Genomic DNA, 144,179 nt, shown 5'->3' with positions numbered 1-144,179 from the left:
CTAAGACGGGATTCAGATGCTGTGGTCACCTCTACTTCAACACCACCCTGTGGTCATGCTGTGCTGAGCGGCTGAGATCAATCCATGAACCAGGACAGGATCGGGGAAAGATGAATAATGGTCTGTCATCTCTACTTAAAAGTCCTCTCACAAAGTAGAACTAAATTTTGTGTCATTTGAACTTAATAGCACAGCTTAGATCATGTATTTCACCTGTTCTGTGTCTATAATGTTCTTTTACAGAATCCAGACTTCAATCAGTGAATAATATGAACAAAACTGATCTTTGCAAAAAAAGTAGGACATCAGTCTATATGTAAATTTAAAAAACAAAACATTGTAGCAAATGCTGTTTAGGAATTTATGGGGGTTTGTAATGCAATGTATTTGTGTGCGTCTCTGTTTAGTGCGCATCGGGACAGTGGAAAGTGTCTCTCTGCATAGCATTGTGTTCAAGAGCGTGCTGAAGATCTGTGGAAAGAAGGCCAAAGTGAAAGCGTTGCCTTTCCCTTATATCTTGAAAACAGATGATCACTGCAGCTCACCCAAACTGATTCCTGGGAAGACCTACTTCTTTAACAAAGTTAATGTTTTCACCGATTCCAACCATGACACTGTTCTTCAGTCACTCCACTTCATTTTTTCTAAGTGTTCAGCTTAGATCACCAGTCACTGATGGATACATATTACTTCTTACTCACACACTGATTTACATTTTTTCACAACAGCTATTACAGAGATGCGTTGTCACATAACGGTCTGTTACCTCTAAAACAATCAACCGTAAAGGTACTCATCATCATAAAAAAATTAAACCTGACGTTTTACCAGCAATACCAGCAGCAAAGTTGGTGAAAACCAACCCAAAGAGATCTTTTCAGTTCATCATTGCTTTTCTTACTCATTCAGGCTCAAAATATGACCTGTTTGCTTGGATTAGCATGCACTCACCTTGAACATTGCTCTGGATCCCACGGATCTTCATGAGCTTTACTGATCTTTATTTTACCTTTTCAGATTTTTGAATAGGTTTGAGTTTGCATTTGCAGCAGTGTTGCACTGCCAAAAATTTTAGGCCAGTCACTTTTTTTTCTACAAGGTGAGATAAGTTATTGTTGCACAAATAACAGTTGGAGGTTTTTTGTTTGTTTCTTTTAAAATTTTCTATTATACAGATTATGTAACTTGAGTAAAAAGAAAAACAAAGCTAATTTGCCAGTAGCAGGCAACCATTTACCTTATTTAGAGACTATGATGCACAATATTACTGCAATACAGACAAATGTGATGTAAGTATACAATGCATTACTTTTTATATCACACCCACACTGCATACTTATTTCATTAAGAAAATCACATTGTGTTTCCAAAACAGCAGTATCAGTTATTAGTGATATTAGTTATACATTGTTATCAATATATTATACATTGTTTTTCAAATATTGCTTCACTTTTTACTTTACTCTGCCTGTATTCAGCCAAACCATGTTCCTCTTTGGTGTAAGATGACCCAAAAATATGGGGTTATTTTTGTGCCACTATTCTGAGCGCACGTTAAAAAAAATGCAGGTGCAAGTGTTGCATTTTGAGGAGAAATTTATTTTGAGTGGAGAAAAGCTAAACTTGAGTGAAAAAATTTAATTGCTGCATGCAAAAAATGCATTTCAGTGTTTGCTATTATAGCAGCCCCTCTCGCTCAGTTTTTGCATTTGCGCTTGCTCTCAATGTGTTGCTTGTGCTCTCAACATTTCTGCCCGTGCACATTCAACTCTTTCTGTACACCGTTATATTTGTGCCACAAAACCAGCCAATCACAGACTTGGATGCAACGAAATCTGATTGGCTGTTTTGGTCTCCAATCAGCTTGAAATGTCGAAATGCAATATCCCAGAATCCATTTCGTCCAAAACTCAAACGAGGCTGTGGCGGAGGAACACAGAGTGGCGGAGTTTGAAATATTACTCTTTCTGGGTCACAAAATAAACTTTTAAGATATTTTCATGCGAGAATGGTGCTGTGTAAACTTCAAATATCTGCTCGATTCATCAAGACATCACATATTTACAAAAGTGCTCTAATGTTTTTGGAGATTCCTGATAGCCACCAGCTGACCGCATAGCTGGACTGGCCATTGGGCATACCGGGCATTTGCCTGGTGGGCCGATGGTGATTTTTCATTTTTATGTTTGTTTGTTTTTTTAAAACGGTATAAACAATAAAAGGTGGTGGATTAGCCAATTGGTAACAGGCATCTCCGAAAACATTACAGTATTAGAGTACATTAAGTAAGAACAATGTACTTCAAAGTGTAATATTTACTGAACTTCATATTGTAGTCAGTCACACAACTTAAAGTAATTACTGAGTGTAACACAGCCAATTGGTACACAGTGTTGTTGAAATCTAAATCTGTAATATATGCAATAATGAAATATGATCACCAACTGCCAAAGTCTGAAACAAAAAGAAAAAGCTAAATGGCCTGTAAATGGTAAATGGCCTGTATTTGTATAGCGCTTTTCTAGTCCCTAAGGACCCCAAGGACACTACATTCAGTCATCCACCCATTCACACACAGGCGATGGCAAGCTACATTGTAGCCACAGCTGCCCTGGGGCGCACTGACAGAGGCGAGGCTGCCAGAGGGCCCGGTGGCGCCAGTGTCCGGCGCCACCGGGCCCTCTGACCACCACCAGTAGGCAAACATGGGGTTAGTATCTTGCCCAAGGATATTTGGCATGCAGCCAGGAGGCAGTCTGGGATCGAACCACCGACCTTCTGATTAGTGGCTGACCTGCTCTGCCACCTGAGCTACAGCCACCCCATGAAGCTAAAGAAGCAAACAGTATATCAAAGCTTGTGCGAGTCTGTGATCAGCAGTAGCTGACACCTTAGCAGTCATTATAGCAGGTAGCACACAAGAATAGCATGCAGCTCTGTGCTCAAAGCAGCTATTAGCTAATATAGTTTATCTTTTTAAAAATTGGGGATTATTATTTTTATGCTTTTATTTTCTGATTCTTGCACTAAACTAAATTATAAATGGTGACTGTTTGCACATCATTAACCCATATAACTGAATGTATACATGTTCTATTAATGGCATTGTTTTATTTTTATTGATTAAGCTACTAGATGTACTCAACTTGCCATTTATCATGAAATATGCTTTAAGGACCCAAAAGACCACCCAGAGGTCACATTTAAATGTCTTGTGTTTGTTTACTTGTAACTACAAATTTTTGTTCTCCTTGGTTTAAGTTACATTTCTTTTATTTGGAATATGTTTGGCATGTATTTCACTGTATGTTTCTTCACAATATATAAGACACACCTTTAACCCAGAGAAACCCTGGAAACGTTGAAGGCACACAATTTTACATTTTGCATGTTTGAGTGAAATTGTAGGAGGTACTGTTCTTTTAAGGATAAAGCTTTGAATAAATAAATATAACAGCATGTTGTGTTTTATCTTATTGAATTGATGGTCTTAAGGTTGGTCTTGCGATTATTCATGGATCAAAAGATAGTTCCAGCTGGAGATGAAATGAATACAGAAATATGCTACTTTTTCAAAGTTGTGACTCTTGTGCCAAAAATCCCCTGAAATATAGATTTCAAAGTATGTGAGCTTAAAAATCTAACACTGGATTTGTCGCCTCTCTGAATGACAGAGATGTGCTCACCCGCTATAACTGTATTAATGCTCTTGTAAATCTTTGGCCTCTTGTCCCCAGGTAACAGCTGTCTGACAGAACATGCTGTATTCCCCTTGTTTCAGGTACTTGAGTGGACTCAGTGGATTGTTTAAGTTAGAGTCATTATAATACTGACAAGTCAAAGTTTATTGTATTTTTTAGTTCATGGGGAGGACGTGTTTCATCAAAACTTTGTTCCTAAATCTCTCATTTAAGGTGTTGCATGTTGTCCATGTTGTTTACGTTGACTTCTTAACAACAAATGACATTAATGGAGGATTAATCCTTCATTAGTGTTTCAGAGAGCAAAGAAGGGGATTTTTTTAGGTTTTACAATACTTGTTTGTGAACAAATACATCTATTATCAAATAAGACCATCTCCCATTTCACCTAAGACATGAAAACTGTCACAGGCAATGTTTGGAATGTGTAGTTGAAGGGAATTGAGAAAAAAAACTAACAAAAACTTAAATTGGGGACAGCTAAACATAAGCATATGAGATAAACAGAAAGCACATTATAGAAACCTGAAACCCAGAGAAACACAAGAAGTACAGCAGTGGATGATGAACAAGAGAGGATACGCACGTGATGAAGAGCAGAGGTACGCAGATGAAGCATCGGGGATGACAAATGGACAATCTGACAAGGCGCAGAGGAAAGCACACACTATATATACACACACACACAAGGTAAGGAAATGCACAACAGGAGGGAGACACAGATGAACATAATAGACTTGACGAGACAGGGAGGAAGCAAAACAAAATGGATTAACGTAGGACACAGGTTGGCAAAGAGAATTCAGGAAGGCTCCAAGCCAATGGTATGACTCTACCCTGGCGCCTTTTATGTTTAATTTTGGCACTCATGCTCATTTTGTTACATTCCAGTTAGTCCCAGATTTTCCAATGGAAAATGTTACAGTATTTACATGAGATGGATTTTATACAAGAGGGAAAATACCAAACATATTACAGAAAAAATTGGCAGCTTTTAGGGACACAACTAAATACTTAACATTCCACTGAAGACTAGGCAAAGAGACCTGCTTCCTTCTTATTTCCTCCACATTACTCATGAGAAAGAGTAAAAGCCCTCAGGATGGATTTGAACCCAGATCTCTGCATTAGCCTTAGGCCCAGTGAGTTAAACCAGCACCAATATGTTCAAAATCCATTTCACATCTTACATTAAAAAAAAAAAATTGTACCAACTGTATAATTGATTGATGCTGTAGAGCTGTTAGTCAGTGGGACAAAAGGTTAAAAGGACTCCAACATCAACATGTATTCTTTCCCTATGGGAGTACAGAAATTCCAATGCAGTCTCATCATTAAGTCATTAAAGGCAAACAAAAGGAAGGACAGAGGAAGGCCTGCCTATGCTGTGGCATTTCTTAATCAAGGTCGAGTTATAATTCAAGGAAGCATGAGTACAATGAGTGATAATACGCAACTAAAACATTGACTGGGTGCCTAATAATATTTACCACAAATGCACAGATTTTGTACAAATCTATATATAATTTGTTGGGGAAACGAGTAATGTTTGGCTAGCACACCACCAATTAATGTATAGCGGACGAGGTCTTGGTCTTATGAAGTTAAACTCCTGATAAATAATAACTAAAAAATAACTGGAGATTTTAAAACCACAGAAAAGTAAATCAAACAGTCTTCCACTACCATAATGTATTTTAAATTGAGCTATCAAGGTATGATTAAATTGTGGACTTGTAGCCTTGATTTTTAAAGTGTTGCATTGACTATTCAGGAGTCATAGATGCATTGATGTATTTTTAATGGCGCTAACCCACTTACATAAAAGCCTTTTATTACTTGTTCAAACCTTATATCATAAGATAGACCCTTAAAACTCCATTTTAACAGGAAGAAACCTCCAGCAGAAACAGGCTCAGGGAGGGGCAGTCATCTGCCATGACCACATGCTGTGGAAGAGAGACAGAGATTAATAACAAGTAAGAATCAATGCATAGAGGTCTATTAACACATAGTGAGTGAGAAATGTGAATGAAAAAGAAAGACACCCTGATAATAATGAATTACAGTAGTCCAGCCTAGAAGAACATATCCTGGTAAGAAAAAATGACTCCAGTACCTGTAATACCTACAGCATGTGCTCATCGCGCTAATATTACGGTCAACAGTAGGCTATTGAATGCTGTACTGAGATCTGGCAGGACAAGCACAGAGATGAGTCCACTGTCAGAGGCCATAAGAAGATAATGTGTAACCTTCACTAAAGCTGTTTCTGTGCTGTGATGAGCTCTAAAACCTGAGAGAAACTCCTTATATGTCACGGCGGGTGAGGAGAGCCGTGTGAAAATAATAAATGAGGATCCAATCGCAGGCAGTAGTGGAGAAGTGAAGGTGGTTTATTGAACACGAAATAAATATGGACAAACAGCAAATGGAGCACGAACTAAACTAGACTGGAAACAACTAAACTACAGAGCACAAACCTGGACAAGAATGAGAACGAGCAGAGGAGATGGACAGTAGGGAGACCACACGGGTGAGACATGGTGGATACACAGACGGACCAGCAACTACAAACACAGAAGACACGACTTAAATACACTCAGAGAATCACAGGGAGATTACACACAGGTGGGAGACACAGCTTGGAGTCATTAACGAGACGAGAGGTAAAACTGAACACACTCACATGAGACGCAGACCTTCACAATAAAACAGGAACAAGAAGCCATCACACTAAGATGCAGACTCTACATTGACAGACAGAAAATGACACATGGAGCTAGACATATACTAAGCAGACACAACCGAAGAACAAATCCTAAACACAAACAGAAACATGAAACTCTAATAATAACCATCATAATCATCATCATTAACACAACAAGAGAACAAGAAAACAATCCCTGATGCAAAATTAAACCAAAACATAATAGACTCAAAATACTGGGTGGAAACTGACCCAGAACCGTGACATTATATAAGCCATTCCTCTGTAGATGATCTGTTAGCTGTTTTACAACTACTCTTTCAAAAACTTTTGAGATGAAAGGAAGGTTGGCCTATAATTAGCTAAGACCGCTAGGTCAAGAGTTTACCTACTGCCAGCTTGAAGGTCTGTGGTACATAGCCAATTATTAGAGACAGGTTGATCATATTTAAGACTGAAGCAGTAATTAATGGTAGGACTTCCTCGAGGAGTCTTGTGGGAATGGGGTCTAAAATAATATATAATTACTTATAATTATATATTATATACAATTATATAATAAATAATTACTGAAGTCAGCTGGAGAAAAAGACTCAAAATAAATATCAATGATACTGAAAGTAGCTGTAGATAATGTTACTATGTTGTTATCTGTAAGATGATTATGTGAAAAAACAGAAAGTACACTCTTTGTTAATAGCAGTGTTACTAGCAGGCAAGTTACTTTGAAAAAGTAATTAATTAAAGTTACTAGTTACTTCTTCAAAAAAAGTAACTGAGTTACAAGATTCTAAAAGTAACTAATTATTTGAAAAGTAACTATTGAGTTACCTTGAAAAAAATGTTTAGCCCTCTAGGGTAGAAAAAGTTATATTTGTATAAGTTTACATATTTATAAACTTATATAAATGACCGCATTGCATTTTCTTGTTAGTAACGGTAACGGCGTTGAAACAATAGAAATAGTAATTAGTTAGATTACTCGTTACTGAAAAAAGTAACGCCGTTAACAACACCGTTACTTGTAACACCATTATTCCCATCACTGGTTAATAGTGTTGAAGATTTTTATCTACGTGCAAGCAGAAATGTTTGGAAAAATATTCTAAAATCACAGGTATAACTACTCAGAGAAAAATGAACAATACCACTGTTTCACTATTGCATATTACATATTTTAATATCAACTCATATTACTTACACATAGTAATGAGAAGAAACTGACAGGCTCTTAACTGATCAAGGCAGCTAAATGATCTGATGCAAATGTGATTCAACATTTTAAGAGTGGGTAATATGTCCCACGCTGTAAATGTTGTTAATCTTTACTTTATTTAAGGGAGCTCATTGTCACATTGGCAAGGCACAGAGGCCCATAGCTAATACTATTTTGAAGTGACTTGAGCAAGGTCAAGTGGCTCATAAGTAACACATAACTTCATGCATTGGGTGTATATAGTACCCCCATAAAGCGAATTGTGGGCTCAGGGGTCTAGTTCAGATGCTAACCCTAGCATGAGTTTACAACTATTCACAGATGAAAGACAAAAATGTGGTCCTACATGGCATTTGCATTAGACAATGCTTAAGTGTCCAATCAGTAAAAATCAATATTTAACTTTCCACCATAAAATCCTAACCTGACTATGGCCCAAGACATATTTCATTTACTAAGTCATGTGTCATAAGTAAACTGTATGACAAATGATATATAACAGTCGGGTCTAAATTGACTTTATACTATGCAAAACCACAATTTACATTTTCAAGTGTGAATCTTTTTACCCTTTACATGCTTTAAATTCAGAGGATGAACACTGATTGCTAAAATTGCAATTGCCAAAACAAAGTGTACCCTAAAAGAAATTGTATTTTGTTTGTTTGTTTTTTAACAGTCATCATTCAACAGAATAACATTAGACTTAATATTATTCTACCGTAATTTGGAAAAACAGCATGCTACTGCTAGAATTCTGCCATCAATTTACAGGGATTTCTAGGAGTGTATATGATTGGAGCACAATTAGTTGACAACATAGGCATCTAAAGACTATAAAAAACTTGAGATTTTAAGATATATTCTTGCAGTTTGTGACTTTGCAACAATTTATGGCACCGCTTTGACGTTGTAGGGTGTCAAAATGAAAAGTGTTTTATATAATACTTCATATGGTTTCTTGACATTTTTTTTCGAGGTCAACTTTGACCTTGGGTCAATGAAGGTCAATGTCATATGTTTAGGCAACATACTTACTCATGTCCACGAAAAGCCTGTAATATTATTTTGTATTTTAAGGACGATACATAAAAATTGTTGTGTTTTTACAGATCATCGTGGGTTATATAAAATGTTAACGATTTTAAGATTTGGTGTTACCTTGACCTTCATCCAATTTTTTTACCTAAATTAAATCAGCTTGAGTTGCTATATACTGATAACAATCACCAAGGGCGTAGATTTGGTTTTGGCATTGGTGGGGACGGATGATTCAACCACTGAACCCTGCCCTGTTTCTTTTTTTTTTCTTTTTGTCTTTGCTTCTTAATAAAATGAGGAGAAATACACTTGCCTACATCTCCTATTCAGCATGCTTTTAAACCATTTAAAATTACAATTCATAATTTTATATGTGAATTACATAATGTTAAATTACTTTTAAACAAATGACTAAGTATTTTAGACTTTAGTTTACTTCAGCCATATTCCATATAAATTAGGTATCATACAAAAATAAAACTAGCTTCAAATACAGTCATGACAATAAAAGAATATGACTTTAAGGACTTAACAACATTAGTTCAGTTACTTATACAAAACTACTCATCTAAGATCACCACAAAGTAAAAGATTAGCAAAATTATGCAACATTTTAGGCACACTATTGCCCCTATCAAGTCAGTGAGCTGGGACTTTTTATTCTAAACATGAACTACTGTTACAGCAAAAGACATGGACTACTGGTGCCCCACACAACAACTCAATGTCCACTATGTGAAGGATCCAAACACATGCCTTCTCCTCTCGTTAGCTGAGATGAACTGCTGGCATATTTGTTTTACATCTATACTGTCCAGTCTCTCCTGGTGGATATGGCGTCACGTTACATGGTTACATACAATTTTAGACTGATGTGGGCCAAGCCTAGCACATACTTGCCAACATTGAGACCTCAAAATTCAAAAGGGCTGTTGGGGGTTGGGGGGTGGGAGTCGTATACATATACATATACATATGTATATATATATATATATATGTACAAAAATTTTAATCTTACAATGTTTATTTATCGGATAAAATAAGTAAAATGTCACCGTTATTATTGTCCGGCCGGAAACAGGCCTGGGGTGTCCAAATTCAGAAGCTGCGTCCACCTGAGGACCCAGCCTTCGCGGTCTAAGTGGGCCGGGTCCTCCGAAAGCCGGGTGGGCCGGAAGTGAGCGACTGCGATGATCCAGCCTTCAGAATTACGTCACGAGCTCTCTCAGTGGAGTGACCCTCTGCCGTCTGCTCCTTGCTATCTAAAATATAACAGGACACTGGCGTAAATTCTCGACCATCTCACACTTCTGTTTAATCAGTTTTCTGTTTGACGTTTATTCAGCTGTGTGAAAACCGCTGGACAAACCCTCCCGAGGGATTAATAAAGTTTTATTTAATCTAATCTAATAACTTTAATCTCAGCCAAACCCATTTACTCACGAACAAATAAAACGCTGAAAAAGGCCAAACAATAACATGTTTAAGTTATTTAAGTAACTTTAGCGAAAGACCGCGGGGGTTTGAAAACGATGTGCCAGGAGTTTGCTGTTCTCGTCGGCTCAGATATTTGAAGTTTACACAGCTACATTCTCGCTTGAAAATACGTTAAAAGTTTATTTTGCGACCCAGAAAGAGTAATAAGAGTAATATTAAAACTAAGTAGCTGTAGTAATAGTAGCCATTGTTGGAAACTGGAAATGGCTGGGCCAGTCTGGGATATGGTTTTTCAATTTTGTTGACCAGGTGGGAAATCGGGGGAAATTGGGGCGAATGGTGGCTCTGGGAGATTTTCGGGAGGGGCACTGAAATTGGGGATTCTCCCGGAAAAATCAGGAGTGTTGGCATGTATGGCCTAGCATGGCCTGTAACATGACGGACACATTTTATGAATGAACTTGACTTTAAGTGACTTACAGGTTTCTTTGAAAACGACTTTCTTATATCCAGGTTCTTCCTTTTTGCTGCCATCGTCCTCTCCTCCTTGCAGGTCCTCGCAGCGCAGGTTTGCCGCTGCTAAAACTAAACAGAGCTCCCTGAAAGGCACAGCCAATCACATTGTCCATATTTGTCACATGAGGTAGAACTCCACTAGAGGACGTAATTTAACTCTTTCTGCACCGCTGGGTGAATGAGACAGATCGTTTTTCTTTTTTCTTTCTATCGGGTTTGTCTTTCTTTACTCGAAGAGATCAAATTATTGGTGGGGACAATTCAATAATCGCTGGATATTGGTGGGGACATGTCCCTTCCGTCCATGCCAAATTTCCGCCCTTGACAATCACCACACAAAATTTGAAAATGAGATCTTGAAAACTGTGGACACTAGACGGGTAACAAACAGACCAACAAACAAACAAAAAGATCGTGAAGGACCTCAGCCATCCCAACAACAGACTGTTCTCTCTGTTGAGGTCAGGAAAGCGATTCCGCTCCCTGAAGACCAACACAGAGAGACTGAGGAGGAGCTTCTTCCCGCAGGCGATACGGTCTCTCAATCACACCACCACACAGTACTGACCCACACATATGGTTCTTACACACACACTGAACATTCTGGACATTGTTTTCACTTCATCACTTAAATCACTTTAAGCATATTTGCACTGCACAAGACACTTACAAATGTGGATTGCACAACACTGGACATTATATTTCTTCATTTCCATTTAATACTTGTACAGCTGCTGTTATTGTGTATATATATATTTATAAGAAATATATTTATATATATATTTATTTCTTCTTACATTCTTATATATTTCTATACAGTTATTTTATTTTCAACTTTAATTTATATATTTTATCTTATTCTTTTCCAGATAAATTTACCCTTCATTCTAATTTGTGTTGTACAGTTATTTCATTTTTAACTTTAATTTTTATATTTTATTTTATTTTATTTTATTTTATTCCTTCCTAGTTAAATTTACCCTTTTTAATTTTCATATTCATTTCCTATCTTATTCATAGCCTTTTCTTTTTTCTTTAGGTCACGAGCAGTTGTGTAAGCATTTCACTGCATATTGTACTGTGTATGACTGTGTATGTGACAAATAAAATTTGAATTTGAAGATTTATGTGCTTTCTGTGCTGAGGTGTTTTTTTTCTGTTCTCAAACTGCTCTCCCCTAGGAGCTCAGTCTGGGAGGACTTCTTTTTTTCTCCTCCTCTTTCCTCAAGTATTGTGTATTTCCATTGTTTTTTCATACCTCTCTGACCTGTCTTCCCAATGTTATGTTTGTGTACTCTATGTATGGTCGGAAGGGGTGCTTATGATGGTGCCAGATCGTCTGGCAGCCTTTAAAACAATTTCCCTCAGGATAAATAAAGTAGTATCAATCAATCAATCAAACAACAATAGCCACATTGGTGATAAAATATGGTGGCTGTAGCTCAGGTGGCAGAGCAGGTCAGCCACTCATGAATGGGTGAATGACTGAATGTAGTGTAAAGCGCGTTGGGGTCCTTAGGGACTAATTAAAGCGCTATACAAATGCAGGCCATTTACCATTAAATAATTGATACACTGTTCTATATTTAGGCAATAAATCAGAATCAGAATCAGAAATCAGAATCAGAAACTTTATTGTCATTGTCATGAGAACAACGAAATTAAGAATGGTCCCCGATCATTGCATCATCCCTAGCAATATCAAAATATAAATAAAACAATAAAATTCAATAAATAAAATAGATAGAATACTTAAAATACTAATAAGATATAACAGTAAAACATTCACATACATTCCCACACACATGCTTCAGACCGTGCATAGATTAACACAAGAGTGGCGTGATGGACATTTTTTTGTAGTATTCAGATGTGTTATTGCAGTTGGATAACAGCTGTGTTTGAGTCTATTAGTCCTTGCTCTGATTGCCCTGTACCGTCTGCCTGAGGGCAACAGTTCGAACAGGGAGTGGCCAGGATGTGAGGTGTCTTTTATGATGTTTTGGGCCTTTTTAAAACAGTGGGCGTTGTGTAGAACTTCCAGTGTGGGGAGAGGGCAGCCAGTGATCTTTTGGGCGGTGTTAATGATCCCTTGGAGTGCTTTCCTCTGAGCCCCTGTGCAGCTAGTGTACCAGATGCATATGCAGTAAGTTAGAACACTCTCAATGGTGGCTCTGTAGAAGGACACCAGCAGTCTCTGTGTGATGTTATTCCTCCTGAGAATTCTCAGGAAGTACAGTCTCTGTTGGGCCTGTTGGGCCTTTTTCAGCAGCTCGGAGGTGTTCACACTCCAGGAAAGGTTCTCCTCTATATTGACTCCCAGCACTACAGATCAGTGAAACTGGCTGTTTTTGAACTTCTGTTTGTTATTTATGACCTGTATGTCTCATTGATCAGAGCTTATACACCTAGAAGTCAAGTTCTAATTCAAATTAATTTCTGGATTAATTTGACAATAAGAAATGAGGTGATCCATAGTATACTGTTTATCAGATACTACTTTGGGTGAAAGTTACTAAGAACGTTTGTTTTGAAACCACTTAAAATGTTTATACAGTGAAATGAAGTAACACCTCTTGTGTCACTTTTGACGAGGAATATTTTACTTTTAGGAATGTTTTACTTTTTTAAGTTGGTTTCTCTCCTCCTCGCCAACAGTAACATCAAGGGTGTACGAATGTTGAATAAAACACACACGCAATTGTGTTAAAATTAATAAAATTTATTTTGTGTGTTGAAATCCTCTTTGTAGATAAAATCATGGAATCTTGGGTCAGTCTAGTCAAATGCGCAACATTTTTCAGACATAAAACTTTTACATTGGTCAAATTTGATGGGAGGGTGTTACAGCTTTACATCTTAACAGGTGTTACAGGTGCTTTAAATGTACAGTCAACCTTCTCAGTATGTGCTCATGAACTACACAACAGATATAACAGCATGGTTGCAAGTGTAAAAGGTTGCCTGTCTCTGTGTCTTGTCGCTGTGATATACTGATGACCTGAACCTAGTATCCTGCACCATTTTAACTGAATAAACAGTTAAGAAAATAAATGGCTATTTTAACAGCAACAACAAAAAAATTCAAAGAACAGGAAAAGAAAATGCTCAGGAGAATAACAAAGTTAAAAGCTTTATTTAACAAATGCCATAAATGTAACAAATGTAAAAGTAACCTCAAACTAAAATTTCAAAGAAAATCAAAGGTCAGGCAAAAAATTAAAATTGTGGCCAGCAGAAGTGACCCCTTAGAAAACCAAGGGCTTTTCTCCATTCTCTAATTACCTCCTCTGCGCCCGCATTGGATATACAAACCATGATGGGATGACTCTTCAAAAATCTATTCTTAGTATCTGTCAGGGCTCTGTGTGCGGGCAGGCGGAGAGGAGGATCCAAACGCAGGACTCAGACACTAACGTGAAACTCAAAAACCTCAGCTTTATTGCTGGTACGAAAACAAAACATGAAGTGACCACTGAATCCGGAGAATAGGAACACACAGGCATAATCTGAGGGTACGACACAACACCGAGCATGGGAAAACACAGGGCTTATATACACAGGGTAGTAACGGGGGACTCGGCAACAGGAGGGAGACACAGCTGGGAGAGATCAGGGCTAACGAGACATGGGGAACAAAGCTGCACACACTAACATAAGACAAAGACTTTCACAATAAAACAGGAACCATGAATCACAACTCAGAGACACGGACTCAACACAGAGAGACAGAAAATGACACCTGGAACTGAACTATACATGAAACCACAATTCCTAAAACATGGATAACAGAAACATGAAACTCAAATAATAATCATCACAACCACAACAAGAGAACAAGAAAATAATCCATGATGCAAAATTAAACCAAAACATAATAAACTCAAAATACTGGGTCCAACGGACCCAGAACCGTGACAGTATTCACAGGTTCTTTCATTTAAGATGGCAATGTCTTAACTTTCTGCTTTTTACTGTTTGTGTGTGTTTATTGGTTTGTGGCAAGAAGGTCCTGGGCTTAGATAGGCTGGGGCCTATCTGTGTGAAGTTTTCATGTTCACCCTCTGATTTACTGTTTCTCATGCATTATTCCTGCGAGGCTCCAAAGAATAAAATTGTCCCGGGGTGGTTGTGTGGAAGCAGAAAGATCGTCCCACGTGCAGGCTGACATGACCTCCAACACAGCTTTATTGCTGAAATTCATCAACTTAAGAACAAAATACAAAACTATGAAGGAGCATGGCCAGGATCAGGACCTATGACTAAAAACAAGTCGAGGCACCATGAACACAGAGCACATAACCTCGGGGAATGAATTATGTTGATGTGACAAAGAACGGAGGGATACCCAGACAATATGTACACAGCAGGGAATCAGGAAAGCAAGGACACACCTAGAGAACACAGCTAAACAGAATCTAACTGACAAGACACAGGAAGCAAAACTAAACATAATGCACCTGAGACAAGGGGTATCACAATAAAACAGGAAACTAACACTGAGACAGAGATTGAGACACACAAACAGACCGACAAGAGAACATGACTGGTGAGACAGAAGGTAAACAAATATGGAGACAAGACTGATTTCCACAGGAGATGGTGGGGGCAAGAACCAGAGATGAAACTAGGGCAGACTGGAGATGAAAGGGAACTAAAATAATCAGACAGGAAACCTGGTGGATTATACAGGGCGGGCCATTTATATGGATACACCGTTATAACATGGGAATGGTTGGTGATATTAAAGTCCTGTTTGTGGCACATTAGTATATGTGAGGGGGCAAACTCCTCAAGATGGGTGGTGACCATGGTGGCCATTTAGAAGTCGGCCATCTTGGATACAACTTTTGTTTTTTCAATAGTAAGAGGGCCATGTGACATCAAACTTATTGGTAATGTCACAAGAAAAACAATGGTGTGCTTGGTTTCAACGTAACTTTATTCTTTCATGAGTTATTTACAAGTTTCCATTGACATGTCGAAGAGGTTAAAATCGAAATTGTGTTGATATCTGACGAACGCAGTAACTGGGTCATTGCAGTAGATTTCAATGCAAGACACCCTACGAGACCACCCATCTCCCATGCTACAGTTAGCAAACTGCTTGCTAAGTTTCGTGAAACTGGTTCAGTGTTGGATTTGCCAAAATGTGGACGCAAGAAAACTGTCACTAATGAAGAAACATCAGTGGCTGTCCTAGCTTCATTCAGCAAGAGCCCACAGCGTAGCACTCGCCGCATGTCACTGGAGAGTGGCATTAGTCGAACATCCCTTCGGCGGATATTAGCTACTCACAAATGGCACCCTTACAAACTCCAGCTACTGCAGCATCTCAACGAGAATGACCCAGATCGGTGCACAGAATTTGCAGAATGGGCAAAACAAAAATTGGAACAGGACCCTCAGTTCACGCATATGATTTTGTTCAGTGATGAGGCAAACTTTTATGGGAATGGTGAAGTTAATAAACAAAACCACCGCTATTGGTCTGACACTAACCCACATTGGATGGATCCCTCCAAGACTGTTGGAACAACAAAAGTGATAGTTTGATGTGGTATATAAACCTCAAGGCCACTGGATATTTGAAATTGCTACATGATGATGTGTTTCCCTCTTTGTGCACTGAAGCTGGCACGTTCCCTGAGTTTTTCCAGCAAGATGGTGAACCACCACATTATGGGTGCCAGGTCCAAGCATTCCTAGATGAACAGTTTCCTGGAAAGTGGATTGGTGGTCGTGGGCCAGTTGAATGGCCCCCAAGGTCTCCCAATCTGACCCCCTTGGACTTTTATCTTTGGGGTCATCTGAAGGCAATTGTCTATGGTGTGAAGATACGAGATGTGCAGCACCTGAAACTACGGATACTGGATGCCTGTGCTGGCATTTCTCCTGCAGTGTTGCTATCAGTGTGTGAAGAGTGGGAGAAGAGGGTTGCATTGACAATCCAACACAATGGGCAGCACATTGAACACATTTTATAAGTGGTCAGAAACTTGTAAATAACTCATGAATGAATAAAGTTACGTTGAAACCAAGCACACCATTGTTTTTCTTGTGACATTACCAATAAGTTTGATGTGTCACATGGCCCTCTTACTATTGAAAAAACAAAAGTTGTATCCAAGATGGCCGACTTCTAAATGGCCACCATGGTCACCACCCATCTTGAGGCGTTTGCCCCCTCACATATACTAATGTGACACAAACAGGACTTTAATATCACCAACCATTCCCATGTTATAACGGTGTATCCATATAAATGGCCCACCCTATAGATTAGCTCTGCTGACCATCTGATGCAAACCTTATGTCACTTGGAGCCATCCATCCATCCATCCATCTTCATCCGCTTATCCGAGGTCGGGTCGCGGGGGTAGCAGCCTAAGCAAAGAGGTCCAGACCTCCCTCTCCCCAGCCACCTCCTCCAGCTTGTCCGGGGGAATACCAAGGCGTTCCCAGGCCAGCCGAGAGATATAATCTCTCCAGCGTGTCCTGGGTCTGCCCCGGGGCCTCCTCCCGGTGGGACATGCCTGGAACACCTCGCCCAGGAGGCGCCCAGGGGGCATCCTTGCCAGATGCCCGAACCACCTCAGCTGGCTCCTTTCGATGTGGAGCAGCAGCTGCTCTACTCTAAGCCCCTCCCGGATGGCCGAACTTCTCACCCTATCTCTAAGGGAGAGGCCAGCCACCCTTCGGAGGAAGCTCATTTCCGCCGCTTGTATCCGCGATCTCGTTCTTTCGGTCACTACCCACAGCTCGTGGCCATAGGTGAGGGTAGGGACGTAGATCGACCGGTAAATTGAGAGCTTCGCTTTTACACTCAGCTCCCTCTTCACCACGACCGACCGGTGCAGCGTCCGCATTACTGCAGCCGCAGCCCCAATCCGTCTGTCGATCTCCAGCTCCCTTCTCCCATCACTCGCGAACAAGACCCCGAGATACTTGAACTCCTCCACTTGGGGCAGGAACTCATCCCCGACCCGGAGTGGGCACTCCACCCTTTTCCGGCTGAGAACCATGGCCTCAGATTTGGAGGTGCTGATCCTCATTCCCGCTGCGTTACACTCGGCTGCGAACCGCTCCAGTGCGAGCTGGAGGCCCTCACCCGATGAAGCCAACAGAACCACATCATCCGCAAAAATCAGAGATGAGATTCTGAGGCCACCAAAGCGAAAGCCCTCCGCCACTTGGCTGCGCCTAGAAATCCTGTCCATAAAAATTATGAACAGAACCGGAGACAAAGGGCAGCCTTGGCGGAGCCCATCACCCACCGGGAACGAGTCCGACTTATTGCCGGCAATGCGAACCAAGCTCTTGCAACGGTTGTATAGGGATTGAATGGCCCGTAGCAATGGGCCAGACACCCCATACTCGCGCAACACCTCCCACAGGACGCCCCGAGGGACACGGTCGAATGCCTTCTCCAGGTCCACAAAACACATGTAGACTGGTTGGGCAAACTCCCATGCACCCTCAAGTATCCTCGAGAGGACAAAGAGCTGGTCCAGTGTTCCGCGACCAGGACGAAAACCGCATTGTTCCTCCTGTATCCGAGGTTCGACTAGCGGACGAACCCTCCTCTCCAGCACCCTGGCATAGACTTTCCCGGGGAGGCTGAGGAGTGTGATCCCCCTGTAGTTGGAACACACCCTCCGGTCCCCCTTCTTGAAGATGGGGACCACCACCCCGGTCTGCCAGTCCACAGGTACTGCCCCTGATCTCCACGCAACATTGCAGAGACGTGTCAACCAAGACAGCCCTACAACGTCCAGAGCCTTCAGGAACTCGGGGCGGACCTCATCGACACCAGGGGCTCTGCCACCAAGGAGTTGTTTAACTGCCTCAGTGACCTCGCCCCCGGAAATCGGTGGGTCACACCCCTCATCCCCAGACTCTGCTTCCTCCCCGGAAGACGTGTCAGTGGGATTAAGGAGGTCCTCGAAGTATTCCTTCCACCGCCCGACAATTTTCTCAGTCGACGTCAACAGCGCTTGGAGCCAAGCATACTTTTTCAAACTGATGGGCATAAAAACCAAAGACGAAGAATGTCTTTACCCCAATGCTGTGTTAATAGTATTAGTTAATAATTAATTTTGTGTGCCCTCTTAGACGGTATGACCAATAATCACCATCCAATGTTCTCATGAACTTGGGAGAACCAACCTGATTAATGCAATTAACAATACAAAACAGAGGTTGGAAGAGATAACAAAAAAGAAAAAAGAATCTGTCTTGGTAGACCACATCCTCCACCATCGGTAGGAAATGAAACCTCACCACTTCCCCTGCATACATTACCATTTTCCACTGACTCAGCTTCTCTCTTCTTTGCGCACTGAAAATGTATTTCTTTCCCCAGTTTCGCATTTCCTGTTCCTGTCTTTCCTTGGATTAGACAACACCAACTGCACAAGAGGCTCAATGTCCATCACAGTGGTGACCTCCTGCTGCTAAGGTGAATTGAACTTGATACTGCTGGTTTTTGATAACTATTGGTGAGGATTAGTGTCTAAGCATGGTGGTGACCTCTGGTCCTGAGATTTAATAACCTCCAACAATTCTAATGTCCAATAAATGCTGCTGCTTCGATCATGTTAATCTCTGATTACCCCTGAGGTGTAATAACATAGCATAGCATAGCAGTGATCTCTGATTGTTTTTTGTATTTGATGCATCCACTTTGATGAGTTTAGTTTTGCCAACTATAGTTTTCACAAACTAGCACACAATAAAGATGAAATTAATGTATAAAAATGATTACAATCTCTCTTCTTATAGACTCTACTGCAACATCATCCACAGCATCACTAACAAAATCCACTTTCCCGTTGCTTTAGCATCAATCTGGTTCTGCTTTTGTAATTATTTGCAAGTAAAAATAAAAATAAAGAAATGCCCAGCCAGAGTTTTTAGTCCCAGTTGTACTTATTGTGGTAGTTAGTATTTTTTCCCCCCTCTGGTTCTGGGAAAAAACCCCTGTGGTGGGACAGTCTGCGGCTTGAATCATCCATTTCATTGACGCTGGGATCTGGAGAGAGTGTGGGTGGTGACAGTTGGAAAGTCACCACCTGCAAACTCAGCCAAACACTAAGGAAAAACAAAACAATTCTCACTACAGCTGTCTGTGTCCTGGGTCCTTACTGTTTACAGCCAGTAAGTCTAAAAGGATATTCCCTTGATCTGGCCTGGTATGTGAAAAGAGAAACTTAAGAAATAGACCACACCAAGTTGCTGCCACCCAAGGAGTCTATGGACTCTAACTGTAGTGCTAGCATGTTAACTTAAAAAGGTTTGAAGAGTTCCTGGCAGCAGAAGATACAAATCCCTTTAGTGGTTTGTCAGGAAAGGCATTTGGTGTTAAAAAGAAAATTCTGATAAATCATATATGTGGTGCTGTCTGCTGTGGTTACTCCTTGTGAATAAGGTAGAAGCTTCCTAATTCTAATGTGCTCCCTTTGCTAAACTTGCTATGTGTGCATTTGCTATACTAAAACAACAAGTAGTGAAAATAATAATTGTAAAGTGAATATGTTTTTGTTTTGTTTTTTAATCAAATTCTCTTATTCTGTCAGCTTTTATTTTCTGTGACAAAAATTACTGAAGGGTAAACAAAGCCCCAAACTGAAAACTAAAAACAAGGAACTCAGAACTGGGAGACAAGGAAACAGGAACTATTCAATTCAATTCAATTCAATTTTATTTATATAGCGCCAAATCACAACAAAAGTCGCCTCAAGGCGCTTCATAGATACAGAGAAAAACCCAACAATCATATGACCCCCTATGAGCAAGCACTTTGGCGACAGTGGGAAGGAAAAACTCCCTTTTAACAGGAAGAAACCTCCGGCAGAACCAGGCTCAGGGAGGGGCGGCCATCTGCTGCGACCGGTTGGGGTGAGAGAAGGAAGACAGGATAAAGATATGCTGTGGAAGAGAGACAGAGGTTAATAACAGATATGATTCAATGCAGAGAGGTCTATTAATACATAGTGAGTGAGAAAGGTGACTGGAAAGGAAAAACTCAATGCATCATGGGAATCCCCCGGCAGCCTACGTCTATTGCAGCATAACAAAGGGAGGATTCAGGGTCACCTGGTCCAGCCCTAACTATATGCTTTAGAAAAAAGGAAAGTTTTAAGCCTAATCTTAAAAGTAGAGATAGTGTCTGTCTCCCGAATCCAAACTGGAAGCTGGTTCCACAGAAGAGGGGCCTGAAAACTGAAGGCTCTGCCTCCCATTCTACTTTTAAATACTCTAGGAACAACAAGTAGGCCTGCAGAGCGAGAGCGGAGCGCTCTAATAGGGTGATATGGTACTACAAGGTCATTAAGATAAGATGGGGCCTGATTATTTAAGACCTTGTATGTGAGGAGCAGGATTTTGAATTCAATTCTGGATTTAACAGGAAGCCAATGAAGGGAAGCCAAAACAGGAGAAATATGCTCTCTCTTTCTAGTCCCTGTCAGTACTCTTGCTGCAGCATTTTGGATTAGCTGAAGGCTAGAAGCCAACTAGGAAACAAGTAGCATGGAGGAAGCACACAGCAACATAGGACGACATGACAACGAGCACAGGAAGACAAAGAGCTTAAATACACAGAGGGTTAATGAGGAATGCAGAAACACAGAACACAGCTGGGAGAGATCAAACATTATGACAAGGGAGGAAGGATGTGAAACTGTCAAAGTAAAACAGGAAACATAAGACACACATGAAGACATGGACTAACCGAACAAGGGGAGCAGATGGAGCAAGAGAAATGACTGGCAGACAAATGAATAACCAGGGAGAACTTCACGTCTAGCCTGTCTTGTCTTGTTGAGGCACACAAAGGGAAACAGACTAAACGAAACAAGAAACTCAGAACTAGAAATACAACTGTCTAAACTAGAAAAAACAAGGAAACTGAACCATAAATAATATTAAAGTATAAATTAAACCAGAAAAACACAAGCACTAGATCACAGACCTTTGACATGACATTTGGCATGCTTTACAAATATTTGGTTTTTAGGTTTAAGGGGGTTTAAACAGATGTTTTTAAACAAAAACTTGTTAAAAATGGAACCTGTGAGATTTATAGGGCCAGTAAAGGGGTCTAGCAATATTGCACAAATAAAATATTATTTTCTCATTGTATGCTTTTATGCTCTGCTAAATTTAGAGCTGATGCAAGCTACAGATGACGTTACATTTTAATCCAGATTACTTTGATATACAGAGGAGTTCATGGTTGACGAAATGACTGCAAGGTGCCCTGGTCCTGTGCAAAACGTGCCCAAACATCACCCTTCTACCACCATGCTTGACAGCTGGTATGAGGTGTTTGTGCTGATATGCTGTGTTTTGTTTTTGCTAAATATAGCGCTGTGCATCTTACCCAAACATCTCCATTTTAGTTTTGTCTAGCTGTTTTGGAAGTCATTACAAAAGTCATACTGAGAAGAGGCTTTATCCTGATAACCCTTCCAAACAAGCCATACATGTTCAGCCTTTTTCTTTCAATTTCTCTGAGTTTTGTAGGGTCTTCTGGAAAGACACATCTACCTGAATGCTCCAGACAGGGAAACCGTGGAAAAATGAGTGTGTGTTTAGATTTGTATAGGATTCTATGTAGTCCTCTTAACATCCTCGCAGTCATCTGTCTGCAAGAGGCAAAAAGAAAATCAAATACAAATGCTCACAGTGCACAATAACAGTAGGACACTTTTTGCGATGTGTTTGAGATTGTTTTTTGGTTTATCTTTGTATTCTTTTATGAATTACCTAGTGTGCTCTTTTTTATCAGCTATGTGAACATCGGGGATATGCAGCGCATGCACAAGAATCGTTATGGATCAGTATGTGTCAGGGGGCCGGGTCTGTGACCCAGCATTTTGAATTATTTTGTATTTTTTGATTACTTATGAGATAATGTTAAGGTCTGGGGTTATTATTAGTTTGTCTTAGTTGAAGTTTAGTCTAGTTTACGTTATCGTCCATGTCTCCTTGTTTATTAGTCTTTTTCTGTGCGTCATCTTTTATCACCTTGTCTATGTAGGTTCCCCTTGTGTCTCTCCCCTTTCTGTTCCTTTTCCTCTCTCGCTCCCTCTCTCTGTCTCTTGTGTCAAGCTTGCTTGTCCCAGTTCATGTTGCTTCATGTGTCCTGTTTTATTTAGAAAGTCTTGTTTCCCTGTTCAGTGTGTTCACTTTTGCTTCCCCTGTGGCATCATGTTCATTTGTGTCAGCTGTACCCCCACACACACACCACCACCACTTCCCTCATTATCCTCCTGTGTATTTAAGTCTTACGTCTCCCTCTGTTCAGTGTTGGGTCATCTGTTTGTATTGCTTCATGTCACGTCAGGTTCATGTTCATGTTTTTTTTCATGGTTCTGCTCAGATTCATGTTCTCGTTCTCATGTCATGATACTTGACTAACCTGTTACAGGAAAATTAAACTTCATTAGCATGCCAATACTATTACATTCTGTGCTACAAAAGCTTAGTTCTTTCATATACTTAAGGCTTTTATTCATTTTATTCATATGAGTAGAGACTGGGGTCCTTTTTTTAATGCAATGGCTAAAACAATGTCTGTAGTTGTTTTGCTTATGATGCTGTCATGCGAAATAAAGGGTTATTAGATTTTCTGGTTGATGTAAAAGCATGAAAAAACACAAGCTGAAGATAATGAGTGGCATTCTGAATTTTTTTGTGTGTTAAACTGTACTTGTTTGGTCTTATAGTTAAGCTACTTCATGATTGTTCACAGTCTTTCACAGTTTTAATGCCCAAAAGGAGACTATTTATTTTTGCTGAGATTGCAGAGTTCTCACGGCAGCTGTGTGACTCACGGTTCTGCCAGTACTTATGTAATTATTTACAAGAAAACACTAAATATCCAAGTGATTTCTTTAGGTGAGACTGATGTTGTTTTGCAGTACCTTGCCACTTTACTGACTGCATTTTGAGAATCTTCAAATGCTTCTAAACAATTATTCACTCGATTGTGTGATTACAAAATAGGGCTGTGCGATATGACCAAAATCTCATATCCCAATATAAGACATTTCTCATTCTTATAATCATATATATCACAAAATAGTGCATTTTCTGTAAATTCTGTGAATCTCAGGCAACTCAACTTGTGTTGAGTGTCTTCAGCTGAGTGTCGTGTACCTGAAGTGGGATCTTTTACATTTTGAGAGAAGCCAATTGAGTCTAATAACAGATTAAATGCAGTGTTTTTTAGCATCTACATGGATGTTAAAATCACCCAAAATAACTATTTGTCACGGTCCCCGTGCCTCACTCCGTGTTAGGCAACATGTTTTTGTTCTTGTTCTCTCTCTCTCTCCCTCTTCCCCGTGCCGTGGCGGTGCTCACTGCAGGCTCCCGCCCCTGGCCCACGCACCTGTGCACATCATCACACCTGTCGCTGATTGCTACACTCAGAAGGGCTTCTTAAGATGGCAGACCTACGCTACTCGTCGCGAGAACGTTCAGCCACCAGCGTTAGTTCCTCTGTGATCAGTCTGAGTCTATAAGTCTTCTTGCAATCTTGAACTAATTGGATTTTTCTGTGTGTGTGTAGATTCTCCCTGGACCTGTCCCTGTATCTTTGAGTGGGATTGTTGTTGAGAGAGTAGAGTGTGTTTTTGGACCCTTCCCCTCGGACCCTGGAGCCCCGGACCCCTCTCCTGAGCGCTTTGTATATATTATCACCTGGTGAAATCACTGTAAATAAACTGACTGTCAGCTTTTGCAAAGGTCTCCTGGTCAGCGCCTGAGTCCGTCTACAAAACCGTGTCACTAATTATCTGAGCTAAAACACCACTGTGTGTTGGAACAGGAAGTGATACTCTACCGCAGAGAGACCAAACACCAAGTGACAACTGGAGAGGTGGCAACAGCTAAAGATTCAAAGGAAATACTTTTTGGTTCTATAGAAAGAGGAATGGTGCTTGTATAGGACTTTTCTTAATATTATTGGACTTTGATTGTTCAGGAAGAGCTCCCAAAACAACTTGCTACATTTTCCTTTTCACACAAGCACTTTGATCTATTCTATTCTTCTGTGTAAGTACTTTCTATCTGACACTCACACCCACCGATCCATCCAACATGGGATTAGTATCTTGCCTAGGGATATTTGACATACAGACTGGAACAGCCAGGGATAGAACCACCAACCTTCCTATTTGTAAATGACATTATGTGTTCTTTCCTGAAGTTCCCACTACCTTACTTTTCGCCCCACTGCTCCTGAGTCTGCTACAGCTGACTCAGAATGTCATTATACTGCTGATCACAAGATGCTCAGTGAGTTAGTTCTTGGCAGGAAGAAACCTCTTGCACAATCAGGCTCCAGAGCAGGCAGCAAATGAGTGGGTGGAGGGGCAAAAGAAAACATTACACTTTTGGGGACTGTAAAGCATCAAATGGCCAAACACATGCATTTTAAATAGGCACTTTCTACTTATGTTTAGGACAAATTCTTGTTAAAACGGTTCCAGATCCCTTATTTATCACAAAAATGCTGTGTACTGTAAACATCCAGCTATCCTTTATTAATGTGCCACCCAATGTGTGGGAGGCACAGTATCTTGCTGACCAGCAACAGGAAATGACTTAAACAGCTGTGAGAAATAAAATCTTTCCCAGTGGAAATTTTATTATGCAGCTGGGGGAATGGCAGAAAGGAGATGCAGTCTACTAATTGTAATCAGTCCATTGAAAGTTTGTCAAACAGTGATTATTTGCACTTTGACAAAAAAATAAATAAAAACCCAGTAATGATTTAAAAGAGGGTTATAGGCCAGGCTTTCAGCCGTATAAAGTTCATGGGGTATTATTGTTCCCTGCCGGATGGACCGGTGATGTGGATACTCAAGTTTGTGAATGTGATAACTCAAGAATGAAGCGAGAACTGGAAAGTGCAGTAAATTATATATTTCAGTGCTGTCAATAGACTAAAAAATTAACTAGTTAATCTCACAATTTTCTGTAATTAATCGCAATTAGTTGATCAATATCTTGGCTGTAATTACATTTTTTCATTAGTGCTATCAAACAATTAAAACGTTTAATCCGATTCATCACAGGGTTACTGTGGATTAATTCTGATTAATCACGATTAAATATCAATTATTTTTATTCTATATTAATCGCATTTCATTTTGCATGAGCGAACGGACTCGAGAAAAAAAGAAAAATATACGCCCTTAACATGTTTGTTGAACATCTTGAACATTCATGTTAACAAAAAACTCTGTAAACATTTATACAGTCTCTCTCTGTCACACTTGGGGAGGCACTTCAAGTCCTTGAAATGAGGAACCGAAGCTATGTAAAGCGCATGTTCTCAACGAAATTAAGTAGTTTGTAGTTTGTTGCAATCCACTTGGCAATTGTGTCAGTCAATATGTCCGATGTAGACTTACTGAGTCCCTGATGCTCCGTGAGTGGTTTGTCGCAAGCTGGGTGACGCATTAGCCAAATTGCTAGCAGCATCCCCGACTAACGTATGCTTCGCGTCAGTGTGATATTTTAAGCTAGAAGTGCTTCGGTGAAAAGAAAATTCTTTCTTGCACAATGTGCAATACTTTATGTCAGTTGATTGTTCTGTCTTATTATTTTTTTAATACTCAAATTTCCCATCGAGAGGGCCAGTGCGTTTATCATCTTCCGTACTGAGTTGATTGGTTCAGCTGCCCGTCGCTTTCAGATCAACTCCCCATTTGCATGTGCGAAGTTAACTCTACTTGGACAAACTGCCCAAAATGCGTTGACAGAACTCCAGATGCGTTAAATGCATTAAAAATTTTAATCGCATTTACCGTGATGGCGGATTCATTTGCGTTAAAGCACTAATTTTGATAGCACTAATATATTTATGTAATTTTAATTATGCTATTGTATGGAGTTAAATCAGGGCCATAATGTTTGTGTAGTTAAAAGAAAATTTTGAAATCGAAAATATGTAAACTGAAAGCAAAAGTCGCATTTTTAGAGTGAACTTTGAAAAAGAAAGAGTTGGATTTAAAATAAAATCAAACGTTTTGAATATTTGTATTATTTCTCTGAGTAAACTTTGTTTAAAAATTTTCAGTAATCTTCTTTTCATTATTATTATTTTTAAAAAATCTATTCAGTCTCAGATTACATTTTTTCAGATTCAGATCTTTTAAATTAATGTACAAAAAAAAATTCTTCAGGTTCGCATTTTTCTCTCAGCTTCAATTTTTTTTTTTTCACTTTCAGATCTCTATTTTTCAGTTACAGACTTTTGGCCCTGTTTTGGCCTGGTGGGCGTGGCTACACAGAGAGGGGCGGGGAATCATGAGTGACAGCAGAACGCTGCAGGCTCAAGATGGTCCATTTTTCATGTTGCCTTCAGGAAACCTGGGAATGAACATAATTTATCAAACACCTCCTGCACTGTATTATTTGATAATGTTTAGAAAACATGTCATGCGTAATTGCTAAAACTCAGTTACTAAAGCTCTTTCAAGCAGTAATGTGTACAAATTACGCCGTAACTGATCAATTATGAGACGTTTTCCCAGCCACTACGTGAGAAGTGGTCATTTCCCATGCTCTCAAAGTAGCGCGCATTGTATCGGGTGGGGGCTGCTGTTAACTTGTCCCTCAGTGAACGATGGCGTCGTCTTCCAACAACACTGCTGGCGCGAACAATCAGGTGAGTGTTTAAGTTTGGAACAATTACACTGCAGTCTGTGAATACTACGAATTTAAGAAGTGGCTATTGTTACGGTTAATTTTTCGGCCATTCTGTTTTTTTTATTTTATAACTTTTTTTGCTGAAATGCTAGCTCAACTGAAACGCCTCATTATCATTTTCTGCTGAAACTTACTTCGAAAGGTAAAGTAATATTAACAATTTGATCCTTCCCCAAAAATATGGAAAACATTTTAAAAGACTCCATAACTAATCGGGCTTGGGATGCAGTCTTCATCACCTGCGCTACGGCAATGTTGCAAGACTCTCATCCATCCATTATCTGGTTCCGGGCTCCGCTGGCGGGGCCAGCAGCTTCAGTAAATAGACCCAGACTACCCTCTCCCCAGCCACTTTAGCCTGCTCCTCAGGAGGAATCCTTGTTTCTTCAAACAGTGTGCTGGTCATTCTCTGTCTTGATGCTTAAATCTAATCAAATCAATCATTTGATTTGTTATTACTCAATAATGTACGCCTTTGCGATGCTACAAATTATCACGAAGGAAAAACGTGTCAAATTTTCACGGTTTTCCTACAATATACATATGCGTGAGTTATAGACAAAAAGCAATAATAGTATCATGTTATAAAGCAAGAAGTAAGAGATTTTTTTCAGAAGGCCTTTTTTTCCCCCAAGTAATGTGCAGCTGAATGATTCCAGTTGAAATGACACAACTTCAAAATCTTCCCTAAACTATGTGTCATGTTTAAATAAATAACAATAAATGATAATAATAATAATAATAAAAATAATTAAGTAATAAAGGCATTACTAAAGGAGTTTACAATTTATTACGTAACAGAGAGAGAGAGAGCAAACTGCGGTGGCAAGAAGTTTTTCTTCTGTCTATGTGCTCATTATTGGCTGTTTCATATAGATCCAACCTGTACATAATGCAGATTTTTGTCCACATACAAATTCCAGGCTTCCCTCGTTCACGTATTCATATGCAGCATACTTTTGGTAATTTTAATATGTTGTTTTTACCTTCCCTCTTCTAAATTGGCTGTTTCTCTGATGTACTGTTTGTTTCTATGGTTTATTTACATTTCTTACACAATTAACATGGCTCCCACATACCAGAATTCAAAGCGTAATGTCAAGCCCTATATACTTACATTTATTGTTTATTAATAAGAACATTTCTGTCAGTATCTGGAGCTGTACAGGTGATACATTGTAATTTGGACGTCCCAGCTTTCCTTCTGACACTGACATCTGAGTGGGGGTTTGTTCATTGACGTCCTCCATACTGAGCACAGTTGACAGCTCTATCAGAGCATTTATAATACTTTGAGGGATCTGAACCTGATCGGACATAGATCTTAAAAGGACCATGTCATGGTCGATAACAAACTGCAAATAGTCCACATCGAGGGGTTGTCTGTGCATGACCTGGGAAACTTTATGCAGTAGTCGCTGAAGCATCTCTCTTTTTAGCTGCTCCTAAATTAAATACAAAAATTTTTACGTTACTTCACTAACTTTGTTGTTCTCCAAGCTTACAGATCAACTAGGACGTAAGTTTCAGCCGAAAATGATAGCGAGGCATTTCTGTTGAGCTAGCATTTCAGCAAAAAACGTTATAAAATAAAAAAAAACAGAATAGCCGAAAAATTAACCGTAACAATAGCCACTTCTTAAATTCGTAGTATTCACAGACTGCAGTGTAATTGTTCCAAACTTAAACTATCACCTGATTGTTCGCGCCAGCAGTGTTGTTGGAAGACGACGCCATCGTTCACTGAGGGACAAGTTAACAGCAGCCCCCACCCGATACAATGCGCGCTACCTTGAGAGCATGGGAAATGACCACTTCTCACGTAGTGGCTGGGAAAACGTCTCATAATTGATCAGTTACGGCGTAATTTGTACACATTACTGCTTGAAAGAGCTTTAGTAACTGAGTTTTAGCAGTTACACATGACATGTTTTCTAAACATTATCAAATAATACAGTGCAGGAGGTGTTTGATAAATTATGTTCATTCCCAGGTTTCCTGAAGGCAACATGAAAAATGGACCATCTTGAGCCTGCAGCGTTCTGCTGTCACTCATGATTCCCCGCCCCTCTCTGTGTAGCCACGCCCACCAGGCCAAAACAGGGCCAAAAGTCTGTAACTGAAAAATAGAGATCTGAAAGTGAAAAAAAAAAAATTGAAGCTGAGAGAAAAATCCGAACCTGAAGAATTTTTTTTTGTACATTAATTTAAAAGATCTGAATCTGAAAAAATGTAATCTGAGACTGAATAGATTTTTTAAAAATAATAATAATGAAAAGAAGATTACTGAAAAATTTTAAACAAAGTTTACTCAGAGAAATAATACAAATATTCAAAACGTTTGATTTTATTTTAAATCCAACTCTTTCTTTTTCAAAGTTCACTCTAAAAATGTGACTTTTGCTTTCAGTTTACATATTTTCGATTTCAAAATTTTCTTTTAACTACACAAACATTATGGCCCCGATTTAACTCCATAGTATTGGTAATCAAAACACTAAGGATATAGTCGAAAATACAGGATATGAACGGGAAAACAATAATTATATCAGTATTTCTTTTTAGTTAACACACAACTTAAGAAATGAATAGTTGTTTTGAAAATGTAAGTATTTAATCAATTTAATAAAAGAAGTGATAAAGAAGTCTTGAAGTTTATTTTTCCTCATTCAGTGCAAAAACTAAAGTCTGTTTTGGGCTTCAACAAGTGCACTGATTTATCTGTACAAATTAACACTTCAGAATCCACGTAGCACTCTTTAATAAACTTTCCATCAGAAGATGGTTCAATTCCTCTTTTAAGATTTTGTGGGATATGACATAACTTGCCAGCTGCAAACCTGGATGTGTGTAGTTTTGTAAAAAAAAATTCTTGTTGGTTTTGCAGTTTAGCTAGCAAAGCATCCGATTCCTTGAGCGGCTATTCAAAAGACAAGTTCTTGTATTTTTCTGCACGTCTGGTCACTGAGTGATTTAAATTATATCAGAATCAGAATCAGAAAGACTTTATTTATCCCCAAGGGGCAATTAAGATACAAGAGAGCAGCATGACGTTGAAGATAAGGACAGGGTATAAACAGGCAATAAGAGTGAAATAATAAATACACAGAATATACAGTATATACACAGTTTTAAAATTACACAGTTTTAAAATTAAATTGAGTGAAAGGTTAATAAATAACTGTAAGTGAGTAAAGTGTTGGCAGTATAAAAAGAGTGTTTACGTTTATGGGTGTGTGAGATGGTCTTATTGGCTGGAGTTAAAAAGGCTTTCGGGAAAAGGTGGCTTTCCTTCTCTCAGTCCTGCAGGAAATACAGCAGAGGCGGAGGCCAGAGGGGAGCCATTGAAATGTGAGAGGGGTCTTTGATGTTTTTGGCTGCCTTTCTAAGGGCCTGTAAACTGAAAACCTGTGCCAGAGTTCTGACAGGCAGGCCAATGATTTTAGAGCACACTGATGCAGTCTGCTGCAGTCTTTAACATCATGGAAAAGCATGAGTGATAAAGCTTAGATTTAGCCGGCAGCACCTGGAAGCAGACAGATGTGAGACCATAATTCTTCCTTATTGAACTTACACATAAAGTAACCCCAAATTGCTCTCCGATGCATCCATCGGAGTATGAATGTGTGTGAATGTCAGTTAGAAAGCACCTAGGAAAACGTGATTGTGCGAATGGGTGTGAATGGGTGAATGCTCAAGTTGTATAGAGTGCTTTGAGTGCTCAGAAGAGTAGAAAAGCGCTATATAAGAACCAGTCCATTTACCATTTACCAAATGTCTCAGTGTGTCAGAAACAGGTAAGCCTGCACCTGGATGAACCTCCTCCACGAGCACAGAGAGGAGCGCAGAGCCATCAAAATGATCAAGCCTACATCCGAGGACAGATTAGGATAAATATTACACATCTTCACCCACACCCTACTGTGACCCTGAAAAAAAACACCCAACCTCCCCCAGCCGACACTTCCAGAGGAACTGCATCGACATTAATATGAAAGCATGAAAGCACTGGGACCTGATTATAAACATATGCACACAAACACTGTGTACAATTGGACTTGGAAAGATTGTCTGAGTTTGAGATTTTCCACCCATTGAGTTTAAATTGTAAAGTGAGAAAACAAAAAAACTGAATCAAAACTGCCCACATCACAGTAGAGAATTTACAAAAACGAACTACTACAGGATGTGGGAAAGGTAGAGCAGCATATAAGAAGAGGGAGAAGAGAGCATGAAAGGAGAATAAATGAAGGCTGCTTTTTGTGTGGGATCAAAGAATGTTGTGATGCAAATGTTTAAATATGACATGACGCAGATCTGGTGCTGTATGCGTATGAATGGAGACAGACTGCTCCGTTTCCATTTTGTGATGAATTGGTCAAGCATCTTATTACATGGAAAGTAACTCACTACATGTAACAGCAAATGTCTGAGGGAGCTGATGAGCAGTTTGGAAAAAAATGGTAGAGAGAAATAAAGGAGACAGGGGGTAATTCCCAGAAGTGGACACCTCTAGGGAAGGATCTGGCTGTTTCTGGTGGTCCTCTGCTTGGGCTATCAGAGAATTACTCCCTAATAGAGTGGGCTGAATAAGACTTTAATCAAAGCCCATGATTTCTAAGTTAATTCGTGAGGATGAACACAATTCATCCTCTAGACCATCTGTTGTTTGCAGTGTGGGAGGTGCCCCAGGCCTCCACTGGATTCCCCCCCCCCCCCCCCCCCCCCCTTTGAGTTGTTGTTTGGCAGGAAGACGCAGGGGGTGTTAGACTTAATTTTAAAAAAAAATAAAAAAAAACTAGGAGGAAGGTCCAAGCCCATAAGTAAAAATGAAATTCAAAAGACCTGAGAGCAAAGCTACTAATATTGGGGAGGTTATGATGGGAGAATTTGCTCCAGGCCCAGGAACGTCAGCAGTACCCGTAAAACAGTGCTTGGCTATCCGGTGGGTGTTGGCTCCCTTCACTATTACCTCCTCTGCCGATTTTGAACCTGCTGTTTAGATCACACCCTGCTACAATGACTCCATCGTATGAAGAATGCCAGTGCAGGCTGAGACGTTCTGAAAAGGTGTAGCACAAAACAGATGTGAAAGACTTCTGTGTGTCAAGTGCAATGGCAAAATAATTATTATCCAAACTGGAAGAGCTTAACAAAATGGCACTCCAAACTTCGTTCTTTGCTTGGCAGTTCTTTATGCATATTTTAAGGTTTCAGTTTTGTTTTCAGTTGAGAATGTTTCATTACCACAATTGTTAAAAAGCAATAATATAAAAGTAATTGGAATCATTACAGTGTAGCTCAGTTTTTCAGTGTTGTCAGGGTCCTTATATTTCAACTGTATTTGTTTGCAGTGCCCATCCTGAGTGCAGATGCCTGGGCCAACATGATTGTTACTATCTCCTAAAACAGGGGTCACCAACCTTTAACACCCAAAGAGCCATTTGGACCCGGTTTCCACAAAAAAAGCCCAAAAAACCCCACTGGGAGTAGCAAACACTTTTTGACATCTAAAATGAAGACAACACTATATATTGTTTTTTTTTTTTTACCTTTACACTTTGTTTAAACAACTATAGTGTGTTGCTTATGAAATCCATGAAGTGCTACAGAGAAAATTGAATTTTATTTATGAAATAAACACATTTTGAACATTTTGTACTTTTAATAAATAATAACAAAAAAGAAAAACAATTAAAAAGCTATACTTAAATGATTCATGTAGCAAACAAAAGCTGTTGTGAGCCATCATCCTTATATCGCCTTTGGGCTTTTGCAGTATGTAGGGGAGCAATGACCTGAATTTTAAAAATGAACTGGAAAAAGGCACTATGCCACTAAACAATGAAGAATAAATATTTGCAGAATATCGGCATAAATATATATTCTACCTGGTTAATGTTACGTCTGCTCCTGAACCTCTGCACACAGTGTCTGCAAATCAGGGCTGTACGAAGTCACTTTCATCTTTCCGCAGGACTGTAAGCCGTCATCTGAGAGGCGTGAGCGATGTTTGTTTTTAACATAGTTCATGGTGGAGAATAGCTGCTCGCATACATACTTGGATCAGAAGATCGACATGACTCCAAATGCATATTTCTTCCTGTTTATGTGTCGGGGATGGCATTCCATGTTTCAAATACGAGTTTGTCCGGTCTTGGGTTCTCAATACCCCTCCAATTGTGATTCTGAACAACAGTGGCCTTCTGATGTAAAGTGTGACACTTATTTTGAGCTACAAAAATTATAAAATATAATTTTATTTTAATATTTCTAGATCACAGTAATCTCCCAATTTAAAACTACAATTTTCATGAAAGAACAAAAACAAATCAATACACTTTAATTAAATACTTGTAATATACTTTCCCAAGTATAAGCTCTTTCAACCTTATACTCTTTCAGTATAAGGTTGAAAGAGCCGCACGCAGGTTGCCAACGCCTGCTCAAAAAGGTCCAGGGGATGAGGGGAAAGTAACAAAAGATGTCCAGGTTGAAAAAGTAGATAGGGAGGCAAAATGGTTTAATTAAAGGGTTTTATTAATGTTTCTATTACTAACTAAACTAAAAGAGACAGACAAACCACTGCCACCTTTTAGAGAAGGAAAACAACAAACCCAGGCATTAGTCAATAAACTGAAAAGTAAGTCAAAAAAGGGTTAGTCACTAAAACACTCCTCTCCATAGAGCACAGAGCTCCACACACACACACACACACACACACACACACACACACACACACACACACACACACACACACACACACACACACACACACACCTCACTACATGCAAAGCTCTCTGGCACTAGCAGAGATGACAATAAAGTTTACTTTGAGTTTAACCTTTCTCTGGCCTTAAGTACCCTTAAAAAGGAGAGTTGTTATGATCACAGCAATAAGCAACAAGAAAGACATAAAGAAGCAAAGTAGCACGTCAAAGCACTGCGTCTAGCTATACTGCAATTTGGTTAAAAAAATACTGAAGGTCAGTGTGCGGCACACTGAAATATGCATTCTTCTTCTGATTCACAGTTGTCAATGATCCTGTCATCTGCCAGTAGACAGCACTCATTGTGCAACTTCTTAAAGCAGGGATAGGCAACCTTTCTGATGATGAGTGCCATTTCAATTCAATTCAATTCAATTCAATTCAATTTTATTTATATAGCGCCAAATCACAACATAAGTCTCCTCAAGGCGCTTCATAGGTACAGAGAAAAACCCAACAATCATATGACCCCCTATGAGCAAGCACTTTGGCAACAGTGGGAAGGAAAAACTCCCTTTTAACAGGAAGAAACCTCCGGCAGAACCAGGCTCAGGGAGGGGCGGCCATCTGCTGCGACCGGTTGGGGTGAGAGAAGGAAGACAGGATAAAAGACATGCTGTGGAAGAGAGACAGAGGTTAATAACAGATATGATTCAATGCAGAGAGGTCTGTTAATACTTAGTGAGTGAGAAAGGTGACTGGAAAGGAAAAACTCAATGCATCATGGGAATCCCCCGGCAGCCTATGTCTATTGCAGCATAACTAAGGGAGGATTCAGGGTCACCTGGTCCAGCCCTAACTATATGCTTTAGCAAAAAGGAAAGTTTTAAGCCTAATCTTAAAAGTAGAGATAGTGTCTGTCTCCCGAATCCAAACTGGAAGCTGGTTCCACAGAAGAGGGGCCTGAAAACTGAAGGCTCTCCCTCCCATTCTACTTTTAAATACTCTAGGAACAACAAGTAGGCCTGCAGAGCAAGAGCGAAGTGCTCTAATAGGGTGATATGGTACTACAAGGTCATTGAGATAAGATGGGGCCTGATTATTTAAGACCTTGTATGTGAGGAGCAGGATTTTGAATTCAATTCTGGATTTAACAGGAAGCCAATGAAGGGAAGCCAAAACAGGAGAAATATGCTCTCTCTTTCTAGTCCCTGTCAGTACTCTTGCTGCAGCATTTTGGATTAGCTGAAGGCTTTTTAGTGAGTTTTTTGGACATCCTGATAATAATGAATTACAGTAGTCCAGCCTGGAAGTAATAAATGCATGAACTAGTTTTTCAGCGTCACTCTGAGACAGGATATTTCTAATTTTAGAGATGTTGCGCAAATGGAAGAACGCAGTCTTACATATTTGTTTAATATGTGCGTTGAAGGACATGTCCTGGTCAAAAATGACTCCAAGGTTCCTCACAGTGTTACTGGAGGCCAAGGTAATGCCATCCAGAGTAAGAATCTGGTTAGATACCATATTTCTAAGCTTTTCAGGGCCGAGTACAATAACCTCAGTTTTATCTGAATTAAGAAGCAGAAAGTTAGCAGCCATCCATGTCTTTATGTCTTTAAGACATTCCTGCAGTTTAACTAATTGGTGTGTGTCATCTGGCTTCATGGACAGAATAGAGCTGGGTGTCATCAGCATAGCAGTGAAAATGTATGCTATGTCTTCTAATGATGCTGCCTAAGGGAAGCATGTATAATGTAAACAGAATTGGTCCTAGCACTGAACCCTGTGGAACTCCATAATTAACCTCAGTGTGTGAAGAGGACTCTCCATTTACATGCACAAACTGGAGTCTATTAGATAGATATGATACAAACCACTGCAGTGCAGTACCTGTAATACCTGCAGCATGTTCTAATCGCTCTAATAGGATATTATGGTCGACAGTATCGAACGCTGCACTAAGGTCTAGCAGGACAAGCACAGAGATGAGTCCACTGTCAGAGGCCATAAGAAGATCATTTGTAACCTTCACTAAATCTGTTTCTGTGCTGTGATGAACTCTGAAACCTGACTGAAACTCTTCAAATAAACCATTCCTCTGCAGATGATCTGTTAGCTGTTTAACAACTACTCTTTCAAGGATGTTTGATATGAAAGGAAGGTTGGAGATTGCCCTATAATTAGCTAAGACTGCTGGGTCTAGAGATGGCTTTTTGAGTAAAGGTTTAACTACAGCCAGCTTGAAGGCCTGTGGTACATAGCCGATCATTAGAGATAGGTTGATCATATTTAAGATCGAAGAATTAATTAATGGCAGGACTTCTTTGAGCAGTTTTGTAGGAATGGGGTCTAAAAGACACGTTGATGGTTTGGAGGAAGTAATTATTGAAGTTAACTCAGAAAGATCAATTGGAGAGTCTAACTTAACATCAATGGTACTAAGAGTAGCTGTAGATAATATTACATCTGTGGGATGATTACTGGTAATTTTTTCTCTAATGATAAAAATTTTATTTGTGAAGAAGTTCATGAAGTCATTACTAGTTAACGTTAAAGGGATGGTTGGCTCAAAAGAGCTCTGACTTTTTGTCAGCCTGGCTACAGTGCTGAAGAGAAACCTGGGGTTGTTCTTATTTACTTCAATCAGTGATGAATAGTAAGATGTTCTGGCTTTGCGGAGGGCTTTCTTATAAAGCAGCAAACTATTTCTCCAGGCTAAATGATGATCCTCTAAATTTGTGACACGCCATTTCCTCTCCAGATTACGAGTCATCTGCTTTAGGGTACGTGTTTGAGAATTATACCACGGAGTCAGGTACTTCTGATTAGAGACCTTAGTTTTCACAGGAGCTACAGTATCCAGAGTCGTACGTAGTGAGGAGGTGAAATTATTAACAAGATAATCGACTTCTGTTGGGGTAGCGTTCAGATAGCTGCTCTGCTCTATGTTGGTACAGGGCATTGAAGATGATAACAGTGGATGGATTATATTCTTAAACTTAGTTACAGCGCTTTCAGAAAGACATCTACTGTGATAAAGTCTACTCTCCACCGCTGTGTAATCAATTATTGTAAATGTAAATGTTATCAGGAAATGATCAGACAGGAGAGGGTTTTCAGGAAACACTGTTAAATGTTCAGTTTCTATGCCATATGTTAAAACAAGATATAGAGTGTGATTAAAGTGGTGGGTGGGTTCTTTTACATTTTGAGAGAAGCCAATTGAGTCTAATAACAGATTAAATGCCATGTTGAGGCTGTCATTTTTAGCATCTACATGGATGTTAAAATCACCCACAATAATTATTTTATCTGAGCTCAGAACTAAATCAGATAAAAAGTCTGAGAAATCAGACAGAAACTCTGTGTAAGGCCCAGGTGGATGATAGATGATAACAAGTAAGACTGGTTTCTGAGTTTTACAGCTGGGGTGGAGAATGTTAAGCATCAGGCTTTCAAATGAATTAAAAGTCTGTCTTGGTCTTTCATTAATTAATAGGCTGGTGTGAAAAATTGCTGCCACACCGCCCCCCCCGGCCTGTGCTTCGAGATTTCTGGTAGTTAGAATGACTCGGGGGTGTTGATTCATTTAAACTAACATAATCATCCTGCTGCAACCAGGTTTCTGTAAGGCAGAGTAAATCGATTTGTTGATCAATTATTAAGTCATGTACTAACAGAGACTTGGAGGAGAGAGACCTAATATTTAATAATCCACATTTCACTGTTCTACTCTTTGGTTCAGATGTGGATACTGTATTGTTCTTTCTTTGTAATTGTTTATGTTTAAGTTGTTTGTTGATGGTTTTTAGTTTGTTTTTTGTCTGTTTGGGAGCTGACACAGTCTCTATGGAGATGGGTTTTTGGGGGGGTAGCAGGAGGAGAGAAGCTGCAGAGAGGCGTGTAAGACTGCAACTCTGCTTCCTGGTCCCAACTCTGGATAGTCATATTTTGGGGGGTTTAATAAATTTGTCCATATTTCTAGAAATGAGAGCTGCTCCATCCAAAGTGGGATGGATGCCGTCTCTCCTAACAAGACCAGGTTTCCTCCAGAAGGTTTGCCAATTATCTATGAAGCCCACATCGTTTCTGGGACACCACTCAGACAGCCAGCAATTTAAGGAGAACATGCGGTTAAACATGTCACTCCTGGTCTGATTGGGGAGGGGACCAGAGAAAACTACAGAGTCCGACATTGTTTTGGCAAAGTTGCACACTGATTCAATATTGATTTTAGTGACCTCCGATTGGCGTAACCGGGTGTCATTACTGCCGACGTGAATTATGATCTTACTGAATTTACGTTTACCCTTAGCCAGCAGTTTTAAATTTCCTTCAATGTCGCCTGCTCTGGCCCCTGGAAGACAATTGACTGTGGTTGCCGGTGTCTCTAGCTTCACATGTCTGAGAACAGAATCACCAATTACCAGAGTTTGACCCCCAGCGGGTGTGTCGCCGAGTGGGGAAAAACGGTTAGACACATGAACGGGTTGGTGGTGTACCTGGGGCTTCTGTTTAGGACTATGCTTCCTCCTCACCGTGACCCAGCCGCCCTCTTTCCCCAGCTGCTTGGGGTCTGCCGGGGAACAGCTAGCGGGGCCTACGCTATCTTCGGCTGCACCAGCTACAGGGGCCTGGCTAGCTATGGGTGAATGAAGGGTGCGAAGCCGAGTCTCCAATTCAGTAATCCTGGCCTCCAGCGTTACAAATATGCTACATTTGTTACAGATATCATTACTGCTAAAGGAGGCCGAGGAGTAACTAAACATCTGACACAATGAGCAAGAAAGTGCAGGAGGGACAGGTGAAGTAGCCATGGTGCTAACGAGTCGGCTACGACCTAAGCTAAGCTAGCGAAATAGTACAGAGACAGTGAGTGAATACTTTGGCTATAAATTAGGTAGTGAGTACACAGAAAGTGTGCTTCGGATGAAGCACGTGAAGATTATACTATGAAAGAAGAATGTATTTAAAAGTTGTTAATTAAATTGCTAAGCAAATAAGCTACTCAGAAACACCACTGTGTTTGAGCAGGAACAGGAAGTAATACTCTACCGCAGAGCGAGTAGAGTCTCCCACTCAGAGACACAGGTCTCCGAGTGTCCAGCATTCAGACGGCTACCTGAGGACACTCTTCACGTGAGAGAAAATCTGCTCACACAGATATGTAGAGCCAAATACTGTCAATAAGGCCTCTGCAATGTTCTGAAGACAGTTAAACTTGTCAGGTAGTGATGTACAGCAGGTGAAAATGCAAGCTCACGCACAGCTGTGGATTCCAGCTGCTTCGATGTTGCATTAACTGGCATTAACTCAGCCAGTTAATACGAGACAAATCTAACTGCTCATTAAAGATTTCTGGTTTGATCAGAAAATAAAACATTGGTCCATACACCTGAAAGTCCCAAAAACGCATTGTGCATTCTATCTCGAGCCTACGGATGTATCCGTGTATTTCCATGGTGCTGATGCTGCGCTGAGCACCAGGTATTACAGCCATAAAGCCTTTGAATGAAAATGCTGTTGTGACAGTGATGATCTTGTTGGTATATGTATGATTTCTATACATTTTACGTCAGATAAAAACTTTGGTTGTAAGCTTCAGATAATTATTTAATAACAGCCAGACATTTTAAATGAGAATAAGAAAGAGAAGTATTTCTTTGTGCCCCCCTTTCCCTGTTAATGTCCTTCATGGCCCCTTGGCAAAACTTTGCTAGACCTGCCCCTGCACAGTTCCCAGCTGTCAGCTGGTAACTGGTGTTAACTGGATCCTGGTGTTATTTGTCTCTCAGAAACAGTTCATAACTTCCCTTCAACTCATTCATGTCACCTAGGGTTGCCAACTCCCTGAAAAATAAATAAGGGACACCTCGTGGCCAGGGCCGGGCAACCCAGTTCACCCTTCCCAGTGTGGTAGCTCTTTTTTTTGTGTGTGAAATTATTTTTTAACCATTTGACTTGAATTTGATTTAAGCAGATGCATATTCTTTGTGATATGACCATATGGGAAACAAATGATCATTTAGCCATTTATTTTTAGCTCACAAATAACAACATTAACACAGTAAAACAGGTCTCTTTCTTAAACAGAAGCCTGTCATGCTTAACTTTTGAGAATATAAGTAAATCTTTCTTTAAAAGAACTCTGTCCTGCCTAACTTAAAATTATATAAATTAATAGAAAACAATAGAACAAAGAATATTCTTGTAACTGTGCACATATAGTGCATTTAGTACAATTGGCTTCAGTTGAAGTATTATTTCAGCTTTTCTAATGCTAATCAGCTGCTCCCGTTTGTAAACCCACTTGTTCCCATGATTACGCATCATAAATGGTAAATGGCCTGTATTTATATAGCGCTTTACTAGTCCCTAAGGACCCCAAAGCGCTTTACATATCCAGTCATCCACCCATTCACTCACACATTCACACACTGGTGATGGCAAGCTACATTGTAGCCACAGCCACCCTGGGGCGCACTGACAGAGGCGAGGCTGCCGGACACTGGCGCCACCGGGCCCTCTGACCACCACCAGTAGGCGGCAACGGGTGAAGTGTCTTGCCCAAGGACACAATGACCAAGACTGTCCAAGCCGGGGCTTGAACCGACAACCTTCCGATTACAAGATGAACTCCCAACTCTTGAGCCACGATCGCCCACATCATAACTCATCATCATTATTAATCTATGTATTACTTTTATGTATTAGTGATCTATTTGTTGTAATCATCTATCCTTGCAGTTGTTTATTACACAAAATAAATTATATTATCACACTTCTGGCCACATGGCGCTGATATCCACTGCACATGCCCATATTAACCTTAACCAGAGGGTTTAAAAAAAACAAACCAGTGTTTACATACCATATCTGCTTCTGCCGTGGCCTGGTGGACAAAAAATTGGTTAAGGGTTCCCCGAGCTTTCACGCCCCTCATGTTCTTCATGTGCCCACCACTAGAAGCATGCTTATGGAAAAAGTGCGCCGGCACACAGTGCAGTGCGCTTTATAGGTGTTATCGTGCATTTTCCCAGCCAGGTGTTTTCCTTTTCCCATTCCTCCCTGTACTTTTGCAGCCTTTTTTTCTTTCTCTGAGCGAACAAACATTGCTGGTCTAATGCTGGGCTTACACTGTGCGATTTTTGGCCCATTTTGAGCCGATTTTTGAGTCGTGTGACCGATTTGGTGATCGGCCCGATTTTGGCCTTCATCGTGCATCATGTAGTATACGTGGGGTAACGAGAAGCGATTAACACCTCACGACCAGCTCCCGATCATCAATCGCTCGTGAGGGTGTCACCACAGCCGCTCACACTGCTCACGCGCAAACATGTAAACGTCGGTGAAAAAGACGGCACAGCACGGCAGTGCAGCGTGTGATCCGGACACAAGCAATGGAGGCACAACTTGTAGAACTTTGGAAAGCTCATCCGAGCCTTTTCGATGTGGCATCACAAAATTATCACGACCACAACAACCGTGAAAATAGTTGGATTTACATTGCTGCTCAGTCACAGCTGCCTGATCAGTGTTTTAGCAATTTAGCAAAGTTGATGGTGGTGGCATGTCTGTGTGAGTGAAAGACAGAGAGAGAGAGAGGGAGAGCGACAGAATTTCTGTTATAACCTTCATTTTATGGAGGCACAGTGTGAGCACTCAGGTCGCATCAGAGCATCGGGCGGTATAGTGTGAGACCTGCATCGTGACCTACCAACTTCTAACCCCTGTGAGTCAATCGTGCAGTTTGAGCAGGAGCTGAATAACGTGACTGAAAAAATCGCACAGTGTTTGCCCAGCATTAGGTGTACTGTCGTCCGAGACTTGCACCGCGGTGTCTGCATTTGTTTCCCTGTTGGCCATGCTTCTTGTTGTGGTCATCTGTTGTCTTCCGGTATTTTCTCCGTAAGCGACCTTTCCTCGACCAATGAGATGAGCGGTAATCTGAACTGTCATACTCGAATTGTCATAAGTGTGCTGTCAGCTCATTGGTCACAAAGCAGGAGAGGGGCTGGGAATTATGTTTTCAAACAAAGCGTTAATTCCATAAACATTTATAGACTACTTTTGATTCTCACTGTATTACGGGACAAAGTGCTTCCCTTATTAGCTCAATACGGGACGTGTACTTTTGTTTCTAAATACGGGACGATTCCGTTTTTTAAGGGACGGTTGGCAACCCTAATGTCACCTAAGGTACAGGTAAACCTGTTTCTCCATCACCTGTTCAGTAAGGACATCTCCTGGTTTAATCTTCATGTTTCCCTCACACCAGATAACCAAACAGACATCATGACCAGCAGCTTTTACAGCTGTGGCTCCAGCAAACATCAGCTGACACTAGAAAGTAATATTAAATACATGCTAACAACAGCTGATCAAGCTTAAACGTGCTGCTGTTGTTTAGCGCGGACGGTTGGCAACTCTACTAACTAACCTTATGAATAAAATAAAGTTCACTATCAGTAACATCATAGCACCCACCCAGCTGTATAGAAACTCCGTCATGCTAGCTAGTTAGTTATTGTAACTGACTGTAAAAAGTCAGCACAACGAAAATAAACTACACCTAAACTTGGTTTATATATGACCCAGATAGACTGCAGGTTATAACTTCTTACCTGAAGTTCAGTTCACCTGACACTCGGACCGGCGACTGCCTTGGGTCTCTCCTCCTCCTGCCTCCCCTCTCCCTCATTCACCTGCTGGCCCCCATCACTTGCTAATGTCACTGAATCTGTGGAAGCTACGCCATAGCCACCACCAAACAACTAAGTTATTTTTACACACCAACCAGCATCTGGCCAATCCACCACCTTTCATTATTTATACCGTTGCAAAAAAAAAAAAAAAAATCATTGGGCCATCGAGCAAATGCCGGGTATGCCCGATGGCCAGTCCAGCTATAGTCGTGCCATCAGTTAACCCTTCACGTGCCAACTGTGACACGCGTGCCTAGGGTTGCCAACCCCTAGCTTGAAGGTTATTTAAAATGTATTACAAGTCACAGGTTTGCTATCATTGCAGCTTAGTTTTGTTCATATCCTGATTTTATGTAATCTGCAAAGAAAATTAAAAGTATACAATAAAAGTGTACATACAGTGTCAAAAGTATATGCAGACTTCCACTAATATCTGGTTAAATGTCTTTTAGCAAACTGTACTTTGACCAGATGGTTTTGTTAGTCAGCAGCAAGTTTCTGGGAACTGGAATTTATTCACATTAGCTGGTTTCCCGACACAGTTCAAGCTTAAGCTTAGTCTACAAATTTGTATTATGCTGAGGTTGGTGTTTTGGCAAGGGCATTACTGAAGCTTTGTATGTTTCAGAAATAGTTTTGAAAAAACTAAAAAAAAATAAGAAAGAAAAAAGTTATATTAAAAAAGTAGTTGTGTAGTCCTATGAAAGTGTAAAATTGAAGTTATTCAGTAAGTCACTATGCTATCCTGTACAATTTTCTTAAGATAAGATAAGATATGATAACCTTTATTATTCCCACACGTGGGGAATTTGTTGTGTCACAGCAGAAAATGGACAGTGCAAAGTTATAGTAGCAAAAATTAATACAAATACTGGCATAGAGTAAGATATTAAGAATAAGATGCTATATGCAATAGAATAAAATACTACATTATCAGGAAAAAGAGAATTGCACTTAGTGTTATTGCACATTTGTGGATGTGTGTGTTTGGTCATCTGCAGTGTTGGGACTAACACGTTATTAAGTAACGCGTTACAGTAACTACGTTATTATTGTGGTAAAGAGCACGGTAACTAGTTATTATGCCAAAATCAGGAACGCGTTAGTCGTTACTGAGATTTAGATAGGCTCGTTACTCGTTACTTCGTGTGGTGGCTATCGCGGAGCTTCCACAGATTCAGTAACATTAGCAAGTGGTGGAAGCCAGCAGGTGGATGAAGGATAAGGGACGCAGAAGGAAAAGAGACCCTAGGCGGCCGCCGGTCCAAGTGTGAACTGAACTTCAGGTAAGAAGTTATGACCTGCAGTCTCTCTGGGTCAGATATAAACCAAGTTTAGGTGGAGTTTATTTTCGTTATTCTGACTTTTTCCGTACTGCGCGCTAGCTAGCATGACGGAGTTTCTATACAGCTGGGTGGTGCTATGAAGTTAATGATGTTGAACTTTATTTTGTTCATAAGTTATTAGAGTTGCCAACCGTCCCGTCTGGTATTCAGAGAAAATATTACGCGTTTCTTATTGAGGTGAAAAGGAACAGTTTGTCCTGTAATTCAGCTACAATGAAAAAGGCACAAAGCTGGAGTTATTCTGTGTCTTTGCTGCACAGCTGCCTCTTCTTCTCTCATTCTCCCCCCCTCCCTCTCCCGTTTCTACTTCAATCATGAAAACTGATCAATGATCAGCTGATCGGCTTTTCTCTCGTTTGTTTATCGCTCACTTTGCGCCGAAAGAGGAAACCAGCGGATGTCGCGCTAAACAACAGCAGCACGTTTAAGCTTGATCAGCTGTTGTTAGAATTTATTTAATATTAATTTCTAGTATCAGCTGATGTTTGCTGGAGCCACAGCTGCAAAAAAGCTGCTGGTCATGATATGGTTTGGTTATCTGGTGAGAGGGAAACATGAAGATGAAACCAGGAGATGTCCTTACTGGATCATCAGAGCTGAACAGGTGATGGAGAAACAGGTTTACCTTTTAGGTGACATGAGTGAGTTGAAGTTTTGAACTGTTTCTGAGAGACAAATAACACCAGGATCCTTTTTTAGGTAGCTGACAGCTGGTTACTGTGCAGGTGCGGATCTAGCAAAGTGTTGCCAGGGGGGCATGTAGGGCATTAACAGGGAAAGGGGGGCACAAATAAATACTTTTCTTTCTTATTCTCATTTAAAATGTCTACCTTTTAAAAAATAATTATCTGAATCTTACAACAAACGATTGATAGATTGATGCATATATACCATCAGAACAGTGAACATCACTGTCACAACAGTGTTTATTTTCATTCAAAGGCTTCATGATTTTTCCTATAATGGCGGCCAGTCTCTAGTCAAAATGCCCGGGCCAATTTTTGTCCCAGTCCAGCCCTGTATGCAGCTCATCTGCAGTCTGGTGTTACCTACATCTTCCTATTCAGAAGGCAGAATTTCTGAGTTCTGAGTACAATCGAAAGCACCACAACTGCAGTTTTTGTGTTGGATGTAAAAAGTGCACATGACACTGTGACGTAGGCTAGAATCATGGCAGCAGTCAATGACGGTCCAGGCGTGGGATTTCTCTCGTGGAAATATGCACATTATCTTTTCCTTTCTATTGGTAGGTGGCACAGTGCACTTGTGGCAAGTAAGCAAGCTAGAAGACTGGCAAAGTTGTGGAAGAAACACATTAACAAGAGAATTCTGAGTAAAACCAAAGTTACTTTCCTTAGTAACTAGTTACTTTGAAAGTAACGAGTAACTTGAAGTAACTGAGTTACTTTTGAGAGAAGTAACTAGTGATGTAACTAAGTTACTATTTTAAAGTAACTTACCCAACACTGGTCATCTGTAAAGTCTTTGTTGTGGAGTCTAACAGCAGTAGGAAGGAAAGACCTGCGGAATCTCTCCGTCAGTCTTGCAGTCTTCGTTCAGTATATGCACAAGGACTTGGTGATCCATGCTTGTGTGGTATGTATAAAATTACTATGGAAGCTTATGTTTACTCCTTTACACAAAAGCTAAGGTAGACACTGAACTCAGCAGACATTCAATTGATGTCAACACATAAAATTATAACTTGCCTGCACATTTCTAGGACAAAAAAAATTACTGCTTTCATTTTCATGCAGTGACTCTTTGTAGTGATCACAACACCATCACAACCCAAATTACTGACGCTCATGCCTAGTCAATTACCTTGTAGTCATGTTCTGGTGTGTATGTAAGGCCAAGGATAATAGAAACAAACAAAATTGTGGGATTTTTTTCACTGCTGGATTCCCACTCTTTGTGGTCATTTTTTTCTTTATCTTCCCTGAAACAAAAAGATATTTGTGATGTGAGGGAATGCACGAAGAAATTAAAAAAGTTTTTTTCAATTATTGTGCACATCCCCTCAAACAAAGTATGAACAAATTACTTAATCTGTAACATAATAAAATATAAAGAAACTTGAGTATTTGCCTTCTCCATGGCAGAAGCCCTGCCTCTGCCATGGAGACTTCATGTTTTGGAGTCCTTTGTACAGATTGGTGTAATAATTATCTAACTCAACTTTAGATATTGTAATGGGAAAAGAATGAATAATGTATGGCATTTGTTTGTTTAGGATAAAAAATTTGGTGTTTCAGTTTTTACCAACTAGTACTACAAAAACAACCAGCACTGTGGAAATATTGCTGGTGGATCTTTACCTGAAGCACAGTAACCTCAGGTTGTTGACAGCCTGGTCACAGTAAGTGTTAAACTACCTAAATAAAATGTAGTGTGATTTCTAATGACCAATTTAGCCATGTCTAAGGCCTCGTATTTGGTCCTGTACAGAGATGGGCACCAATCCTTTGACCATCTCTGTAGAGGTGAATGGACTACGCCATTCACCTCTAGATGGCTCAATGACTCCCATGTCAAGCATGTCTTCCACCTCTTGTTTTAATGCTGGCATCAGCTTTGCAGGAACCCGTGAGGTCATGTCCCTAATAGGTTTTTGATTGGGACAGTGGAGTCGTATTTCATGTTGGATGAGATTGGTGCAACCTGGTTTGGTGCTAAAAAGATCAGCAGGCATAATTGCTTTCAACTCTTTCTGTTGTTTGGAAGTAAGATGGCTCACATCAGGAACTGGCTGTTGACCTGCTGTAGAAGGAAAGAACAGCTCCCGTGGTTCCTCCTCTTCGACCGTGGCATGGGCCCAAAACTCTAGCGAAGATGCTGGCTGATCAAACCATTCTTTCAACAAATTTACATGAAATATTTGATACTTCTTGCGATGCTCAGGCATGTACAGTTCATAGGTAACTGGACCCACTTTCCTACTGATCGCATATGGTCCCTGTCACTTGGCAAGGAGACTGTTCTGGGATGATGGAAGAAGCAGCAAAACCTTTTGTCCCTCATGAAAAATCCTCCTACGACCTGCCTTGTCATAACTCTGCTTCTGACGTTGTTGGACACCAACCAGATGAGTATTGGCCAGCTCTTGGAGCTCCTCAGGCTTATCTCTCATTTTCAGCACGTATTAAAGAACATTGCATTGTTTTCTGGGATTTGGAGCCTCCCAAGCCTCTTTCAACACATTGAGGACCCGGCCTTCGCGGTCTAAAGAAAGCCGGGTAGTACGTCACGAGCTCCCTAGGTGGAGTGAAACTTGCCGTCTGCTCCTTGCTATCTAAAATATAACAGGGCGCTGGCGTAAACTCTCGACCGTCTCACACTTTCTTTAATTAGTTTTCTGTTTGACGTTTATTCAGCTGTGTGAAAACCCTGGAGGAACCCACCCGGGGGATTATTAAAGTTACATTTAATTTAATCTAATCTAATTACTTTAATCTCAGCCAAACCGATTTACTCACAAACAAATAAAACACTGAAAAAGCCAAACAATAACATTTTAAGTTATCAATGTGACTTATATATCATGTTTAACCTGAGTAGTGAAAGACAGTGGGGGTTTGAAGACGATGTGTCGGTCGGCTCAGATATTTGAAGTTTACACAGCTACATCCTCACCTGAAAATATGTTAAAGGTTTTTTTGCGAACCAGAAAGAGAAATAAGAGTATTAACTAAGTAGCTGCCGTCATTGTTGTAAACTGGAATTGGCTGGGCCATGCTATGAATTTTGCGATATGGTTTTTCAATTTTGTTGTCCGGGTGGAAATTCGGGAGAATGGTGGCTCCGGGATTCTCCCGGAAAAATCAGGAGGGTTTGCATGTATGGTTGTGGCAACATCACTAACCTTGTCAAACACCTCAGAGTAAATCATATCACAGAATATGAGGAGTGTATGTTGAGACGAAGAGGAGGACAGGGACAGGTGATGCTAGGGTGAGACAGACGTCTCTCACGGAGTCCTTTAGTGCTGCAGGCAGGCAAGGTGTTCAAATAGCGCTCAGCTTCAGTTTTTTTTATTTATATATGATGAACCCTGCATTATTAAGTGATAAGAACAAGTAATCTGATGTCCTATAATCATTATGACGCTATAATGTGAGATACAATAAATAAAATAAGTTTTTGTACAAAGTATCGGTATCGGATCAGTATCGTCGATACCACCCTGAATATTACTTGGTATTGGATCGGAAAGGAAATCAGTGGTATCGCACATCACTACTGTTTGCGTTTTTCCCCTCCTTCGTCCAGAGTGGTTTTGCTGCGTCTGTCTACGTCTCCCTGCATCTCCATTTGTGTCTCTAGGTTTCTGGTTTGTTTTCTATTCTTAGTTTTCCCAGTTTAGGTTTACTCAGTTCTGTTTTTCGCCACCCTCGCCTTTGTTACTTGAACACGCTTCTTCAATAAAGCTTCCTCACCTCAGTTGTGCTGCATCTTGGGTCCTTCAATAATTTACACACATCTTGTCCCGCAAACCGTGACACTATGTACATTTCATTTATCCACCATCATACAATAAGCCAAAAAGAGGTCAGACCAGATAATGCAAAGCATTAAATAATCAATATTCATCTGAAGAAAGCTTATCAGTTAGAAAAAACGGTGGTATAGTGGTTAGCACTGTCGCTTAGCTAGAAGGACTCAGGTTTGATTCCGGGGGTCAACCGGGTGCCTTTCTGTGTGGAGTTTGCATGTTCTCCATGTGTCTGCGTGGGTTTCCTCTGGGTACTGTGGTTTTCTCCCACAATCCAAAGACATACATATCTGTATGATGTACTGGCGACCTGTCCAGGGTTCCCCACCTCTCACTGTCTCAAAGACAGCTGGGATACGCTCCAGGACCCCTGTGACCGTTACGGGGATAAAGCAGCTTGGAAAATGAATGAATGAAAAAAAAAAGGTTTCTGATGTCACAGAATAAATCAGTGTAATGTGGGTTTTGTTTTGTTTTAACAGATCATGGCTCAGCAGTGGACTGTTGGAGAAGTATCTCTTTGGCTTGAGGAAAATGAATTGGCAGATTTTCAACAGGTCTTTGTAGGTGAGCATTTCTGTGGATGTGCCATATCATTTTCCATGGTGCCGCACAAGAAAACCAACAAATGAAAAATAGCTGAAATATCAACAGATATATTATGAAAGTAAATAGGGATTCTTCAGTGCCTGCGGACTAAAAGACTGTCCCAGAAAATTCTTGTCTGTGAAATCTTTGAAAAATCACATAAGGAAGAAACAATAATATATTAGAGTCTGCCCCAGACTGTGACACTGTGACCCTGTCATCCAGGAAACTGTTGAATCTCCCGGATCATCTGAACTAGCCCTGAGTGAACTTATAGAGAACTTTACAGAGACTGTGAGAAACCAATTGGCATTGTTTTCTTTGAATCTTCAAGAGAAAAGCATTGTAAATAGAAAAGTTCAAACATTTGTTCTTAATGAAGTAGAGTCACTTTTCAAGTATTTTATTGAAAACTATAGGGAGATATTTACTCAATGTTTGCAGACTCTTAATTTTGATATATCAAGTCTTCATTATATTGATGGCAGTAGTTTGGTAGAACATTGCTTCAGTGCAGTCAGGAATACATATCAACTAGACAGATACCGTGTTGAGAAATTAAACTTGATTGAACCTGTTGAATGCATCCTGGGGATAGATCCTTTTTACTGGGAAACAGGAGACTTTTAAGTATATTCCACTTCTAAAAGTTTTACAATTATTATGTAATGATCCTAACATTTTAAAACAAATATTTAAGCCAGATCCCTGTGCTCCTGAAACCTTAACAGATTTTAGTGAAATTTTAGTGAAATTTACAAAGAACATGAGTTTTTTAACACAGGCAACCTACAAACTACAGATGACCGTGGCCTTCAGTGGATTGTCAGACAGAAGATTCAAGAATCTGGCAGATTGGAATGAGCCAATGTCGGAAGCAACTCAACTGAACCAAGGAGAAGATGGACTGGACTGTTGGCCAGTGGTCAAACGTCCTGTTTTCCGATAAAAGTAAAGTGTGCCTTTCATTCAGGAATCAAGGTCCAAGGGTTTTGAGGAAGATGGGTGAGGAACAGAACCCAAGCTGCTCGAGGTCCAGTGTGAAATATCGACAGTCAGTCATGATTTGGGGTGCAGTGTCCGGTGCAGGTGTTGATAAACTCGGTTTTCTTAAATCCAAGGTCACCGCAACAGTCTACCAGAATGTTTTAGAGGATTTCATGATTCCTTCTGCTGAGGATCTGTATGGAGATGCAGATTTACATCTATACACAATACTAGAACAATGGCTGCAGCCTACAGCCTTTAAACTCATCATTAAAATGATGTCTGTAAACACATCAGTCCAGATGTATGTTACCCCATTACTTTATGATACTCAGAGTTAAAAGAACCGAGACAGAGTGATTAAAATAATAGCTGTCAGTTCTCTCATTCAGTATATTATTGCCTTCTAACAAGACGGGAGATGACACTACTCATTTCAATTAATCTATTTTAATACACGAATGTACACATTCATTTTCAGCTGGACAAAAATTATGATGATCAAGAACCATGTGCAGTTTTTTATGCCTGTCTTTATTAATGCATTTTGAAAATGAATACACGAAAGCTAGATGTTTTATAAATTAATCAAATCCCTGCATCTAACACAGTATGCTTAATATGAGCATTGAATGTCCACTATATTTCAATGAGTATAATTTAAGCATCTACAGCATCTGTACCTGGTCAAATGTGTGGTAAAGATACAGATAATCAAAAAGAATGAAAAACGTTGAAATTGATTCCGTTCACCACTTTTCTCTGTATGCTCTGTCATTATAGAGGCCCTGAATGTTGTGCTATATACAATAAATGATGTGAAATGATTAGATCAGTAACTTTCCAGTAGAGATGGTCCACTGTTATCTACTTTTTCCCAGGCAAGCATGAGCGAGAATCTACAGCTTTCTACTTCCCAAGGACACGTAGTCTAATGCCTTTATTTTTCAGGGCTGTGTTCACTTAATACTATACTATATAACTTTATAACACTTATTAATAAAAAGCATAGCATTATTCAGGCACTTCAATTAATTTTTCTCAACACCTGTTGAAAATCATGCAAGCATCTCACCACATATGGCAAATAAGTTCCATTTTATAAAGTACACTGTTGAAATTATAAACTTATCAGTAATTTTTTAGTAAATGGATGTCACTGATAAATCAGTGGTGATTCACCGGCAATTGTTTAACAAACTTTGTTTTTTGTTGAATTCATCAGCAGCTTTGGAGGGATGCATTCGAATATCTTCTGTTCCACTTTTTCAGCTTTCAGGTGGTGAAAAAGCTAAAAAATTGTGCTGAAAAGAGCAGAAGAGGCTGAAAATTGTGCTAAAAGCTGAAAATTGTGCTAAAAAGAGGTGAAAAAGCAGAACTTTGTGCTGAAAAAAGGTGAATTGGCAGATTTTCTGCTGAAAAGAGGTAAAGAAGCTGAAGTTTGTGCTGAAAACAGCTGAAGAAGCTGGAATTTGTGCTGAAAAGTAGTGAAAAACTACTCACGGCATTCACACAATAAAGAATAAAGAGAAATAGGAATGCATTCACACAATGAGTTTGGGTGTTGGGAGGATGATCTGTAATTGGTTAGGGAACTAACACTTATGGAGGGGGTCAGTTTCATCTATGTTGCAAGGACCTTCACTTTCCCTCAGCTTTAGTGAGCATTTCAGCATCTAACAGTTCTCTTAACTTTAAAAAGGTTGATTGAATTCAACTAGACACAATGCTTTTCAGTGGGAGAATCATTTCATCCCTCATCCATTAGTTGTGTGTGATACTGCATATTTTGATATTGATCCGATACCAAGTAAATACGGGCCAGTACCGCCGATACCAATACCGATACTTTTTCAATAAAGGTGGATGCATCACTGAATTGCTAAATCTCAATTAATTTTCATGACCTGAAGTGTTTTTTGTGATGATTCCTTTTTTATTCTTAAGTAGTAAAAACCCAGGACATAATTAGGACAAAGTTTATAATTAAATTAAAAAATACTTTATTATTGTGGCGGGGCATGGTCTGCAATGCAGCTGCCTCGCTGGTTTAAAATCTGTGCTCTGCTTGTGCTGTCGTTGTTGTCGGTGGTGATGTGTACGGCTGGCTTCGGAAGAGCTGCAGCCGTTGAATGTACTGTTACAGCAACCGTGTGATTATTGTAAGGGTGGACGGTGCGCAACTCGGGATGAGCCGGAGGCTGGCAAGCCAGCAGGACAGACATCATTTTAATCATGAGTTAAAAGGCTGTATTCTGTGCATAAATATAACAGGGCTCAGTGCTGGTTCTTGGTCTGAGCTACTTGAAGATTTATTTGTGAAGAGCACATTAGTTTACACAAAATGGTAGCTAGCTTGTACTGTTGGAAAGTAATATTAACATAAGCTAATGTGATCTTAAAAGAATGGGGGTACATGGGGTCATGCAAGCGTTAGCTAGGTTAGCATGTTACTCCAACTGGTCTCCAGGCTGTCCACAGGTGCACACTCTGATGTTCAGCCTTCCATTTCATTGCAGAGTCCCTTCATTCTTCATACATCTGTGTTGGGCAGAGTGTAAATCCCGAGGCTGTATGGCCTTTTGTACAAGCACGTGTACACTTCATAGCAGTGCAAAGCTATTGGCACAAACAGCAGTGTAGCAAAATCCATTCAAACAGCTTGCTTCAGTCTTACAAATCAGAGTGCTCATTACATCGCATAATTTGCATTGCTTCTGGATTTTGGAAACGAGAACCAAAATCCAAAAGTTAATCTGTTAGCTAATCCAGTAGTTAACCCAAAGCTAATACATTTGCTAATATAATACCTAATCCATGAGCTAACAGGAAAGGAAATCCAGTGAGGAAATTGGTTTTCAAATCAGAATCGCTATTTTCAGTCGCAAATAAACATTTGATTTTTTAATACATTTACTTTTTTCCCTTTTTAAATTGTATTTTTTTTTTTTTAAATAAATTCATTCTTTTTTGTGAAATGAATTGTTCATTTGAAATATTTGTTAATGGATTCATCATTTGTTTTTGAAATATTTATTTATAAATAGTGTTTTTATGTTAAACTATTAAATAATAAATTACTTCAGTAATGTTCAAATAAGATGAGATAAGATGCTTTTCATACAAGTTTCACACAAGACAGATACAAACTTTATAAGATTTCAATATGGACAGTGTTAGTCAAGTTACTTGAAAATAGTAATTAGTTAATAATTATTGATTACTTCTTTAAGAAAGTAATCCTGTTACTTTACTGATTACCCATTTTCAAAAGTAGTACTTTATTACTTAGTTACTTTTTAAAAACATGACACACAACCTAATTAAATTTGTAATGGTCTTTTGCATTTAATGCTTCATTGAGCTGTATGTCCGGATCTTGCTCTTTTTCACCATCTGGTGGTGCACTGTGGAGGCTACAGTTGTTTGCAGTTTGGGTCTCCACCCGACCGTTTTATTTGCTAACGCACATGGTGTCTGCTAGTGATGTGGATTAACAGTAGTCCTGTGCCATGCTACAAATTTTGGTATATATCCAATACCCAGTCAATACAGGGCCAGTATTGCTGATATCAGTACCAATAATTTTAATTCATTCAGGGAGCTAATATCAGCAGAATAGAATGCTATGACTTATGAGGTGAATTCTCAATCTGCAATTTTCCGAACATATTTTAATCACTACTATATTACTGTGGTTGTTACTTTCCAAAATAATTGCTTAACACAGTGGCTCCCAAATTGGGGGGGGGGGTTCCCAAAATGCAAAGCCATTGTAGGGAGGTACGGTATAAATTAAAAAAAAAAAGACACTGCTAGCATAATGGACAGGTTTTTTTAAGGGGTTCCCACACAAATGAAAAGCAGAAGATGAAGCATCGCCAAATATGCTTCCAAACCAACTTCCTTCCAAGCCAAAGACTATAAAATATGATGAAGCGTATCTACCTTTGGCGTCAGCTGCATAGCGGTGGTGCCAAGTAGGGGTGGGTTTCAATAATCGAATTTCCGATTAAAATCGTTTTTATCTTTTAAAAAAAAGGTATTGATTCATTAAATCCTGAATTGATTTTTAAATATAAACATACGGTGCCAGAAACGCCAGGATCTTAGGTTAATTACCTTTAATTACCACGGGCTTGCCGGCGGGCCCAATTTACAAGCACTGTTAAATGATCCTAACTCCGTCATCGTTTATGCTAGAATAAAAATGCGAACGGTTTTGAAAAGAAGAGAAGCAGAGCTTTACGGGGATATGCGGTGCTTTACGCTAGCATGAAACATACACAAGCTAATCCTGTCTGAACTGAGAAGCAAAACTCCACCTCCAATTTTACCATGTGTGCATCACGCTACTGTAACTCTTCAAGCATTTGAGCAAGAGATGAATTTTAAACAGCGACTGAAAGCTGAGAAGACGAGCTTTACAAGACTTTATGGTGCATTATTCAAATGCACATGCAAAGACGGTCCCATCACTGAGCAGAGACCGGTGTTGCGCAGCGGAAGGTTCGGAATTTTGAAAAATCTTATAGTGAACAGAGAAAGAAGAGAGAGAAAATGTCAAGAAAAAGTAAAAGACCGAGAAAGCTACCCAGAAGGTTCATAGAGGAGGAAAATGACCTGGAAGGAACAGGAACAGAAGGAACCAAGCTCGTCTGGAGTTGCTCAATCTAAACAAAAGTAAGTAATGAATTTTGCAAACATAAGAAAATGGAGATTTACTTACCTGGGTGATTGAGAATGCATCAAGATAAGAAAATAACAATTTTGCTAAACCCAAGTTTCTGCTTTGTGTGATTTTTTTGTTATTATTATCTGTAACTTTATTTGTTTCAATTATCAATTATTTTTTACATATTCTATACATACTTTCCATTATTATTATGCTATTTTACAATTCTTTTAGTTTTTTTGTCTCTATGTATGCACTTACCTTTACCTTTAGTTACCTTTATTCACAGCTAATGCATGATTATCTTTTAGGCAAGTTTCTGCTGTACAGACCTCCTCTGTAATGGAGAGGAGTCTCAGCCAGGGTCAGACTTGCGGACAGCGGGATCAAACATCTGGGAATCCTATTCGCTGAAAAACTGCTAAAACCCTGATGTGGTTCCCCAGCCACCAAGGTTTATCCCCAAAAGAACCCCTGGTGTACAGCCACCTCTAAATTGTGGAAATCCATCAGCTGGTGAAATATTTTCACATTTTTTTATGCTGATGTCCTCAAAATGCTGTGTACAAACACCAACAAAAATGCAGCAAGAAATCTATAGAGAGGGAGGAGGTTTGAATGGAAGGAGCTAACACCAGTAGATATCCAGAAATATCTTGGACTGCTACTCTACATGGCTGTTTTGCGCCTCCCAAAGAAGACTTCTGGAGGACAAAAACAATTTTTCAAACTCCCTTTCCTGTCTCTATTATGTCCAGGAATCAGTTTTTTTATAATATCAGCTAATACTGGATCACATGAGTGATCCAGCTGAAGATGTCAAAAATGACAAGAAAAAAAGGCAGGTCTCCATTAGGTCAGGCCTCTTCTTGAAATGATGAGGAGCATGTCCCTGTATCATCCGAGGCAGAATATTTCTGTGGATGAGAGTATGGTTGCTACAAAGGCCAGGTTGGGAATCAAAAAATATATGAGAGACAAACCAACTAAATGAGGGCTCAAGTTTTTTGTACTAGCTGATGTAAATGGGTACACCATAGATTTCAAGCTATACACAGGCAAATCCAAAGTGGCCTCTGGATCTCCTTTGATGTGGTCACATCTCTCATCAAGAAGGACTACGTTGGCTCTGCCTACATCATATACTGTGACAATTTCTACACAAGCCCCCTCCTCTTCCATCACTTGGGCCAGCAGGGATTTGGGGCTTGTGGCACCTACAGGCAAGGGAGAACAGATGTTCCATCCACCCAAGAAAATGCCCTAACTAAAAAAAATCACAGAGAGGGTCAATAAGGTGGATTAGAGATGGTGACTTATTATTTATGAAGTGGATGGACACCAGAGAAGTGTCAATCTGCAACAACATCTACATGGCTGTTTTGCGCCTCCCAAAGAAGACTTCTGGAGGACAAAAACAATTTTTCAAACTCCCTTTCCTGTCTCTATTCTGTCCAGGAATCAGTTTTTTTATAATATCAGCTAATACATGCTAAGACATGTCAATCTGTCTGTGCCTGGCTGGTACCTGTCATCGGCCTAGATGGGATGTCCCGAAAACCCTGCTCTCCTCACCCCCGCCGACGTGGTGTGAATCTGCGGAACCTGCGGCCTCTGTGTCGGGCTTCTAGGACGGCTAGCGACGGGGATCCGCTGCTTACCGCCAGGATTGGCATGGTAAATGCTAGGTCCCTAGCGAACAAAACGTTTATCCTGAAGGATTTTTTCACATCCCGAGGACTGGATTTTCTTTGTGTGTGCGAGACGTGGCTGAGCGCCGGTGAGTGCAGCATCTTCTCGGATCTTCTACCTGGCGATTGCTGCTATTTTAATTCCCCACGTATGTTGGGCCGAGGAGGAGGAATAGCTACGATCTTTAAAAGTCATTTTAAATGTAAGCAGCTATCAACCCCGTCATTCACCAGCTTTGAACTGTCGGTGTTTGAGCTGGGCTGCTCTCACACAGTGTTGTGTGCGGTGGTTTACCGGCCTCCAAAATACAATAAGGACTTTGTGAGTGACTTTGCTGACTTCTTGGCTGAATTCATGCCAAAATATGATCGTGTTCTTATTGCTGGGGATTTTAATATTCACGTGTGCTGTCCTGACATGCCCATGGCGAAGGGCTTTTTAAACCTTATTGATTCGTTTAATCTGGTGCAATGTGTGACAGGTCCCACACATGAACGTGGACACACGCTTGATCTTGTTTTATCTCATGGTTTTTCTGTTTTTAACATAGAGATTTGTGATACTGTGTTTTCTGACCACAGTCCTGTGATGTTTGAAGTTCCTCTTGCCTGTGCCTCAGTTAAAACTCGCGCTGCTGCTCATCGCTGTCGTGTTTTTAACTCCTCCACTGCTGAACACTTTTCAACAGTCTTTGACCAGATCTGTAAGATCCCGGATTTTTTATGCAGCCAGACTGAGGAACTGAGCTCATGGTTTTATTCTACCTGTCGGACTGCTTTGGACACTGTGGCTCCATTAAAATCCAGACTGCCTAAAACTAAATCTGAGCCCTGGCTGAACGACTTGACCCGAGCTGTCAGATGCGACTGCCGTCGAGCTGAGCGCAAGTGGAAAAAGGACAAACTACAAGTGTCATTCCAGATGCTGAAGGACTGTTGGCGTCAATATCAAAGAACTGTAAAAGATGCCAAAAGAAAACACTTATCTGACATTATTTTGTCAAACTGCCACAACCCACGTGTTTTATTTAAAACTATTAACTCTGTTCTTAATGCACCATATACTGACTGTATTGAGCCCTCATCAGAAGCCTGTGAAAATTTTTTACACTTTTTTATCGAGAAGGTCTCCTCCACAAGGGCTCAAATCTCTCCTCATGCTCACGACCTCTCAGTCTCTGTTTCCTGCTCTGCTGTCTTTGACAGGTTTGAGCCTGTGACTCTGTCCTTTTTAAAGGAGACTGTTGGTCATCTTAAGCCTGCAGGGTCTCCAAATGATGCTGTCCCTCCTCGACTTCTAAAAGAGGTGTTACCTACAGTTGGTCCTTTGGTGCTTGAGCTGGTAAACCATAGTCTGATGTCAGGTGTTGTCCCTAAAGATTTTAAACATGTAGTAGTCAAACCCCTGATTAAAAAACCTGCTCTTGATCCTATGGTTCTTGCAAATTACAGGCCTATCTCCAAACTACCTTTTCTTTCCAAAATTCTTGAAAAGGTAGTTTACAACAAAATAATGGCCTTCCTGGAAAAGCAAAATGTTTTAGAGGTTTTCCAATCTGGTTTTAAACCCTTTCATAGCACTGAATCAGCCCTTTTAAAAGTTTTTAATGACATATTTTTAGCGACTGATGCTGGGGACTGTGTTGTTCTTGTGCTTTTAGATTTGACAGCTGCGTTTGATACCGTGGATCATGCCATTTTATTCTCTCGTTTGGAGCACTGGGTGGGCATTAGGGGCACAGCACTGGAGTGGTTCAGGTCCTACTTGACGGGGCGAACTTTTTGTGTCAGCCTTGGTGACTATGTGTCGTCCTCCGCTCCCCTCTTGTGTGGTGTCCCACAGGGCTCAGTTCTAGGCCCCCTCCTCTTCTCTTTATATCTGCTTCCTCTTGGTTCTGTACTGAGAAAGCACGGCATTGCGTTCCACTTTTATGCTGATGACTGTCAGATCTATGTCCCTCTAAAGGAAAAAGGCAGATACCTTACACAGCCATTACTTCAGTGTCTCGATGACATTAAGGCTTGGATGTCTGTTAACTTTTTAAAATTCAATGATAAAAAGACAGAGGTGATGGTTTTTGGTAGCCCCACTGAGACCCCCAATGTGTATGTAGATTCCCTGGCACAGTATGTTAAGCCAACTGTCACAAACCTGGGGGTCAAAGTGGACTGTGATCTGAAGTTTGATAATCAAATTAAGGCCGTGGTAAAATCTAGCTTCTTTCACCTCAGGCAGCTGGCAAAAATAAAGCCAATTCTTTCACGGCAGCACTCTGAGACAGTGATCCACGCCTTTGTTAGCACTCTGCTGGATTACTGTAATGCACTTTATATAGGGGTCAGTGCATTATATATTAGTCATCTACAGAGGGTGCAAAATGCCGCAGCTCGTCTTTTAACTGGCACTCGAAAGTTTGAGCACATTTCCCCTGTTTTAGCTTCACTTCACTGGCTGCCCATTTCTTTTAGGATTCATTTTAAAATTCTTTTATTTACTTTTAAAGCTCTCCATGGCCTAGCTCCATCTTATCTCTCTGAGCTGCTACAGCCTTATACACCCACCCGCTCTCTCAGGTCAGCTGATCAGCTGCTCCTGAAGATACCCAGGACTGGGCGTAAACTTAGAGGAGATCGTGCTTTTGCTGTAGCAGCTCCCAAACGGTGGAACGAGCTTCCTTTAGAGATTAGACAGGCCACTTCTTTATCTGTTTTTAAGTCACTCTTGAAAACCCACCTCTTTACCCTGGCCTTTGACACCACGTGAGATGTTGGTTTTTTTAATTTTTATTTTATTTTAGTTGTTTTTAGGTGATTCGATGCTGTTTTATCTTGTTTTTGCTTTAACATAGGGCTGTTTTAATTTTATGTCTTATGTGTTTTATTTATTTAATTTGCTGTTTTTTGTTATTCTATTGTTTTAACTTATTTTCTGTACAGCACTTTGTTCCTGTGCTGGGTATTTTAAAGTGCTTTATAAATAAAATTGGATTGGATTGGAACATCCACACTGTCTACACCGGTGACACAGTGTTACAATGGCAGAAAGGGGAAGATGGTGAGCATCGAAGGGTCCCTGTCCCTAGGCCCCTAGCAGTGGCTGACTACAGCCGCTACATGGGAGGAGTGGACACGTCGGACCAGATGCTGGCAACTCACTCAGTCCTCCGTAAAACCCGGAGGTGGTACATTACAGTTTTCCCGCATTTCCTGGACATTGCTGTGACCAACAGCTACAATAATTCATAAAGAATCATGTGCCAAACAGCAGCAGAAACAGCAAAGTCGCCAGGAGTTCCAGGAAGCCTTATTTGCTCATCTTCTTGGTGTTTCTCTGAAACCTGAATGCCCACCAGCACCTGGCTCCAACCATTTTCTTGTCCCCACTAGCAGCAGGGAAGGACAGTTCAAAGGGAAGCATGGCCACCCAGGGAAGGCGAAAGTGCATTCTGCGCAAAAGAATAACTCCCTGGCTTTGTGAGCAGTGCAGTGTAGCTCTCTGTCTCCAGGTGAGTAGGAACTGCTTCAGGATCATTCACACAGGCCCAAAAACGCCTGGATATTTGTAATATAAAAAGGCCAATAAATGAAAAACTGAAAGAGCAGGGCTAAAATACTTTTTTGTATATATTTATTATAGTTCATATTGCAAGTTGATGTTGTGTTATATTTTGTTCATGTTGAATATCAGTTTCCAGTTAATTATAAATCTCAAAAAACAAAGTTCATTTTTTTGTTTTAAACAATATAAAACACGTACAAACTCTTTGTGCTTTGTCTCTAGGGGCCACCGCATATATAAACATATATAAATAAAACTCCTTTTTTTTTTACATTAGTAATTCCTTGTGTGCAGAATTTTATATTATTGTTAATAATAAATTAATTAAAGCAACAAAACAAGCTGAAGAGCCGGTTGGGAGCCGAAAGAGCCGGTTCTTTTTAGTGAGCTGAGCCGAAAGAGCCGGTTCTCCAAAAAGTGCTGGAAATCCCATCACTAGTAAACACAAAGTGCGGACCTGACGTATCAGAATCTGTGAGATGTCGGCTTTCTCACCTCACACCAACATGCCGTAGTTCTGACCAAAATTGACTGAACCAGCAGCAAAAGAAGATTCAAAACACATTTCTAGCATTAACTGAACTTCCAAAACAGAGCTACCTAGATCACTTAAATTACACAATTGAAAGCATATGTGTATGTTTGTGTATTTATACACAAGCACTCATATATATTCAAATAATTAAAAAAAAAAAAAAAGTTAATTTACCTGTTACTACCACACACCAAATCCGGTCGTTGGTACTTTCTGGCTTGTGTAGCCACTGAGTAACAAAAGCTCAACACTGCGCCTAGCATCCTGGAACACTTCTGTTGTGTTTTGTACGTGCTTCGGAGTTTGTACGTGCTTTGTCTTTAGGGGCCACCGTAAATATTCTTTTATTTATTCACTCCACATAAAATGTAATAAATAAATCATATAATACAAAAACCAAATATTCACATTTCAACTTTTAACTATTTAAATAATGTTTTTTAAACTGTTGTTCCATTGTCATAACAATAAAATAACGTAAAATGTCTACCAGGTATTGAAAGCTAAGGTTATTCTGAATAAAGGGGCAAAAGCATTCACTTATAGTATGATTTCTGGCACTTTTACAGCCAAAACTACCAAATAAGTCCAGGCAGCCTAAATGATGCTTGGACAGTTTCAACAACCACCAAACAGCTAAAACAGTAGTGATGGGATTTCCGGCTCTTTTTGGAGAACCGGCTCTTTCGGCTCGGCTCACTAAAAAGAGCCGGCTCTTTCGGCTCCCAACTGGCTCTTCGGGTTGTTTTGTTGCTTTAATTAATTAATTAATTATCAACAACAATGTAAAATTACACACAAAAGGAATTAGTAATACAAAAAAAAATGTGGTTTTCTTTATGTATGTTTATATATAAATATTTATGGGGGCCCCTAGAGACAAAAACACGTACAAACTCCAAAGCACGTACAAACTCCAAAACACATTGCTAGTGTTAACTGAACTTCCAAAACAGAGCTACCTAGATCACTTAAATTACACAATTGAAAGCATGTGTTTATTGTTTTTGTATTAATACACAAATACTCATTCAAATAATTTAAAAAAGAAATTCATTTACCTGTTACTACCACACACCCAATCCGATTGTTGGTAGTGATGTGCGGATCGATCCTGAAATATCGATTCCTCCGATACCAGTCATTTATGTTCTAGAATCGATTCTCACATTAAAATATCAATATTTTAGTAAATTAGACTAAATTTGTAGTTTATCATTATCAGGAACACAGTGGAAAGAAACTATAACATTCGGATTGTCTACATTCAAAGGAACTACTTCCTCTTCCGCCTTTCATAGTCATGTGCGAAATACGGATGTATAAATGCCTCGCAGCGCCTTGGCGTGCGCACTCACAACAATGGCTGAGCGTAATTGTGCGGACGTATTTTACCTCCACAAACAGCTGAGATGTGGATTACGATACATGTGGCAAAAAAGTGCTCCAAGAGTGAGGTGTTGTGGCCGTAGCCTACTAGGGAGACATTCAAAAGGTCTGTTGGGGGGGGGGGGGTGTAGTAAATACATTTTACAGGGTTTATTTATCGGATAAAATACGTTCAGAGGCTGCTTCCACCTAAGGACCCAGCCTTCGCGGTCTAAAGAAAGCCGGGTTGTACGTCACGAGCCCCCTCGGTGGAGGGTGAATACAACTGGGCGCTGACGTAAACTCTCGACCGTCTCACACTTCTGTTTAATCATTTTCTGTTTGATGTTTTTCAGCTGTGTGAAAACCCCGGAGGAACTAGGGATTAATAAAGTTTAATTTAATCTAATCTAATAACTTTAATCTCAGCCAAACCGATTTACTCACGAACAAATAAAACACTGAAAAAGCCAAACAATAACATTTTTAAGTTATCAAAGTGACTTGTATATCATGTTTAACCCGAGTAGCGAAAGACCGCGGGGGTTTGAAAACAATGTGTCAGTTGGCTCAGATATTTGAAGTTTACACAGCTACATTCTCACCTGAAAATATGTTAAAAGTTTTTTGCGACCCAGAAAGAGAAATAAGAGTGATATTAAAACTAAGTAGCTGCCGGCATTGTTGGAAACTGGAATTGGCTGGGCCCGCTATGAATTCTGCGATATGGTTTTTCAATTTTGTTGTCCGGGTGGAAAATCGGAAGAAATTCAGGAAAATGGTGGCTCCGGGAGATTTTCGGGAAGGGCACTGAAATTCGGTATTCTCCCAGAAAAATCGGGAGGGTTGGCATGTATGGTAACACATATGGCAACATCACTAACCTTGTCAAACACCTCAGAGTAAATCATATCACAGAATATGAGGAGTGTATGTTGAGGCGAACTGAAGAGAAGAACAGGGACAGGTGCTGCTAGGGCGAGACAGACGTCTCTCACGGAGTCCTTTAGTGCTGCAGGCAGGCAAGGTGTTCAAATAGGCACAACTTCAGTTTTTTTTTTTTTATTTCTACATGATGAACTCTGCATTATTAAGTGATAAGAACAAGTAATCTGATGCCCTTTAATCATTATGACGCTATAATTTGAGATACAGTAAATAAAATACATTTTTGTACAAAGTATCGGTATCGGATCAGTATCGTCGATACCACCCTGAATATTACTTGGTATTGGATCGGAAAGGAAATCAGTGGTATCGCACATCACTAATTGTTGGTACTTCCTGGCTTATGTAGCCACTAGGAAACAACAGTTCAACACTGCCCCTAGCATCCTACAGCACTTCCGTTGTGTTTTGGAATTTGTACGTGTTTTGGAGTTTGTACGTGGCTCAGGCGATTAGAGGATCATCAGGGGGTCCTTTTGTCCCTCTGTGGGGGGTCACTCCCACTAGGTTTATATCTGGGACTCCCCACCATTTGACCTTAGAACTGAAGAAGCTTCTCGGATGAGAGGTGAAACATCTTCAAGCAACTTAAAGAAGTCCAGACGCTTTTCTTTGCAAGCTCCTTTGACTACGATGACCTGGATGACTGAGAACCTTCACAGACATCTTGTACGTGCTTTGTCTCTAGGGGCCACTGTAAATATACTTTTATTTATTCACTCCACATAAAATTAATAAATAAATTATAAAATACAAAAAGCAACTATTTACATTTCAACTTTTAACTACTTAAATTTTCAGCTTTTTCCTTTTAAACAAATTTAAAGTGAAACAACACAAAACACTGCAAACCACAACACAGTAAAATATAAATTGAAATATGAAAAAAGAAAAAGAAAGATCACCCAGATATTTAGTTAAGGGAAAGGTTGGCATTTAGAAATATTAATATCACACTCAACTGACTGCGTTTTATCTTCCCTGGGTGGACAGTTCTTAGGTGCCTGTGCATGTTGTTTGTGGAAACGGCTCTATATGATATCCTTTTCTTGCAGACTCTACAAACTGCCTTTGTTTTGTCAATAAGATTGAAATGGTTCCAGACTTTGCTTCTTTTCTTAGTGTCACTTATTTTCTTTACCGTACCTTTCCAATGTGACGGTGTTGTCTCTTGTAGTTGCTCCTAGCTCTATTTCTTTTCCTCTCCCTCCTGCTCTATTTGTGTGCAGTGTTGCCAACTCCTCAGTAAGGAAAATCGCTATTGGCTGTCCTAAAAGTCGCTAGAAGTCGCTAAATGACGCCATCGCCTAATTTGCATAATTGGTCATGCTAATCTAATTGTAACCTATGTTGTTGGAGAGAGAAATAACATCGTGGAAGAGATGTAAAGTGAGTAAAAAACGTCCTAAATGCATTTAGAGTTTATTTAGAACTACAAATTAAATTTCTTTTAGCAATTATTGTTTTTTTTAATGTCACAATTCCAACCCTGCTGCTTTACCTGGGCTTGGACCGGCAAAAGTGACCCGAAATAGGTGCTCTGGTGGAGTTACTTTGTGTGTGTGTGTGTGTTTTGTTTTTTTTTTTAGAGAAAAAGTCGCTAAGGGGTCTGAAAACTGCTAACTATAGCGACAAAGTCGCTAAGTTGGCAACACTGGTTGTGTGCTACTGCCGTTGTGAGTGTAACTACCGCCCCGCCCCTCAGCTCAGCGCTGAGCAGAGGGGGAGGGGCGCAAACGCAAGGCTCTGTTTGGCATCTCTGCTCCGCGCAAACACAAGGCACAAGGGTGACTTGCAGCGTGAAGCGAAAAAAAAAAGTGAAAGAGAGGGCAAGAGAAAGAAAAAAACAAAACAAAAACCATGGCTCCCAATAAGGAGCTGGCTCGCATCGTTCACTTCAAAAACCCGGCTCTAAGAGCCATTTCGTTCGCGACCGACCTATCACTATAAAACAGCAAAGGAGAGCAGGTAAATGGATTCTGCACAAAGACGTAAACACCAGTGATGACTGTCGCGTCGTCCATGTTTTCTTCAGTCACCGGATTCGATCACTGGCTCCTCCAGTTTGCATTTCAAGAGTGTAAATGTGTATGAATGTAGTTAGGAAGCACTTAGTTTAGAGAGATTGGGTGAATGTGGCATTTTGTATAGAGAGAGTAGAAAAAAGTGCTATATAAGAATCAGTCCATTCACTGTCTGAAAAGAGTTTCGTCATGTTACTTTTGCACTATTATGCACATTTTGTTATTAGATGGCTTGATTAAGGTTCACATTAGGCTAACATCTGGGGCCAGAGCTGTAACTTTTCTGGGCCAGCAGTGTCTGTAACTGGCCCGTGGCTGCACACAGCTTACACATGGCCCACATATCGCAGAGGTAATCCACACATGGGCCAGCACAGGACCACCAGTGTGTCTGCAACTTGCCTTGTGCTGCCCAATATGTGGGTTACCTCTGGCAAACCAGATATGGGCCACTAAAGGGCCGTCACTCCTTGTGGTATGCGGGCCAAGTGTGAGCACATTGTGTGGGCCATATACGGGCCATACCGGTTTTGCTATGTGGGAATAAGGAGGATTTCAGTTTTATTCTCATTACACTTAAGGAAATTAGAGCTGAACCAGGATTTTAATTTGGATAAGCATTCTGTAAGAGAATAAGGTGGGAGGGAGGAATCAGGCCTGAAATATAACTGGGTGTCATTGGCAAAACAGTGAAAATGAAGATCAAATTTATGGAAAATGCTACCAAGAGGGAGGATGAAAATTAGGCTAGGCTAGGACAGTGACATGTCTGCTATCTTGCTGCTGCTACATCTGCTACCACCATCTTCACAAGGGCGAAAGAGAAATATGTCTCCCTGTCAAGCTGTCAATAACCTCATCAAATTCCTATAGGTATGCTGTTTAAAATATACCTTCCATCACCTCCATTGTTAAGTAGTGATCTAAAGATCACAGTGATGTGATCTAATCTACTGTCAGAGGATAATCTGTAAATACTGCTGTTTAATGTGTTGTTGTAGGCTGGAACTACATTTAGACAACATCACCTGAAGCAGTCAGCCCTACCTTCTTGCTAGGGACCCACAAGAAACACCATTCATGCCTTCTTCATTGTGATTGAAAAGCATATACTTCCATTTAAAGTGACAGGTTCAGTAGGAGCCCTTAATGAACTCTTTAAGGCCTATTATATCTTTTGTACATCATTTTGAGTCCAAAACAAAACGTCCACAAAAGGCACAGGAGCACAGAACAGTCCCAAACAGGATAGGTGTCAAGACCCAAAAACACATAGATCTGGAGGCCGTGGCACAACATTTCAGGAGGCCAACAGAGCAGGTCCGGAGGCCGGCCGCGAAGCCAGCGGTGGCGACGAACCCGTTCAGGGGACCGCCCTCGACGGCGATGACATCCAGCTGGTGGCCTGGAACGTGGCCGGTGAAGGCGAGGTGGTACAAGCCGAGCTGCATTAGATGGCACTGTAGCAACTGCAGGACCAGACGAGGCGGGACCAGACGGCAGCATGGCAGCTGCGGAACCAGACGCTGCAGGCGACGATGTGGTAGTTGCAGATGGTGGAGCGGGTGGTGGCTGAACAGACTCCCCAGAGTCGTCAGCGGACACGAGGATGTGCTTTCTGGGTCCTCCAGGACCCCCAGCTGATGAGGCGTGATGCTGGCTGGGTTCCCCTGAACCCCTAGCAGACGTGGCTTGATGCTGGCCGGGCTCCTCAGAACCTCCAGCTAACTCGACATGATGCTGAAACAGTTCTCCTGAATTGCCAGCGGAGACATGCAGCGGAATGGGAGCTGCGAAGTAATGGATAAGCTCACCCAAGCTTTCAGCAGGAGCAGAGGGTGCAGAAACCCCTGGCAGCATAGGTAGCTGAATTGATGTTTGCACTAATTGCTGAGCTACCGGCTGGGCAGTTGACTGAAACAGAAGTTGTAGTGGTGGTCGTGATGATGGTTGTGCTGGTGGTACTGATGGTTGTTGAACTTGCAACGGAGCTAGTAACCGACTCTCAGCAACTCTTCTTATACAGACATGATCGTGGAACTAAAACTTTAACTTGAGCAACCAACTCTGCAGTGTTCAAACCAAGTGCTTTTGCCAGCTTGTTAACAGCAGATGACACCTTGTTGCTCTTAACCTGGACAGTGACAGAATGCACAGTGAAGAGTTCACAATCAGCAACACAAACTTGAATGAATACTCTGGGCTTGTGATTTTTAACTCAGGACAGGTTATGAAAACATGAGGTTTTTCACAGGCAGCCTCAGAATGAACTGGCTGGTAAGCTGCGTAACTGATGGGTAAAGCAACACCAACAACAGTCTCATGAGGTGTAGCCTGAAAAGCATAGATGGAATTTGGCTGGAAAATTGAACTGTCCATGTTTAGTTAAGCAGTAGGAGAAATTGTCTTTTGAGCAGTGCAGCAGATAGTCTTTTGAACAGCATTTTTAATGTCCTGAGTGAGATTATGATTGTCCAAGTCATAAAATTCCATAACAGATTCACACATGTAATCTACATCTGAAAGCTCACTATTAATTAGTACTACCGAAGCCATCCATTAGAATACTCAGAGTCCCAAAAAGCAACCTCAGAGTCAGCCGTCTTAGGATCATGAGTTTCTATCCTTACAGACTCGGAGTTAACGGTCAAAAAGTTAACTGAGTCTTGATTCACTGGCTCTGAGCTTAATAATCCCAGCATGGAAGAAGCCGGGTAAAAACTGTTCTGTTCACTCACCATGTCCAGCTCTTCAGAGCAGGACCTGGACACGATTGCAGTGAGGGACAGCAATGACAGCTTTCTCTTAGAAATAGGACTGGCAGAGAAAACGGAGGGTGTTGGAGCAACGGTGACTGGCCCCTCACCCTCCGACCGGGTGGTTGGAACCAGACGTGAGGGAGGAATGAGTCCGATGCTACGTCTGCAGCCGCTGCAGCGGGGCTGTAGAAAGCTCCGTACGCTGCGGGGGCGTGAGGGGGCTTGCTTGCTGTGACTGAGGCGGTGTGGATGAGGAGATGAGGGTGAATTGGGCCAGCTCCCGGCCTTTGACTGCCTCCTTAGCCTGGGTCAGTGAATGGCTGAACTCCAAGGCTATAGAGAGCTGGCGCAGGTGAGGTATTCGTGCTGGAAAGCCAAATCTTAAAGCATAGTCATTAAAGATTTTGTCTGCAGCAATTTTACCTGATTTGGAAGTTCTGGCATATGCTTGGGCGAAGCATGTGAAATGGTCACTACAAGGATGTATTCATAACCCCCCTTGCACTTGTCAAGGTGCAGGAAATCAATTGAGACAAGTTCAAATGGTTGAGTAGTGACAATATTAGTCAGTGGTGCTCTGCTCTCATGACACGGCTTCTTCTGTTTTATGTAAACACACCTTCTGGTCACATAATCCTCTACTTCCCACTGCATATAGGGCCAGTAAAACCGGTCCCGTATCAGTGACAATGTTCTCTCTACACCTTGATGGCCCATTTCATCATGTAGCTCCTTTACTACGGTACTTTTGTGCATTTCTGGTAGGACCAACTGTTTGCTGTCTGAACGTGATGGTTTTTCCTGTGTTAGTTTACACTGAATTACAGGTCCAATAGTTGGATCACTTCTCTGGTCCTGTTTGATCTGGCCTTTTGTCAGTGGAATGATGGAAACATCTGTGACCATGGCTGAACACTTGACTGAAACACCCATGGACCATGACACATTGGAGTCATCTTGCCTTTCCACTGCCTGTGTGGTTGCTCCAGTTACCAGTGTTGGGACTAACGCGTTACAGTAACTACGTCATTATTGTGGTAACGAGCACAGTAACTAGCTATTATGCCAACATCAGGAACGCTTTAATCGTTACTGGGATTTATATAAGGTCGTTACTCGTTACTTCGTGTGGTGGCTATCGCGGAGCTTCCACAGATTCAGTAACATTAGCAAGTGGTGGAGGCCAGCAGGTGGATGAGAGAATAGGGAAGGCAAGAGGAGAGACCCGAACGGCCGCCGGTCCGAGTGTCAGGTGAACTGAACTTCAGGTAAGAAGTTATGACCTGCAGTCTATCTGGGTCAGATATGAACCAAGTTTAGTTTATTTTCGTTATGCTGACTTTTCGTACTGCCCACTAGCTAGCATGACGGAGTTTCTATACAGCTGGGAGGGTGCTATGATGTTACTGATGTTGAACTTTATTTTGTTCATAAGATTAATTATTAGAGTTGCCAACCGTCCCATAAAAACGGAATCATCTCGTATTCAGAGAAAATATTACGCGTTTCTTATTGAGGTGAAAAGGAACACAGTATGTCCCGTACTTCAGCTACAATGAAAAAGACACTAAGCTGGAATTATTCTGTCTTTACGCTGCAGCTGCCTCTTCTTCTCTCATTCTCTCCCCCTCCCTCTCCCGTTTCTACTTCAATCACGAAACTGATCAATGATCAGCTGATCGGCTTTTCTCTCTTGTTTGTTTATCGCCCACTTTGTGTCAGAAAGAAGAAACCAGTGGAGGTCGCGCTAAACAACAGCTGCACATTTAAGCTTGATCAGCTGTTGTTAGAATTTATTTAATATTAATTTCTAATATCAGCTGATGTTTGCTGGAGCCACAGCTGTAAAAGCTGCTGGTCATGATGTCGGTTTGGTTATCTGGTGAGAGGGAAACCTGAAGATGAAACCAGGAGATGTCCTTACTGAATCATCAGAGCTGAACAGGTGATGGAGAAACAGGTTTACCTTTTAGGTGACATGAGTGAGTTGAAGGGAAGTTAAGAACTGTTTCTGAGAGACAAATAACACCAGGCTCCTTTTCTATGTAGCTGACAGCTGCTGGTAACTGTGCAGGGGCGGGTCTAGCAAAGTTTTGCCAGGGGCCAGGTAGGGCATTAACAGGGAAAGGGGGGCACAAAGAAATGCTTTTCTTTCTTATTCTCATTTAAAATGTGCTGCTTTTAATAAGTAATTATCTGAATCTTACAACAAATGATTGATAGATTGATACATATATACCATCAGAACAGTGTACATCACTGTCACAACAGCGTTTGTTTTCATTCAAAGGCTTTATAATTTTTCCTATAGTCAAAACGCCCGGGCCGATTTTTTGTCCCAGTCCAACCCTGTATGCAGCTCATCTGCAGTCTGGTGTTACCTACATCTTCCTATTCAGAAGGCAGAATTTCCGAGTTCTGAGTACAATCGAAAGCCCCACAACTGCAGTTTTTGTGTTGGATGTAAAAAGCGCACATGACACTGTGACGTAGGCTAGAATCATGGCGGCGGTCAACGACGGTCCAGGCGTGGGATTTCTCTTGTAGAAATATGCACATTATCTTTTCCTTTCTGTTGGTAGGTGGCACAGTGGACTTGTGGCAAGTAAGCAAGCTAGAAGACTGGCAATCTTGCGGGGTATCCAGTTACGGAAAGCAACACACTAACAAGAGAATTCTGAGTAAAACCAAAGTTACTTTCCCTAGTAACTAGTTACTTTGAAAGTAACGAGTAACTTGAAGTAACTGAGTTACTTTTGATAGAAGTAACTAGTAATGTAACTAAGTTACTAATTTAAAGTAACTTACCCAACACTGCCTATGACATCGTATGCCATTTCCTCTGTGCATTCATTCATAAATGTTTCCATGTCTACTGGCATCCTTGAGAGGCTTTCTGCATCCACATTTTCTTTACCAGGGCGATATTTAATTGTGAAGTGAGAATCTGCCAGTTCTGCTACCCATCGACAACCTGTTGCATTCAGTTTGGCAGTGGACAGTACATAGGTAAGTGGATTATTGTCGGTGTACACAGTGAAGAATGGTGCATAATATAGGTAATCACAGAATTTTTCTTTGATAGCCCACTTGAGAGCAAGAAACTCTAAGTTGCCTGAATACAGATGGTAATTCTTCTCAGCTCCAGTTAAAGTGCGGGAACCATACGCAATCACACAAAGCTTTCCATTCTGCTTTTGGTACAACACGGCACCTAATCCCTGGTTTGATGCATCAGTGTGAAGGGTGAATGGCTGTGAAAATTCTGGAAAGCCTAGAACAGGGGCTGAGTTAGACAGTATATCAACTGCTCTAGTGCTAACTGGTGCATGTCGGTCCACTCAAAGGGACACTACACCTGTTTCGCTTTCTTTGCCACTTTAATCTTGTGTTTCGCTGGGTTTCACCATCTGCAGGTCCCTTGAGCAAGTCATACAAATACAGAGGATTTGCAATTCTGGCAAAATCTTTGATGTATTGTCTGTAATAACTTAATAGGCCCAACATTGCTTTTAGTGAACTGTAGTTCACCAACAGTACCTGGCCGTTGTTTTTCAAAGCTGTCACAACAGCGGTATCTGCGGGATCTATCCTGCTTCCCTCTGCTGACACAATCCTGCCTCACACGGACTACCAGAGAAGAGTAAGATGAGTTTTATTTTTCCACCCACCCCTGAGCTATTAGGTCCTGTAGGTAGTTTTTCATTTCCTGATACAAGGGTTTTGGTACAGAGAGATAAGTCCGTGTGACTGGCTCATTATCTTTCAATGAAATGTTCATTTGCAAGTTTTCAACACAGCCTATCTCATTATCAGATTTAGAGAATGATTCTGATTCTTCTCTTAACATCTGACTAACAGCTTGTCTTTGGTGGTCATTCACATGAGTCAAATCGACAGATGGGTCCCATTGTTCACTTTTAGGTGTGTTCTCACCTGAGCTCTTAGCCTGGATGGGACGGACTGATGCAGTAGGGAGACAGACAATTTTGAATACATTAGCAGGATATATTGATGCAACAGACTGCACAGTTCCAATAACATTCCTACTTGGCAGTGTGATGTCATGACTATGGGATTTTGTACACTAATGACAATTTTTGTGTCATACCAGTCTTTACTAAAACAAGGGTATCACAGAACTCGAGTCCTTCAGGCCACTGTGGGTTCTCACAAGGCTCGAAGATGAGGGTTCTATCTTCTTTGAAAGGTGGGACTTGCACTCGACATTCGATTTGGATGGAGCTGTGTTTAGGCACTTCAACTCTCTCATTTGTTATTCTTACGCTGTGCTCACATGGCTGTCCCACTGTCACTGCATTAACAAAAGCTCTTGCCCTACTCTTTCTGAGGTGAGGAAAAGCTACTTTTACTGTTTTCATGAGTTTCTCTATATTCTTATTGTTTGTCTGATCCTGTACTCTGTTTGCAACTAGGTGTGAAATCACATTGAAGCTAATTATTGTCAGTGTTGGGAAGGTTACTTTTAAAATGTATTCCACTACAGATTACAAAATACATGCCCCAAAATGTATTTTGTTCCGTTCCGTTACTCAATGACAGTAGCATATTCTGAATACTTTGGATTACCTATTATATTATCGTGCTTTTTATAACTACATGAATGTACTACTGCTGTATGAATTATTACTTTTACTGAAGGTTACTCGCCATACCAATACCGACTAGATTTTTAAATCTTAATATAAAATGAGTAACAGTAGGGTGGACACTAGGTAAGGCTGCACTTTTTGCACTCTGGTGGCCCAGATCTGGTTTGCCAAAGGTGGCCCACACATTGGCCAGCACAAGGCCAGTTGCAGACACACTGGTGGTCCTTTGCTGGCCCATGTGTGGATTACCTCTGGAAAACCTGGTCTGAGCAACCAAAGGGCTGTCATTCTTTGCGGTATGTGGGCCATGTGTAAGTTGTGTGCAGCCACGGGCCAGTTGCAGACACACTGCTAGCCCAGAATAGTTTCAGCTCTGGCCCCAGATGTCAGCCTAATGTGTATCTTAATTAAGCCATGTAATAACAAAATGTGCATAATAGTGCAAAAGGAACATGACAAAACTCTGTTCAGCCAGTGAATGGACTGATTCTTATATAGCGTTTTTCAATTCTTCCACATTACTCAAAGTGCTTTATACAACATTTACCACACACTTTCCCTTAACTGGGTGCTTCCTACCTACAGTCATACACATTCACGCAATGCAGATTGGAGGAGCCAAGGATCAAACCACTAACCTTCCGATCAATAGGGGACCTGCTCTACCGCCTGAGCTACAGCCACCCACTGGCAAAGCTGAGTAAACCCTCACTAGATTTTGGATAAAGTGTACACTCACAAACCTGTCAAACCTGCATTTGAAACGTTGGCTACCAGAGCAGTATAGTATTGCAACATGGCATTTGTTGCAATGACACATCTGCTTACCTGTATCTTTTGCTCATTTCTCCTCCTCTTCTTTAATCATAAATACATAATGGGCTTGGATTTACAACATTATACATGAAATATGCTCTATTTGGAAGTGCCCCCCACCCCCACCCCTTTGACAGGTTGTGTGTGAGACTTCATCATCAAACTGTAAATTATAAATTTTAAATTGTCATTGATACCTTTACCCCTAGTCCTAAAGTGTATATTTATTTTCTTACTCTTCTTATATATATTGTTTGTTTACTTGCACTGCTGTAATTGGGGCGTCATCATCTCGTCTCTCTGTATACTGTACTGTATGTAGCGGAGATGACAATAAGGTTTACTTTGACTTCAGCAGCAAGCAGGCGCACCGAGGGCTCTCGCGCTCACTTTTCACGTATAGAATTTTGAAAAAACATTGGTGCAAATTATAAGTCTGTATCATAATGTCTCGTGTTTTCGTGTTTGTTGGTTTGTTTTTATTTTGTTTTATTTTGCGAGTTGGTTATTAGATGCTGCTCCAGCCAGCCAAAGAAGTCCCCGCCGCCCCATTCTCTCCTCCCTGTGCCGCAAGCAGCAGGCGCACCTCACAAACGGATGGCACCCTTACTCCCAGCAAATGGGCGATATAAAACCAATCGGTGCCTATGCCATTCCCAATATGCGCTGGCATGACATCGGAGCAGCATAAGAGCGAGCAATTTTTAAATTTTTTGCCTGTGATGCCACCCCTCACCACGATGCCGCCCCAGGCAACTGCCCATGCCGCCCGTATCAGAAACCGCTACTGGCCCAAAGCATGCGCACCACAAAGCGCCATACTCGGGTCCACCAATAGGTGGCGACAACACAACATAGGAACCGGCTTAAACATCCACACTTGAAAATTACAATCACCTTATAAACACATTCCAATGCGACAGCTACAGTCAAATTGTGAATGTTTTTATGTTGTTGAAAAATATACTTTATTATTTATTCTCTGTGAGAATGCCTTACTGTGAAAATTGATTATTTTATGTTGTTTGTACAGTGCTCACGGCATCTTTGGTGGCACATGTGTCCAATAAATGCCAGCAAAAATTAAGAACGCCTTATGTCCGTTTTTCAACTTGGAGGGAGTTACACTGTCTTTCCGCTGCACAGCAACTTCAAAAGTGTTAAATGTTTTGGTGTTAGTGGTCTTCTTGCAAAAGTAGAGTTAATTTTACTCTAAGTAGAGTCACATTCTTTTAATGTAACTCTGAGGTGTAAAATGATAGTAGTTAAAGTCGAGTGTTAAAAATGAGTGTTTCTAGGTCAAATCTGGAGGTGTTACAATGGAAACATTAACTCTTGACCTCTTAACTCTGAACTCCTACAGGGGCTATGACACCAATAGAGTAAATTCACAGACTCCGCCCCCAGCACCATAGGCTCCAGTCGAAGCTGAAGTGAAGCCTTTTCAGAACATTTTGCTCTACATATTTGAGTTGTTTGCCATGCTTGGTAAGTCATTTTTTCAAAGATTGTTTCAATTATTATTATTAGCTTTTACTTCTGTGGCTCTTTGGAGTTGAGACAAAGCTGTGTGAAAGGCATTAGCCATGTTGCTCGGTGATAGCATAATATTCTGTTTTAGCTAGCTGAAAGGTATTGTTTGCGGGCAAATACCACAGCCTTGGAAAAAAGCTTGCATGTGAATTTTCAGTCAAATTTTTGGTCAAATACACCTAAAACAATGTCTAGAATGTGAAATGTTGGTATAATAGTACTTGTAGCCTGAAAATGATCTCCCATAACAAAATGAGCAAACAGCAGTAGCAGATGTCCTGACTGGGTTCTACGTTAGCATTTAGATCCCTCCAGAGTTTTGTGCACACGGTTTAGGTAAAAATGAAAAAGGTTGAGGTTTTACATTTAGTTCAGTATTACCTGTTGCCTGTGTCTTTGTCTTTTGGGAAAATACTTTACACAAGTTGACTCAAAAAGGATTCCTTTTTTTTTTTACTGTGCTGCAATTGATTACTGGATTATTTGTGCCATTAATTAGTGTCAACTAATTTTTATTCAATCTCCACATAGGATATGCTTGTGAAGATGGAATATGGGGAGAGCAGAATCAGAATACTTTATTCATCCCGAGGGAAATTAGGGGTTACAGCAGGCAGCACGCTAATGGCGCATGCGCACTTACAAAGGAACCTTCAGACCAACTTTACACAAACATCACATTGGGCAGACATGTCAGAAGGTAGGCTGATAGGAAAAAACAACGAAAATACACTACATGAGGTAAGAGGTGGAGAAAAAAAACTCCACTCAGACTGAGCTCCTAGTGGGAGAACAGTTTGATAACAGAAAAAACACCTCAGCACAAAAGCACATGACTATCAATACACCATAGAAACACAAGACAAGCAACAGGGGCGGGTAAAGGGTAAGAGAGAGCCGGTGTAGACAGCGCATCCGGTCCTGCAGCATCTGTGCTGGTCCAGTTGACTGCTATCTTCCCCGGTAGGGCACAAGCATCGAAGGCGTTGGAAAGGGAGGGGGGATGAGTGAGTGCTTATCAGTATAAGTGTGTGTGTGTGTCCATAGTTTAGCTGAGACAGTGTCCTTCGGCCTATCAGGCTAAGTAAACAGTCCTCCAGCAATCCAGAAGTGCGTTGCAGTTCCACAAAGTAATGAATGAAGGACATGTATATTGTATTTTGTATTTATTGAAATAAGTGATGAGAATGCTGTTATTTGCATTTACCAGCTCACCTATGTCAGACCTTTTGATAAACAAAATTCTAATGAAAGTGAGAACATGTACACTGTTACATCTTTCAGAAAATGTTTTGAAATTGTGGTGCACAGTTCAGAATAAATGTTTTTCAAAAACCATTGCGTCTTTTTAGTAAATGTTTATTTCCAAGAGAAATTTTTAGAAGTTCAGAACAGTAAAATTCCCACTTTTTAGAATTAATTAGAAGATAACTCTTACGTAGTTAAACTAAAATACTCTTTGAGAGTTAATATATTGTCACGGTTTGCCGGGGCAAGCCGTGTGGAATATTTAGGACCTGGGCCCTATTTCAGGAAGCCGGTTTAGTGGAAAAACTGAGTAAGTATACCCTGAGTTAACGAAAACTCTGGGTTTTCGGTTTCACAAAGCGAGTTCAGCTGAAGCCTGAGTGAGTCACTATGACGACACACGCCGTGAAGCTAACCTGCCCCCTAGCAGGTTTACTACAACTAACCCTGACTGTCTCCGCCCCTTTGTCGGAAACCTGACTGTAGGAAGTGTCAGACATGGCGTGCTCCTTCCTTGAAGAGCCAGTAGATCGTGAAGCCCAAATTCTCCGCAGAGCTCTCCGCCGGGAGAGAGTGATCAGAGCGCGTTTGGACATTTTATCATTTCCTGATGATTTTCTGTGCAAACGTTACCGTTTCTCAGCACAATCTCTAAGTTATTTGAATAACATCCTCAGGCCTAATATTGCTCATGTGACACATCGCGGACATCCTCTCAGTTCTGTACATATTATTTGTATTGCACTTCGGTTATTTGCAAACAGGAGCTTTCTGTATAATATTGGTGACGCTGAGCACGTTTCCAAGGCTACCGTCTGTCGGGCAGTCAGGAATGTTACAGTTGCACTGAAACGTCTCCTGTACTCGTTTGTGGTGTTCCCCGGTCATAGACCCACAAGATTTATCAAAGAGGGATGCCACAAAATTGCAGGTATCAGGATGAATGAAACTTAATTCATGATGTGGTGATACTTGAACTACTACTTAAATTTTACATTTATTCTCACGGTTCCCAGGCGTGATTGGCTGTACAGATGGCACTCACATTCCAGTCATTGCTCCTTCAGTAAATGAAGGAGACTATGTGAACAGGAAGTCTTTCCACAGCATTAATGTACAGGTACATAGTTCCCTGTAGCATTTCAAACTAACAAATTATTTCATTATAGTAATGGATGCTAATTTGTGTTCTCTGCACTGTGAAGATCATATATGATGCTGCCAACATTATCACAAATGTGGAAGCCAAGTGGCCAGGCTCTGTCCATGACTCACAAATATTCCGTGAATGTACACTGAGCACAAAATTTGGACATGGTGAGTTGAAAATACTTTAAAATATATAAAGACCAATTGCTTCAGGGACATTTGAACTGAAGTGTATCCTTCTGTCTTAGGAGAGTTCACTGGCTACTTGCTTGGTGATAGGGGGTATCCATGTTTACCCTATTTGCTTACCCCTTACCCTGACCCTGAACCGGGCCCACAGCAGCGATATAATCTGGCTAATTGCAGGACAAGAGCCAGAATTGAAATGACTATCGGAATGCTTAAGGCCCGGTTCCAGTGCCTGCAAAGACTCAGGGTCACCCCAGAAAGGGCATGTGACATTATTGTGGCATGTGTGATTCTTCACAACATTGCCACAATTAGAGGAGAACACTGTCCTTCTGAACCAAACATCAGCAGTGATCCAAACCATGAACATCCTGACCCTCCCACGGACATACAAGATGGAAGTGCAGTCAGAGACACCATATGTCACAATCATTTCCTTTGACCCATCACCTCAACATGTTGAAAGAAGAATAAACAGATGTTTTGTTCAACTGGCTTTATTGGTCGCCTGTGTTTCCTGTACACAAAGTATTAAAAGATGTACACCTCATAAAGTGTCTCTGTTGCTTCCTCCTCTGTAACAGCTGTCAATGTTTCTTCATTATTTTCCTGCAGTAAAGAAATTAACAACATTGCTGTTCTACTGTAAACTCATATAATCTGTGGAGTATTAAGAGTACTCACAACTGCATGTTGGTCTGGCTCAACAGGAGGCTGCACCAGATGCAGTACACCATCACCATCAACTGATAGAATATGAGGTTTATACAGGTCACTTATAACTTACAAGGGACCAAATGGCAATTAACAAACATACCAATCACCTTACACTTCATTGTCATTATGCTCTCAAAGACAACCAAGACTGAGGGAAGGCAAAATCAGTAGGAAAATAACTTCACTACAAAATAATCCATTATGGTAAAGAGTTTATCAGATGAATGAGTCGCACTGCAAAGGTGACTGTGAAGAAAGGATGTATGCACATCATGTATTATTTTGAATTTACCCCTTATGTAGGCACTTGTGTCTTGCGGGGTTATTGACTCAGAGGATGTCCCCGCAGAGATGCCTTCAGCCACAGGGAGCCCACTGTTTTGGCTGAGGGCCAACTGCTCAGCCTCTGTGAGTGGTGGTGGTGGAGGACCCCCACCTGTTTTTCAGGCCTCCGCTTTTTTTCTGTTGGCTATAACGGGTCACATTTGAGCATACAGAGTAAGCAAATATGTACTTGTAATGTGCTCAGATAATTTCAATAAGTGCTTACAGAGGGGAAATTAATGTAGCCTCTAACTGCAATTGATTTACATGGGACAAACAGACCAAGCACTATGGCTCATAATACAATTACACCTTACCTGTTTGGACTATATTTTTATATTTCATTTTTACTTGCTGCCAGGAACGTTTGGGGCCTGTTGGGTTGCACCTGCGCTCACATCACATCACGAAATCAAATGTATAAAATGAAAAATAAAATAACGTGTTAAATGGGTGGAAATCCCTTGATCAATGTTTAAATTAACACTCACACATTGACTCTGTCGGCTTTGTTTTGCCATGCATGCTCTCTTTCTTTTGCAGCTGAGGCTGTGTTACTTTTTTTCCGCAAAATTTGTATGTTATCAGCATATGCTGCCATCAGAATTTCGGCCTCAAGCGCTGTAAAATACATTGACCGCACCTTCTTTCCCTCCGTCTCCATGGTGACTCGCTTATTCTGTGCTCCACTAATCAGGGCTTTATGTATCCTCGTGCGCGCGCTTAACTTGGGGTTAAAGCAACTCCGCGTTGACTGAACTAATTGTTATCAGCCTTTCTGAAACCGAATATTCCGAGTTGGACAGTTCGGGGTTACTCAACCCTGAGTATCGTTTTTCACTCTGAGTTTTCTAAACTTGAAAAGACACAACTTAAATACACTCAGAGAACACAGGGAGATTACACACAGGTGGGGAACACAGCCGGGAGTGATTAACGTGACAAGACTAGGGAGGCAAACTGAAAACACTCACATAAGACGCAGACCTTCACAATAAAACAGGAAACACATACACGCAATGACATAACCCACCAACTTAACACAGACTCAGGGACACAGAACATAGGAACATGAACCATGAAACAGAAGAGTACAAACACCCAAGGCAACCAAAACCACAGAATACTAATAAACTAAACATAAACACGGAGTTTATATTCCTGGAATATTTAAAATACACATCATTGATTTACAGGTTTGTCGTCTGTATAACTCAGTGTATGCTACTCTGATTTGCATTGTGTTTCACGCAAACTCATTCAACCTAAATCATTACACTGCAAATAATAGCGAAATGTAATTTTATGACAGTACATTCTTTGAACACGTTTTGTATACAGCTACATCACTTTGCTTACATCACCTGTGCTCACCTGCAAAACACCGAAACATAACCATGTCAGTTCAACGGGAATGCGCAAGCAGGCCGTCCTTGCACCAAACAACACAGGACCCCCAGCCCCCTCCCCCACCCCTTGCCTGCGTAAACTTTGCTTCTGGGTCTGATACCTAACGCTAAAACATAATAGTTGGATTGCCCGTGAACATAATGTATGTCAAGGATAAGTGAAGATGTAAATAAACACTAACAATATCTATTAGAAATACATTCTTCTGTCTTCGACCATTCTGAGTCACACACAATCAAGCACAGTATGACATGTCAGACCGAGTGTTTCCTAAATCGTGTTAAGAGACAGGGCCGTGCAGAGAGGTTTAAAGGGGTGGGTGCTCAAAGTTAAAAAGGGGCACATTGAACCAGGCTGAATAACAACAACACACATTCATCAAGAATCTAATATGGGAAGGGCAGGGCTGTGTTGATCTGAGACTGTAGACATTAAAAAGTCCACAGGAGAGATGGTAGCTGATTAAACAAGTGTCATGAGATAATAACAAAATGCAAAGATTGGTGACAGCGCTTGGCAACAAAACACTGTGAGAAATAAACTCGGCTCTGCCTGTGAATCACTCTTTGCTTCTCTTCTTCCTTCCATCCCATCATTTCATATATCACTCTCCACTTGCTGTCTATCTGAGAATAAGGCACAACTTGCTATTGCAATAAACTATAATCTAATTATCCACACCTAACAACTCTTGCACTTAATCTATAATAAAATGATGACAGAAAAATGTTATAGCACTGCCTTTAGTAGCATCACACAGCTCCTGCTGTTTCCTCCTCATGTCCTTACCAGGCATGTCTGGACAATGTTATATCATGAGTAATATTTTTTTTTTTTTTAAAAATCCATCTAAATAAAACACACACATGTACGCACACACAGTGACATTTTAGACCTTCTTCAGAATACTGTATATACTTTGGGCATCATGGTGCTGATCCAGAATCCTTACATTATTATTTATTACTAGAGCTACAATAATAAAGCAATGAGGAGGGGGAAGTAATAAATATGAAATAATGTATTGATGATGATTCCATTTGTTTCACTATCCACTCTGTGCAGGGGAAAGCTTATTACATTTTTAAACTGTAGAGATACAATAATTTTGCTGCTGTAAACTCCAAATTTTGTCTTATTTAAAATATAAATCTAATATAATCTGCTTCTTAATGTATGTTCTTTAAAATACAGTGTGTGTTTTTTAATATATTATAATTATAATAATGCATAATTATGTGGACATGCATATTAGATCGTTTTTAGTGAAATATAATCCCTCCAGAAAGGCAGGAAAAGTCCTGTAACTTACTTTAAAACTAAATATGTTCCCTAAAACGGTGACAGAGCTACAGACCCATGACAGCCTTACACAGGTAGCCAGCAGCTATGACCAGCACTACTTGTGCAGTTAATAAAAGGGCAGGTAATGTTTGTCGCGCTGTCGCACACACAGCACGCTCGTTTGTTTCAGTTCGTCAGTTGCCACAAGACAACTTACCAACGTGTACGTAATAAGCCAATACTCCTGTGTGCTATACACTATATATTATTGTTGAGGGGCACAGACAGGACTCCACACGCACGCACACATAAAAAAATTTTTTTATTTTTTTTTTAAAAAGTTGCCTCAACAAAGGGCACTTTGGGCACCCATCAGGAAAGGGGCGGGTGCTCAAGCCCCTCTAGCCCCCCCCCCCCCCCCCCCCCCTCTGCACGTGCCTGTTAAGAGATGATTCTCCCATACAACCTCTTTTTAAAAGAGCCTGCCACCAAAGAAAATTTGCTTCAATGTAAAATTGGCTTTAGTAGACTACATCGAAGGAAAACCAGACAAACAAGTTCAGCCTACAACATGAAGTACCCTAGATCAAAACAGAAAGCACAAAAAAACCACAGAATACAAGTGTCATGCCAAGAACTTTCATGTATTTAAATGGTAGTAAATGTTTGCTTATAGTCTGTCAAACATATCTCATCACAATTCTATAAATACATTTTAAGATGCCAAAAAGGACACTGGATTGCTCATAATGAGGAACACATAGGTACAATGACGAGTCATAAATATACTTGCAAAACGGGCAATTCCTTTATTTTATATATAACCCTTCAATACTCATGAACCCATTAACCGTATGCTATCTACCAACATAAATAAATATTCTGTATGTTTAGACATAAAAAAAGGAAAAAGAAAAAACAGAAATCTCTTCTGTTCCCGATTGTGAGATGAGGGATCTGTCAACAACGATTGCTTAATGTGGTTCACCACCTGCACAGACAGGTAAATGAGTTTTTTTGCCAACCTACAAAACTTTCTACCTGATATTCTGGAGATAATAATTCGACGAGTTACCAGTTAAACGGATGCTTGGAAGTAAACGGAAGCGTCATCTCCAAGATGGAGCTAAACGCTGCAAAGTAAGTCAGGAGTCATGAAGCAGGTGAGTCGATAGAACATAAAACACACATGTACACACACACACACACACACACACACACACACACACACACACACACACACACACACACACACACGAAGATTTGAGCTTGGAGTGTATGTTCGACATGATTTATTAGTGAGTTGTTACAACATAAGTCAAGCCTAATGAGTCAGCGGTAAAATAATCTACTGGACGAGTGGCCTGGGATGGAGTCGAATTCACGTCCTTGATGATCTTTTTGTTTTCCTGTCCCTCCCTGTCTACAATGCTATCACACCAGATGGATTAAATGGAATGAAGGACCTTTACTTTTAACGGTTTTTTCTGTCTTTTTCTCGTTTTTCTTTTTCTTTTTTCTTTTTACTTTCTAAATTGATTCAGCAATATTTTCCTCGGGGATTGGAGTATGTACGGTATGTAAGTTAAAATAAGAATCCTATTATCAGAAGGACTGCATGTAGGGCGCAGCGCTCTCCATGACAAACAGATGGGAACTAGCAGCATTTGGGTAGCTCTCGTCAGCATACGACAATCGTTAACATGTCACACACACACATGTAGACAATATGGTTCAGCCCATTTCAAAGACGATCACTTTTCAAACACCCTGTCGTCACTTCTAAGAAGATTTCATCATCTAAAACATGTATCAAGCTGAATGAAAAACTGAATTTTCACAAACTAACTCCCATGGATGACTTGGGAACTGCATCAAAGTAAAATGCTGCAGTAACAGACAGAGATAAGAGTGTTCACCATCAGATCTGGACTATCTAAAAAATTGAACCCACCAACAGGACAGGAAAGCCAGGTTCCCCTAATAAATCTTCATCTCAGTGGGATCTATTTCAGGTATAGAAATCAGTGCACACCTGAGTGCCGTGTGTTTAAAATTGGAATCTATATTGTCTAGAGCAGCTGCATACTTTAACAACTGCATGTTACAAGTCTTCTATTGTTGCGGAGCTTCTTGGTTTGCATACCATGTAATCAAGCGCTCTGGTTGTGTGCCCCCGCTACCTTGACCCTCTGGTTATAAATGACATATTTTTAGGCGTTATTACGTGGGAGGTGGGGCTAATTAGACTATTTAGCCGCATATGTTTGCCTCTCAGACTCAATGGGAGACACATTCTCCTAAAAGGATTACAGATGTACCTGCTTCAGACTCTCGGGTTTGGTAGGATTTCGTACCTTTGCTGAAATAGATATATTTGAGTATTTTAAGGCTGTATAATGATGGTTCTCCACCTGTTCTTTTAGCTTGGCTGATTTTTGGATTCTCTACTGATTGTGGTAAGTGATATTGATTTATTTATTAGTTCTTTTTGAGTTGTGAGGATCCGTGTATAGGGCCACTGGCTTGACACAACTGATAAGGTTCCGACTGCTGGTGCGCTGTTTGTGGAAGCTTTGAGAGAGAGAGAGAGAGAGAGAGACCGTGCGTCGTAGGTAATAATGCTTGGAGGCAAGGTACTTTTTTCTCCACTTCCCACTGCCAGTATTATAAATAATAATAGCATGCATATATATATATATATATATATATATATATATATATATATATATATATATATATATAGATAGATAGATAGATAGATAGATAGATAGATAGATAGATAGATAGATAGATAGATATTTGACGGGCAGAAAAGGGGGGGGGGGGGGGTAATAAAGGGATAGCGTAAAAAGAAATGCACACTGTATCACCAACTGCCTCACCGCTATTAACAAACAAACATGCAACACCTGGAACACGAACAAATCCACAGGTATATAAATCAGCTAACTTCTTGTGGTGTGTGTGTTGTTGTTTTTGGGGTTTTTTTCCCCATCTTTTTTCATCTTCTAGTAATTTACTGTGGCGTTGTGGGAAAAAGAATGGGAAAGGTGATAGCATCAGATGCGTGATGTCCGGGCGTGGGTGGCAGACTGATTCATCCATTTGAAGACACCTCGGGGCAGTCTCGTGGGTTCTTCAGGGACGTCAGACTGTAGAATCATATATATATATATCTTGTATAGTTAACGAGTGGTATGGGGAATATTATTGGAGCAAAAGGATTTGTTTGTGCTTCCCAAACATTTAGATCTGTGAGGTCAGTTGTGTGTGCGTTATCAACTCGGTGTGTGTTTTGCAAGAATATTTACATAACTTCATAAATAGTTCAAAAGGTGCATAGGCATCTGCAAATATGAATTAAGAACCTCTCGTGCATGCAGACCTTTAAATGTAAATTCAAACTTGAGGGCGTATTATGAGTAAATGCCCGGGACAAATCTATAAACGCCTCCAGAGATGTTCAAATTCTTCGATTAAATCACTGAAAATAGAGACAACTGTTTTACCGTCAGTCTTTTTTTTTTAACCTGTGGTTCTTTACATTCTTTACCGTAGACAATCAAGATTCCTAATGCTATTCAATTTTAGTCCAAGTTTTTAGTAACTCATCATTTTCAATTTGTGCTTGTTGACAGTTTCTGCCGCAGGAGCAAACGCAGCCTCCAGAAACGACTGTGGGTGAGTCACTGTTTCTTCACTCGCTATGTGTTCTTTAATTTCTGGCCGCTGATCAAAGGTCAAGCGTTTGGTTATAGACTACAGAGAACTCATTGTATTGATAAGGCTCCTCGCAATTTTAGAGTTCGAACAATTGTGTTGATTACAGTCGAGGCAGAGTGGTTATGCGGTTGTGCAGATGATGTTTTTTGCGAGGGCGGCGGCAAAGATGAGTGCAGTGCCGAGGAACTTCTGCAGTAAATTGAATGAAATGGAACAGCGTGTCCCCAGGGGGCTGGGACTGGTGACTGGATCAGATTTCAGTCGACATGCGTGAAGGGAACCTAGGTGATAAGGAAGTGTTGGGCAGGTGTGATGATAAGGAGAGGAAAGAAGTTGGTTTTGGATTCTGAACACATTTGACTGCGTGAGAGTGTGTGTGTGTGTGTGGGGGGGGGGGGGGGGGGGGGCGGGACGCGAATACAGATTAAATACATGGTATGCAGAAGCAGACGGTGCAGTCTGAAAGTGAATGGGAGACTTCAAGGTGGTGTCAGGTCAAACTACATGGTGGTCTGCAGGATGATTTAAGAAATCAAGGATATGAAGCAAGAAAAGGCAGAGGCAAGGGTCACATGGTGAAACTGGAAACAGAAGAACATAGAGTTCTCGGAGGATAAAGTACATCAAAATATTTAAAGGGAGAGGTTGTCAAAGAAAAAAGTGTGATATTCAGGGAGATGAATGTCAACAGGCTGTGAGGAGGTTGAGGACACACATGCAGACACATAGATGCGAGAGTGAGGTTTAACAGTAGGCAAGCCGTTTATTAATACCTGAACATAAAAAAAGCAAGAGGCAAAATGGAAACTGAGGTTTAACTAACATAAACTGGGTGAACTAACTCAAAACACTGAACAGCAAACCCGGAGATGGACACAGAAACATGGAGAGAGAGAGGGAGCAAGTTTGTGTGACTAAGGCTAGAGATTGAAATGTACAATGAGTAAAGAGAGCCTGTTGAGAGGGTGGAGAGTATTCTGAAAAGCTCATGAGAGTCAAAAGTGGAAGGATGGAGGAGTGTTGAATCAGGAAGTGCAGGACATGAAAAACACACACCACTGGGTTTTTGAACAGTTTTCACTCAAAGTCTGTCATCACTGTGAGTGCTGCTATAAAGTCAACTAAATAAAGTAAAAGGTATAACATTTATTTTAAAGCATATCCAGGCACTATGCATTACTGACAATGTATGAAAGGTGCTGCGCTGCAGTGGTTTGATCCATATCGTTTCCCTTCGGCAGTGTCATTAGAAGGCATAGCATACATTTTCACTGCTTTGCAGATGATACCCAACTTTGTCTATCCATGAAGCCAGATAACACACACCAATTACTTAAACTGCAGGAATGTCTTGAAGAGATAAAGACATGATTTCTAAATTCAGATAAAACTGACATTATTGTACTTGACCCCAAAAATCTTAGGCTATGTTCACACTGCAGGCGAAAGCGCATCAAATCCGATTTTTTTGACCCTATGCGACTCATATCCGATCATGGTATGACAGTGTGAACGGCACAAATCCGATACTTTCAAATCCGATCTGGGTCACTTTCGTATGTGATACTGAATCCGATACATATCCGATGTTTCAGAAAGCGACTGCTCTTTGAACGGTCAAGTAGCATTAAATCCGTCTTTTACGTCACTGACACAAGACAGACGCCAATTATCAGCTCCGGAGAAGACATCGCGAACGCTTCCTGGCCATCCGGTGAAACTCCTGGGAAGACAATGTTGGAGAAACGTTAACATTTTATTTGTACTGCATAGTCTGCAGACTCTTACAGAAATCTGCAACTATCCTTTGAAGCACCGCTCCTCTCTAAAACAGCAATAAGGATAATTATTTTGTTATCTACATTATTATGTAGATAACAAAATAACTTAAAGCAAAAATTGGGAAACGTGAAGTCGGAAGTCTTTATATTAAGGGCCATCAGTCAAACAATACTGTTGCTCTGGGTCTAAACAGAGCGTGTTGTGTGTGACGTCTTCTTTTGCGCATGCGGGCCGCTTTGAGCGTTCACACTAGAGCGCGTTTGCGGTCGCATTTTATTTGTAGTGTGAACGAGCAGACAAAAAAATCGGATTTGATCAAAAAATCGGAATTGAGCATCAAGACCTGCAGTGTGAACGTAGCCTTAGAAATATGGTGTCTGCCACAGTGAATAAATGGACTCAAGCGCAGGACTTTGTTGACCCTGAAGATGAACAGTTTATTTACAATGTCACCAGGTGCTATATACAAAGATGCAAGGGGAAAGGGGCTCCAGGGAATCCGGGGAGGGGGAAGGAAACACTCCACACTCCTGTTCGACCACACACGCTACTCGTAAACCACTTGCGCTCATGAACACACTCCAGGGATAAACAGGTCCAGGAAGATCTATATACAAGAGAGCACAGTTTCAAGCTAGGAAAGCACTAGAGACAAGAATAAACAGCAAAGAGCTGGGGCTACACTGACCTGTGTCGTGCAACGATCCAGCAATGACAAATACTGAGCTGTTGTCTTAAGTAGTAGCTGGAATGGAAGTATAACAAGCAGTGGGTGAGTGATTATTTGCAGGTTCGTAGGCCAGAAGCGGGAACTTGCAAGGAGTTCCACCCAGGCAGAGGAGAGAGGAGAGAGAAACAAGAATATTAGAGTGATGCTGAAAAGCTAGTTCATGCATTTATCACTTCTAGGCTTGACTACTGTCATTCATTATTATCAACTTATCTTAACAACTCCCTGAAGTGCTTTCAATTGATCCAGAATGCTGCAGCAAGAGTACTGACAGGGACTAGAGAGAGCATATTTCTCCTATACTGGGTTATTTTCATTGGCTCCCTGTTTGATTCAGAATCTAATTCAGTAGTACCATATCACTCCAGTAGAGAAGACTGTAGGCTTACATGTGGATCCTGGAGTATTTAAAAGTACAGCATTTGAATAAAGTGAGTACACTCCTCACATTTTTGTAAATATTTTGTTATACCTTTTTATGGGACAAGATTGAAGATATGACACTTTGATACAATGTAAAGTAGTCAGTGTACAACTTGTCTAACAGTGTATTTAACAGTGTATATGCCTCTCTAAACAATTTAACACACAGCCATCATTGCCTAAACCACTGGCAACAAAAGTGTGGAGGGTCATCCTTTCGGTGCTCAGACAATACACCACACAGCATCAAATGGCTATTGTCCCAGAAGGAAGCTTCGTCTAAAGATAATGCACAGGAAAGCCCGCAAACAGTTTGTTGAAGACAAGCAGAATAAGGACCTGGATTACTTGTGGTCTGATGAGACCAAGATAACATTATTTGGTTCAGATAGTATCACGGCTGTGTGGTGGCAACTAGGTGAGGAGTACAAAGACAAGAGTGTCTTGCCTGCAGTCAAGCATGGTGGTGGGATGTCATTGTTTGGGGCTGCATGAGTGCTGCTGGCACTGGGGAGCTATAGTTAATTGAGGGAACCATGAATGTCAACATGTACTGTGACATACTGAAGCAGAGCATGATCCCCTCCCTTCAGAAACTGGGCCATAGGACAGTATTCCAACATGATAACAACCCCCAAAACACCTCCAAAAGACCGCTGCCTTGCTAAACGAACTTAGCAAGGTACTTAACTGGCCAAGCATTTCTCTAAAGCTTAAACTCTACTGAGCATCCGTGGGAAGTCCTCAAAGGGAAGATGGAGGATCAAAAGGTCTCTAACATCCACCAGCTCCAGTATGTCATCATGGACGAGTGGCACCCCGTGAAGCTCTAGTGAACTTCATCCCCAACAGAGTTAAGACAGTGTTGGAAAATAATGGTGGCCACACAAAATATTGACACTTCGAGGACAGCTTGGACATTTTCACTTAGGGGTGTATTCACTTTTGTTGCCAGCAGTTTAGACATTAGTGGCTGTATGTTGAGTTATTTTTAGGTGACAGCAAATTTACACTGTTATACAAGCTGTACACTGACTACTTGATATTGTATCAAAGTGCCATATCTTCCATGTTGTCCCATGGAAAGATATATTTGTATATTTACAAAAATGTACTCATTTTTGTGAGATATTGTATAATGGGAGGCAGAGCCTCCAGCTTTCAGGCCCCTCTTCTGTGGAACACGCTTCCAGTTTGGATTCTGTAGACAGACTCCCTCTCTACCTTTAAGACTAAAAGGCAGGGAACTTAACTTTCCTTGACTTTTCCTTAAAACTTTCCTTTTTGAGGAAACATATAGTTAGGGCTGGTTCAGGTGACCCTGAATTCTCCCTTAGGCCATGTCCACACTAACACGTTTTCGTTTGAAAATGCATCCTTTTGCCTCCGTTTTGGTCTTCCGTCCACACAGAGAGTAAAGATTAATATCAGTTTGTACATGCTTCAGATAGCTTTTCTTCAAATTCTTTAATTCTCACTCGCTTTTGCAGCTTTGTACTTTTGTGTTACTCGCAGCAACAACTCCACCTCTTTGTTAGTCCATTTAAAAAATTCGCTGCTTATCCTCAACATTTTGCCGCGACGTTTCAAAGAGCCAGAAAGTAAATAAATGACTGACAGAAGTGAGGTAGGTTGAATCGTCTTGTGTTTCACACATGTGCAGTACTGGAGCATTAGTGTTTTCGCCTGTTTCAATGTGGATGAATAACTCTGTGAAAACGAATGCAAACGATAGTGTGGAGTGTTTTCAGACTTATACATCATTTTCAAATTTATCCGGGCTAGTGTAGACATAGTCTTAGTTATGTCACAGTAGGTCTAAGCTGATGGGGGAGTCCCATGACGCACGGCGTGTTTATTCTTCACTGATATTTTTCACACACAATATTTGTCTGTACACTACTCTGCATTTAATCAGTGGGAAACTTTTCCTTCCCACTGTCACCAAAGCGCTTACTCACAGGGTGTCATATCATTGTTGGGTTTTCTTTATTTTCTCTTTATTATTGTAGGGTTTTTACCTTACAATGCAAAGTGCCTTGTGGTAAGTTAAGGTTGTGATTTGGCGCTATATAAATAAAATTGAATTGAATTGAACTTTTATTTATACTATAGGGAGGGCCATCTTTTTAAGCAGTAGTACAGTAAATTACCTTGTATATTGTATTTTACAATGACAAATAAATGAACCATGAACTTTGAATGGATTAGTAAGGAGGAAGAGAAGACAGCAATGAAGAGGCTGAAGAATGAAAGGCAGTTGGTTCAGATGGCGTACCTGTGGAGGAATGTGAGGAAAAATAGAGAGGTATCCTTGTACTAACACTCTGAAAGCAATGTAAGCTTTGAGAGTATTGATGGAGTGACAAGGTGCAACGAGAGGAAATGTGATACTGTATGAAGAAATCAGGAATTCCAGAGAAAGATATGAGGCTGATGAAGAAGATCTATGGAAACAGTGAGACAATGGTGTGTGGTAGGAGTGACAGGTTCATGGTGGAAGTGGGATGAATGTCAGGTGTGATTTGGGACAGAAGAATAGCAGCAAGAGTGAAAGGGAAGGTTTACAAAATGGTAGTGAGACCCACTATGATGTGGTGCCTAGAAAAGGAGACAGTGGCACCTAAAAGAACACAGGAGGTTGACATCCAGGAGGCAGAGTTAATGGAAAATGGTAAATGGACTGATACTTCTATAGTGCCTTTCTACTCAATATGACCACCTAAGGCACTTTCTACTACAAGATGATGGGGTAGTCTGTTTCACATCTTCAAAGAATCAGTTGAGAATACATAAACCTTTTTGTTTTTAATCATTAAGCTTTAAATTGTAAAATGTCCTGTAAGCTATAATGGAAATAACTAAGGATAAACTGCCTTATTAGAAGAGTGAGGAAGATGTATGGTAAAGGGGCATGGGTCAGATTCAAACCTGGGCTCCTAGCCATACATCAAGTGGTCACCTGCTCATCCCAGAGAGCTAAACCAGTACCCATGAGCTTCTACATTTAACCCAGTTGGAAAGATGTGATGGAAGACATACTAAGACAAGTTAATGTAAAAAAAATTCTGAGAAACTTCGACTTTGAGCTGGGATTTTAAGAAGTACCTTCCAGTTTTTGACATTTGGAGTAGAGGGAGGTTTTAAAATGTCCTATATTCAGATAAATTTTATGTCAGCACAGCAAGGGTGGAGGTGTTAAAAATACTATAAACAGCTTATGGGTATGCTCCTGTTGCTACATTTTAGTGTATTTTCATAGTTGTCCAATAGAGGGCATTAGTACAAAGGTTAAAGGGAGTAGTCTCTCTAGGTTTGACGGTGTAAAACAGCAATTTTCTGTATGCACTGTTAAGTCTATGGAATTTACTGTCATTGATAATAGGCTTTGGTTATCTGTGCTTTTCAGAAAAGACTGCAATGGGACAAAGTATGACACACAAGAAGCTGCTTGCTGTGGAAACAAACTTTACCCAGGGGCGAGTCTGTCTTGTTGTGGAAAGGAACCTTACAATCCTGAAAAAGCAACCTGTTGCAAAGTACAAGACGGAAACACTCTCAGAGGTAACGAACTTGAAATCTAGCTAAACTGAAACTGAAATTTTGACTTTGTAACTGGCCAATAAAGAAAAGCACCTGAAGAGCACCTAAATTAAAAATCTTAATAGAAAATAAGTTAAAGAGCACAAAAACTCTTAACCACCTTTCTGGCTTTATGAAGCAGTTGAATTGTACCGCTTTAGACTAAAAAATTTTTTAAATACAGAATTTAATTGACTGAATAAATTGGAAGTTGACTGTATACACCCCCTACTCTGGTAAAAAAAAAAAAAAGTCATGGCAGATACTGTAATAAGAAAATCATTACCCAGTTATGGATAGCTATGTTTGAACTTTTTGGGTGCTTGTTGTTGTTATTGTAAATTAGCATGCTTTTTGTCAGAGCGCAAATGAACAGAAAAAGAACAATAAAGTAATGATGGGAAGTCTGGATTCATTGCACACATCTGTATGTGTTCATCTGCTATCACTAAGTCAGATGTTTCCATTTATTCAGAGGTATTGCAACATTTCTTTTTTTGAACAACTGTGGGCCATTTAACACTTAACATGACACTTTCAGCTGTTACACTGCTTCTAGTGTTTGTGTCTTTATTATACAGCCAATGTTACTCATGGTCTGAGTGAAAAGGTGTCCAACTGCTGTGGGCTGAAGCCCTACAACCCTGTCAATGAAGTATGCTGTCAATCAACCATCACTGCAAAACCTGGACTAATGGCTGAATGTTGCGGTAAAGGTGAGCAGACACACTGATGAAAAACATCACATTAAGCATATATTATATAATTAAAAGGCAAAATTCGAAGACAGACAGTGTTACAAACAAAAAACAGGACTTCTTGAGAGTTGTGATTTTCTACTGCAAAATGTACTTATTTTATGTAAGTAAGGAGAAATAGTGGAAACAAAAGAAGATGGATTTGTGGTTCTAGATGTTCATTTGAACATACGGTAATGTTGTGTAGAAGGATCCCTCATTCTTCAGTAGAACAAATATACAAGTGGAAAAAATATAATCAGCATCGGCAGAATGTTGCAGAGGCTTATCAGCTTAGTTATGGTTGAGGCCAAAGAGTTAAGAATCTCCATGGTATTCTCCACAGAGGCTTTTGCCAAGGACAAGCAATTGTGTTGCGGTGCAAGTGATAATAAGAAGATTCTGGTGAGAAATTCCAGTTTCCACCGGTGCTGCGGGCACAACCAGTATGATAACAGGACTCAGTGCTGCTGTGAGAATGAAGGTGTTCTGGAGGTACAACCGAAGGATTCATCTTGCTGTGACAAGAGCTCCACTACAGGTAACTCATTACTTTGTACATTTACATGTCAACTGTGGGTGACTCATTAGTTTGTACAGCCAAAGGAGTTTGCAAAGAAAAGCGTCTGGACTTCTTTAAGTTACTTGAAGACGTTTCACCTCTCATCCGAGAAGCTTCTTCAGTTCTAAGGTCAAATATTGGAGAGTCCCAGATATAAACATAGTGGGAGTTTCCCCCCACAGAGGGACAAAAGGACCCCCTGATGATCCTCTAATCGCCTGAGCCAAGGTGTGAAACTGGTTGTGGGTCCCAATCAGCCAGAGTTTCGGGTGAGCTCATTGTGAAACCTGGCCCCACCTTATCATGCGAATTCCTGAAATCAGATGGCTCAGGATGTGAGTGGGCGTTAAGTGCGTCTGGGAAGGGAACTCAAAACTGGATTATAGATGGCAGACAGTTGGTGTCGTAAACCCCCGCCTCTGTTCAAAGATGGTCGCTCACAGTGGACATAAATGGCTTCTTTCACTCCTCTTTCAAACCATCTGTCCTCTCTGTCCAAAATGTGAACGTTAGCATCCTCGAAAGAGTGTCCTTTGTCCTTAAGATGCAGATGGACTGCTGAGTCTTGTCCTGCGGAGGTGGCTCTTCTATGTTGTGCCATGCGCTTGTGAAGTGGCTGTTTGGTCTCTCCAATGTAGAGGCCGGTGTATCAGAAAAACTCAGGAGGGTTTTCTCCAAGCATGACATCCCGGTGTATTTCAGACCCAGCAACACGCTCAGACAAAAACTGGTTCACCCGAAAGACAAAACGCCAAAACACAGACTTAACAATGTGGTGTATGCTGTACAGTGCAGCGAGAAATGCCCAGACTTCTACATTGGAGAGACCAAACAGCCACTTCACAAGCGCATTACAGACTAACTAATAAACCTGCCACATTTGTGTGTATTTTTCTCCCTTAATTCAGAACTCTATAAATGGTAAATGGCCTGTATTTATATAGCGCTTTACTAGTCCTTAAGGACCCCAAAGCGCTTTACATATCCAGTCATCCACCCATTCACACACTGGTGATGGCAAGCTACATTGTAGCCACAGCCACCCTGGGGCGCACTGACAGAGGCGAGGCTGCCGGACACTGGCGCCACCGGGCCCTCTGACCACCACCAGTAGGCATGGGGGGAAGTGTCTTGCCCAAGGACACAACGACCGAGACTGTCCAAGCCGGGGCTCGAACGGGCAACCTTCCGATTACAAGGCGAACTCCCAACTCTTGAGCCACAATCGCCCCACAAGCGATACCATATTTTATAAAAGATCTGCCATGTCTACAGTGCTGTTGATCCTCCAATAGTTGTCATATAGCAATCCAATAAAATCCAGACTCATAACTGGAGGTGATGACTTTGGCTACGTTCACACTGCAGGTCTTGATGCTCAATTCCGATTTTTTGATCAAATCCGATTTTTTTGTCTGCTCGTTCACACTACAAATAAAATGCGACAGCAAACGCGCTCTAGTGTGAACGCTCAAAGCGGCCCGCATGCGCAAAAGAAGCTGTCACACACAACGAGCTCTGTTTAGACCCAGAGCAACAGTATTGTTTGACTGATGGCCCTTAATATGCAGACTTCGGACTTCGTTTCCCAATTTTTGCTTTAAGTTATTTTGTTATTTACATAATAATGTAAATAACCTAATAATGATCCTTATTGCTGTTTAAGAGAGGAGCGGTGCTTCAAATGATAGCTGCAGATTTCTGTCAGAATCTGCAGATTATACAGTACAAATAAAATGTTCACATTGTCTTCCCAACAGTTTCACTAACATCTACACTGGATGGCCAGGAAGCGTTCGCGATGTCTTCTCGGGCGCTTCTCTGGCGCTGATAATTGGCTTCAGTCTTGTGTCGGTGACGTAAAAGGCGGATTTAATGCGACTTGACCGTTCAAACAGCAGTCGCTTTCTAAAACATCGGATATGTATCGGATTCAGTACCACATACGAAAGTGACCCAGATCGGATTTGAAAATATCGGATTTGCGCCGTTCACACTGTCATAGCATGATCGGATATGGGTCGCATAGGGTCAAAAAAATCGGATTTGATGCGCTTTCGCCTGCAGTGTGAACGTAGCCTTTGTCATTTCCTCTACAGCTTTCCATAGTTGCCTCAACAAACCAAAGCAACTATAGTGTCAGATAGCTGTTGTTTTTTTTTACAAACGTCCACAGAATATTGTTTAAACTGAACTAGAGCTAATCATAAGATAATCATTTTACAGTGAAAAGCAGTATTGCAGGATATACTGTACGAGAAACACATAAACACAAAGCTAAACATGAATTAACTATGACTGAAGTATAAGTCTTACAGTTTTTAGTATCTGATTCGTTTTCACAGGAGTGCATAATGTAGGAATTCTGCATTGTGGTCCGAATGATAATAAGAAGAGTCTGGTGAAGAATTCCACTTTCCACCAGTGCTGCGGTCACAACCAGTATGACAACAGGACTCAGTGCTGCTGTGTGAATGAAGGTGTTCTGGAGGTACAACCGAAGGATTCATCTTGCTGTGACAAGAGCTCCACTACAGGTAACTCATTACTTTGTACACTTACATGCAAGCTGTGTGTGACGAATCCAATAAAAACAGTTGCACTTGTTGTCATATTGTACATATGAGTCTTAAGGCACATCAGACTTTGGTGAGAAATGTATTTGATTGAGTAAACATCATAGAATTAAATACTAATTAATAAACTTGCCTTTAAAAAAGATCTGCCATGTCTACAGTGTTGTTGCTCCTCCAATAGTTGTCTTACAGCAATCCAATAAAATCCAGACTCATTACTGGAGGTGATGACTTTGTTGTTGCCTCTACAGCTTTCCACAATTGCTTCAACAAACCCAACCAACTATGCTGTCAGTTAGCTGTTTTTCTCAAACCTCCACATAATATTATTTAAAATGAGAGAGCTAATCATAAGATAATCATTTTACTGTGAAAAGCAGCATTGCAATTATTATTTTTACGGTTTTCTTGTACAGTATAAGCTAAACATGAATTAGCTATGACTGAAGTATAAGTCTTACAGTTTTTAGTATCTGATTTTTTTTCACAGGAGTGCATAATGTAGGAATTCTGCATTGTGGTCCGAATGATAATAAGAAGAGTCTGGTGAGAAATTCCACTTTCCACCGGTGCTGCGGTCACCACCAGTATGACAACAGGACTCAGTGCTGCTGTGAGAATGAAGGTGTTCTGGAGGTACAACCGAAGCATTCATCTTGCTGTGACAAGAGCTCCACTACAGGTAACTCATTACTTTGTACATTTACATGTCAACTGTGGGTAACTCATTACTTCATACACTTACATGTCAACTGTGGGTAACTCATTACTTCGTACACTTACATGTCAACTGTGGGTAACTCATTACTTCGTACACTTACATGTCAACTGTGGGTAACTCATTACTTCGTACACTTACATGCCAGCTGTGTGTGACGAATCCAGTAACAACAGTTCCATTTTTTTTTCATATTGTACATATGAGTCTTAATGCACATCAGACTGTGGTGAGAAATGTATTTGATTGAGTAAACATCCTAGAATTACAGACTAACTAATAAACCTGCCACATTTGTGTGTATTTTTCTCCCTTAATTCAAAACTCTGTACAAGCGATACCATATTTTATAAAAGATCTGCCATGTCTACAGTGCTGTTGATCCTCCAATAGTTGTCATATAGCAATCCAATAAAATCCAGACTCATAACTGGAGGTGATGACTTTGTCATTTCCTCTACAGCTTTCCATAGTTGCCTCAACAAACCAAAGCAACTATAGTGTCAGATAGCTGTTTTGTTTTGTTTTGTTTTTTACAAATTTCCACAGAATATTGTTTAAACTGAACTAGAGCTAATCATAAGATAATCATTTTACAGTGAAAAGCAGTATTGCAGGATATACTGTACGAGAAACACATAAACACAAAGCTAAACATGAATTAACTATGACTGAAGTATAAGTCTTACAGTTTTTAGTATCTGATTCGTTTTCACAGGAGTGCATAATGTAGGAATTCTGCATTGTGGTCCGAATGATAATAAGAAGAGTCTGGTGAAGAATTCCACTTTCCACCAGTGCTGCGGTCACCACCAGTATGACAACAGGACTCAGTGCTGCTGTGAGAATGAAGGTGTTCTGGAGGTACAACCGAAGCATTCATCTTGCTGTGACAAGAGCTCCACTACAGGTAACTCATTACTTTGTACACTTACATGTCAACTGTGGGTGACTCATTACTTCGTACACTTACATGTCAGCTGTGTGTGACGAATCCAATAACAACAGATTTATTTTTTATTTCATATTGTACATGTAGGTTTCCTTCGAATGGAGCCTTAGCTTGACGCTCCGCTTAGTCCCTCTTTCCATATCCAAAAAAAAACAAAAAAACAAAAAACAGTCCTTGATAGTTTTTTCAATATTTACTTCAAAAGTCCAAACAGGTACACAGCAACAGAATTCCAAATTACGAAAACTTATAAAGCTCAATTCAAAATGGATGAAGAGAGATTGCGAGGTCAAAATACCATGTGGCTCCACTCTCCTCTCGCCCAACTTCCTGTTTTTTCTGCACTATCAAAATAAAAGCATACATTTCAAATTAAACTGCATGTAGGCTTCTACATTACCGGCCCCTAATTGTTATCAATGTCTTTGAAACAATTACTCCAAAATCTTTAACTTAAATGAAAAGGTCTATGGCTACATTACTTAACTGAACTTCAACTATCTTAAAGAAATCTTCTTTCACTTTCCTCCCCTCAGAGGAAACTAGTTCTTGACTTTCGAAGAGTGCATCAATTATCTTCAGCTTCTTGCAAAAGGCACAGCTTTGTAACTGGTCGGCCAAGCTCATTGGTCTTGGTCTTTACTTTCACCTGACGCACCAGACCTTTCTGGTCTGGAAAGGTCTCTACGATTCTTCCTGGTGGCCATGAATTTCTGGGTGCTGTGTCATCTACGATCAGCACAACATCACCAACATGGAAATTTCTCTTAGGTGTAGTTCATCGTTGACGCTCTTGGAGCTGCATGAGGTATTCCTTGCACCAGCGTTTCCAAAAAATGTCTGCAAGATATTGGATTTGTCTCCACCTGCGATTTACATACTGGGCATCCTTGTTGAAGATTCCTGGGGGTAATTCTGGCTTAACCTTCAGCAACAGGAGATGGTTGGGTGTTAAAGCCTCCAGGTCATTGGGATCTGAAGATTCCTTTGTAATAGGCCTGCTGTTCATAATAGCCTCAGCTTCACACAGCAAGGTGTGGAGACCTTCTTCATCCAACAGTTGTTCTTTTACTGTGATGTTCAAAATTTTTCTCACTGAGCGGATGAGTCTCTCCCAGCTTCCTCCATGGTGAGATCCTGCTGGTGGATTAAAATGCCATTGGATCCCCCTTTGCTGCAATGATTTTATGATCATACTGGAGTTCCATTCTTTAATTGCTTTCTTTAACTCACTGTTAGCTGATCGGAAGTTGGTTCCATTATCTGAGTACATCTCTTTAACTTGTCCTCTTCTGGCAAGGAATCTTCTGATGGCGTTGAGACACGCATCAGTGTCAAGTGAAGATGCAACCTCCAGATGTACAGCTCGTGTGGTAAGACATGTGAAAATGACACCATATCTCTTTACTTGACTTCTTCCCCTTTTTACCAGGAATGGACCAAAGTAGTCAACACCTACTTTGGTGAATGGAGGGTCATCAGGCAGGATCCTGCATTTTGGTAAATCTGCGATTATTTGTTTGCCAGCACTTCCGTGTAGCCTTTTACAGGTAACACATTTTGACAAGAACCTTCTAATGGCTCCATTTGCTCCAGGGATCCAACATTTTTGACGCAGATGAGCTAACATGTGATTCCGTCCGGCGTGAGCTGTAACATCATGGGTATGTCTTAACACAAGCTGTGTGATATGTGAGTCCTTTGGCAAGATGACTTGCTGCTTAGCATCATCTGGCATTGCTGCTCGACTCAACCTTCCTCCAACTCTTATGACTCCATCTTGCAGTACTGGAGTCAACTTGTAGAGAGAGCCTTTTTTCTTCACCCTTTGATGTTCTTTCAGCATTGCCAAGTCCTGTTCAAAACTTTGCTTCTGACAGTACTTCACAATTTCCATTTCTGCTTCAGACAAATCGTCACAGGTTAGATTTTTTCCCTTGAAAGCTTTCTTGAATTGGCTCATCCTGATTTCCTCACTCATTGTGCTTGCTTCCTTTCTCTTTGCTATTAATTCCTTAAGCAAACTCTTCAGTTTCATGAACCAGGCTACAGCACGCTTTAGCTTTGTCCAAGATGAGTAGTGATTCATCAGCTGGTCTACTGAGTCTTTGAGCCCTTGCATCTGAATGACATGTGTCTGAGCTTCTCTTTTGACCTCTAAGTCATCAAAATCCAGCATTCTGGGATCTGGATTCTTCGGCCACTGATCTTCTGAGCAGAATAGAAAACTTGGACCCGAAAGCCAATCGCCACATTTTAAGAATGCTGCAACAGTCTGTCCTCTAGAGACATGATCTGCTGGATTCAAAGTGGTATTGACATATCTCCACTGCCGAATGTGAGAATGGCTTAAGATCACTGAGATCCTATTAGAAACAAAGGTCTTGAATCTTGTGCCTTCACTATTCAAGTACTTTAGCACAGCCGTGCTATCTGTCCAAAAAACAGATTCATGCAGTTCTACTTCTAGTTCCTTCTTTAGAAGTTTATCCATCTTCACTGCAACTGTTGCGGCAATCAGTTCCATTCGTGGGATGGTTGGACACTTCAAAGGTGCAACCCTTGCCTTTGCCATTACCAAGGTGGACTGAGTCTCGCCACTTGCATTGCGCAGCAACAGGTAGCTTGCTGTTCCATAAGCGTCTTCGCTTGCGTCAGCAAAATGATGCAGCTGCGCAAAGACTGGTGCACCAAAATGCTTTGACTTGATGCTCCTGTCAACTCCAAAGTCGTCAAGCCTTTGCAAATCTGCAACCCACTTATTCCAGCTCTTAATGACATCCTCTGGTAGGGATTCATCCCAGCCGTATTTCCTCCGACATAAATCGTGCAAGATTTTTTTTGCACACAGAATCACCAGAGCAACAAATCCCAGTGGATCAAAGATGGAGCTGAGAAGGGAAAGCAGTCCTCTTCTAGTGTTCGGTCTGTTTTTAAGGTTGATCTTGAACTTGAACTGATCTGATTCAGCACACCACTGAATTCCCAATGCTCTTTCCATCGGCAAATTACTCTCATCCAGATTCAGAACTTTAAATCCTTGTGCTCTTTCTTCATCAGGAATTGAGTTGAGCAACTTTCTGCTGTTGCTTGACCATTTTGTTAGTCGAAATCCGCCTTTTGCCAACATGTTCCTCAAGTCAGAACACAGGGTGATTGCTGCGTCTTCCTCTGCAATTGACTTAAGACAGTCATCCACATAAAATTTTTTCTTGACTGTCCTTGCAGCTTCTTGACCAAATTCCCTTTCGAAATCAGTAGCGCATTTCTGAAGTGCAAAAGATGCAACACTTGGCGAAGAGGTGGCACCAAAGATGTGGACCAACATTTTGTGTTCTGCAAGCTTCTCCTTGTAATTCCCATCAGACCACCAAAGAAACCTGAGGAGATCTGTATCTTCCTTGCTGACTCTGACCTGATGGAACATGGCCTCCACGTCAGCCATTACTGCCACAGTCTCCTGTCGAAACCTCAGGAGGACTCCCACCAGTGAGCTTGTCAAATCCGGTCCCTGCAAGAGATGCTGGTTCAGCGATGTTCCTTGAAAGCTTGCCCCACAGTCGAAGACAACACGTAACTTTTGCTTGACTGGATGTCTCACTCCATGATGAGGCAAATACCATGTTCGTCCCTCCAGTGACTTACATTCAGCATCGTTCAGTTTGATCGCGTAACCCTTTTTTAGGATATCATCCATATATGCAACATATTCTTCGTAAAACTTGACATCTCTGGTGAATCTTTTCTGTACGTTCAGCGCACGTTGCACTGCGACTTCTCTGTTGCTTGGCAAGCACAGCGCCTTGCTTCTCACTGGAAGACAAATACTATAATGGCCATCCTCCAGTTTTGCAGACTGAGACACCATGTTCAGAAACTGACGATCTTCCTTGGACATTTCAAGATTTTCGTCTTGTCCCGCATCAGGAAAGTCTTACTTAAACTGTAGCTGCCAGAGCTCTTCCAACCTGGCTACTGATATCCTATTCACAGTCACTTGTGCCAATCTGTTTCTCCCACTCATGTCGCCTCCACTCCTAAGTGGTCCATTTACTGTCCAACCTAATATTGTTCTCACTGCGTAGGGTCCATTGTCCACGCTGTTTACCACCTTAAGCGGTTCCATGGCTTTGGGAACATTCACTCCTATGAGTAATCCAACATCCGCTTGGATAGTGGGAAGTTTCACTTCCGTCAGGTGTTACCACCTGTCAACATCCTCCTGGCATGGGATATTGTTTTTACTTACAGGAATGTGGTCTTGTGCATACACCTCTGAAAGTTTAATAAACTGGCTACCATCCAGACTACTGACTTCCAGTCCAGTCACAATGCAGGTGTTCACAACAGATTCATTTCCCATCGTTCGGAGTGAGATTTTCGTAATTCGTCCGTTCAGGTTCAGTTGTTTTATCAGTGACTCTGTCACAAAGGTGGCTGAGCTGCCTTGATCCAAGAATGCATATGTTGTTACTGTCTTGGTTCCTTTCTGGGCCTTGACACGTACTGGAACGATTGGAAGAATACAATCTTCCTTACCGGCCCCAGTCATGCTGAAAGTTGCTGTTGTTTGTACAAGAGCACTTGATACGAACTGTTGAGCCGCCCCCCTTGCTGTTTCTTCTTGTGAGTCCCTATTGGTGATGTGCAGCAGGGTAGGATGCAGTCGAGAGCATTTGCAGCTGCTACTCATGTGACCATGTTTCAAACAGGCAAAACACAGTCCTATGCTCCTTAAAAACTCAATCTTGTCCTTATGAGGCTTGTCCTTGAGCTTTCCGCAGATTTGGAGGTTGTGTTGCTCTCCCTTGCAATAAACACAAGGTTTGCTGCTTGAAGCAGCATTGCAATTATTATTTTTACGGTTTTCTCGTACAGTATAAGCTAAACATGAATTAGCTACGACTGAAGTATAAGTCTTACAGTTTTTAGTATCTGATTTTTTTTCACAGGAGTGCAAAATGTGGGAATTCTGCATTGTGGTCCGAATGATAATAAGAAGAGTCTGGTGAGGAATTCCACTTTCCACCAGTGCTGCGGTCACCACCAGTATGACAACAGGACTCAGTGCTGCTGTGAGAATGAAGGTGTTCTGGAGGTACAACCGAAGCATTCATCTTGCTGTGCAAAGGAGTCAGCTAACCCTGAAGGTCAGAAATGGTCAAATGCAGTCTCATGCATATCTTACAAATCTATTTAAGATTTAACTCTTAGCTTCATATTTTCTATTAAAATGTAATGACAAATGATGAGTTAATGGCAATTATTTTGGTTTAGTTTAGTTTTCCACTTCAAAAGGCTTTGTGCTTTATCTTTACAGGTTTTCAACAACTGGTAAGATACATACTGCAATAAAATATCATTCTTTTACTTTTTTGTGCAAATATATGAATGTTTGCCTTTATGTTTTATATTTTTCAGACACATGAGCTCCAACACTTTTGGTAAGTAAATGGGTTTTACTATAACAATTTTTACTATAATGTCATATGTAGACAAATGTAAATTTAATCTAGTCAAGATTAACTATCATGCATTCAGGCTTTGTAGGAAATGTTCTACTCTAATTTGAGTTTATTTACAGTTGTGCTCAACAGTGTACATAGACTCATCACTGGCATGAATATCATAGTAAATTTGTGCTTAAATTATTTCTTTGAACTGCTCTTTTTCATGAGAGACTATACAGCACACAACTTTAATAATTTAAAAAACAATGGGTGCACAATTTTGAAATGATTTTTGATCTTCTGTAATCCCCACAGTGCCAAAAGTCTAAATACACCCCAACTAAGTTAAATGTCCCTTAGTAAGTCGCACCTAAACCACATACTTTTGTTAGCCATGAGCAAGCTTTTGGCATAAATTTGATCACTCTTCTTGACAGAATTGGTTAATTAGGGGTTAGTTAATTGAAATTTGTTGGTTTATAGACACACAATTGGCTTTAAGCCTGGTCCACCAATTTCTTTCAGTTGGATTGAGGTCACAGATTTAATCTTTACTGAATGAAATCCGAGTACACGCAGTAAAGTGTGATGCTATCCAGTAGCCGGTAAAAATAAATATACCTGTTAATACTTTCTGTTCTGCTCTGTGGTAGTGTACCAGTGATATGGAGTGGTTTTTGTGTTTATTTTGGCTGTGTTTGTCTATCCACAGCACTGAACCAAACACACATCTCTGTGGGTCGACATGTTACAATCCAAAGACGCATCGTTGCTGTGAGAGACACCAAAAGCCTTTTTGGTTCTGCGCCTCAGGTATTACCGTCTCCATAGCTGTTTCTTTGAGTGAGTGTGTGCCAGGGAAAGTTTTCAAGAACTCTGCATAGTCCTGCAAAAACAAAAACAAAACTAAGAACACTCTTAAAGCTTCCCTGCAGATGTTCTATCTATCATTGATCATTGTATGTGACATTGCATCATCCCATGGTTTTTATGTGGGCCTGTAGAGTGAGTTGAATCAGATAAGGAACAGCCCACGCTCCAAGAAAGCAGTCAGAGCTGAGTGAGCAGTTTAAACATGTTTATCTTACGTGCAACCGTGTAAAAACAAAAACTTATTTGCAGCATAAATTTCCCCTAAAGGGAACATTGCATCATTTGCTTTTGTGACACCATCTCATTTTGGAAAATCCCTAGAATGGAAAACTATAAAGAGATAAAATAACAAGCTTAACAGGTTCTATTGACAAGATGTTGTTAAAGAACTTTCATCTAGGATGATGAAACTATATTATATTATACTGTAACCTGTTTGCTCATTGTGAAGTCAATACCAAAAAACCCTTTTCCAAATGTTTAGGTGAGGGGCATGTTTCCCACTGTGCTGCATCCTCTTGTCTTTTTACACAACTTGTAAGAAATTAGGAGATCAAATAGCTTTTGAAGTCGCATGTTTTCACAGTCTCATGTTTCAAGTGCTAGCCAGTTTTTTGTCTCTTTAGTTTTCCACAAAGTGCCAGATGTTTTTATTGGGTGGCAGATCCTGAGGGAAGCATCAGTTTATCAGCCATGCTTTTATGATAGTTACAGACTGAAAAGAATGCAATCTTATCTGCACGTGTTCCTCCAAAGCATGTTCATTATTAATGGTGCTTTCAAGTTACCCTGGCCCTATGCCTCTATAATGGTACCCGTAAATAACGTTTTATTGGTCCGTATTTAGCTTGGATGATGTTGGCAGCTGAAAGTGTGATTCATCAGCCCAGAGAACAGTTTTCCAGTTAGCCTTATTCTATCTAAAAATAAGCTCAGGCCCAGATAACAGTATAACTAAGGAAAGATCATGGCTATGGGTCGAATAAAATTATTTCTGTTTGATTCATTAATTCATCCAACACATTGTCATCTATACATGAACTCTTTATGTGAAGTCTTCCTACTAACAGCCATGCTTTAGAACTTTAAGGGTTCCTTTTACAACAATGTGATTAGTCACTTGCAGCAATAGTCCTGACAGAACGTTGATATGTTGTTATGCAAGTCAATAAGGTACTGCATAATACACAGTCTTTTCTCACTTGACCTTCCATATGGACCTCATGCCTGTATGGTGATTTAAAAAAAAAAACCAACTATAATTATTATAGTGTGTTTAGTGTCAGGAAAGAGTCAGAGTCATCATGGGGTTGAAACGTACCCCAGCTGCAAGGCTCTGTTTTCCAACCAGAGGCAGGATGAGCCCCTGAACAGCTGATCAGTCTGCAGACTAGGACCCAGCACTTTCTTCTTGTGAGGCAACCATGTCAAGCGCTGCACTACAATGACTGACCCTGAACTTTAGTTCAATTACTGAGTTGTTGTAATTTAACTGTAACCGCCAACACTGTTATAAATCCATCAAATCAAATCTGCCACAGAGACAGTTTTAGGCCTTAAGTTAAATGGCTTTTGCCCAAAAAGAGGGACTGTTTTAAAAGAAGTTCACATTGACATTCTTATCTTGGGTGTGTAAATAACTCTGACAGTTAGAAAGTTAGACAAAGACTTTTTTTTTCTAAGGGTTCCCTGAAGACTTTAAGTATTTTTTTTAATCAAACTTTCAGACAGTGAAGTGTGTCTTTATTTTTCCAGACAGTACATCTTGCCAAGATCAAAATCATGGAAAATGTAAGCTGCGCGGAAGGGTGGTTCACTTACAAATAAAAACTTTTTTTCTCCCTACATAGAGAAAGATTTCATTGTTCATATTAGCAAAAGGTTAAATTGCTATGGGAAAATGGTCTTGATATTTTCCCCCAGACCACACAATTGAAAGAGCTTCCATCTTTTTGAACCACCCTATGAAAAACATTAAAGCTTTGCAATGAATAAAAAGGGATAACTCAGGATTATCTTTGAATCCAAAAAAGGATGTGCAGCAGCTGGTTTGTTCAAAATCTTGGCATCTATATCAGTTACTGTACTCCACAAAAGACGTTTTTTTTTTTAAATCACCATATCTTAATCACCATAAGGCATTAACTTCTGAGAGTTTACACTCCCTTCATGTCAAGTATTCCAGTGTGGAGAATTAAAGCTCTAAGCCCGGAGGTGGAGGGTTTTAAACATGTGGTTTGGTCTTTCCATAATATGTGAGCTGTTCAGAAATGTCTGGTATGCTTAACAGCCCACATCAGGGTGTGTAGTGTTAACCTTTATCCTTTTTTTTTGCATTTTCCTGCACTAGTTGAGCACTCAAAACACTTTCTACTATAAATCCCTTTCACCCAGTCACTTACATGTAGGACTAAGCACTTTTATCTAACATTCAGACACACTCACACTACCGTGTATGCATCAGTGGTAACTCAGTATCTTGTTGACTATCTTGCCCAATGAAATGCATAGTGGGGACAGCTCTTCTACCAACCTAGCCCCAGATGCCTCCTACAAAGACTTGGAAACCAACCGAATTCCTTTATTTTATAGTCAGTATTTTGCAAAGGAGGGAGAATAAAGCAACTTGTGTGTAACAAAGTTACACACAAGACATCATTAATCGCAACATGTTTTATTTTTACTGCAACTACTATCTCTTCTTTCCACCTAACCCCAACCCACCCCAACCCTCACACCTATCTGTTTAGGTCAAAGCAAGGCCAGGGTGTATGACCCACGTATAGAAGTCTGCCGTGATGGATCCGTATTTCAATGCAAGCCGTGGCTAGATCAAGTAATGTACAAATTGTTTTTTGGGTTTTTCTTTTCCTTTTCTGGGCCTGCCCAGCTGTTTGTGTTTTTTAATCAGTGTAAAGTGCAAAGCTCAACAGTTTTAATCTCCTTTTCTGTAGGAAAATGAAATCAAGCTTTCAAATTATGGCTAAAGCCTAAAGCACTGTTTCCTTAAAAAAACAAAAGGGAAAAACATATTAATGGCATTTTGGCGAGATTTTTCATTAAAGTTTTTGTTATTAAAAATGAAGGGCCTCATGCTGCAATGTTCAGTTTTACACAAATAACTGACAGCAATGGTACCTAGTGATCCCAGACAAAAAAGGTTGTTTTTGTGCAGCTTCGATGAGAGAGCTTAGAGCTCCACCCCGCTCCTCTTATACAGTAACTGAGGGTGTTTTTCAATCTGATGTTTAAACTCGTCTAGCGGTGTTGGTTTTGGTTACCACTACTGCAAAAGGTCCATAAATCTGGTAAGACAAAAAAAAAATTAGATATGTTATGTGTGGAAATGAGACCTGTGTAATGTTTGAATTGTTTCAACTTTTTGTTTTTTTCCTGATTTTTGCATTTCATCTTCTTTTTGTAAAAACTCATAAATTTATGTGTTCATCCATGTGCATTTAAATGCACAAATAAAAGGGTTTGGCTGTTTGTGCATTGTTGAGCAATTTACTGCATTATTTCTGATTCTTCAAGTGCTGTGTATTGCTCAGCATAACGTGGAGTTCTCTGTTGTAATGACACCTTGTACGAGGGCAGAGATGATGGAGAGGAATGTTCAGAGATGTGTATTCCTTACAATCCGGCTAAAGGGACTCTATGTTGTTCTCAGTTTTATGGCAGCCCGGGACAACACTGCTGTGGGACGGAAATTTACCGGCCTCGTACTGAGATCTGCTGCAATGGACACAGGTGATTGTGTGCGTGTGTGTGTGAGTGAGTGTGTTTGCGTTGCTGCTTTACATTGCTGAGAAAGTCCAGTGAAAAATTAGTTCTTTAACTTTGTTGTTTTAATCAGTTGGAATATAACGCTAGTTGGAATTTTGTCAGACAGGGTGGCCGAAAGTATGGAAACATTTTTTATATGTAGTCTGTCTCTTGAGTGAAAACAGAAACCGTCTGAGAAAGGTGAAGCAGGGAAAAAAAAACATTTCGCACGAAACCGTCTGAGAAAGGCAGACGTTCTTTTTTTCCCTTGGAAAATGCGCTGAACTACTGTGCCAAGGAATCTCTCAAACAGCCTGTCTGGGTCTTTTATTGGGTTTGGTGCTAACTGTTAGTTGTTACACCCTGTCTGGTCATGACTTATGTCTTTCAGTGACTGATTTTTTTATTTTTTTTATGTGGACACTAACAGAGAGATGAAGCTGTAGCTCTAATGATGTTCTACTTTTAATTCCCAGCCTGTGTAAAGACTGTGGTAAAGACATTATCTTTCAAGCTGGCATCCAGCAGTGAACATGAGAACTCTAACTCAGCCTGTTAGGAGCATGTTTCTTCATGTCGCTGTCCATATTTAATTATAATTAGTACCTCTGTTTTCCACCCATACAAATCAGAACATGTGTGATTTGTTTAATTACTTTACATTGCTGATGAAAACTGGAATTTCCTCCTTTTTTTTAGAATCAGTATGGGAACACGGGAGCATGGGAACAACTTATTCTGTCTCTTCTGTGAGAACGAAGGGATTAAAAAAACATCTGCATGGCACAATCCATTTAAACAGACATGGTGTCTGAGATAGGAAGACACATAATTACCGGAGCAGAAATTCAGCTTCATCTGTTTCCTCTTAACTTACTGTGCCAAACCTCTCTTTGTCAGCCTGTCTGAGTCCCTGACTCTGACTGCCATTTGAAATTTTTATGTTTAAAAACCCTGTCTGTGTGCATGACTCATCTCCTGGGATGCCTTTTTGTTTTCAGTCGGATTTCTCAGAACCCTCCAGCTGTGACGTAATAACCCTATTCACCACACTACTGTGTTGCCCTTACCGTTATTTCATCATTCAGTATTTCTCATATGGGTTGAAAGAAGTATTGATGTATAAAATATCACGTTCAGATCTCAGTTTCTGTTTTATGGTTAGTTCCAGATCAGCTGAACTCGTTGAATTGTGGCTGTTTTCAGCTACAGTAGCTGTACAGTAACAGCAACACTGGGTATAAATGCATTCTGTGTAGACTCTGAGTGTTGAAATTGCTCTGATAGTGTGTTTCTTTCACTTCACCCTGTGTAAACACTGTTTTGAAGCAGAGAGGAAGTTATCTTTCAGGCTGACTTCAAGCAACATACATAAGCAGTGATCTAAGTGGGCTAGTACTTATATATTGTCTTTCTACTCAAGCAAACACTCAAAGCACTTACTTCTATAAGCATCATTCACTTAAATATAGACATTCATACAGCTCATTTATGAGCCTAAGTACTTTGTACTAATATTCGGAGTGTAACAGCAGCAACTTGGGGTTCACTTAGCCTCTTATGAGCATACTTCTTTATGTCACTGTACTTAATTTAATTCTAACTGCTACCTCTGTTTTCCACTCAGACACCCCAAATCAGAAAACCTTCACTGCTGTGGGGTCAAAGCCTACAACATTAAAGACCCACAGATGAAGTGCTGTGCAGGAACACTGTACAATCTGACATCATTAGACAAGCATGGAGGGGACGCTCAGTGCTGCGGATCCATCCTGCAAAAGCCACAGGTAGATTTATTAATGGTGTTATCTGAGGATCTGTTGTTTGTGCATCTATTCATGTCTTACACTGTATTATATCATTGTCACGGTTCGCTTGAGGACTCACACGCAGGACTCAGAGGCACAGTTGGTATTTATTACAGTTCCACCAGGTGTATATACAATTAGTGCAGGGATAGTGCTATATACAAAGCGGTGACAGGGAAAAGGCTCCGGGGAAATCCAGGTAGGGAAAAGACACTTGCTCCTCTTCTGACTCTCTCCTATCGTGACCAGTCTCTCTCCAAACACTCACAAAAAAACAGGAATCCACTCGGGGGATGCAGGGTCGGGTCCAGGGGATCTATGTACAGAAGGAAACACACGTTAGAGGTTTTGCGCAGGGAAGAACTTGCTCAGAGCTGGGCTGCACTGACGCGAGTCACACGCGAAGATCCAGCAATGAGTAGAAGCCACTCCCTGGCTTAAATGCTGGCTGCACTGGCGTGGGCCAAGGGCATGAATCCACCATGAGTTCCGCCCTGGCGAGAGAGCGAGAGAGAGAGCAAGAGAGAGAACAAGAGAGAGAGAGAACGCTACTAGTCAGCGGCCTGCTGATCCCCTGGCCGTGACAATCATAAGATCTTATAACATAAAACAGTTGCGAAGTTGGAGTAGTTATTGTTAATATCAGGCTCAGTGAGCTCCTCTAAGCAGTTTTCTCTAAGGCCATAGTGAAATCTATGTTTGAACTGCACTCTGGATCTATTTACTGTATATCTGACAGTCAGAATAACTTAAGTCAAATCCATTCTTCGTTCCCATGTGCAAAAAATATAGCTAAATTCAGCCAACGTACCAAAATTACTGACTGAACTTAATTTTGTGGCCTCACTGGTTGCAAACGATTATGCTTTCATTAACCATAATGAATTATATATCTTTTCAAAACCAGGATATTTGCTGCTCAAGCCAGGAAAAAGAGGTGCTTTACTCTGTCAAGACAGGATTTGGATGCTGTGGTCACCTCTATTACAACACCAGCCTGTGCTCATGCTGTGCGGAGAGGCTGAGAAGAATCCATGAACCAGGAAAGGATCAGAGAAACATGATGCATGGTCTGTTGTGTCTGCTTAAATGTCCTCTCACAAAGTTAAACTTCATTTTGTGTCATTTTGACTTCATAGCACAGTTGAGGTAATGCGTTTGACCAATAATATGCCTGTAATGTTCTTTTTTTAGGATCCAGACTTCTATCTTTGAATAATCTAAACACAAGTGATCTCTGCAAAGAAAGTAAGATATCATCTATAATTTTCAATATTGGAACAAATGTTGTTCTTAAATTTTTTTATGGGTTTTTAATGTAATGTACTTGTGTATCTCTTTATTTAGTGTACATTGGGACTGTGGAAAGTGTGTCTGTGAAGAGCATTGTGTTCAGGAATGTGCTATGGGTTCATGGGAAATATTCCAACGTGACAGCTCTGCCTTTGCATCACATCTTGGACATAGATGATCACTGCAAATCACCTAAACTGTTTCTTGGGAAGACCTACATCTTTAACAACGTTAATATTTTCACTGATTTCAACCATGACTCTGTTCTTCAGTCGCTCCATTTCATTTTTTATAAATGTTCATCTTAGATCACCACTGTCTGATCTATGTATGGTCAGTTATTAGCTATTCCCTTGTTTTTGTCTTAGAACAAGTACTTAATTTTTATTTACTCAGTGCTGGTTTTCTTACTCTAAAATAGTGCTACACTAAGAGTAATGCATAGGGGTTTTTTATCCTCAGAAGAATGTACTGTTAAAGTACTCATTACAGGGATGTTCTCTTACATGGTCTATTAACAATATAACACTGAACCTTAGAAATGCCCATTAATTTGTAAAACTCTACCCTAAAAGGAAAGACCATTGAAGCTTAACATTTGGGCACTTTGCTGGTGTAAGCATAAAATCAAAGAACCAGCCATATTTCTATCACACATTTTATTTTTACATTAGTTATTGTTGTGCAAGCACACACGAAAATGTTTTAAAATGTGATCTTTTTAATCTTTTTGTTACCTAAATAATTGAAGAACATGTAACTCAATTGAATTAATTCATTAACTGAAATATGTTTACTCAATAATGCATTATAGAAAAAATTAACTTGATTAGGGATTGCATTACTTTTCAACTGTTTAAATTTAAAAAAATCCAGAATTAGTTATTAGTGATATTACTTACAAGTTGCTATCAGTAATGCATTAAATGTTCAACGCTCATTTCCATCCAAACCATGTTGCTCTGTTTTTGAACGCATCCCAAAATGTGTGCTCGATAATTACTACTGTTACACAGCTAATTAGTGCACAGTGTTGTTAACTTATACATGCAGTAATGCAATATGACCATTATCTTTCAAAGTCTTAAAAAGCTAAAGTAGTAACTAGGATATCCAAGCTAGTGTTGGTTTGAAATTAACAGTAGCTAACACCTTAGCTATCAGTGTAACGGAAGCAAGGCATGCAAGAATGTTAGCATACAGCTTAACGGTCACATAAGCTAAACTGCTATCAGCTAATATTGTTTGTCATTTGAAATTTTTGTGACTGTTATTTCTATGCCTCTTTTTTGCACTGAACTAAATTGTAAATGGCAACTATTTGCACTTTTTGAACCATACAATTGAATGTATAAATGTACTGTAAAGCATGGTTTATTTGAAAGATAAAGCTTGTAACTGTCAAATGGTTAGTTGACAATACCATTATTATAAGCACCCCAGTTCTCACTGATCCCTCTAAAAATGCAATATTTCTGTTTCTTTGTAAGTACCTACTTTTAATCACCTTGACCCAAGTTATTTTTATATATGTGACTTTCGGGAAGATGTTTGGCATTTATTGTACTGTGTCTTTACTAAATTGGTAAGAACATACCTTTAAGCTACTAACAGGACAAGCTCATGATATACAGTATATATATTATATATTATATTGCATGTTTATATTTAATATTTAATAGCACCTCCTGTATTATTAAGTTTTAAATAAATAAGAAGATAAGAATAATTGAATGTGTGTGTGATTTTTTTTATTACTTTTATTACTTATTATTTTATTTATTACTTTATTACTTTTTATTACATAACAATTTATTGGACTATATATACATAACTATTACTACATTTTATATACACATTGTTTATTTGTATATTCGTAGATATTCAACAGAATTAGATAATAAATCAATACTCTGTGCTTATTTTTCTTACTTTACTTTACGGATACCCATATGGATACCACATACCCAAAACATACTAGGGAGTGCATAATTTTTTCATTTTTTGGTTTGTTTGTTTTTTTGCTCTTTTTAAAATTCTTTATAAAACACAATGTCATCGGATTTGATTTAAGGTCCAGATTTTTCCTTGGGATTTAATGTTGCAGTCACATGCTGCTGTTCAACCATTTAGAAACATCTCATTATATTTAATACATTACACTGGGTTATATGTTGTAGATGTAGATCTTGTGGCTCGAGCATGCTCCCCTCCAGCTACAGGACTTTACAGGACTACCTGGAGACCTTCACTCTGTCTGTCCTTTTCTACTCTAAGTGGTGTGTAGTGAATGTGACAGTGACCAAAACCACCTGAGTTCTTCCTAACCGGAAACCCTGGTAGACGAATGAAGAACAGGCTCTGATCAGAACTCGAAACACAGCCTTCAGGCTGGGGGACAGTTCTCTGGAGAGCACTGCCAGAGCCAACCCGAGGAGGGGCATCAAACAAGCCAAGGAGACCTCCAGGAGAAGGATTAAGGGCTTCCAGACAGACAACCACCGCCAAGTGTAGAGAGGCAGTCAAGCCCTCACCAACTTCAAAGGCCAGAGCCCCCCAACCCCCGACAGCAGCCTTTCTCATGAAAACCAGGACCAAGACAGGTGACGCCTTTGCACCATGCCCACCACCGGTTTGACCTGCTGCCCTTCGGTCTGTGCCTAGGGTCAATCAGGTCCCACACCTCTAGACTCACTCCAATATCCTACTCGTGTTGTAGTTTTATAAACATCTCTCACTACCTAGCCTTGTTTACCAGTTTGCTTGGTTTTTGGCTACGTTCACACTGCAGGTCTTAATGCTCAATTCCGATTTTTTGATCAAATCCGATTTTTTTGTCTCCTCGTTCACACTACAAATAAAATGCGACAGCAAACGCGCTCTAGTGTGAACGCTCAAAGCGGCCCGCATGCGCAAAAGAAGATGTCACACACAACGCGCTCTGTTTAGACCAAGAACAAACAGTATTGTTTGACTGATGGCCGTTAATATAAAGACTTCGGACTTTACGTTTCCCAATTTTTGCTTTAAGTTATTTTGTTATTTACATAATAATGTAAATAACCTAATAATGATCCTTATTGCTGTTTTAGAGGAGCGGTGCTTCAAAGGATAGCTGCAGATTTCTGTCAGAATCTGCAGATTATACAGTACAAATAAAATGTTTACGTTGTCTTCCCAACAGTTTCACTGACATCTACACTGGATGGCTAGGAAGCGTTCGCGATGTCTTCTCGGGCGCTGATAATTGGCTTCAGTCTTGTGTCGGTGACGTAAAAGGCGGATTTAATGCGACTTGACCGTTCAAACAGCAGTCGCTTTCTAAAACATCGGATATGTATCGGATTCAGTACCACATACGAAAGTGACCCAGATCGGATTTGAAAATATCGGATTTGCGCCGTTCACACTGTCATAGCATGATCGGATATGGGTCGCATAGGGTCAAAAAAATCGGATTTGATGCGCTTTCGCCTGCAGTGTGAACGTAGCCTTTGACAGCCGTGTACTTAACTTGTCTGTGTCCTCCTTTCTCCAGAGAGTCTGAAGGAAAGGTCAGCCTCATTCTTACCTTCTTTTTCTCCACTCTGTCACATCCTTTTAGACTCCGATTGAAACCTCTATTCCACAGGTGTCAAACTCCAGGCCTCAAGGGCCCCTGTCCTGCAGGTTTTATATGTGTCCTTGATCCAACGCAGGGGATTTAAATGGCTAAATTACCTCCCCAACATGTCTTGAAGTTCTCCAGAAACCTGGTAATGAACTAATCATTTGATTCAGGTGTGTTCACCCAGGGTGTTATCTAAAACCTGCAGGACACCGCCCTCGAGGCCTGGAGTTCGACACCCCTGCTCTATTCTGTCAAAAGAGAGGGGAGCTGTTGATTCCTGTTTAACACTTAACTGAAGCATATATATCTGATATTCTAGCCCCCATAAACTCTTTACAGACACTTAGCAGAGAATTCACCTTTTTACCATTGAAGACATACCTGTTGACAGACCAGGGTTTTTTAAAGCCTGTGGGCAACACTCAGCCTCTTAACCCTTCCACTCTGGTCCGCGTGCAGTCACTTGTAAACAATAAAAGATAACTGAAAACTATTTCATGCTATGCAGGGTGTGATGCTTTTATTTTGAAGTTTTGACTTTTATTTATGTATGGATGCATGCAAGTGAATCCTTCAAAGTTATGTCGTGTTTGTCACTGAAGAAACAACAGTAGCTTTGAGCTCACATCAGTTTCCTGTTACAATCACTTCATGACATAATGCATGCAGGATTTGTGACCGAGCACAACTTTATAACAAGCATTACTCATTCGCAGATGCAAACAGTGAGAGGTTTCATAAACATTCAAGCACACAGAATGAAACTGCTAACATGACATGATGACAAGACAAGACTGGCAAAAACACTGTAAGACGATTCATGTGAAAATGCCTTACTGCTGATTTCCACCAGCTTGACATTTACTGACATTTGTGACCCTTTGGAAAAAATTATAGCCAACCCCTGTTCTAAATGATGCAGGCTACTGTATATTTTACATGACACAAAAACAAGACTGGCAAAAACACTGTTTGTAAGATAATTCATGTGAAAATGCCTAACTGCTGATTTCCACTAGCTCAACATTTATTTAAAAAACACAGATGTGTCTTTATATGAAACCTGCATATATAATACAAAAATGTTACAGCACCCTTTAAAAATCTGGGAACAATTTAAAATAAAGTTAATATTTAAAAACTTAATCATGTACTTTAGAAATCAGAATATAAGACTGACTTTTTTGGCTTCATCACACAACCACATAATACATAACATGAAAGTGATATGCTTATCCTTTCTTTTCGATTATTCTTGTCACATTGGAAGGTATGCAAGTGAACAGTATTTGAAAGTGATGTCTTTAAGAAACAGGGAAAAAATACAGCAAAGTGCTGACAGTGGACTACAGAGATGGATCTGGGCCTCCAGTTGATCATATACTGTACACCAGGGGTGCTCAATACGTCGATCGCGATCGACCAGTCGATCGCAAAGGTAGTATTGGTAGATCGCATGGCATTAAAAAAATAGATGCCAGCCTATCATCCATCCCGTCACTTGATTGATACAGGGAAGCCAGTCAGATGACAGCAGATTTTTTCTGACGCTTAGGTCGCTGCGCATGCGCAAACAGCGGCGCGAAGTGTAGTAAAACTGACAAGCTAGTCAGCGAGTTAACTCCAATTTTTAGCTCTCGGTTTTTTCTCTTAAACCTGGCCGTCAGCAGCTACTGTCCGGACTATGCATCCCTGGCTGATTCAATTCAGTGCAAGTCATCAGAGTAAACTCAGGTAATGACAAAAAATTTACATAGTTAATTGTGTTGTGAAATATTGGATATTGCGGTTATGCATGTATATACATTGTAGATATAAAGAATCCTCAATATATTTATAAATAAGTATATGTTTTGGATTTTTGTAGTGGGTAGATCATTTTGACTTGGTCATTTTATAAGTAGCTCACATGCGGAAAAAGTGTGAGCACCCCTGCTGTACACCAAAGCCCCATCAGAAACGATATCAGTGGAAGGGTGTCGATTTATGTTTGCACTATGTTAAACAGACCGTTGCATCTATTTCCCATTTTGCTGGCAAAATATGAAGAAGCGTGGGAGGCTTGTGACCTTTGCTGAGAATGATGTATGGAGTCATTTTTGAAACAATAAACAACCTCTCCCTATCTTCTGATCTTGTGTGTTTTTTCTAACAATGACTATGTGGAAGGGAATTTAAAATGCTCAAAGTCGAGGAAACACGTTGCAGCTGGCACTCAATCAGCCTTTACATGTGATTCTTTCCCGTTAAGCCCACAATTCCCACTGGAATATGGTGCAAATAAAAATGTACTGTGCACAACAGGGAAAACACCACTAACAGCATACTGGCAGCTTTAAGGGACACACCAAAAATACCTGACATGCCACTGAAGTGAGAGAATACTTTTTTTAGTATTTGGAGGTGGCCTCATGTTCACATTTACAAAACACAGAAGCGGTTTCTTTTACAGAAAGAAAAGGGGAAAAATATTAAAGTGGAAGCACAGAGAGTTTAGAGAAAAGCAAAAACTAGTAGAACACATATTGTCCAGTTTATAAGTGTGTTTATGACAACTGGAAGACAGCAGGTTCATTCGGTATTTTTGTGGCTCACAACGGGGAGTGAAGGTGGATCACTGAGATGCACAGATGTAAGATACAGTTAAAGCCACTTATAGACTCAGAAGCAAGTGTTACCAACATATTATCAACTGGAGAAACTGTTCTCTAAGTAGTGAGGATGTGGACTGATAAAATAATGTACAAATATTACTTGTTTTATTGCTGTTGCTTATTACCTCAAATTGCTGTAAAGCATTCATGGAAGGAAATCAGTCTCCACCCTTTACACATGACAATGAAGAAAGGTATGCCGCCTGGAACCTTTAAGATGGCACTCAGGAACACCATTGGGGGAAAACAAGGGCGAGACAAACTTGTCTCGGTGTGATGAAACCCTGTGAATGTGTCGAATCTTTCCAGTGAATTGCTTCGCCAAGTCTGCTGGTATTGCTCATGTACAGCAGCCCTCCTGTGTGTGGGCTACATACTAGAGATGGCACGATACCACTTTTTTATGTCCGATACCGATATCATAAATTTGGATATCTGCCGATACCGATATGAATCCGATATAGTGTTTTTTAATCGACAAAACTGTTTTTTTAAATATCTTGCTGCATTTTGTATAAGTTCATACTCAAGTTTAAAACAACAACTACACTAAAGCTATTCTGTTATACCTGTATGCAAAAAAAAAATTTCATAGTTCAGCAATACTGATCAATCTAATAAACTCAAACCTACACCATCCTCCCTATTCTGGTATTTTAAAGAGTACTTAGCGTAAATATTAAGCAACCTAACTAATAGGGTTCCAACTCCCAGCAACAACAAAAATAAATAAATAAAAAATAGGGAACCACCCCTCACGCTCCACCTCATGATGCTTAATCGACGTAATCAACCTTAATTTGATGCAGTGTGAAAAAAATGCACAGAAATCAATTATTTTTCAAGAAATATTAAATAGATTCAACATCTTTCTTCAACAAAATTGCAGACTGCACAGATGGTACCTTCCCAAAGGAAAAAGTACTATAGCTTACTAGGGTATTTATATTAGACTTAATAGTCACTATATACAGTAATTGACTTCTATTCATTTTACATCAAATTAAAACTTTGGGTGTCAGATAATTATTTATTAAAAGCTAGACATTTTAAATGAGAATAAGAAAGAAAAGTATGTCTTTGTGCCCCCTTTTCCCTGTTAATGCCCTATCGGCCCCCCTGGCTAAACTTTGCTAGATCCGCCCCTGCACAGTTACCAGCCGTCAGCTACGTAGAAAAAGATCCTCGAGTAGAAAGTAATATTAAATACATTCTAACAACAGCTGATCAAGCTTAAACGTGCTGCTGTTGTTCAGCCGCTGGTTTCCTCTTTCTGGTGCAAAGTGGGCCAAAAACAAACAAGAGAGACGGACTCCCGACAGAAAAGCCGATCAGCTGATCATTAAGCAGTTTCATGACTGAAATAGCAGCAAGAAGAGGCAGTCGCTTGTTAAGCTTAAGGCAGGAATGCTTTACAAACATTCAGAGATGGACTTACACACTTGCTTTACTTCTCTCGGGAATAACTTTGTCGGAGATGAAATGTTGCTAGCGAAGCTCCAAATGCTATCCAGACCACAGGTCCCTCATGCCACAGCCGCTCTATCACGTGATGCATACTGCTCCGACGTGCTAACGTTCTAAGGTGAGTTACAGCATGTTGCAAGTTTTGTGAGGTGCTTTCGTGATAATTAATAGATCGGATTACATTTTTTATTTTTCTCCGATATCCGATCCAGTAATTTAGGTCAGTATCGGACCGATACCGATACGTAATATCGGATCGGTCCATCTCTACTACATACCAGTGAAAATGTAAACATAATGGTCCTAAATTGATAGCACCCACAAAGTTATACTAATGTGGTAAACTTTAGAGAGGGGGTCAGGAAATGAACCTATCCGGTTGTTCAGTCTGACGTCACTAGCCGTGTCTGGGTCTAAACTCCACTGCAGGTCCATATATCAAACGATCACTATGGCATTACTAAGAGTTGAAAAACTGTCTAAAGTCTTTCATCTTTAATAAAATGATCAGCGTTCTGCTCTACCAGGTGTAACAATTGAGTTTAACATCCAGGCATCCATGAAAACGGAATTTATGACATTTTACGGAGTTAGAAGTTAGCAGGGAGTTAGCTCGCTAGCTTCTATCTAAATACAATATAGCATGTCCTGACTGCGGGGTTTTGGAAACAAATTAAAACGTACAGCTCTGTTATCACTTCCAGCATAAATGAAGACAGAAAACTAAACAGCAGTGACGTTTGTAGGGTTACTGAAGTTGGGCTAGCTGGTATATAATGATGTGCTACGTGACCGCTAGCGACACAGCTATGTTAGCATAATATAAACAAGCTAACTTTTTTTCCACTCGATAAAAGTTAACGTGAGTGTTCTCGGTGGTCAGGAACAAATGTAATCGCATGGCAGGATGCTGTAAAAGGACCAAACTTCAGCCAGGAGAACAACTGAGATAATCCATCCATAATACGAGGTTAGTCATTCATATACTGCTGCATGGGCTGGGCTGTAGTTACATCCTAAGGTTTTAAAAACTGAGCTTAAATAAATGATTAGCGGTAATAAAAGCCGAGGGAGGTCAACAGTGATCACTGACTGTTTTAGGAGCTTTTTGAGATCAAATAGAAGAAAATACATAACATTAAACATGTTAACAACACAAAAGCCATATTAAACGCAGACTACTTTAGGCCCGGAAGTAGGATTCGTCGTGTCATCACTGAACAACCGGATTGACAAACATTTCCGTAAGATATGTTTTTCCATTCCATTTATAGACTTCCTATAAATGGAATGGCAGTGGTATCTCCCAGTGTGTACAAAATCTTAATGCCACTGGGGAAGTTCAGAGATGTGCAACTCCCACAGCAATTTTTCTTTTATAACAACTTCCCTTTTTACTGAATGCAATGACTTCATGGTGTAATACAACTGGGATTTTGGGGGGCGAAGGACAAATTTTATACAGGACACAACTGTTTTTATAAGCCTTAACCAGGAGTATTAAATATGACTCATTTTGGCTCCCGCATCAATGATCCGTTGCCACTCCTTCCTTCCTTCCTTCCTCCTGTCCGTTGCATTGTGCCAGTTTTTTTTTCTTGATTAACTCGGAGATGGAGATGTGGGTGGAATTTATGGCCTTTGTTTGGTGGTGTTTGCTGTCCTAAAGAAAAATGTATTTTATGGAGTAATTAAATATTGCTATCATAAAAAGACATGAATATAAGTGATAGAGGTGTTTAGGGAGGCTCTGCATGTTCGATTTGGCAGATGTTTCCTGCCAGTAAAAAGGTTCTCTGTTCAAACCTTGTAATTGGACGATGCTTTTAGGTTCTTGTGCAAGATCCTTTCAACTACTCAGGTTTTCTCCCACACAGTATTAGCACAAGACTATGTGAACTGGACAGGCAACTAACTCTGATAGGGGGGATTTGGCTCAAGTTACTTTGCTATTCCATAAAAAATAAAAAACATAATTAAACAGTGAGTGCATTCATACTGTCACTTATGTGAAACTATTCTTGCACTCACACACACTACAGCTACAAAACAAGTTATAAACAAAAATGTGCAGCAAAACTCATTAAAGTTACATTTTAAAGCGCACTGGAAGAGTCAGTCCTGTGATTAAAAACCCCATACACCGGACAACAAATTTAAAGGTAGATATCAGTAGAGTTCAGTAAATGTAGTTCAGTTTTCTTACCTATCTGCTTGAGGTGAAAATGAGGGAGGATGGAGAGCGCTGGAGGAGGATGAGAAAGATATAAGGGAAAACATACATGCACAAATTATATATACTTTTGAAAGAGATAGTTGTGATTTTTAAATGGACACTAACTTATAACGCATGCTATGTATGTGGCCAACCTTTAGCCACACACATATAAAATGTTATTAGGCAGAACACTGATGTCCATCTTAGCCACTGTATTCAAGATTGCAAGACAACAAGGCGGCTTTCACAAACGTTGTCAGCTCCTATGTCTTTTTAATATATTCATTCTAAGTTTATGGGAACACATCAAGTTGTTGGAAATGTAATTGCACACTAATTAAGGTATATTTATGAGTACAGCATTCTTTTTATTTCTATTAAATGACTTCAGGTACTTACTTTACCTTTAACTCCTTTCTGATATTTATTGTGAATTTGTTATTATATGGCATATATTCTATATAAGATAAACAAGACCAATGTATTTACTGCTCCAGTATTTACTATGACATCAACATCATAGAATGGTTGACCCATTCAGAAATACATCACTTCTGTTTTTCCCAGAATTTATAATGGTAAATGGCCTGTATTTATATAGCGCTTTACTAGTCCCTAAGGACCCCAAAGCACTTTACATATCCAGTCATCCACCCATTCACACACACTGGTGATGGCAAGCTACATTGTAGCCACAGCCACCCTGGGGCGCACTGACAGAGGCGAGGCTGCCGGACACTAGCGCCACCGGGCCCTCTGACCACCACCAGTAGGCAACAGGTGAAGTGTCTTGCCCAAGGACACAACGACCGAGACTGTCCAAGCCGGGGCTCGAACCGGCAACCTTCCGATTACAAGGCGAACTCCCAACTCTTGAGCCACGATCGCCAAGTCTGCTGGTATTGCTCAGCTAATGAGTTCATTGCTTGGGTAAGACCATGGGGAAATTACACAGGATGGGTGTTGCATGAGCAGGTAGCAAGTACTATTTTTAAGCTTTCAAAGTTTATTTTCTAACTTTTTTTTTTCTTTCTTTTTCTTTATTATAATTTATATTATTATATTATTTGCCTATTCATCTCTTTCTCACAAATATTTTTTGTATTTAGGGTTTTTCCATCTAAAATATTTGTGTTTAATATTAATGTATTTATTTTTTTAAACTTTCATGAAGAAAAAGAAAGGATGACCAGTACTTTGGTCAACACAAAAACTGGAATGGGTCAAACTGACCCTTAACACAATTAGAAGGTGTATTATGTGTAGTGTATTATGACAGATGTTTAAATGTCACTGAGGCAAAAGGATATGAAGTCACAGACAAAGGTTAAAAGCTTCCTTCTTCGGTCAGAGTAAAATCCAGCCATAAATTAGTCAAAAATAAACAAAAGGAAGGACAAGGAAGGCAACTTCCTCTGGTACTGAGCAGAGCAATCTTGTCATAGTTCAAGGAAACACTTGGGAGCTTGGGAGCATTTCTTTTGTGTGTGTGTGTGTGTGTGTGTGTGTGTGTGTGTGTGTGTGTGTGTGTGTGTGTGTGTGTGTGTGTGTGTGTGTGTGAGAGTAGAGTCTGGCTAGTACACTGTCAAATCTTATTACATTATTATACAATATTACAGACCAGAAATACATACAGACAAAGTCATAAGCACGCTAAAACATTTCACAGTGGTTGCAACATAGTCTTCTCTGAGAGAGAGCACTCAGTACAGTGGGCTTAGAAATAGCACCATGGGGGTGCCACTTTTTCAGGGTGCTGAACTCTAGCCAGCGAACACTGAAGTGGATGTGTGATAATATGCTAAACTACATGCTAATAAAACTGTCTTTCTGACTCTAAATCACTGGTAATTAGGGCTGGGCGATATGACCCAAAATTCATATCTCGATATTTTTTAGCTGGATGGCGATATAAGATATATATCTCGATATATTTTTTTAAAGTCATAAAGTAAGAACAAGAAGAGAGTTCTTAGTCAAAGCTGTGTCCCAGATGTCACACAGGCACTTTTATTAACATAGAGCAGATGTACATAAAATTTACTCAAAAATAAATTATGAGCATTTATTAAATAATAATGCTCCATAAATAAAAGAAAACAATGTTGTTTTTGTGCATAACAAAAAGCTCACAATTGTGCAGTCAAAATGTAAACTAAAAGACGCTGAGCACAATAACAAAGACAGATTTCACAGCTGCTCTGTTCCCAACTTGTACTGCGTGACTGACAGCCTGGAGTTTGAAATCCGCTTCGCAACCACGTCTCTTAACAGGTGCCATTTATGGTCCTTATACACAGTAGGGTAATATTACGTTGAAGCACAGTACGTATCACTCCGCGAGGCTCAGCCGTAATCCTCCGACAATCCATCAAGCGGTGCAGCTCCGTAGCTTATCAAAGTCGTACTAAAGCATTTTTTGACAGATTGCTGAGCGCCGTGTTTCACATAAAATCGGTTCGCGGCCATCAAGCACAACCAGAATTCATACATAAGGCGCGCTGTCAACTTTTGAGAAAATGAAAGGATTTTAGTCCGTGCAGCCCCTCTGGGCTGCATGACGTTAGCGTCGTTAGCTCGTTAGCGTGGTTAGCTAGCTAACACGTTGACGTCGTCCAGCCCCACACACGGGGCGATGCGCAGTAACTCGTTAACGGAGATTTGCCGTGTCCATCTTGTCGCTTCCTGCAGGTGAAGCGATGGGGGAGGAGGGGGAGTTGTGTTCAGTGAAGGAGAGGCGAGGCCGAGTAACGTTGCGTAAAGACGAAAGTGGACGAAAGAGAGGCAAACTTGTGGCTCCACAAGTATAATTATAACGTAACATAGACTATATCGATATAAAGGATATTGTCACATCTTATATCTCGTATAAAAATATATCGATATTTTTTAAAAACTCGATATATCGCCCAGCTCTACTGGTAATGGTTTTTATTGGAGGTGAAACTCATTGGATTTACAAACAGTTTCCATTTCAGGCCACAGCATGTGCTCCTGGTGTTTTTGGCAAATGCCTTTGTGATGAAGCTAAAGTCAAAACTATATGCTATAGAATCAGAGACATATGCCAACCAGGGAATAGAGAACTGCTCGTGACTGTTTAGCATTGCTCCTTCACAGCATGAAAGTTCTGGATTTCTACCTAGGTTCTACCTAAGGTTGCATGGTTTTCCTTGCATTGTCTCGCTCAGTCCAAAGATATGTATGTTAGATTAAATTCTGATTCCAAATTGCCCATAGGTGTATGTGAAAGGTAAATAGAGAGTGAAAGTATATGGAATAACTCAGTTGGTGAATAATCTGTGAAATGTTTATTGCTTTGAGTTTTCAGTTAGTCCATATACAATGCAGTCCATATACCTTTAAAGCAGGTGTCAAACATAAGGCCTGGGGTCCAGAGTCAGCACAGCAAAGACTCCAATCCATCTTTGGAAAATATGAATGACGGCATAAATTTAGACTTTTTAACTGTTTTTTCCTTCAGATTTACAGCCTGTCCTACTGATAAAGAACTCCCCACAAGAATTCATGCTACAAAAACATAACTAGTAATAGATAAACGTTTAAATAATGCTTATCCTGTTATTTTTCACCAGTTGCCTTAGAGTTTAACTTGCTTCCGATTTTTATCCTCTCATATCTATTTCCTTATGTATGTATGACTAATGACGCTATGCTTACAATTATGGGTAAAAAGCTGCTTTCATCCGGTCGTTAAGTGATGACGTGACGAATCCTACTTGCGGGCCTAAAGTAGTCTGCGTTTAGTCAAGTCAAGGCTGACCAAAGTGCTGTACAATAAAATACAAATATAAAATACAATAAAACACAAGTACATAAAACACCTCACTGATAGTTAAACCTTGCTAAAAGCCAATGAGAAGAGGTGAGTTTTAAGAGCAGTTTTAAAAGTTACTAGGCTTGTGGAGAATCTGATGTGAGGAGGTAAACTGTTCCACAGTCTGGGTGCAGCCACAGCAAAAGCCCTCTCTCCCCTAGTCTTTAATCTGTACCTGGGAACATCTAAAAGCATCAGGTCTGCTGACCTCAAAGATCTCCTGGGGCGGTAAATGCTAAGAAGCTCTGCCAGGTAAGGAGGTGCAGTACCGTTAAGAACCTTAAAAACCAGCAGTAAAATTTTAAAATCAATCCTAAAAGCAACTGGGAGCCAGTGGAGAGAGCAGAGGACCGGAGTGATGTGGTCTCTCTTTTTGGAGTTTAATATGGCTTTTGTGTTGTTAACATGTTTAATGTTATGTATTTTCTTCTATTTAATCTCAAAAAGCTCCTAAAACAGTCAGTGATCACTGTTGACCTCCCTCGGCTTTTATTACCGCTAATCATTTATTTAAGCTCAGTTTTTAAAACCTTAGGATGTAACTACAGCCCAGCCCATGAAGCAGTATATGAATGACTAACCTCGTATTGTGGATGGATTATCTCAGTTGTTCTCCTGGCTGAAGTTTGGTCCTTTTACAGCATCCTGCCATGTGATTACATTTGTTCCTGACCACCGAGAACACTCACGTTAACTTTTATCGAGTGGAAAAAAAGTTAGCTTGTTTATATTATGCTAACATAGCTGTGTCGCTAGCGGTCACGTAGCACATCATTATATACCAGCTAGCCCAACTTCAGTAACCCTACAAACGTCACTGCTGTTTAGTTTTCTGTCTTCATTTATGCTGGAAGTGATAACAGAGCTGTACGTTTTAATTTGTTTCCAAAATCAAAACCAGGACATGCTATATTGTATTTAGATAGAAGCTAGCGAGCTAACTTCCTGCTAACTTCTAACTCCATTAAATGTCATAAATTCCGTTTTCATGGATGCCTGGATGTTAAACTCAATTGTTACACCTGGTAGAGCAGAACGCTGATCATTTTATTAAAGATGAAAGACTTTAGACAGTTTTTCAACTCTCAGTAATGCCATAGTGATCGTTTGATATATGGACCTGCAGCGGAGTTTAGGCCCAGACACGGCTAGTGACGTCAGACTTAACGACCGGATTGAGGGAGGCTCTGCATGTTTGATTTGGCAGATGTTAATACCAAGCCACCCTTCCTAACACAAAACCAAAGGAACTCTCAGGGATTGTATGTGTGCCTGGAAAATGACCCCAATGCTGTTCCAGTAAACGAATAATTATATGACGGTAAAGCAGAATGAGTCAAAGCACACCTGCCACAACTTGAATCCCAATTTCATCCCTGGGCTTCTTCTAAGATTAACAATCAATCACTGAAGTATATGCTACCCAAGGTTAGCCATGTCACAGTTCAGTGACCAAAAAGTAAGTTTCCCCTAACCACGGAAATCCACATTTCTGCTGCTGTTTATAGATCTTCTCACTAGTTCCTGGCTTATAGAAATTTAAAATGTCTTCTGACTTCCAGGAAGTTGATTCTGTTTATCTGGACAAATTATTATCAGTGGGAGAAACATTTAGTCACTCATCTTCACTCAGCTGACTTCCTCAATCTCACCTCAGCCTTATAACCATTATAAAATGACCAAAATTAGCACCACTGAGCATGAGAACCATTAGGAGATTTTCAGAAACCACAAGCCGCAGGCATATAAAGGTAGGCCTTTATACCCAGAGAAGAATCAAGCAGGCTTTTGTAGTGTTCAAATTTTTCAGAAGGGAGTACAGGAAAAAGTATCTATCATTTAAAAATATTTAATTTTCTTCAGCAGTTGAAATTACTAGTTACAGTGCTGGACCTTTCTGTGAGTTCAGGCCATACAGTTTTTATACTGCGAGAATACCAAATGATGTCTGTCTTCTTCCAGAACTTATCCTGATGTCTCCATTCGACCTCCTCTTCGCCCACATCCGCTCCTCGTCGACCTCCTATCTGCACCTGCATCACAAAGACACACACGAAAACACTTCAAACTTCTGCAGCCAATGCTTAAGCGCAGTAATATCTGACTCTCCAGACTTGATTTTAGCTCCATTGTAACTGAAATTTTATAGCGGGCATCCATCAGAACACATATCGCATTCCAATTCAGTTTTCTTTATTTCATTAAAACTTTAAATAATGAAGCCCTTCTGTAAAAGTGAATTTATTCTAACAGTAGCCCACTGTTGGAAAGAAAGCACATTTGGCTTCTTTCATGCTCCACTTAGTTGCACATCAGTGGACAGGGTCTTTGAGAGAAAGAGTTTCTGCTAAAGCTGCTGTGACAAGCTACACCTCACAAATTCATTTGGAATTAACTTATCCAAGTAGTTTTATTGCCTAAAAAGGGAGCAAAAGTAAAATTCTCCTAAATTACTCATGCTAACATTCCACAAAATAAATAACACTTCAATGTACAGCATAATCTCTCAACAGCCAGTACAGACTCTCATGCTAATAGTTGAAGAGAGTTTAAGTTGTATGAGTGTGTTTTTAAACAGCATTCTATCTATTCCAGACATACTCACAGTCTGCCAGATGACTAGATAATAAACTATTGCATTTCAGCTATACCAGGGGACAAACCAGACACAGTTATAATGGATGAAGGCTTATTCTAAATTATGTAAATGATAAAATGATTCTGAAAGTGGTCCAGTGTTAAAAAAAAAAACCTCTCTATGAATGCGCACACACCATAGGGTCAACAGCAGTCATCTCTACACAACTCTCCTCAGAGTTCCAGTTTACTGGTATTGAGACCTAATAAACAGTCTAAATACTTTGGTAGGAATTTAAATGGGCAGCCTAAACCACATGCAACTAAATGAAAACAGTTCTGAACTAGCGGATCAAAATTCCTCAGTGGTTCAAAGTTCAAACAGTACTTTGCAGATACTGAGTGTTTGTTTGACCCCAAATCATATTGCTAGCCATAAAGAATTCACTGATGATAGAGATTTTATCTTTTTTCAACAGATTAAATTAAACCTCGTGCACTTAATGTAAAATGCAAAATCTATAACTGTTCTGTAACAGTGACTAGTACTTACAATACTCATGGTCCTGAGTTTTCGACTCAATGTGTAGTTCTTTTTTAATTTTGTTATCTTCGAATGATTTGTAAGGGCTCTTTATGGCTTTGTGTGCTCAGATCTTAGCTTCAGTTCCGGATGACTTGAAGTTTATTTAATTAAATTCCTTTTGTGGTCCCATTCTTCTTAGTTTAATTAGTCAAGTTAAAAAATATTTTCCTGTTCTGGTCAGTTGTGGTTGAGCCAAGCGTCTAGTCTGCATCTTAGTCTATTTCCTGTTTTATTTTGACAGCTTGTGTCCTGTGTTCAGTTTTGCTTCTTCCTGTGTCATTATGTCTTTTCATCCCAGCTATGTTACCCGTGTGTTTCCACTTCCCTCGTCATACCGTTTCCCTTTCGTCATTGGTGGGTACGTTCCATGATCCACCTTTCCTTTGTTAAAGTGTTTAGTGTTTTGTCATGGTCCCTGTGTATCTCAGGCCGGCCCCACGAGGCTACATTTATTTATTGTAATACTGCTCTCTCTCATGCCTGGGCAGATCTCACTGCGGGCCTCCACCTTTGGCCCACGCACCAAAGGTGCGTCTCGCTTTCGTTCACTTCCATCTCAGCTGTGTTGTCTGCATTTGGGTCCTCACTTAAAACATATGATTTGCCGCCAGTAATCATGACACAGCTGGGAAAAGTTGGTTTAGTCATTTTTGTTCAAAGCACATCATGTAAGCCAGCGGTCCCCAACCCCCAGGCCATGGACCAGTACTGGAAGGGATAACAGGACTAATTACTGCCGTCAGCTGATCCCATGTGTAAATAATGCAGCTTTCCATTTGTCCAAAAAAAAAAAAAAAAAAAAAAAAAAACCAAGCAAAACAAAAAGGGTTACTTTCTTTTGTTTGACATATTCTCATGATGAAAAATAACTGTAGTAACTGTAAGAAAATAACTGTTTCCTAACAGTCATGTTTATGTGCGATAAACACCCACTCAGTAGACATAATTCAGCTCCACACTCATTAGTTGTGATTTCCTGCCTGAGGAAACCATTGTTGAGACAGCACACATTTCCTGAAGTTGTGATCAAGAACCGCTAAGAGGTCTCCAGAAACCACAGACCATTGGATGTAGGCCATCGACTTTGCTCAAAGCCTGCTGGCAGAACTGATCTGCAAAGTCTACCAGCAGAGTCATTTAGGGCCAAATGACAATTAAATTCTCTAAATTCTCTATTCTCTCTCATTACAATTTTAATGAATAAAGTCGTACTGTAAAAGGGATTTTGTTCTAAAATTACCTCACTGTTGAATAAATACATCATTTTTGCCATTATTCACTATCATGCAGACCAATGGAAAAGGTCTTTGAGAGACACAAAGGTGAGGTGGTAAAGTTGTTGTCTGGTGACAAGCTACTCCTCAGCTACACGCCAGGATACATCCCAAATAGACCTATCCAAGTAGTTTTAGTGACTAAATGATGTAGAACAATGTAAAAACAAAAAACAACAAAAAAAAAAACGTAGACTAACAGAACGGCACACAAAAAACAATACAGCAAGAGTAAAATTCTCATAAAAACCCACATTATCAACAGCATTACTAATTCTGCCATATGCAACTAATTCATCGACAGACAGGCCAGACTCTGTCATGCTGATATATGGGGCCAGCTTAATGCAATACAAAATGTCCTCATCAGATACCTCGCATCTCATGACACGCCACAGTTCATTATTACTGTGTAAGGCACTGGGCCTGCTGGTATCTCACAGTTTACTACACAGCAGCCATCACTACAATTTCCTTCACAGAGTAGCTCTGGGGAAAATGTCAATCAAATTAGGAGGTATCCACAAGCAAGGAAATTCCATAATTCCAGTTGTTGTTGTTTTGAATTACGTCTGTTCTCTATTATTATTTTAACATTTAAAAAAAACCCATACTGTCTGTTTGTTAGCCACTAGTCATCCACTTCAAGACTGGGTATACATGTTTAACTTCTCATTATCACCAAAACAGAAATAACTAATCAGGCCATCACAGCAACTCAGCCCATGTACACAGCAAAATCTCCAGTGTTAAATTAACACTAGAGAGTGTCTATATGGGTCCACACCTCTGAGTGTTAAATACAACACTGAGTGTTAAATTAACACTTTTGACAGTGTTATATGTTTAAAAGTAACCTAGTCAGTTTTGAAGATTAACAAATACTAACACTGAGCAGTGCTGATTTTCTAACACTGGAATATTTCTAACATTTTGAGTTATTTTCCAGTGTTAGAAAATCAGCACTGCTCAGTGTTAGTCTTTGTTAATCTTCAAAACTGACTAGGTTACTTTTAAACATATAACACTGTCAAAAGTGTTAATTTAACACTCAACAGTGTTGTATTTAACACTCAAAGGTGTGGACCCATATAGACACTCTCCAGTGTTAATTTAACACTGGAGATTTTGCTGTGTAGGCATGCACAAGTGGTCAAGACCCATAGTATACCACTCCTCTCAGGTAAGAAAAGGAATCTGAGCCTATAATTCACTTACCTAAATTGGACAGTAAAAGATTACAGAAACATTGCCTGGGCTTGTTTTTTCCCCCCACAGATGTGTGGGTGTTTTTTCTCTCTGTTTTCTAAATGCTTATAACTGTCAATCACCCATTAACACCCAGATGGAGGCATGGGAAACAATACCGGGTTTAGTTTCTTTCCCAAATACTAAACTGGTGAACAACCCACTCTACCTTCCGAGTTAGAGCCAGGGGATGTGCAGTGGATGTGCCCCACACCTTATAGGTGCCGGACACCCAGAGAAGAGGAGATATGAAAAGGATTTGTTTTGAATACAAATAAATATTTAAAGTTCTAAATGCTATCTTTATTTACCACAACCCCCAATCACCAGACATCAAGACCTATATCTGTTTTATGATCAAAGTAAAAAGAAACTCAAGGCTCATAATTTGTTTTGATTTCTCATTTCCCAAAAGAAATGAGATGACAAACATTGCTTAGATAGCAGGCATATTCACAAAATTGCGAGTGAGAACTACCAAGAAGTCTCCAGACACTATAAGCCGTGGGAGGTAGGCCATGAATGGTCAGAGATGCTTATGATGAAGTCCTACTGTATAAAGCGAATTTACTCTAACAGTATCCCACTGTTGGAAAGAAAACACATTTCTGCCTTCTTCCATGCTCCACTTCCTTACACATCAGTGGACAGGGTTTTCACCAGATCCTCCCAAATTCATTTGAATTAACCTATCCAAGTAGTTTTGTCTAAAAAATGAGGCATGAGTAAAATTCTCCTCAATTACTCATGCCAACATTTTTTGACAAATACCCAGACCAGACTCTCACGGTAATAGCTGGAGACACTTTAGGTCGTGTGGGTGTGTTTTTAAACAGGATTCTATCCATTCCAGACATATTGAACTATGCCGTTTCAACTGTACCAGGAGACAGACCAGACAGTTTACTAAACACATTCACTAAAAATCTAACTTGAAAAGATTTACTGAGCCATTAAGACACCGACACAGCTAAAACATGAACATAACCATGCTGCAAGGATGCTGATTGGTCTGAACCAAAAGCACACAGCTGGACCCCTGAAAAAATGGATCACCCTCTGATTACAGCCTCACAAATCTCACAAGAATGTTTCTGTCTGCCATAGTAAGGGCTTCAGCACCCAACAATCTGATTTTTGTACAGCTACTTTTCATTTCATTTTAGTCACAGGCCACAACTAACAACAACTAATGGTTGATGGATGCATTGCTGTGACATATTTTTCTATTGGTGTGAAACTACTGTTGTGTTGGAATCTATCATATATGTGGGATGCTTATAATTAGATTTTTATGGTTGTTGTTTTTTCCAGGGAGCTTTGTTGTTAACTGAGCTGTCAGTTCAAGATCATCCTCACTGAAGATCTCCCAGTTAATTTACCTCCATTATGTCAAACACCTAAATATTTATAGATGAGGGAGTGGTGCTATTCTCCTTTGATGAGTCAGTGTAGTTAAGAAAAGGGTAAATAACCAAATCCCTGCTACTCTAATAACAAGAAGACCAGTGGTTGTATTTTGATGTGATATTGTTAGGGTAACACAGGGTGTCACACAATCTGGCATCTATAACTGGGTATAAAATACAAAAAAAAAAAAGGCTGAGTGTTAGGATTGGTAGTGTTGGTTGCAGATGATTGCTTTCTTTTATCCATTAGTTCTTGGAACTTAATCTTTCATGTCTAAAACTTCACGAAGAGATGAATACTGAGTCACTCTCAGTGTTGTGACAGGCCAGCTTTAGCTGGTGGGTAGGCAATCCTAGAGCAATGTTTCCCTCTGCTGGAGTATTTGTAAATCACATTAAAATGTTCCTCACTGATGTTCACATAGAAATTACACTATATCCTTCTGAGAAGCGAGGAAAAAATAATCTTCCCATTAAACCTTTTTTGGAATTTCCTTCCCCTTTGGAGTTAAAAGAGGCCACCCAAACACCTGAGATATCAATGGAAAGTCGAGGATTTCCTCTATGTCATACATCAGGACCTAAGAGGGTAGCTCAAATAAGTCAAAAGATACAGACCAAAAACAAATGTCCATTACAGAGGACATAAAAAAATAAGCTGTTTCTCAGGAGGATATACTCTGTATCAGAATGCTGAAACTACAGTTTTACTGGACTGCTTATGCCTCACCAAAAACAGCTATTATTGATAAACCTTTTTCCTGTGGTTTAGTTGGAAAACACCGTGAAAACTGTAAGCCAAACTGCGTGAAAAACCAAATTGACACTTGAAATTGCTCCATCCACTTACTAGAAAGAAAGTGCTGTACGCTGGACCAGTGGATGTTTCAAGCAAAACTATATGAGCATGGTGACAAATGAATTTCAAAGAGATGTATTCAAAATAGCACACTGCTTCACACTTTTGAAAGAAGTGCTGCCTTCATAGGACTAATCAGAAGCAGGAAACGACAGAGAATGTACAGGATCAAGGTCACATCATGTTCTCATCACTCACCATAAACAAGCTGCTGGGGAGTTTATGAGGAATCAAAGTGAGACAAAACACCTCCTCTAAAGGATCCTGGTGCAGTTGTGTGGCTTGCACTCAAGTCTGATTACTGTGTTCGCAAACAAACTACACTGAAGTGGAAAATTAAACCAGAGCTCAATTTAAACAGACTAAACAGCCCAGCTATGAAAACGCGCTGCTCCTATTCTAGGAGGAGATGGTGGAGGAAGAAGTCCAAGGAGACAATTAGTGTCAGAAGAAATTCACTCCACTCTTATTGGCCATCTTCACAAACTTCAGAGAGTACTTCTTCTGAGAGACAACCACATGGTGGAGACAAAGGTTGTTAATAGAGCCTCATTAGAGGGAGTTTGTGAATATGGTCATCACCAACAAGATGAGAGATTCAAAGGAGAACACTTGAAACCCAGCACATATTTAAGTGGATAAATACTGTCAGATGTTCTAGGAATTGAGGAATTGGGAGCATGAAATAGTTTAAAATGTCTTGGTATGCTGATGCATTAAGAGTTCCTTTCACTGGAACTAAGGGTCCAAGCCCAGCAGCATTCAGCCCCACACCATATTCACACCGTATCAAACTCTACACTTGGAACATTAAATGTCATGGTTCGGCCGTGTGGCAGGCAGAACTGGACCAAAACGCAGGACTCGGAGACAAGGGTGAACTAAAAGAGGCAGCCGTATTGCGTTGTAGCTGAAAACTCCATTAAATAAACTTGCAAAAATAAAACCTAAACTAGAACCTGGAAACGAATAACTGAACACTGAGAAGCTAGAAACTAGGCTCACTGCCACAGGGCGCACTGAAGAAAAAACCACACAGCATTATGAGGGCACAACACTGACAGAAAGAAACACGGGGCTTAAATACACTGAAGGATAACGAGGGGATGAGACACAGCAGGAGAGCACAGCAGAGAGTAAGCAAACATAATAAGACAAGCAAAATTAGATACACTGCACACAGGAGAGTGACTATCAAAATAAAGCAGGAAACATGGCACAATTCACAAAGACACAGACTAGACACTGAGACATGAAACATGACAGACCTGGACACAGAGGAAACATGAAACACAGAGACAAAAAGGTAACCAAACATGGAACACTGGGAAGGTACAGAAGCAAGAAGCTAGAAGTATAAAACATAACATCAAGAGAACTAAAGCCAGGAATAGCAAATAAGAAATACAAATTAAACAGATACAAAACACTGGGTTAGCGACCAAGGACTGTGACAATACAGTCATGTATCACTCAGCCATGGAAACATATTCCATGAAGCTTTCTGCGCACTGTTCTTGAGCTAATCTGAAGGCCACATGAAGTTTGGAGGTCTAATGATTGACTCTGCAGAAAGTTGGTGACCTTTGTCATTATGTACCTCAAAATCTGCTGATCCCTATGGGCTCAAAATGTGGTCATAAATATTTTGTACTTGTAAAAAAGATTTGTATGTGTAAAAAGAATTTGCGTGTGCGTAAAAAAGATTTGTATGTGTAAAAAAGATTTGTATGTGTAAAAAAGATTTGTGTGTGTAAAAAGAATTTGCGTGTGCGTAAAAAAGATTTGTATGGGTAAAAAAGATTTGTGTGTGCGTAAAAAAGATTTGTATGTGTAAAAAAGATTTGTGTGTGCGTAAAAAAGATTTGTGTGTGGACTTAGAAAAAAAAACCCTGCAAGTTACAAGTATGGATTTTTGACCCTATTTTTCTTCCCTTCATCTGATTGGTCAATGTCATGTCAATCACAAACGTAACAATCCAATCAGAGAACAGATGGGTTTGGCTGTCGAGGGGCGCTTTTTTTGAACTGCAGGTCTTTGAAGGGAATAAATGCCCTTTTACATGCCAACCCAGCGTTTTCCTTCATCACCACGAAGGAAAACAGTCTGTGGTCGTCCGAGTTTGGTGATTTTTATGTCACAGGACTACGTGTTTAATACAGGGACTTCCACAGCCTTTTCAACAGCGTTGCGGACCGCGGGGTGGGGGCGGGCAGTGTTTTGGAAATGACAGTCTTCATTACAAAGCTTTCTTCGTTATGAATTAGCATACATGTTTTTATTGAACATTTGAAGAACTAGCAAAAAAAACAAACTCTTGTAGAGGACATAAAGTCAGAGATAGAAAAGACAAGGAGCAGGTGCATCTAGTACAGGTAGAGCAGCTGCAAAAACCCACAGAGCCCAGCAGCCAGCGTAACAAATTCTGGATCCTTTGCTTTTAGTTAGCAGTTAGCATTAGCAGCGTATCCTGCATCCGATGTGAAAGGACTTTTATGCTGCGCACTGTGACTCACAGTAATGGTCCTGGGTCAGCCCTGACTTTGTGTTAAACTAATCCTAAAGTAATAATGTTATTTCTAACCACTGATATACCACAACTTTTTCCTTTCAACAGCTACTGAAAGTTAGGGGACCTAGCTGCTATCGGATATTTATATAGCGATCCTCCAGCTTCAAACGGTATCACCCTTCAAGGACCTGCAGTTCAAAAAAGCGCCCCTCTGACAGCCTAACCCATCTGTTCTCTGATTGGATTGTTACATGTGTGATTGACATGACATTGACCAATCAGATGAAGGGTAGAAAAATAGGGTCAAAAATCCGTACTTGTAACTTGCAGGGTTTTTTTTTCTAAGTCCACACACAAATCTTTTTTACGCACACACAAATCTTTTTTACGCACACACAAATCTTTTTTACGCACACACAAATCTTTTTTACGCACACACAAATCTTTTTTACGCACACACAAATTCTTTTTACACATACAAATCTTTTTTACACATACAAATCTTTTTTACGCACACACAAATTCTTTTTACACATACAAATCTTTTTTACGCACACACAAATCTTTTTTACACATACAAATCTTTTTTACAAGTACAAAATATTTATGACCACATTTTGAACCCATAGATCCCACTCTGTGTTATGGCATTTGTGGCTTACTTGCTGTCATTCCCAATTGCTTCCACTTTGTTCTAATACCACTAACAGTTGACTGTAGAATATTTAATAGCATGGAATTTCATGACTAGATTTGTTGTACAGGTGGCATCCTATCACCCTAAGCACCCGTTCTTTCACAAATATTTGTAAATACCGTCTGCTTAGGTGCTTGACTTTATACACCTGTGTCCATAGAAGTGATTTGAACACCTGAACTCAATGATTTGGATGGGTGAGTGATAAAGTCATATAACAAATGTCTGTATAAACAGGCAGAGCCTCACTAAATACAGGATCTAATCAGCAGGCCTGTTATCACCCATGCATAATTAAGTTGTTTTTTTCCCCTCTGCCCAATCATTCTATACATTGTGATCAGCCTGCTCTCTCACTCTTCACAGTACTTACCGAAGTGAAACTATAAGGAAATGGCACTAAGTCTAATATATGCTAGTCATATGCATTCAAAAATCTTAAACACACAGAAACACCGTCTCACCTTAAAGTGGGCAATCTCAGTGCACAACCATAAATTGTAAACAAGATGAATATACCCACATCCACACCATGCTCCTACACAGACCTTTGCAGACCAGTTGTAGCTGTGCACTGTCACCAGGAGGCAGTACAAAAAAAGAACCAGTCTGTGGGCTATTTTTTATGTTCATGCTTCTATTGGTCCTTCGATTTGGGCACTGTCACCGAGACAAAGTCATAACAGAGAAATAATTCCTCTGGTTTTGGATTTTTGATGTTTGCTGTTCAAGACAACTTTTCAATACTCAGTACACCATCCAGTCTGCAGTCTGTTTCAACTTGCAACTGCTGAATAATCCTAGTCCATCAGTAGCGGTTTTTGATACGGGCGACACGGGCGGTTGCCCGGGGCGGCATCATGGTGGGGGGCGGCATCACGGGCATCGGCATAAAAATAAAAATAAAAAAAAGAATTACTCGTACTTATGCTGCCCCGACATCATGCCAGCGCATATCAGGAATGGCATAGGCACCGACTGGTTTTCTATCGTCCATTAGCTGGGAGTAAGGGCGCCCTCCGTTTGCAAGGTGCGCCTGCTGCTTGCGACACAGGGAGGAGAGGGCGGGGCGGCGGCGGATTCTCTGGCTGGCTGGAGCAGCATCTGACAACCAACTCGCAAAATTAAATTAAATTAAAACAAACCAACAAACATGAAAAGACCAGACATTATAATACAGACTTATAATTTGCACCGATGTTTTTTCGAAATTCTATACACGAAAAGTGAGCGCGAGCAGTGGCGTGTCTAGAAAATTTTTGTTGGGGGGGCCAGGTAGGGGCACAGATTTGGAGAAGGGTGGCAGATTTAATTGGCAGATTATGTTTAAAAAAAAAATTCTACCAACCCTTAACCATAATTCAATAATCCTATAAACCTAATAACCAAATGCACTTTTAACTCTTATTAGAATGAGATTTTAACCACTACGGTGCAAAGTTTTTAGATACTGTGTTGATAAAGTACAAGAGATACAATCAGTGCTTTGTCAGTGCTTACTCAGCATTCAAGGACATCAATATTTGCATAGTATTTTTACTGACATATAGTGCACATATGTTTTGGGCAAAAACATTTTTGAAAATTAAAATACGAACATTTGTAACAAACAATTGACAAATTAGCCAATGCCAATGCAAAACTTTATCTGCCTGTTAAAAAAAGAAGATAATCTTCTCACAAACTGGTGTTTGATTTTGAAACAGGAAAAAAGTGGGGAAACAACTGAAAAGACTAACATTTGAATAAAACCTGAAAGCAAGTAAATACTTTCTATGCTGCCTTATGGTAAACTTTGGTAATATTGATAAAGAACAACACTGGCTGATGATAAAATACAGTCAGCTGGCATGGTGACACTGCCAGTATTAACCTGCAGGGCTGGACTGGGACAAAAAAATTGGGCATTTTTACTACAGACCGACCCACCAGGTATTAAAGCCATAAAGCCTTTGAATGAAAACAAATGCTGTTGTGACAGTGATGTACAGTCTTGTTGGTATATGTATGATTTCTATACATTTTACGTCAGATAAAAACTTTGGTTGTAAGATTTAGATAATTATTTAATAAAAACTAGGTATTTTAAATGAGAATAAGAAAGAAAAGTATTTCTTTGTGCCCCCCTTTCCCTGTTAATGCCCTACCTGGCCCCCTGGCAAAACTTTGCTAGACCCGCCCCTGCACAGTTACCAGCTGTCAGCTACATAAAAAAGGATCCTGGTGTTATTTATCTCTCAGAAACAGTTGATAACTTCAACTCATTCATGTCACCTAAAAGGTAAACCTGTTTCTCCATCACCTGTTCAGCTCTGATGGTTCAGTAAGGACATCTCCTGGTTTCATCTTCATGTTTCCCTCTCACCACATATCTAAACAGACATCATGACCAGCAGCTTTACAGCTGTGGCTCCAGCAAACATCAGCTGATACTAGAAATTAATATTAAATACATTCTAACAACAGCTGATCAAGCTTAAACGTGCTGCTGTTGTTTAGCGCAATATCCGCTGGTTTCCTCTTTCTGGCGCAAAGTGGGCGATAAACAAACAAGAGAGAAAAGCCGATCAGCTGATCATTGATCAGTTTCATGATTGAAGTAGCAACAGGAGAGGGAGGGGGAGAGAATGAGAGAAGAAGAGGCAGCTGTGCAGCGTAAAGACAGAATAAATCCAGCTTTGTGTCTTTTTTCCATTCTAGCTAAAGTCCGGGACAAACTGCGTCTCTTCTCAGCTCAATACGAAACGCGTAATATTTTCTCTGAATGAGGGACCATTCCATTTTTTTAAGGAGCCGTTGGCAACTCTACTAACCTTATGAATAAAATAAAGTTCACTATCAGTAACATCATAGCACCCACCCAGCTGTATAAAAACTCCGTCAAACTGGCTAGAACGCAGTATGAGTTATTGCAACTGACAGTAAAAAGTCAGCAACATGAAAATAAACTCCACCTAAACTTGGTTTATATCTGACCCAGATAGACTGCAGGTCATAACTTCTTACCTGAAGTTCAGTTCACCTGACACTCAGACTGGCGGCTGCTTCGGGTCTCTCCTCCTGCCTCCCCTTCCCTCATCCACCTGTTGCCTCTGTGGAAGCCCCGTCATAGCCACCACCAAACAACGGAGTTATTTCTACACATCGACCTGCATCTGGCCAATCCACCACCTCTCATTGTTCATGCCATTACAAAAAAAAAATAAAAAATAAGTCACCGGGCATATGCCCGGTATGCCCGATGGCCAGTCCAGCTATGTTAACCTGCAACCAAATCTGCAGCTCCATACAGCAATGTTACGACTTAGATTATATCTTATAACTCATAACTCTTATGTTAGCTGCCCTCAGTAGCATACTGTCTGAAATATTCCACAGCTGCAATAATTCTTTAAGTGTTATTTTTTTCCTTGGTATTCTAATTTCACCGAAGTTTACTAAACTCAACAAACTTGATATTACTTACCGGGACATTTATTCTGTCCTCATTTTCTTTCACCGAAAAATTGTTTCCTGCAGTGCCGTCTTTCGCGCTTGGGTCTCCTACCTTTGCTAACGTGATGCGCATAGCGCAGAAGCGATGCTGCATTCACTTACACTCGGATATCTGAGCGTCACCGTGAAAACATAATCGGACATTTGATATTTGATTGAATTTTATTGTTTTGCCTTTGGGGTGGCACCTGGGGTGGCCAGTCTGGTTTGGGGGGTGGCCTGTGCCCCCCCAGGCCACCCCGCTGGACACGCCATTGAGCGCGAGACCCCTCGGTGCGCCTGCTCGCTGATGAAGTCAAAGTAAACTTTATTGTCATCTCCGCTACATACAGTCCAATATACAGAGAGACGAGACGACGTGGCTCCAGTTACAGCAGTGCAAGTAAACAAACAATGAATATAAGAAGAGTAAGAAAATAAATATACACTTTAAGACACGTGGTAAAGGGATCAATAACAATTTAAAATTTATAATTTGCAGTTTGATGATTTAAAGTCTCACACACAACCCGTCGAAAGGGGAGGGGGGGCTGCTTCTTCCAAATAGAGCACATTTCATTCATAATGTTGTAAATCCAAGCCCATTATGTATTATTATGTGTTCATGATTTGGACCCTGGGTTGTGCAAAATCCCAGAAATAAACCCTAGACAAATCGAATCTGTGAACTAAGGTGTAAGTCTATTAGGTTATGTTGTGGTATCCTCGGGTTGGGGGATGGGTGTTCATACTGGAGTGCAAAATTAAAACCAATGGAAGATGGACAAGAAAAGTTCAAAGCCATCAGGTGCTCAGTTTAGAAAAAAGAGAAAAGAAGAGGAGGAGAAACGAGCAAAAGATACAGGTAAGCAGATGTGTCATTGGATAATGGCAGGTCATCCTGAAACAATCAAAATCAGAATCAAAATACTTTATTAATCCCTAAGGAAATAATGTCGGGGGGGTGCCAGAGGGAGTGTTCGCCCAGGGCGCCAAACAGGCTAGGACCGCCACTGAGTCCATCCTTAGTCCATCCGAATCTCTGAAGCTCCCGCAGATTTAATAACCTTCTGGCATGAGTTTACCACACAGATTTTCAATAGGATTCAAGTGAGGTCTTTGCGCAGGTCACTCCATAACGTTCACTTTGATCTCCAGGAGGTAGTTCTCCACCAGAAACAACATATTTTTGGATCATTGGCAGACAGACTGGAAGGCAAAGTGACAACCAAACAGTTTACTGCAGATTCTTTAAGGTTGTCTTTCAAAATCTTCACATATCCTTCTTTCTTCATGATTCCAAGTTCTACACGCACTGAAGCATCCCCACATCATAATACTCCCACCACCAGGTTTCACTGTAGCAATGGTGTTCTTTGGGTTGAATGCATCTTCATCTTTCTTCAAAGATAAGCAACACCTTTATGGCCATAGAGTTCTAGTTTCGTCTCATCTGATCAAAAGATGTATTTCTAGCATGCGTAATCTTTCTCCAGGTTATCCTTAACATACTTCAGTCTAGCTTGAAGATGTCTCTTCTGCAGAAGTGGAATTTTTCTTGGTCTGCAACCTCAGATTCCATTTCTGTGCAACACATATTTAGATGGATACATATTGTCAGGCATGAGAAAAACTGTAATTGGTAATTGGGAAAAAAAAAACAGGTTTTAAAATGGGAACATCACTGTCTTTGTCTTTGTTATTGTCGTCGGCAGATAGTCTGAATTATGGAACATTTGTTACTGAATCACTGTCAGTACATTTATAGAAAGATATTCATAATCTTTAAATTGTGCATTGTGGTTTAAGCGATTGATTTCTTTTAGACTGTTCTCGATGTTTGTTTTGAAGGAAGGAAGGTTCAGGGCTGAAGCAATCAGCATCATGGGCTCATCCGGTTAGAATAAGAAAAAGCAGCCATCTAATTCAGAATTATTCTCAGGGTTCTCCTTTTATTCTCAAATAAATAAGGCAAAGAAGGAAGGAAACAAAGACACACATGGACTGCCACAGCTCAGCTGCCGCCCCGTGTGGAAGTGAAGAAAGAGTGAGCCCAAAAGTGAATGCAGTCCTTATATAATGTGTGACATATAATGTGTGACAGGTGAGTGCAATCGAGGACAAGCACCACACCCAATCAAAGGTGAGAGAACTAAACAAGGTGCATCTGGTGAAGTGAGTGAGTGGGTGTGCTGGGATGTGCTAAAAGGTGGGTCTCTACAACAATGTTACTAAGTCATTCATTTGTGTGTTGGAAGTTTTTCTGGGGTCTTCAGACACACTAATACTTTTGTCCAATTTGTATATGCGATTTGATTTGATCAAGAATCTTGGACAAGAGAAAAAGACATTTTGGAAGGTGTTCTGAAGACCTATTTTGGATTTGAGATCATGTTTTGGAGTATTTTGTCCCAGGACAAGTCTAATTTCAACCACAAATGTCTATTTTAGTATTTTTTGCACGAATGGTTTTTAAATTAATGAGCGGTACAGAAATTGCCCTGTAATTTTAAAATGGCCCATTAGTATTGTGTTCAGTATGATCACTGGAACACTCTTTTCTCCCATAGACTGTTTATGAGACGTGGTAATGGGGCTAGTATCTTTGCGCGGTTTGATTTTGTAAAGCAGCAAAAATTGTGGTTTGCTCTTTGTTAAGTGTCAAATAATTATTAGGCGATAAACAGTGAATGATTACCGCAACAGAACGAGCTTTTTAATGCTCGTGTATTTCCATTTTGACAGTGGATTCAGTGGGACTAAAACGTACAAGACAGCGGCGGAGGGATACACGGCTGTCAAACTGTGGTACAGCACGTCGCTGGTTTAGGTTTCCGGGCAACTCTGCTGCAACAGAAGGATACTGTCTACACAGATTTCCCGAAGCATTTCTTATACTTAAAGTCCTGTTTTATTTTATTGTTCTATTTGAGTAAGTGATCCCTAAGTAAATAAAATACAAGTCATTTAACTGAGCTTTTTTTCCATCTTCACGGAGCTTGAAAAGTCAACGGGACGATGGTAAGTGTAAGCTAGCTAACGTAAGCTAGCTAGCCTTAGCTATGAATCGTTTAAATCGTAATGTCCTCATGCGACACTTTAATGCGTAATATAATCGTAAATGCATACGGTCTGAAGCAATAAAGCATATTCCGGCTTCCCTTCACAATGGCATTTATAATATTGGCAAACTGCAGAAAAATCCCACACCTGACGTGCATACAACGCTCTTTTTTTCATCATTTTATCGTCTATATATCGCAATTTTCGATCGGTGGTTTTATGTGTGCTTAACAGCTGACGAGATAGAAGAGAAACGTTTTATTTATTAGTGTCTGCCAAATGCGCAGCACACACGCTGTATTGCGAGAGGACACAAACGGCCTGTTTAATGCTCAAATGTATCACCATTCATTCGGTTGATTAGCAGAGTTGTTGATGATGTGGTTGCAGTCCCCGAGCTTGGACAGATATTTGTGGCATTTGGTTTTTGGGTTGTTGTTGGGGGTTTTTTTTGTTTTGTTTTTTTGCTCACTTATTTATTTATTTATTGGTTCGCTTGGACTCGAGAGTGGGCGTGGTGCCGGTGAAGGTGCTGTGTAAAAATAGACCGTCCAGTGTGAATGTGATCTTTACCCATCTCGTTAATCTTGCGAGAAAGACATTGGGACTCTGAGTAACTGTCATTTTCGACATGCCACATAAGGTGCTGCAGCACGGACAGTATCTGTGTTAGCCACATCAGCAGGGTGTTTTGAACGGACTCGGACATGCGCAACAAGCGAGAAAAGGGGTCGTATTCAACCACCGATTGGGGTTACATAAGAATACGCTCACAGGTAGCAACACTTGTTTGTCATATTGCAAAGCTTTCAGCAAGGCGCTGCAACAATTTGGGAATAGATTCAATACCACCATGACACCATGTCCTGCGTTACGTATTGCGCCATAACGTTGAACCGCATTCTGCTTCTGCTGAATGATCCTCTTTTCCACCCCTCCTTTCTCGCCTCCCTTCCCCCCGCATTGAACCAAGCATCCCTGGTGCAGTCGGCTGTCAGGACCCGCAGTGTACCCTCCAAGATGGGATCTAACTATTTTAAATACTTCTAATATATACTTGCATGTGAATATCTGTATCATATCTTATGTGTCGTCTGTTGTTCATCTGCATTCTGTAAGAGAGCAGGCGAATGGAGTCCCTTGCGGTCTTTGCCAAGTAAGGAAACTTGGACAGCTACAAAATCCAATTTATTCACATGCTGCTCAAACACCATTTGCAAATATGATTAACTGGCTGCACTTCGGAAAAATATTGTCAACATAAGAATATATGACATGCTCTGTGGGGTACTGATGAGTTGAAAGCAAGCAGTACTTTTTACAGCAGCTGTATAAATCCTCCAGCTGTGCTCTGATCCAGACACTGCTTGCTTCAGCAACACTGAATTGGTTGGCAGTGAGCAGACTGGATACTCTGCAGTCTGCCATGCTCCCTTCTGCCTACCCCCCTTCCCCTTAAATGGGTGACTCATTGAAATTGACTTGAATGCATGGCATTACCACCACCACCGCAGAAATTTTGCTACAGAAATGTTGGCTTTAATCTGTTTGGTTTTGAAAAAGCAAGTTCATTTGTCCATTATCTGTGGTGCAAGAGCATGTGGATACAGTGAAAACATGTTTATTCGAGGCATTAGCTCAACAGCAAATGCACAGTGAGTCCTTAGGCAGTATTACATATAGCATTATCAGCTTATCCCCATCAACGAATTAGTGTCAGTGCTAAATTGTTGCAGACTCTAATGGTCTGTTTTATGCAGCAGGTATTTCAGTTTTCTAACAAACATCCTGAAGGAATATGCAAAGCAGAAGGCACATTCAAAGGGTTTAATCTGTTTTTTGTTTTGTTAACATAATGTATTTTTTTATTTTATTTTTTTTAATTAAAAATTTTTTTTTAAAGAGTCGAGGAGGTGGTTAGTTGCGGTGATATTCAGTGTGCTACATTGGCGACCCTGTTCGTGTCTCACTAATTATAGCAGGCGTGTGTATTTCGGGCTGTGGAGTATTTATACCAGTCCCTCATCGCACTTTCTCAGCCTGAAGTGAGCATGTTGACTGACTTGGACAGGCCTGATAAGGCTTCACATGGAGCGCACAATTATGTCTCAGATGAACTTGAAGAATGAATTTGTGTTACATGAGTTTAAATTCCTTGTTTGATTAATGAATTTATTTTGTGTGTGTGTGTGTGTGTGTGTGTGTGTGTGTGTGAATGTGGTAAAAAAATATTGAACACTGTATGAATCAGCAGACACCCCACAATAAGAAATCACAATAATTCGGTCATGATACAATATTATTGTGATTTTTAACCATTTGCAACTTTGCATTAACACATACTGCCATTTTTCTTCTTTTTTCAAATGAGTATTTTTTTTCCTCAAAGTTAATTTGTTTGTATTTTTTATTTTATTTTTTTATCCAATAAAAAAGTTATCTCACTTCAGTTTTCTATTGGTGGGGGTGGGGGGTCAGGCATACAAGCACTGTTATAGTTAGACATTCCTATTTAACTATTAAATGTACTCTCAGTAACCTTCTTGTTCTGTTGTAATCTAACTAGAATACAGCCGGTAGGCAGCCAGTCGAGTCCCCTCGAGTTGTGCTCGTTGACAAAGGCTCATTCAGACTGATAGCAATTTTTTGGCAATCTGTCTTCATTTACAAATTAAATAAGTCATTTA

At 40.3% G+C, this 144,179-nt stretch overlaps 3 protein-coding genes and 1 long non-coding RNA gene across 4 annotated transcripts in view; 3 read left to right on the top strand and 1 right to left on the bottom strand.

The window, feature by feature from the left end:
• Window positions 1–2,524, top strand: part of LOC111500620 (uncharacterized) — a 22,958-nt gene extending 20,434 nt beyond the window's left edge. The window contains exons 12-14 of the mRNA XM_023152737.3: window positions 1–120; window positions 244–297; window positions 408–2,524. The exon at window positions 1–120 is cut by the window's left edge and continues 43 nt beyond it. Of these exons, the coding sequence (XP_023008505.2) occupies window positions 1–120; window positions 244–297; window positions 408–661 (428 nt within the window). The 3' untranslated portion in view covers window positions 662–2,524. The remainder of the gene's footprint in view (window positions 121–243; window positions 298–407) is intronic.
• Window positions 2,525–83,307: 80,783 nt separating this feature from the next.
• On the top strand, window positions 83,308–111,728 carry LOC101468344 (uncharacterized). Its single transcript, XM_076873233.1, has 19 exons — window positions 83,308–83,371; window positions 83,455–83,487; window positions 84,670–84,712; window positions 91,099–91,253; window positions 91,853–91,987; window positions 92,355–92,549; window positions 94,916–95,107; window positions 95,637–95,828; window positions 96,583–96,774; window positions 101,769–101,966; window positions 102,137–102,150; window positions 102,238–102,260; window positions 102,979–103,079; window positions 105,890–105,975; window positions 106,810–106,889; window positions 108,532–108,691; window positions 109,620–109,782; window positions 109,907–109,960; window positions 110,060–111,728. Exons 1-19 carry the CDS (start codon window positions 83,344–83,346, stop codon window positions 110,311–110,313), a joined length of 2,298 nt encoding a protein of 765 aa, XP_076729348.1. The 5' UTR covers window positions 83,308–83,343; the 3' UTR covers window positions 110,314–111,728.
• On the bottom strand, window positions 108,817–132,273 carry LOC143412470 (uncharacterized). Its single transcript, XR_013092962.1, has 4 exons — window positions 131,944–132,273; window positions 125,731–125,825; window positions 119,943–119,981; window positions 108,817–109,028 (listed from the first exon to the last, which is right to left on the bottom strand). It is a non-coding gene; the product is annotated as an uncharacterized LOC143412470 (long non-coding RNA).
• An 8,961-nt stretch (window positions 132,274–141,234) lies between these two features.
• calm3a (calmodulin 3a (phosphorylase kinase, delta)) overlaps window positions 141,235–144,179 on the top strand; it is a 12,225-nt gene continuing 9,280 nt past the window's right edge. The window contains exon 1 of the mRNA XM_004543662.5: window positions 141,235–141,450. Coding sequence (XP_004543719.1) covers window positions 141,448–141,450 — 3 coding nt within the window. The 5' untranslated portion in view covers window positions 141,235–141,447. The remainder of the gene's footprint in view (window positions 141,451–144,179) is intronic.

Source organism: Maylandia zebra, linkage group LG14 (genome assembly GCF_041146795.1).
Source record: "Maylandia zebra isolate NMK-2024a linkage group LG14, Mzebra_GT3a, whole genome shotgun sequence".
Classification (NCBI taxonomy): domain Eukaryota; kingdom Metazoa; phylum Chordata; class Actinopteri; order Cichliformes; family Cichlidae; genus Maylandia; species Maylandia zebra.
This window is presented reverse-complemented; position numbering and strand designations above follow the sequence as displayed.

Excerpts from the sequence above, each read along its gene's own strand:
- LOC101468344 (XM_076873233.1), top strand. The coding sequence starts at position 83,344 with ATGTACCTGCTTCAGACTCTCGGGTTTG. Across the intron at positions 83,372-83,454 it reads GCTTCAGACTCTCGGGTTTG|CTTGGCTGATTTTTGGATTC; the intron begins GTAGGATTTCGT and ends CTGTTCTTTTAG. Across the intron at positions 108,692-109,619 it reads CCATCCTGCAAAAGCCACAG|GATATTTGCTGCTCAAGCCA; the intron begins GTAGATTTATTA and ends TTTCAAAACCAG.